Genomic DNA, 123,862 nt, shown 5'->3' on the forward strand with positions numbered 1-123,862 from the left:
AGACACACGAGAAGATCCAAAGTAGTTCACTCCATAGACTGAGATTGGTCAGCTTCATGACATGGGACAATTTGCATCCCTAGAGGACACAGAGCACCTTGTTCTCCCTGCCCTGGCTCCTTCGCCAAGGAGCAGGCCAGCCAGGCAGGCTGTGCCAAGAGACCAGCCCTGCATGTGCCTCCGCAGCCTGTGGCCTCACGGGGCTGACCGGGACCTGAGTCCCAGGCCTGCCACCAGTCACTTTGCAGGCAGGACAGGAGGCCCCCCGTTCTTCCTGGGCTGGGGTGGGCCCCTCTGCTTCCTAGGAGCATGAATGCCCTTTGGATAAGAAGTCTTTCCTGCCAGGTTGGAGGCTCTTGATTTCTTTTTTTATGGGAAGATGACGATCGAACTGGGACACCTGGGTGGCTCAGGCAGTTAAGCGTCTGCCTTCGGCTCAGATCATGATCCCAGGGTCCTGGGATCAAGTCCTGCATTGGGCTCCTTGCTCAGCTGGAAGTCTGCTTCTCCCTCCATCCCTCCCCCTGCTCATGCTCTCTCTCTCTCTCTGATAAAATAAATAAATAAAATCATAAAAAAAAAAAAAAGACAATATCCTCAAACGGATTGTGGTGATGGATGTACAAATCTGAGAATAGACTTAAAACCATTGACTTGAGCACTGTAAACAGCTGAATTATATGGTATGTGAATTCTATCTCAGCAAAGCTATTACATATAAAACCAAATAACACAGCCTATACACACCCCGTGCCTTCCCCCCGAGTCTCAGAGTTGCACAAGCATTTCCTGGTCGGTATGTTTCACACTTCATGACACCAGGCCCCTGTTGACACATATCACCACATTTCTCTCTGGGAGAAGGTTGTACTCATTGATGCTTTCTCAGACACTGTATGATAGCCTGCCATCCTCCATTTTCTGGAAGAGGAGAATGCTTTGCTCAACGCCATATACCCCAAGGCTGCAGAGAGTCAGAGTGCAAACCTGACCAGCCCAGCTCTGGGCCCGAGGCCTGCTCTCTGGTCTCCATGCCTCCCGCCTGCTCTGGGCCCTGGGACTTCTGCTTTACCAGCAGCACATGGCCCGCACACAGCCTCCTGCCTGCTCGGAGCCTTGCGGGGTGTAAAAACACTTGCTAATATCAGACCATCGCACATGGGGGAGGGAGGTTGTGTGTTTTTACGGATTCTAAATTTAAATGTCTTAGAGACATACCAGCCAAAGGCAATGGGTAAATGCTGTCGGTATCCCGATTTAAACCCACAAGCAAAAAAAATAAAAATAAAAATAAAAAATAAACCGATAAGCTATAAAAAGACATTTTTGAGACAATCATGGAATATTGACTATACCCCAATGTATATCAATATTAAAGATGAGGTGAGTGTTAGATAACATAATATATTACTATTAATTTTGTTTGGTGTGACACTGGTATTACAGTCTTAAGGGCCTTACACATCATGAATTATTAAGGAGTCAAATCATATCAGGGCTTATTCCAACAAAACAAAAGCTGGAGAGATAGTTGAGACAAAATCAGTTACACGTGAGTAATTGTTGAATCTGGGTGATGCGTACGTGGGGATTCATTAGACTATTTTTGAAATTTTTCAAAACAAAAAAAAAGTGTGTGTGGTGTGTGCGTGTGTATACATACTTGCCAAGATCACAGAGATTTTTCCAAAGATAATATTTCTAAGGAAGTTAAAAACTGCACTCTCTGGTTGCCACTGACAAGAAAAGAAAGATGGTTTTTGTAGACAGGTCCAATTATTCCCGAAGATGTGTAAGACTTTCATGGGTCCGCAGAATGGGGAGGCCCCATCAGCTGTGAGACCCCTATCTCCCCACGCTCCACCGAAAGTGAGAGTTACGGTAATGATCAGCTCTCAAGTCCCAGAAACAGGTGGTGGTGCTACCTGCCTCCCAAGAGTTCACAAAGATCAGTGCTTGGAGGACCTGGTCCCAGGAAGGACTCACCTCTACAGCGCATTGCCCAGGAAGGTAATGACCACCAACTCAGCGACTGGGCAGGGGCTGGGAGGAGGGGAGGGCAAACAGTGCGTCAGTCCCTGAGGGCAAGGGTCAACCTCACCAGGTAAGCCGGGGTCCCCACCCCAGCAGGGACAGAATGCCGGAGAAGTTCAGGCATGCATGCCTTCAGGCTGGGCTGGAGCCAACGTGGATCTGCTTTCCTCTGTTTTATCTAAACTCTTGAATTCTCCCCACTGGGGTCAAGCCAGCACGCAAGGAACACCCCAGTCTTATATCCTAATTCCTAAGTGACTTCACTGGAAAGAAAACTCCTTTTTTCCGATGGGTCCTGCAATTCTCCTCTGGGTGACACGCACTGGTTCTTATCAGTCCGATTTAGGTCCCTTGGCGAGGCCAGACCCAACCCCTGTGTTCCGAGGATGGTGCCCTCATTGTCTAGGCCTGGGCCAGGCATCTGCCCCAGCAGCCAGGAGGGAAGCCAGCCACATGGGACCCAGCAGGCTGAGAGGAGAGAAGGGGTGATTCCACAGAGGAATCTAGGGCGTTGTCCCAGAGGGGAGGAAAACAGGCCCAAATGCCCCCCTACCCATTGGTCACTCCAAAAGTCGTAGCCGCCCACGTGCCTAGTGAACACCCAGGCAGACCCTCCTTGAAGCCTCCTTCCTGTCCCAGCAGGGTCCAGAAGGTTCTCATGTCCCCACCGCCTCAACGAACATGGAAACCAGGCCGCCACAGGAAGCAAGAATGGCTTCGGGTTTGCTCTGGGGCCCAGACCCTAGCATGGGATGCCCTCTACTGCCCTGTGTGCATGGGCCACCCAGAAGCACACCCTCTCCACTGTCTGATGGAAGGGGACACGGGAAGAGTCCTGGACCCCAAACTTTCACCCTCTGTCCCTGCCCTAGGCTCCAAGAATCATAGCCAAAGGCCACTGCTAGCCTGGACAACTTGGAGGGGACATGGGCTACCACCCTCAGAGAGCCCCTCTTCCACCCAGTCCTAGAACCTGCAGGACATGAGCGGTGGTATGGAGCAGTCCACTCAGCTGCCTATGGAGCCAGGCAGGAAACCAAGGCTGCACCTAGCCTAGGAGGGAGGACGGGGAGATCGTGAAGGGCAAGCCCTTCTAAGGACACAGCCGCACTCAGCTCTGGGCAACCAGAATTGTCAGAATTGCCAGCTCTTCTAACTGGTCAGAGAAACTGGAGGCCCAGGACACAGACTGAGCCCTTCTTAATCTCGTCTCAGCAGACAAGAGGGTGAGCAAGCAAGAACGCAGTATCAGAGTCTCCACTGAAATCCGTGGCAGTCAGAGTGACCAGCCGCCCCAGTTGGCCCAGGACCTAAAAAACCTCAGTCCTAAAGCCAGGACAGTCCCAGTAAAAGTCAGACAGCTAGTCTCCTTGGGTTACACCCTCAGACAGGATGACAGAGCATTTCCGGAAGGCAGCGTGCAAAGTTAAGGCAACCAGCCGGGCTGGGCCAGCTTGAGGGGTGCTCAGCCAAAGCATAACCACTCAGAAACCTGAGGGGCAGGACCCAGACAAGACAGTGTGGGAGAGGCCACCAGACCGAACCTGAGGCCTCAGGGAGAAGATTTATATCTTGACCGCACCCCCTCCCTCTCCAGACCTCCTGCTGGCCAGAGCCAACCAGAAGCCAGAGGGCCTGGGACCCCCAGGAAGGCCAGTCTCCCAGGGCACAGAACCAGGGAGGGGTAAAAGAGTGGATCTGGTGCCTTTTTGTCCCAGAGGAGATGCTTGCCTGAAATAACGGAGCCTGAAATAATACACTGCTTACCATCACCAGCCCCTGCATCTTGGCCAGGGTACCCTGCTGCTCTCCACTCACCAATGTCCAACAGCCAGGGCACGCAATCCCAGATTTCTGCCCGCCCACATGGACCCCCACCCTCTCCTGGCTGGGCAGAGCCCAGCTTTTCCTGGGTGCAATGGCCCCAGAAGTGGACAGCATTGGCATTCCTGGGCCAGATCTGGGCTTCACAGCACGATTTGAAATTCCTTCTTTCTTTCGTTCTTTTCTAAAGATTTATTTATGTATTCGACAGAGAGAGCAAGAGAGCACAAGCAGGGGGGAGGGGTAGAGGGGAGACGGAGAACAGGCTCCCTGCTCCTGATGAGCCGAAGGCAGATGCTTAACCGACTGAGCCACCCAGGTGCCCCACTTTGAAATGCTTTCTAATCAGAAATCAAACTCTGGCTATAAAGCAATATTTGTGGTACAACCACATTATTGTTTAAGTCATGACTACCAGGGGCACCTGGGTGGCACAGTAGGTTGAGCATCACACTCTTGGTTTTGGCTCAGGTCATGATCTTGGGGGTCATGGGATCAAGCCCCTCATCAGGCTCCACGCTCAGCAGGGAATCTGCCTGAGACTCTCTCTCCCTTTCCCTCTGCCCCTCCCACTCATGCTCTCTCTCTCTCTAAAATAAATAAATAAATCCTTTTTAAAGATAAATAAATGATGACTACCAATGCAAAGAATAATGTTTTAGGGGGTTGTAAAAAGTTGACACGATTAACCCTTAAAAATGTTTTTATTCTTTATTTCCTAAAATGATTATGCATCTCTTCTGGAAGAAAAAAGTTATAAAGACTTGTAATTAACCCTTTTTTTTTTTTAATTAACTTACAGTCAAAGAAGAATACGGCAGTTGAGGCTTGTGGCAGAACGGACGGAGGAAGAAGGTGGAACACGTCCATGGCTCCAAGGAACACCTCAGCAGGGTCAGAAGGGATGTGGGGGCTCTCTTGCCCCAGCGCTGGGGTTGGGGGGTGGGAGTGGGGTGGCGCCGGCGGCCAACTCTGCGCTAGACAACCCTCCCCCCCTTTCCAAGCTCCGGCCAAGCTCCTGAGGCCTTAATCCCTTCAGACCTACACTCTGGGAGAATTCTTGCCTCAGTTTCCCATCCAGCTCTCCACTTCTGGCCGTCCTCAAACCCTGGTCCCAGGCCAGTTTCTCAGACCCTCCCTCGCCCTGTGCCTTTTGCAGACGACCCCACCCTCGTCCCCAATCCCACAGAAGGGAAGAGGGAGGAAGAGGAAGTGGGGAGGTGGTTTCCTGCCCCAAGCCCAGGTCTGGCCTCATTCCTTGCGCTGCTTTGTGCTCCCCACCACAGGTCTCAGGTGAGGACCAGCTACCCCGGGGCAAGGATCTCCACCCAGGTCACTATACCCGGGGTTTCTGACCTGGGTTCCCTGAACCCTGTCTGCTGCCATAGGTACCACTCAAGGTCCCCCTTAGAATCTTGTGCTTCCCCTGCTCCCCCGCAGATGGAGTGATCCAACTCAGAGCTCCAGCTGCAGGCCTCAGCACCCTGCACCCCCAGCTCCCTGGACCCTCCGCTGAAGCCTGGGAAAGCGTGCGCTTCACAGCTCTGGGCTGGGCTGGGTCTCTCCGGGCTACAGGAGCTGACACCGAGGTCTGCCTGGCATTTCTGCTCTCAGAGGGGAACAAGAAGATCAGGAGTGACCGGGTACTACCCCAGGTCACCCGGCGGCCACAGCCCAGCTGGGGTAAGTGGAGACTGGTGGCAAGGACCCTGATGACAACACAGGAGCTGCTGAAAGCCCAGCAGGGCTGGAGTTCCCACAGGAGTTAGAGGGCAGCCCTCATCATACCATGGATCCCACAACCCTCCCCAGGCCCTAGTGGAAATATTACAGAAAAAAGCAGCTGAATAGGGCCTGTGGTCAGAGGAGAACAGGCACATTCCATGTCTACCAGGACAGTCATGGGGCTTAGTGGGTTGCGTGGGAGGAGGAAGCAGATCTCCGGGTTGTTTGGGAGAAACCAGTCAATGAACAAATCCCCCAACTATATAAAAGCTGACCTGAGGTTTGAAAAAACAGTGCAGGTGAAGGAGCCATGTCCGTGGCAGCTCTTTGCAATCTTAGCACGTGGTCCTACTCTGCGGGCCAGAGGGGTCAAGGTCACTCCTGGAAAGTGGGGCCAGAACCATCCACGGTGATCAGCCCTGTGGGCTTCTGGCTCTAGCGACTCAGGCTCACTCTCCCGGGAGCACAGGTACAGGGCCAGGCTGGGGGAGGTGTCTATGCATGGTCTTCCATCTTCCTTCCTCTGACAGCGGCTAAGCCTGGGCCTCCTGATCCAGACCAGCCCCCTACTTCCGAGCTGGGCGACTCTGGGCAGATTGCTTAATCTTACCAAATCCCAGGGGCCTCCTGGGTTGCACCAGGACATGTCCCTGCTAAGGCCGAGGGCAGGAAGGGGCTCTAACCAGCAGCACCTTATAGGCTGGGACCACCAGCTGCCTAACTGCACCCATGAACCTCAGATCACTGCTCCCGCAGGTGGAAGGAGTCCGGACTCTATTCCGTTGCCAATGCCAGAAGTCACTTCAGAGTGCCTCAAGGGAAGATGGGAACTTACTGAGCCTTGACACTGAGAATTCCAGGGATAAATCCTGGCTTCAGCCCCAGCTAAATCCAGGGGCTCCCAAAAATGTGCATCTTCCTCCATCCTAGAGATCTGTTTTGCTCTGGATTGCCTCACTCTCAGACATGCCTTCCCCTACCCCATCCCAAAGTTGACAAGAGGGTCCCCAGCATCACCAGTCTACCCTCCAGCCAGCTGTGCCACCAGGCTCAGATTTTCTGGTTACCCCCATGTCCCTGAACAGGTTGTCAAGAACCCAGCATGGGCCACATGCTGATCCCTGTACCAATGCCAAGGCCAGGGGGACCTAGTGGCTAGGTGGCCAGTCCCAGGCCACATGACTAGTCCCCAAAGCAGAGGGGATAATGCTAACCCAGATGCAGGTACCTCCACAGGGGTCCTAGCATCCATGCCACTCCCCACCGGAGAGCTGTGAATCCCCAAGGAGGAGGAGAGGCAGATCTGGACCCTGGTAGGGGGGTCTTCTCGCTCTCTGTGTGACACTGGGTTAGTGTCTCCCTCCCACCACTCCATAAGTGCCAGGTAGGTGCCCAGGCTGGATTATTCTCACTCATCATAAAGTCCCCTTAAGCATCAGGAGAGGCATGAAGCAGCTGCTTAGGAATAAATGAAATGAAATGAAATGAAAGCGACCCTGCACAGTGAAGGGTGAGAGGCAGATACAGAGGCTCCAGGACCGGCTCCACTATTTCCCAGCAGCGTGACTCAACCAAACCCCTTCCTACTGTCGCTGAGCCTCAGTATCCTCAACGGGCAAATGGGTAAAACAAACACTTCCTCCCCGTAGGACCTGCAGAGCTGTGGTGAAGCGAGAGAGAGAGAGAGAGAGAGAGAGAGAGAGAGATTACATCAGGAAAGATGCCCCAGACAAGACGCAAAAACCTTCGTTTTGTTCTCTAACACGACTGCGGAGGATCTGTTTAGAATTCAAGATTTTTTTTTTTTTTAAGTAAAATAAAAAACACCAGATGGCTTCAAAGTACGCAAATGTTGGGCCAGTTCTCGTGACCTTCCTCGGGAGACCGAAGCCCAGAGCGCAGTGGGAGGGGAGGAGACGGCCAGGAACCAGGGCGGAGGAACGCGGGTCCCAGTGACTCACGGCGGGGCCGGATTCGGGCTCCAGGCCGGCGGGCGGGCGGAGAAGCCCCTGGCTGGCTCTGCCAGTGCGCTGAGGACAGATGGGCCAGCGAGGCTCAGGGCGGGGACGGCTCCCCGGGTCACCCCAGCTCCGCTCACGACCTGGGGAATCCCCGCCTTCGAGTTCCAGCTCTCCAGTAAATCCCGGGTTCGAATTCTGCCACCGCCAGAGTCAGCCAATTCTGGCCGCCCCGTTTGGGCAAAGCCCCTTCCCACCTCGGAGGGGCCCCAGTTTTGTCATCTATCCGTGGGGCTCTAGAGTTCTGACCTCACAGGGAGCGGACCAGGCTTGAAGGGCTCCCGTGCGCCCTCGGAGGGGCCTGGCACACAGAGGGGCGCGCAGGGGAGCGCGTGCACCATGCCGACGTTGCGCTCTGTGCCTTGCACCGACTGTCTTAATCCTCACCAGCACCCGGTAGGGAGGTTCCACTGTCATCCCATTTTACAGACGGGGAAACTGAAGCACAGAGCGTCTCAGTCCCCCGCCCAAGGGCCCACGCCTAGACCGTGTTGAGTCTGGATCTGACCTCAGACCGTCAGCCGCCCCCAGTCCATCTCCAGGACCCGACGCCCGCGCGCCCCGGGAGCCGGGAGCCGCCCCTCACCCAGTTCCCTGACTCCTGGGGGCCCAGTCCCAGCCGTTGTCACGACAACCGGGGACCAATGGGGAGCAGGCAGGCGGGAGGAGGCCCCGCCCCGGCCCCGCCTCTGGCGGAGGGCTCCGAGCTAAAAGGGCCGGAGGCCGGGCGGCGGGAGCCGAGGCCCGCGGAGCGCCAGGCGCGCACGGAATTCCGAGTGTCCAGAGCGTGCAGAGTCCCCGAGCCGCGAAGGGCGCAAGCAGCAACCACGATGTGCGGTGAGTGTGGTGGGCGCGCGTTCCCGGCCCCCAGCTTCTCGGCGCCTGGCCCCGAGAACCGGGCGCCAGGGACGCGGAGGTGGCGCGGGATGGGGGCATCTATCTGCCCCCGTCCTAGAACTAGGGGCTTGCACCGGCCGGGCCTGCCTCCTCCTGCCCCCCACCCCGTCCCGAGTGGCTGTTCCACGGAGGTGTGGGAGAGGAGGGTGCCCAACCCCGGTCTCGGACTTGGTGAGGGCGACCCGGCCCGGCCCCCCAACAGAGGAGACAGAATTGGTCCTGTCCCGGGCCTGGCCCTTCACAAATACAGAAGTATCCGCACCCCCCCATCCCAGTACGGAAAGCGCCCCCAAGTCGGCCACAAAGGCGGCCACGCGCAAGCTCACGCATCCCGGGTCCGGGGTGACCAGCGCGGCTCTCAGCCCACCGCGCCCACCGAGGAGAGGCGACCCCACCTGCACCCTCCCGGCAGCCCGCCGGGCTCGCCCCCCTGGCGTCGGGAGCAGCCCTCGTGCGCTCGGCAAGGGCCTGTGCGTTCTCCTCGCGTCCCAAAATGAACCTCTTGTCCCTGGAAGGGTTGATTCCGTGTTGCCGCCTCTTTGCTGAAAGAGCTCTCTGCGAGGCTTGGGGGGAAAGGCAGCATCGACCGCCGAGCCTCGAGCCGGAGCTGGGAGAAGGAATCCGGGATGGGGAGCAGGGCTGGGCTCGGGCGTCCTGAATTCCGCGGCGACACGGTGCTGTCCGGGGAGGCTGCTGGGCCGTGGGGAGGGCCGCGGCGGCCCTGCGCGCACATCTGCAATTCCTTACTCTCCTGGCTGGGCCGCCTCCGCCGGCTGGGGAGAGGGCCGGGAACTTCTGCTGGGACAAAAGGTCACTGTGCCTTTTTTTTTTCCCCCTTGAGTAGGATTCAGTTACCCATTCCAGCCTCCTGTGGCTGGAGGACCTGGTGGGACTTTTGAAGCCATGAAAGGCCTCTGTCTGACTTCGCCCAGGGCTGTGGGGTGGGATGCGCCAGCGGCGAGCCCTGGGCCAGATCTGTACAGGCCTTGTTTCCGAGGCCAGCCGATCCCGAAAGTGAAAAAGAACGTCTGACCAAGGAGCCGGCAGCCCGCTTTGGGATGCAGCCCCAGCCGCCCCCCGCCCCCCCCCCCAGCCCAAGCAGACATCAGTTTAAATTCCTGAACCTTCAGCAAAAATCTCAGGGCTGCGGGGCATCATTAACAATGTATAGGGCTGCCTGTGGGTGTTTCTGGGCAGAGAGACGAAGCAAAGGTGGCAGTTTTGCCAGAAGCCCTTTGGGTTCTAAACCCCTCGGTGTGGCATTCAAGGCCCTTGATGGGAGGCTGGAGAGCCAGACTAGTGGACCCACCAAGACCCTTGCTCTGGGAGGGTCGGCCCCTGGGGCCCTGGCAGCCTCCCTCCTTCCTCCTCTCAGGTGCCCTCCTGTGCCACCGCCCCCCCCAGCACCCCAGCCTTCCTTCCTGCTTCCTACCTGCATCCAGCTTTCTCTGTGGTGCTTTGAGCCTCATGGAGAGACATGGGCTCAGACTCTCCGGATCTGGGGTTTTGTTCTGCTGTCTTAAGGGGTTGCACGTGTTTTGTCCCCTAAGGAAAGGATGAGCTTTGGGCTGTAACTACCTACGTGCTCACATCAAGGCTCCCCCCTGGCGGATCCCACCCTGCAGGCGTCGGTGAAGGCAGGGAGCCATGTGGAATTCCCACATGGGAAAGTTATTTCCTTTGCAAGTAGCCAGGAGAAAGTCTCAGCTGGATGCTAATGTGTCTTTTACAGCTCTGTTATACTGGCCAGGCACCCCTCACAGGGAGGAAGCTGTCCCAAGCTCAAACCTCGCAGCAGCCGCTGGCTAGAATCAAACATGTTGTTCTGGGGTTTTTGTGTTTTTTCCCCCCTGGATGATGGCCTGTATATGTTTGGCAAGTGATATTGGTTTTCCTTTTATTGTTGTGTCCTTTTGTAGTGCATTTATTTAGGCTTTCAAAAACTTAGTCACTTTTATAGAAAAAACATTAAGGAAATGGTTGCATACTTGGTACAAGGATACGGCAAAAACTGCGGAGAAGCTCCCAGAAGAAGCCACTCACCCTCGTCGCTCTCCGTGTGGGGACGCTGAGGCCCAAAGAGGTCTGTACCCACCTGTGTCTGAAGAGGAGTTGTTTTAGGTCCTCTTTCTGGGCTGGATGTGACCACACTGCGATCCGCCACTTGGAAGCCTCCTCAGAGGTTGAATCTCCAGGGCTGAGTTCCTACAGGGGTCAGCGGTTGCTAATAATGACCGGGCTCAGATTGGTTCTTGCTCCCCGTCGTCTTCCCGGCGTCTTTCGCAGAAAGCCGGACCCAGGCCTAGCTGATCCTCCGCACACTAAGCAGCGCACTGAGAGCGTAGCTAAGGGACACATAGGTCCTCATAGGTGGTCTTGTTGTCATCTGAGAGTTGCTGGCATTTTGCTGACTTTGTGCCAACAGAAAGGTTACCATATTCCCTCTCCTCATCTCCTCCCTTCTTCGCTCAGCCACTAGTGATTTACCGCTCCCGGAGAGGTCCTGTGTTTTCCAGGCCCTGGGCCACAAGGTGATCCTGCCCTCAGAGAAGGGGCCAGAAGTTGGAGAGGTGGCGCAGAGGTGGTCACCAAGCAGGGGTGGGATAACGCATTAGGTCAACGCTGCCAGACGGGGAGGACCCTGGGACCTGTGCCAGACCAGTAGGCACCCGTCTGTCTGTGTGGTGCACAGGACTCACACTATTTCTCACAGCCACCAAATGACACAGTTGGGAGGTTTCCCGTTAGTAGGTGGGATTTTCGACTTCTCTTGAAAAAGATCCGAAGATGAGCAACCCCGAGTGTGTCTATCTGAAGAGTGCACCGTGGCCCCTAGGATGATGGGTGCAAGCTTCCTTGGTTCTCCTGCCCAGGTGCCTCACTCGCTGATGTTACCTAATGGCCCCCGTTGCAGTCTGAGCTTGAGACCCCAGCGTGGTGGAGGCGGGCTGCCCTGACTTTGCCAGGAACAGTGCCACAAGAGCCTGGCCTCGAGTAGGAGCTTCACAGAGAGAAGGGGGGTGGGGACAGGTGCGCCAGGCTGAGGGCACAGGATGTGCAAGTGCACGGTAGCAGGGACCACGCATGCGTGGGCACTGGGCAAAAAAGGATTGCACTTCTGGTCTGTGAAATTGTAAAGTTTCCCTATCCTTTACAACCGCATTTAGTAATTTATGTGGCTGGGTGAAAAAGTTGGCTGTGGAGAACGAACGAATTCTTAGTTTTTGCTAGAAGTTAAAGCCCTCGCTTTGAATTCATTATCTTTTGTCTTAGTTGGTGAATTGGTGTCCGCCAGCCGCTGTAACAAATTACCACAACCTTGCTGGTGTAAAACAACACAAATTTATTTTCTCGCAGTTTTGGAGACCAGAAGTCCAAAAGTCAGTTTTACTGGGCCAAAATCAAGGTGTCAGAAGGGCCCCACTTTCTCGGGACGCTCTAGGGAAGAATCTGTTCCTTGTCACTTCCAGCTTCTGGTGCCTGCCAGATTCCTTGGCTTTTGTCTCCTTATTCCAGTCTGTGCCTCTGTGGTCACATCCCCTTCCCCTCTTCCAGGTCAAATCTCCCTCTGCCTCCCTTTTATAACACTTGTGATTGCCTCTAGGGCCCACCTGGTTAATCCAGGAGAATCTCCCATCTCCAGATCTTTAATTTAATTGTATCTATAAAGACCTGTTTCCATATAAGTATTTTTACAGATTCTAGGGATTAGGACCTGATATCTTTGATGGCCATTATGTATCCCGCTACAATCAGGCTCTTGCTTTTAGGTGCCTTCCCCAAGAATAGCCTTGTGTTGCTAATCCCAGATGCTCAAGACATGGCCACGAGGACGTTGACCAGAGGGCTACCAGTACACCCTCTATGCCCAATGCACACACCCAAGTCCCCTGGTCCCAGAACTTGCAGACTGGACCCACCATAGTCAGAAGGTGAATGTAGGCATCAGTTAAAGACCCCATCCTTCACCGGCATGGCGCCACATACCCAGTTGGACTGAATAGTTCTCAGTTTTTCTAGAAGTTAGGTCTTACTACGTCCTATAAATATGGCGCTCACTCCATCCTGCCGTCTATGCATGTACATACTCTTCCCGCTCATCTCTTCCCTGCAAGAAGCAGGCATGGTTTTATTCCCCCAGAATCAAGAGGGGCCAGGACACACACATACACACACACACACACGGTCTATTCACTTGCATGGTGGTCTTCACGAGAGCTTGTCATGTGCTTAGGGGGCTTGTTTCTCATTTCATCTGAGGAAACAGCCATCCAGGGAGATTACATGACATGGGGGAGACCTCACCTTTTCGTCCTAGACTTCTTCCGGCTCTGGGAACCCCATCATATTTGACACCCCTTTCCTCCCTGTAACAGTTCAGTTCATGGACGGATGCCACAAAGGGACTAAGCTGGAGTTGATGGGGCATAGACTCTGGGGTCAGGTCACTTGCCTTGCCACCTCTCCAAGCCACAAGAACTTTGCAAAACAGAGTCCCTGCTCAGGGATGTGCAAATAAATGTTTGACAAGTGGCTCGCCATGGCTAATTTCAGGTTATCATTGTGAGGTCCCTAAGCGTGGAGTTGAGAAGAGACGCGTGTGGTTGGCTCTCAGGAGCTCACATCCTGCCTGCAAGACTCCCATGGGCACTCTCAAACAGAGGGCTTTGCAGAGACCAGCTGGAGAGGGGCTCAGCACTGGAAGTGATCTCCCCACTTCCCCCTCCTCCTTCCCATCATCATGCCATTCCTCCCTCAGTCAGTCTTATTCATCGGGGCTTTCCCAAGTTCACAGAAACCTTCTGGAAATTTTGTGATGTAACATTAGTAGACAGTGCTTTTAAACTGAAAGATTATTTTTATATTTAGTGAAATTTGCTTATAAAGGAAGATGGACTTGAGGTAACAAACACCCTAAGGAGGAAGTTCTGGAGATTAATTTGATGCAAAAATAAGCAATTTCATCTGATCATCTGCCTCTTTCACTTTCAAAGGGAATCTTTCCCTGAAAAAAAGTTTGGCTTTTTTTTTAATAGCCAAATTTTGGCAGGTTAAACAAGACTCACACTTTCTTAAAAGTATTTTTTAGTACAGTTGAGAGTATATGTTGCTTCTCCCTTTGTTCTTCGTGAAATCCTAAAATGACAGGGACACCACAAACTTTTTTATTAAAAATAGAAATGCCTTGCAGGCAGGAAGCAGAATCTCCTGTTATCACAGGGATTCCTGTGGTGCGGTAACTTTAACCCATGGAGTCCCAGTGAGGCCAGAGGCAGGGGGAGGCTGTCCTGACCCCGAGCCAGGCCCTCGGGTCCCTGTGTCTTTGTGTGAGAACCCTGCCGTGGGACCTCTGCCTTTGCTCTCACTTCTGCGAGGAGGCATCTGCGTTTGTCCCCATTTCATCAGTATAGTGTTGCCCAGAGAGGCCACAGCTTCCTCTCAGTCCTCCCTGTTGGCCCAGTGGCCTCCCCGACCTGGGGGCCTCACCCAGGAGAGTAGACCTGCCTCCCCTTTCCTAGCACACCACATACACACACCCAACCCTCAGACCCACTCTCACGCCCATACACGCTCACACTGACACGCTCCCACGTACCTAGCGCTCAGACTCGCACACGTCTGATGCTCAAACACGCATTCACACTCCTACACATTCCCACAGCACACACACTCGTATGTATTCACACACAGCAACATGGCTCACTCACTCTCACACACACACACACCCCTGACACTCAGACACTCACACTCAGACACACTCTCGCAAGCACACCACTTGGGAATTTTCTGAGGCGGAAGTCCAACTGGCATGCATGTCCTCTGTCTGGGTGGGGAGTCCCCAACCTGAGAACTGGACTAATGTCTAATCTGTACTAGGCTCGTGGACTTCAAGAAGGTCAGCCCCTTCACTGCTGAGGAGCATGGGATGGTGGTGGAAGAAGCACCTTTACGAGTAAGGAGGGGGGTGGTCCCAGTCAGGCTGGGCCTACGGAGTGAGCCCCTAGCCCTGTGGGGCGCAGGCTGAGAAGCATGGGCTGGTGGTGGAAGGAGCACCCTTAGTCGGGGGAGGGGGGTGGTCCCAGTTTGGCTGGACCCACGGAGCAAGCCCCTAGCCTGGTGGGGCACAGGCTGGATCCTTCACAGTGAGGGCAGGGCTTTCATGGCGAAGCTGATGCTTGGAGAGAGGGAGAGATTTTCCAAAACTACAGCCACATTTTCAGAACACAGACCCCAGCCTGCCCACGGTGAATTTGACCTCTCCCCTTGTCCTCTAGACCTCAGACAACCCCTGCTCCCCTCCACCACCCCAGGTATTCCAGAGGTTATAAAGACTCCACGCGTTCAGTGCTCCTAGTTCTAGCCATGTGTCCAGGGAACGTTGCCTCTCGATCTGGTCATTGTCATTGTCTGTCTCTTGGAGGTTGAGCGTCCCCTGCGTGTGTGGAAGAACCTCGTCCTAGTGCCTTTGGTCCTGAGTCGCCTGTATGAGCTATCAAGCCATTTTGCAGAGGGGTTGTTAGAACCCCCAGACCCCCAAGGCAAGCCAGGCAGAGGGGCCGCAGTCCCCTTTCAAAGGGCTAGTCTCCATCCTGCTTCTCATCTGGAGCCTTTTCTGGAGTTTATCTCGGCTTTTCTCCCTCTAGAACCTTTGTTCACTCGCTTTCCCCCTCAGATTTAAGAGTAGGGCCCTGAAAAGCTGTTTGGAAGCTCTGGATGCCAGGGTGGGGTGTGGGCATGGGGCATGCGCTGAGCTGGGGTGGTTAGGCCACAGCAGCCTCTGTCCCAGGGCCAGACATTTCTCGAAGCCACCTCGGGAAGATTTCACCATCCTGCCTGTGCAAGGGAGGGAGAGATAGAGGGGGGCCCAGACTTACTATCGTTGCCACGGCCTGGATGGACAGAGAAAGTGGAGTCAGAAGCAGCAACGTCTGTTGGGGGCCAAGAGGAGTTTCCTGATGTCAACATGGCCCCGGACCCCATGGGGGTGGGCGGGGAGTGGGAAGTCTTCTCATCAGGAGTGAGGTAGGCATCTGTCCATAGGTGTGAGCTATCTCTCTCTATGTGAGCTACTTCTCACCCCTCGGGGTAGGATTGTAAGGGCTTATGCTGATTTGGGGGGCAACAGGAGACCCCGTGCCATCACTCGGATAGCACCCGGCTGTGACTTACTCAGGTCTTTGGCCTTGGAGTCAGAGGTGCCCTGTCTGGGTCCTTGGCCCAGGACCCGGGGAGGATCAGATGAGATCGGTCCTGAAAGTATTGGCTTCCTGGGTGCCCTGCGCACCTGCTACTTGGCATCTCACACTCCCCAGGAGCAGGAAGACCCTTGGGGGACCCTGGTCCAGTCCTTTTACGCACTGGAAGGTGTGTTCACACAGAGCTTTCTCCGTGTGGCCCTTGTTCTTCTGGGTGAGCGGGACGGGGGAGCCATGGAGAAGTCAGTGAAGTCAGATTGCGCTGGATGACAATCCCATGCCTACCAATATCTAATGCATATAGCAGCACGTGGTAAGATGGTGTATAGGGGACGTGGGGAAATATTGTGACCATACAAAGCACCCACGGGCAGTAGAAAGGGAATTTCTGTCCTATATCCAGTACCTTCCTCCAAGGCAACCACTGCACCCCCCTGAACCCCCGGGTCTTGGATGCCCTTCCAGAAATACCGTATGTGTCTCCCCACCCTTCCCTGCATAACTTAATATGTTCTGCGAGCTGCTTTTTCCCTTGACACATCTTGGAGATGTAGCTTGTTTTCCAAGAGAACACAGAGCCTCACCTTGTTCTCTGTGGAAGACCACCTGCCCGTGGTCCCACGGTGGCCCTGCCAAGTGGCTGCGCTGTGGTCACTTACCGGGTCCCTGCTGTCCCCTGTCTTCAACGACCGCAAGCAGTGCTGAGCAACCGTCCTCGTGCACACACACCCCTCTGCACAGCTATCTGTTGGATCCATGCCTAGCAACCGCTCTGGTCAACAGATGTGTACATTTTTAATTTTGAAAGATTGCCAAATTGCCTTCCAGAAAGGGTGCGCAAATTTAAACTCTCGCTTGATTGTCAAACTGTTTGATCGTCGCTGATCTCATAGGTAAAAAATGGAGTCTCGGTGGAGCTTTTGTTAGGGATGGTAGGGATTCCAGAAGGGCATTCTGATGTGAATGGCAAGAAAAATGCCTGGGAGAGCAACTTTATTCCATTTCTTTATTTTTCTAAAATGGTAAGAGCCTGGTGTCAATGCTGGGTGGGTTTTTTTTGTTTGTTGGTTGGTTTGTTTTTCCACTTCATCTCGAGAGAGTGCAGAGAGAATCCTGCCAAGAGAGAGCTGCAAGAAAGGAGGGATGGCGCTTAGTTAATGAAAGAGCTTACTGAATAGATGTCTGCATGCAGGAGGTTTTATGTTGAAATTAGATTTACGCTTTCTTGCGTAAAGACCTTGAAAACCACTCCTTGGCAGCCCCCGTCACTACAGGGTTCTCCCAAACTGTGCATGAGCGGCTGGGAGCCTCCTGGCTGGGTGTGGACGCAGCTGGTGGTCCTGAAGACAAGGACACTTTAACCAGCCTCGCTGCCCCTCCTGGGGCTCTGGTGGCAGCACCCCCAGCTCCCCACCAAGAAGGCTGCTCGGATCTCAGGGCCAGAGGCACCTCCAAGAACATACGTGCCTGACAGAAGGACTTCATAAGTGCACTTTGGCCCAGAGGAAGGGGAATCGCAGGGGAGAATTAGAGAGCAGAGCCCTAGAGCACTCTCATGAAGGCATTTCAGATTCCCAACCTTTCCCGAGTTGGGATATGAGCCTTTGAGTCATCTGCAGAGTGTCTGCTCCCCTTCGTGAGGTGCCGCTGTAATTCTAGAAGGATTCCCGGGATGCCAGGGAAGACTCCAAAAATGATCTGTGAGCAGCTCCCCCCTTCACATAATTGTCTCCCATGCCTCCGTGGTCTTTACAGTACCTGGAATGTGCCCACATCCCCACCCCACCCCTGGGGAACTTCCTGATATTTTGCAGAATAATGTTATGAAAATTTCACCCGAACATTAGATTGTAGTGGTGGTTGGTCAAGTTGACCCTTGAACAATGGGGGCGTTAGGGGTGCCAGCACCCCGCGCCATCGAAAATCTTGCGTGTAACTCTGACTCCCCCAAAATTCAGCTACCGTTGACCAGAAGCCTCACCCAGAAGCATTAACACATATATTGTATGTTATATGGAGCATATACTGTATTCTCATATTAAGTAAGCTAGAGGAAAGCAAATGTTATTAAGAAAATCCTAAGGGAGAGGGGCGCCTGCCTTTGGCTCAGGTCATGATCCCAGGATCCTGGGATCGAGCCCCGCATCGGGCTCCCTGCTCAGCGGGGAGCCTGCTTCTCCCTCTGCCTGCCGCTCCCCCTGCTTGTGCTCTCTCTCTGACAAATAAATAAATAAATAAAAATCTTTTTTTTTAAAAAAAGAAAATCGTAAGGAAGAGAAAATATATTTATAGTACAGCACTGTAGGTCTCAAAAATAAATAAATAAATGAAAGTGCACCCCGGCAGGCAATCCCATGTTGTTCAAGGGGCAACTGTCTTGAAAACCATTGAATTATACACTTTATTATTATTTTTTTTTTTTAAAGATTTTATTTATTTATTTGACAGAGAGAGACACAGCGAGAGAGGGAACACAAGCAGGGGGAGTGGGAGAGGGAGAAGCAGGCTCCCCGCGGAGCAGGGAGCCCGATGCGGGGCTCGATCCCAGGACCCGGGATCATGACCTGAGCCGAAGGCAGACGCTTAACGACTGAGCCACCCAGGCGCCACCCAAATTATACACTTTAAATGGCAGAATATTATGGTATGGGACTTATATCCCAATAAAGCTGCTCAAAAATTTTTAATGTTTCCATTAGAAGATAGCTATTGGTTTGTTGGTTTGTTTGTTTTTAATGTGTAAGGGGACAAAAATACATCCTCTGCCCAGACGTGTTGAAGTCTGAAGGGTAGGGTAAGTTGTGAGTTCCTGTGTGACCCAGACACTCAGCACCTTTGCCCGGCGGGGTGGGGGTTGCCTAAACTGCACACGGGGCCTCAGACTCAGCGGCTCTCACCTGACCTGGACTCAGCCAGGAAGGCAAAAATAGCTGACCGCCAAAATTACCCTCAGCCATGTTAAAAAGAAAGCGTCTGTCCCTGCTCAGAAAGCATGGGGGGCATGTTTTTATATAGAAATTCTACACTTTCATACTCGTGTGCAAATATATCCCGTGTACAGTAACATACAGGACATAAGAATGCAAAATATCATTTTTAGCGCTGTTTAATCTTATCGCCTCACTTTCGACTGCACCTAGAATGAATTTTAGCAAGTTAAATGTTCGTCTGCTATGACCATATTCACATCCCTTTAAGGGACGTCCAATCACTCCTTCAGAAACACTGTATTGACGGGCACCTGGGTGGCTCAGTCTTTAAGTGTATATATTATGAAATAATCACCATAATAAGATTAGCGATCATCTATCCCCTCACATAGTTAACATTTTTTCCTTGTGAGGAGAACTCTAAAGAGCTACTCTCTTAGCAACTTTCAGATGTACAATAGAGTATTCTTAACTGTAGTCCCCATGCTGTGTATTATATCCCCAGGATTTACTTATCTTATAACTAGAAGTTTGTACCCTTTGACCTTCTTTACCTGGTTACCCCATCTCCTGCTCCCCACCTCTGTCAACCACCAATCTGATCTCTGTATCTATGAGTTTGGGTTTTTTTAGATTCCATATATGAGATCATACAGTATTCGTCTTCCTCTGTCTGACTTATTTCACTTAGCATAACACACTCATGTTCCATGCCATGCAAATGGCAGGATTTCCTTCTTTTTTATGGCCGAGTCATATTCCATTGTAAACATATACTATAATTTTTTGATCCATTCATCTGTGGATGGACACTTAGCTTGTTTTCGTGTCTCGACTATTGTAAATAATGCTGTAGTGAACATGGGGGTGCGGATATCTGGCAAATTTTTACTCCTGGTCAGACAGGATAATGACAATTCTGTCATCCCAGGAAAACAGTGGGAAAATTAAAAATTAAAATAAAATCATTAAAATTGGGGAAATAAAATCATTAAAATTGGGGAAATAAAATCAAGAAATGGGCAGAAGACATGAACAGACATTTCTGCAAAGTAGACATCCAAATGGCCAACAGACACATGAATAAGTACTCAACATCACTCGGCATCAGGGAAACCCAAATCAAAACCTCAATGAGATACCACCTCACACCAGTCGGAATGGCTAAAATTAACAAGTCAGGAAATGACAGATGTTGGCGGGGATGCGGAGAAAGGGGAACGCTCCTACACTGCTGGTAGGAATGCAAGCTGGTGCAGCCACTCTGGAAAACAGTATGGAGGGGGCGCCTGGGTGGCTCAGTTGGTTAAGCGACTGCCTTCGGCTCAGGTCATGATCCTGGAGTCCCGGGATCGAGTCCCACATCGGGCTCCCTGCTCAGCGGGGGGTCTGCTTCTCCCTCTGACCCTCTTCCCTCTCGTGCTCTCTGTCTCTCATTCTCTCTCTCAAATAAATAAAATCTTAAAAAAAAAAAAGAAAAAAAAAAGTATGGAGGTTCCTCAAAAAGTTGAAAATAGAGCTACCGTACAACCCAGCAATTGTACTACTAGGTATTTACCCCAAAGATACAATGTAGGGATCCGAAGGGGTACGTGCACCCCAATGTTTATAGCAGCAATGTCCACAATAGCCAAACTATGGAAAGAGCCTAGATGTCCATCAACAGATGAATGGATAAAGAAGATGTAGTATATATATATAATGGAATATTATGCAGCCATCAAAAAAAGATATCTTGCCATTTGCAACGACGTGGATGGAACTAGAGGGTATTAGGCTAAGTGAAATAAGTCAATCAGAGAAAGACATGAATCATATGATCTCACTGATATGAGGAATTCTTAATCTCAGGAAACAAACTGAGGGTTGCTGGAGTGGTGGGGGTGGGAGGGTTGGGGTGGCTAGGTGATGGACATTGGGGAGGGTATGTGCTATGGTGAGCGCTAATGAAGGGGGGGGAATTGGAGGGGGAGACGAACCATGAGAGACTATGGACTCTGAGAAACAAACTGAGGGTTCTAGAGGGGAGGGGGGGTGGGGGGATGGGTTAGCCCGGTGATGGGTATTAAAGAGGGTATGTACTGCATGGAGCACTGGGTGTTATATGCAAAGAATGAATCATGGAACACTACATTAAAAAAATGAATGAATTAATTAATTTTAAAAATATTGGGGAAATAAACCTTTTAATCCCATTTGTCCCTGAGGCAACACTGCCCAGTAGTTTGGAGCATTTTAAGTGCTGAAGTCAAATCTCCTTGGTTCCCAGTCACAGCCCCCCAGGCTCTGTTCCAGAAAGTAAAGGGGGGTCATGGTAGGTCCAGCCTCGAAGGCTGATGGGAGCTTTGATTCACACCTGTGTGGGAACTCTTGGCCCAGTGCCTGGCACGTAGTGAGTTCTCAATAAGATGAGTTACTCTGAATATTCCTGAAGGCCAGTATTCTTCACGATCCATGCTCTCGCTTCCCTGAATAAAGTAGATTTACAGTCACTCTACTCCACATACATTTATTGAGTAAGGATGGTGTGCCAAGACCTAGTGAGAAATATAAAGATAGAAGTGTCAGCCGGTGTACTTATCAGGGGATGAAGGTATTCCAAGATGCACGAGCACGGGGGTGGCCCAGAGCAGGGGAGCACATCCGGCGGAGGGCCTGGGAGGGGACAAGCCAGCCCTGGGAGGTAGTGGGAGCTGAGCTTTGAGGAGGGCAGGTTTCCCCCAAGTGGAGCAGGGAGGACAAAAGAACAGAGGGATGAGAGAATAGGGAACTCGCAGGGCGGGACAGAGACAGACCAGGGGTCCATAGTCTCGAGCAGGGAGGGGGCGGAGGAGTTTGGGGAGAACCAACAGGACGGCTGTTAGTTCTTATTTGAGAAAATAGTATTTTGAAATACAAATACAGAAAATACAGCCCAATAAAACCTTAGGGCATGCAGATCTCCCTGGAAGATAGGGATTCTCCGGAGCCAAGAGATGGTTTTACTTTTGCCTTTGTAAAAGCCGCATTTACAGATGTAAAGCTCTAGGCAACAGGGCCGAGTGGAAAGGAGTCGAAGCCTCAGTCCCTGTTTCACCTGCTTTAGGAGGACTCTTCCCAGGCCAGTTCTGTGCAGATTAAGGAGTCCACATAGGACTTCCAGATGTCCCCAAGTGGCCAGGTGGTTTTGCTGATCTTTGCTATTATGTATTTTTTGAAGATTTTATTTATTTGTCAGAGAGAGAGAGAGCACAAGCAGGGGGAGCAGCAGAGGGAGAAGGAGAAGAAGGCTCCTCACTGAGCAAGGAGCCCGATGCGGGGCTCGATCCCAGGACCCTGAGATCATGACCTGAGCCGAAGGCAGACGCTTAACCGACTGAGCCACCCAGGCATCCCGATGACATCTTAGTTTTGATGGAAACTGGTATATTCCACTTTTTAATTTTTGTGATGACACATTGCGGGCCATTAAAATTATGTTTTTAGGGTCACCTGGGTGGCTCAGCTGGTTAAGCGTCTACCTTCGGCTCAGGTCGAGATCCCAGGGTCGTGATCTCCAGGTCCTGGGATCGAGCCCCGTGTTGGGCTCCTTGCTCAGCGGGGAGCCTGCTTCTCCTTCTCCGTCTGCCTGCCTCTCTGCCTACTTGTGCTCTCTCTATCTGTCAAATAAATATTTATTTGTGTGAGAGAGAGCACATGATCACGCAAGGTGGGGGACAGAGGGAGAGGGAGAAGCAGACTCCCCGCTGAACAAGGAGCGCGACACAGGACTCAATCCCAGGACCCTGAGATCATGACCTGAGCCGAAGGCAGACGCTTGACCGACTGAGCCACCCAGGCGCCCCTTGGTCTTTGCTATTATAAATGAAACCGTGTCTCAGATGTTCAGCCGTAGGTGACATTCTCCACAGTACAATCGTCAGGCCGGGGTGTCTGATGTGCTCTTCATATGCCCCCTGAGACTTTTGTCACGGGCTGGGCTGTGGGCGACGTGCGTCCCGAAGCAGGAGGGGAGCACGGCTCTCGCCTACGCCAGAGGAAGGCTACGCGTGCAGCCCGGAAGCCGTCGGGCGATGCCACCCGTGCGGGTGTCCCCAGAGCTGGTGTTTTCCAAACACTGACCGAGTGACTGATAGACATGTGGTTCTCCCTGTCTTTCCACAGGAATCTTTGCGTACATGAACTACAGAGTCCCCCGGACGAGGAAGGAGATTTTTGAGACCCTCATTAAGGGCCTGCAGAGGCTTGAGTACAGAGGCTATGACTCGGCAGGTGGGTCCTGTGGGCTGCCACGGCGTACGCAGAGCATTTGTTCATTTAATGTGAAAACTAGAGAAAAGTAAAAAGAAGAAATAAGGGTAAAAAAAAAAATCTCCACCCAAAGCACTCCCGTCGATATCTTTGTGTCCCTGCTCTGGTCGCTGCTCACGTTGGGGTGGTCTGGGGGGCGGGGGGTGTTGTGCATAGATATTTTTTTGTTTTTAATGTGATCGTTACTACAGATTTGTAATTTTATGTCCTGTTTTCATCTCTCTCCCGCATTTTCTGTTCTCCGTGATGGTCTTTCTTGGTGGCTGCACACTCCTCTGATGGATAGATGGGTCCACTTCCCATTTTAAATTAAGCAGTCTGGGGAGAAAGGGGGAGCCAGATAGTTTTATGTCTGTCAATTCTTCACAGAGAGCAAGTCAGATGAAAGCCCGCAGGAGCGCCAATGCGGGGGCGGGGGGGACCTGTTATATATAGCAGGAGAGTGCACAGTGCACAGCGTGATGAAGACCCTCCAGCGAGCCCGCTGCCCTCAGTGGTGGGCCTGGAGGTGCCTCCCTTGCAGGCAGCCTTCCAGGACTGCACCCCGGGTAGACGCCGGGCCAGGCGGCCACGGCCTCTTCTTTCTGAGTCGGCGTCCTGAATGCTATCGAGTTCTCTTCCAGGCCACCAGCCTGGCAAACAAGATCCGGTAGACCCACAGCGCCGTGCAGCCCTCACCCAGGGCCGTACCCTGTAACAAAGGCTGGGAGACAAAACTTCAATGCCAATACAAAAAAAAAAATCACGTGTGTACCACAGGTGTGGCCATCGATGGACATAATAACGAAGTCAAAGAAAGACATATCCAGCTGGTCAAGAAAAGAGGGAACGTCAAGGCTCTCGATGAGGAACTTTATAGTAAGTGGAACGTAAGCCCAGTCAGAGCAATACAGGCAGCATGGGTCAGTTTAAAATCTTTTATTCCAGAAGCACCTAAGACTAAAAATATGAATGGATGGATTCACATGGTGGATAAATGGAAGGCGGGTTCAGCCCACACTGTAAAACTGTGTTTCTCAGGGTGTGGGACGGGTTTGTTCTTTTTTTTAGGAGGTGGTGCATGAGCATTTTTTAAATTTTTCAGTACTTAAGTATTTATTTTCCATTTATAGTAGCGATCCATAATTTTTTTTTTTTTTTAAGTAAGCTCATTTCAGTTACTGAGTTAGGTTACTGGTAAGTACTGAGTAAACCGCAGCAGGGATCTGGCAGAAATCCCCGGGGTGGGGCCTTTGCGGTGGAAGGTGGGATGTGCTTTTGACGTAGCTGAGGTGTGTCCATATAATGATGTCACCTCACCCTAACGGTACTGTGTCAATGCTTTTTTTTTTCTTTGATCTAGAACAAGACAGCATGGACTTAAAGGTGGAGTTTGAGACCCACTTTGGCATTGCTCACACGCGCTGGGCCACCCATGGGGTCCCCAACGCCGTCAACAGCCATCCGCAGCGCTCAGACAAAGGCAACGGTATGTAATACGGCCTCGCCCCCCGCCCCACCCCCATCCTGAAGGTTCCGCCTGGCCCTGGTCTGTGCCAGTGTGGACCCACACCCACCACCAGCTGGCTGGCTTCTCTCCCAGCCCTCCCTGTCTTCCCTGAGGATCCACGCAGGGTGGCACCGGGCCCTAGACAGGAGCAAACTCAGCCTGGCTCCTGGGCGGTGCTGACCCTCCAGGCCTCCAGAGGAAAACTGTGGCGCTTCCCGTGACTGCTGCTGGCTCTTGAGACCCAGCCTGAGTGGGACTTGGCAGCATGAGGGGTCGAAGAGTCTGGGCACTGTTCTTCAACAAGCGACTGCAGTGTTCTGGAGGGCTGGGCGCCTCAGGGAGGGATGCGCTTCCTTCCCCCAAGGAGAGTGGTCTTGAGCCAGGGCGGGTGGCAGTGCTGATCTCGGTTCATGTCTGAGGTGCCCGCTCCAATCCTGGGCCCTGCAGTGACGCCTCAGCTGCCAAACGCTTGAGATCTGGAGAAGCAGAAGCTGCAACAGGCAGCCCAGGGGCTCCTTCCAAGCAGCAGAGCCCTCCCCTTGGCTCGCTGCAGGGTTTTTAAACCTGAGAATGATCATACCTAGAAGTCCCTTGAAAAACTGAAAGGTATGGTAGCTGGGCTCGCAGTACCTTGGAGTTCCACTGCCAAGCAGCGGTCCAGGGTCACAGACTGGGGACATGGAGACTGTTCAGGACACTCACAGGGATACCAGGCTCTCTTTGGTGGGCTGCAGGCTCCCCAGTTCTCCCAGCCGCCCTCTTGGGCCAGCCCCAGCTCATGGGGCCACATCACATGCCTGGGCCCCCTGGAAAGTTCTCCATGCCATAGTTCTGAATGGCCCCTGGCCCCTCTCGTGGGGGAAGGCCTGGCAGGTCTGGAGATCCCAGTGGGTCCCCATTCTAGGTTAGGCCTGGTCAGGTCAGAAGCCCCCAGTGGCCCACACCTGGGCATGATAGGGGAGGGTATCGGGCAGAGAGAATGATCTCTGGCATCAGCTGGGACCCCCACCCCAAGACATAATGCAAGTTCTTACCAAGGCCCATATTAGAGTAGGAATCAGATACATCAGAGTCATTGAGGAGTGCTTATTGGCAGGCACTTAGCTACACGCTTGGCAAGCCTCACTGCCGTTAATCGTCATGGAAGTTGGGCCACAGGAGAGACTGGTGCCTCCTGGCTCAGTGTCCTTTACCCCTGTGAACAGTGGCTCATCCTGTCCAACTTGGAAGGATGAGTCCGATGCCCCCTGCTCGGCAGAACAGTTGGGGTCTTGGGTAATGAGTTTTTGCTAGGGGCTGACCCTTGGATCTGGTCCATGCCCTGAACCATGGCACATCCCACTACTGGGGCAGGTCCCCCACATCCAGGAGGCAGACAGCAGACCCCATGGTGCTGAAGACCTAGAATGTGCGTCCCGCCAAATCCCAAGCCAGATACAGAGGCTGGTCCCCGGAGAAAACACTGTCCCCAGACCATGCACCCTGAGATGCTACCACCCCAGGTGATAAGATGAACCCCCACTTCAGTGTTGATGATGACTCTGTGTCCCCCCAAGCAAGGGGGTTCCGAGAAGATCCCCCCACACACACACCCAAACTTGAAAATGCCTGCCCTGACTCAGGATGAGTAATTGAAAACAACGTGAGAAGTAAGCAAAGATTCGTAGAATTTCTTTAGCAACTCATCAGGGATAACTGAAGAGCATATTTTGAAGGAAGACTTACCCAGCAAAAGCATTACACAAGACAATTACACAGAGTTCTAGCAAAAAAAAAAGAAAAAAAACACAGATTCTGGGAAACAAACTACTGAGGAGAAGTTAAGACAATTGACTGAAATGAAAAAATGGGACAGGGTTAAGAAAATAATCTGAAGACACCGTGTCAGAGTCGGTATGAAAAATAAGAGGGGGGTGGATACGGAGATCCATCAGGTGAATTTATAGAGATCCAACTGGTGAATTACTAATGTCCCCAAGAAGAGAACAGAAGAAATAAAACAGTTAAAAAAAAACAAAAACCACAAAAACAAACCTGTAAAGCTGTAATAGAGTTCAGCTGTGCCTAGCACATTTGCCAAAATGGCTTTTCTATTCGAGCCCTCCCAGTTTTTGGGTGACCTTCCCAAAGTAAACAGTAGGCTATAAAAAAAAAAAAAAGGTAGAGAGGACATGATGATAAAAATAATGAAAAAGAGTAAAGGACTATCCTGTACTGAAAAAAAAAACGAATTGGAGAGCCGAAGTTTCACTGAACAATAATATGTAGATACATCCTGGTAGAATTACTCAATCTCAAGGTCAATAAAAGGTCTTTCTATCATCTGGGCTCAGGAGGAATGGGGGTTACTTACCCAGAAAAAAAAAAACCTCAGGCTGGTTTTAGACCTTCAAGTTATTCATCAACCATTGATTGAGAAAATGCAGTGGTGACTAAGCAGATGTATCCCTCGCTCTCCCAGGGTTGACCAGGGGGTCCCCCATGCAGGGAGTAGCCTGACATGAGCAGGGTTTGCTGCTGGTGCTTGGGGAGGCGGGAGAAGCCACAGCCCATCCCGCAGACCCTGCAGAGAGAAGTGGTCATGGCCACACAGGAATGTGGGTGAGCCCAGGGATGCCAGAATTTCTGGGTATTTTTCCTCCCATGAGAAAATCGGGATTTTTAACTTTATTTTATTTTATTATTTTATTTTAAGATTTTATTTATTTATCTGAGAGAGAGAGAGGGAGCCCATATGCACAGTGGGGAGAGGCAGAGGGAGAAGCAGACTCCCCGCGGATCAGGGAGCCCAATGTGGGGCTCGATCCCAGGACCCTGGGATCATGACCTGAGCCGAAGGCAGCTGCTTAACCGACTGAGCCACCCAGGTGACCCAAGAAAATCAGGACTTTTAAGTGAAAATTCAAAATTTTTAAACTTAACTCTTTTTACAATGTAGTGTGGGTCGAACAAAGCACGTGTGTAGACTGCTAGCTTGTGGTCCCATTGAGCCCAAAGCCAGTTTGGAATGCCTGGGCTAGTTTCTGGATAATGAAGGATTCATCCTGCCCCATTTGACATAAATACCAAAGCGTGTTTGACGATGCTGTAGGCCACAAGTCAGAGCTCCGTGTGCAGTCAGGCTGGCTTTTTACCCAAAGAGAACTGTGTATTTCCTCAGGTTTGGACTGTAATCGTAGTAGATGGTAGACCTCAGCTCTCATCAGCGAAAGTGACAGTAAACAGCAGACTCCGTGGGAATAGAGCTTGCAGAGTTTCAAGCTGTCAGATCACTGCTTCATTTCTGACTTGAACTTCACTTTCTCATAGCCTTTCTGTCTTCACCAAACTTCTTTTCCAGAATTCGTGGTCATCCATAATGGGATCATCACAAATTATAAAGACCTGAGGAAGTTTCTGGTAAGATCCTCCCCCTGGGTTGACATGTAAGTCAAGTGGTCTTCCCCGGAAACTTTCCAACCGGCTGTTTCCCGCCGGAAACAGAGGCGGGAGCTGAGTGAGACCCGCTCTCAGTCACATACCCGCATTGGATAAACGGCGTCCCGGCTCGGCCGAGCTCCCCACGTCTTGCTGGAGAAGACAGCAGGGCATTTTCCGTCCCTCAAGTGCTATTGCAGATTCACATAATCAAAAGAACACGAACTTCCTTTCATTAAGGTGTCTGCACTTTAATCAAGTGTTTACATAAACACATCAGCTCATACACCAAACGGAATGTGGGGTGGGAAGGCAGACGGCAAGTTTCTAACATATGAAGAGGTTGCGGTGTTGGTTGGGATGTGCGTGGATTTGACTCAACATACTTGATCATTTCGACTGCTGTTATTTTGCAATGTCCAGATTAACGGCAAGGTCAGGCTTCTGAGGCGGGATGATCTCAGGGAATACTGGAATGACTCAGCTGTGTTGGGCTCTGTGCTTCTGGCAGACATTTCTGATCCCTGGTTTCCTTGTTCTTATCTTAAGTCGCTGCGAGGGTGGGTCAAGAGGGAGGACAGGGAGCTGGCCAGGCGACCGAGGTTTCGCAATGCCCCTTATCTGACACTCCGTCCCACGAAATATTCCAGGAAAGCAAAGGCTACGAGTTTGAGTCAGAAACAGATACCGAGACCATCGCCAAGCTGATTAAGTATGTGTTTGACAACAGAGAAACTGAGGACATTACATTTTCAACACTGGTCGAAAGAGTCATTCAGCAGCTGGTGAGTTACCGGTCCCACGTGTATAAAGAAATCCACCCTGCCTTCTTCCTTCACTCCTTGGGATCTGCCTGAAGCCTCTTCATTTTGGGCAGTTGGAAAGGTCCTTAGAGGCCTGCGGACACTGACTTTGGGTCGCTCAGGCTGTGTGACTGAGCTGGCAGACTGGCCAATGCACACTGGCCACGCGGGGCCTTGGGTCTGCCCAGGATTCCAAAGCATGGGGAATTTCACACGGAAATCCTGATTTATAGCTGGTCGTACATAACCCAAATCTTAGCAGGGTCGTGATAAATTAGTACAGGATGGTCAGAATATAGGGGAGAATTTTGCACCGAGGATTTAAACAGAGCACTGGGAGTCTTGAGTTAGGAGAACTAGATCCGTGCTGGTTTGCACGACGTAAGAAGCTAAAGCACTGAAGGCAAAGACAGTCCTCGCTAAAGAAATAACAACACTAATGTGTTAGTGCCTCTGTCGGGTTTTGTATATGGCAACCACGGTTCTGAGACTTCAAGTGCATGAGCTCGCAGCAGCCAAACAAGGTAGGGCTATTCTCATCTCTGTCACAGCGAGGCACAAATTGGGCAGTTGCCCAGTGAAGGGGCAGAGCCGGGGTTAGAACCTAGGCGCTGCCGTGCAGCATGAATTTTCCTTCTCACAGTTGCTCCCGGAGTAGGTGCCATCCCAGAGGCGCAGGGCAAGACCCCTGGCCCCAGTTCTCATTTCCCGAGGCTCTAACTGCACCCGCCCACCCAGATGGTCACGGAGCTGGGACTCGTTCCTTGTGGGCCTGGGCAGGGTGGGGGGTGTCTGTCGAGCATCATGAAATCCACAAGTTCTGGGCTTTGGTCCTTCAGCGTGGTACTGGCTGTTTTCACTTTCTCCTCCTGCCATCACGCTGCACGAGCTGTCCTGCACTCAGCCCCCTGAGGGAGGGACCCCAGGACCCTCCCACCAGGAGGAGTGGCCCCTGTCTGGGGCAGTGGGCCAGGTTGGCTGGGGCAGAACACATCGTCCCTCACTCTTGTTTGCTGTGTTTGTAGGAAGGTGCATTCGCGTTGGTTTTCAAGAGTATCCAGTACCCGGGAGAAGCCGTTGCCACCAGGTGAGGCTCAACACATTGACACTGCAAGAATAAATAAATAAATAAAATGCAATTGCTTAGCTTGCAGCCCAGGGGAGAAGTAGGGCGTCTGGCAATCTGGAAGGTCGTCTGTAAGGGACAACTGTGGCTTGGGTATCCCACCCAGCTCTGTGATCAGAGCTTCTGATCTTTAAAAGAGAAACCAGAGAGTTGGATTTTTATTTGAAATCTCCATATTTTCAGAAGTTGACAACAAATTCAAATTAAAAATAAAATTGTATATAGTGAGGGGCAGATCCAGGTTGCAGGTCAGTATTGGAGGTTCTTTTCAGAAAAAGCATGCAAAATTATGAGAATGAAACTAGGAACAAGGGAACATTGATTTGAATCCAGTAAAGAAGAGGTCTTGAAGGCCCCAAGGTCAAGCCTCATCACCTTCACAGAACAGGGGCTCTAGGAATCAGCTGAGAGGCCCTGGGTCAGCCCACATATCCCTCTGTTAGAGTCCCATGGCCCCCAGTGCTGTGTGGATTCATTCAAGTGGGAGTGTGAGTGCCATCCTGTTCTTTTATATTGATGAGTTCATTATCCATCTGTTCATCCATCCATCTGTCCATCCACCATCAGTCTGGCCATCCATGCACACATCTATCTGTCCCTCTGTCCATCCCTCCCTCCATCATCCAACTAGTATTTGTTGAGCACTTACTCCGTACTGGGCCCTGAGGACCTAGTGACATCCAACCTGGTCCTCCCCTTAAGGACTGAGCATTGGTGCGGGAGGACACAGTGGGGCAGAAGGTCTTGATGCTCTATGTTGGGGGTTGGGGGGACAATGCAGTGGGGGCAGGTGTCAGCCTAGGGGAGTCAGGCAGAAGGACCAGTGTGAGCAAAAGCAAGGGGCCCGGAGTGAGCTCAGCACTGCAGGGATCTGCAGGGATCTGGTGGGACTTTCTGATCTTCCAGTACGTACTCACTGACGCCTGCTGTGTATCAGGCATGGGAGACAGCCGTGAACAAGGTCATGAACACACTGCCCCTTGAACTTCAAGGGCTGGTGGGGAGTGAGGATGTGGGTGGAGGCCCAGCTCTGCAGGGCCCCTGGTGCACTGTGGGCTGCAGACTTTGCTCCAAGGTTTCTGAGAAGCCATATTGAGAATGTACCCGTGGCCCTGGGAGACGCACAGAAACGAGGAGGTGGTCCCGCACGGACTGCCATATCCTGTAGGCAGGAACTGATGGGAATGTGTCATGATTTCATTGTCTTTCCTAGGCTGGGAACTAATGGACTCTTCAGCAGTTAACTCCTTCAATCGCAGAATTGTAAAAGACCACTGGATCCCTATCAAATTTAGAAACCCCTTTTAAGATCCGGTATCATCGTGGTATGACCATTTTAAATGAACGTAGAAAGGCGGCAGTGTGAAGATGCAATAAAGCCTTATTTTTCTAAATTGTCTATAACTAGTGACTCCGTAACCTCCAGAGCAATCTTTGGGATGTCTTGGGAGCATTATTTGTGGCAAGGTTGAGAGAAACCATAGAGCTCAATCTACAACAATAAAATTTGGGGGAGACGTTTGCCAAGAAAATTAGATAACCACAATATTTTCTCATTGTCAATATTATAAAGGCTGTTTAAGCTGGATCCCTGTTGGACCCAGAACCGTGTCTCCTTTTTGCTTTAAACTTATTTTAGAGAGAGAGAGAGTGCACCTGCATGAGAGTGGGGGTAGGGGCAGAAAGAGAGAGAGAATCTCAAGCAGAGTCCTCCCTGAGCGTGGAGCCTGATGCAGGGCTTGACTTCAGGACCCTGAGATCATGACCTGGGCCGAAACCAAGAGTCAGATGCTTAATCAACTGCGCCACTGAGGCATCCCCCCCTTTGCTTTAGATACGATAAAAGATGGTCCAAAATATTCAACGTGCTCACAGCACCTTCTTCAAAGCCACAGACTTGGAGAAGCCAGAAGGGGGGCTGGGAAAGGAAACTCGAATTCGAGGTGCTCACCTGGGTCATCTACAAGAGTGCGCCAAGGCACTGTCCCCTTTGCAGGGGGACCTTGTGCAGGTCGGAGATTTGAAACTTCGCCCCATGAGGTGTCACTCGGGCCGGCAAAAGCACCCTTGAAAGCAGGTTAAGTGGCCCAGAAAGTTGAGTAGACCCAAAGCCAGTCATTATCATGCCCCCCAAAGCTGGAGAGCAACTGAGCTAGGCAAAAGGGTGGGGGGAGGCAGGGAAAGAATCTTTGGGCAGATCCTGGGCCTCGAGGGATCCCGCTTTGGAGATGGCAACACATGGAGGCTGGCTGGAGAAGCCGAATGTTCCTACACGCTTCCAGGGCCTACTAATGTCTCAGCCTCTGTGACCTAACCTGGTGTGGATTCCCTGGGCAGATGGGTGGCACCATGGCAACAAGCTGGAATTCTCCTGCTAGCCTGTTGGTCCCACCTCCGAGCCCTGGAACATCGTCCAGGGGCCAAGGACTCTATCCAGTGGCATCTCAACAGGACACTTCCCCTGGGAGAAGGGCTGGATGCAGGGACCCCTCCTCAGTGCTCAGAGGCCATCCAGCCCTTCCTCGGCCTGGTGAGGCAGTGAGTAACTCGACTCCCTCTTGTCTCTACAGGAGAGGCAGTCCACTGCTCATTGGGGTGCGGAGCAAATACAAACTCTCCACGGAACAGATCCCCATCTTGTATAGGACACGTAAGTGTTTCGAAAAGGACTTGAACAGGGCAACGGGGCTCTGGTGGAGGCAGCCCCCCTTGGAGACAGGCTGCACACGGCTCCAAGTTGGAGAGGTTTTCCTGCAGCTGAGACTTCGCTCCGTTTTTTGCAGGAGCTTTTTATTATGGATATTTTCAGCTACACACACAAGTCCAGGGACCGGCACACAGCTCCATTATATAAAGGCGTCCGTGCTCTGGGATGAGTGTTGATTGGGTTTGGTTTTGTTTGCAGCCGTTTAAATGCTCTTGCAGTGGTACTGTGCTATTTGGGGATCATTTACACGATTTGGCTGACGCAGCCAAAGCTAAAAACTGCAAATTTCTCCCACACATATTCAAAGGGGAAGCTGGAGCCTTGCTTCATGTTATTCAAACAAAATAGTTTAATGGGACTTGCGATCTTTTCCTTCATTCACTAGGCAATTTTGAGAATGTGAAGAATATCTGCAAAACGAGGATGAAGAGGCTGGACAGCTCGACCTGCCTTCATGCCGTTGGCGATAAAGCTGTGGAATTCTTCTTTGCTTCTGATGCAAGGTAGCTGAACCTTGTTTCCTTTCTTTCCTAGGATTATGTAATCAAACGTGACTGGCTAAACACCACCATTTCTAACGCATCCCTGCATTTCAGCTGTTTTCTCACGCACGGCAAGGGGACAGGGATGATGGCAGATTTCAGATCTCTGTGACCATTCTCTGAGAATCCTTCTGCACTGAGCACCTCATGACCAAAGGCTAAGTCCACGGACCTACACAATATTTTGGGTCTGCACAGAATACCTGAATTATTTGCCAACATTTTAAAAGTGGGAAGTTTCCCATAAACGTCTGGATTTCTAGCTTCTCTGGGAAATGAGCAGGTCTGAGCACACTGGGCTGTGCTCCCTCTGGCCCAGGCTGTCTGGGGCCACTCAAAGGCTGCTCCCTTTTAGGTGGGGCAGGTGTCCCCAGCCCCTTGGTCCTTCTCGTACCCCGCCTGCCTCTGCCTACGTCTTACCGCTCATAAAAGACAGAGCCAAGACTTAGGGGTTTGGTCCAATTGATTGCAAAGCCCATATCCTCATTAAACAGACAAAGCAAATAATTCTGAAATTTGAGCAAGTCAGCTTCATACTCATTTTAGTACAAAAAATTTATACACACACGTACACACTTACTCAGACAAGACCAAGACACTTTCCTGGTCGTCGAAGTAGAAAAGTGCCATAAACACCACCACTCCTTCCTCCATCCAAACCCTTCTCATGCCTCCTTCCCGCCAGCCTCCAGGAGGGTCTTCCCAGACCGGGGAGGAAGTGTGGAGGACACCAGACGAGATCTCCTGGAACACATGGAGTCATAGGAACCTAGAGCCCTTGGCTGTGAAGTCTGGTTCCGCCCAGAGCCAGCATTGTACTCAATGTGTTCCCCAAACTGTGCTCCTCAGAGTACCCATTTCAATGGCAAGCCAATCCTATTGCGGTGATTCTAAGGCACACAATTATCTTATAGATTTTAGCATCTGTCCGTGGCATCTTACAATTATAATTTGCTGCAGGTTCTATGGCTTAGAAGTGTATAAAATAATTGTGATCCCTAAGATCAGTGTTACCTTATATTCAATGAATTATAGTAAATGTTTCTAAAAAAAGAAAAAGAAAGAAAGAAAGAAAGAAAGAAAGAAAGAAAGAAAGAAAGAAAGAAAAAGAAAGAATAAAGAAAGAAAGTGTCTGCAAGGAGTTGAAATAATTATGTGTAGGCAATAGGATCATATGCTTTTAAAATCCAACTGAAAGCCTGTTAAAACTGCTCCCTAGAGGCTGGTCAGAGAATGAAGGCGTGGAAATCTGACCTCCCAGCGGTAAGCTATCCACTGAACGGGGCAGTGGGACCCCGTTTCCTCCTGTGCCTCCTCACGTGGCTGGCACACTCAACTCTCAGCAAACCTTTCTGGAACAACAACAAAAAGGAATCGTATACCAGACCTGGAAAAGCTTTTTTTTAATCCCTTAAGATGAATTTTAACAAAAAGAGTCCAGAATCTGTTTGGAGAAGCCTGTAAAAGTTCACCACAAGAAACAAAAACAGATTTGTAATAAAGGGAGAGACTCCACACTCCTGGGTAAAAAGGCTGAATATTATTTTTAAAAATTAATTGGCTTAAAATTATTTTAATAATTAGGAATTATTTTTTTTAAAGATACGGACTCTCCTTAAATTACCCCGTAAATTCAATGCTATGATTAAAATCCTCAGGATTCCTTTGTTTGCTTAGGTTTGGGGAACTTGAAGAGGTGATTCTACAGTATGTGGTGTGTAGACCAGAAAGCCAACACATATTGCAAAGTGAGAATGACAGGAGTTTCAAATATCCCCCTCCCCCCCACCCCGCACTGGCTACTGTGGTCCCGAAGCTTATATGGGAAGGAGCTGCGTCAGGATGATCTCACTTAATAAACACAACAAACCTCTAGCGAAGGCACAGGGCAGGGATCATCTCTCATTTTACAGATGATCGTTTCTCTAACTTTGCATCAAGAGCTATGAAGTTTATATTCCTGCACGGGGCATGTGTGGGTGTGACACTGGGTAGGATGAGGGTTTTTTTCTTCCCATGGTCCTATAAGCACCACCTTCATGCATTTTTTTTTACCACTTGTGCTGTTTATTACTTTTCTTTTTCACTTACCAACTTTTCTAACTCAATTTATGTTTTTAAATATTTTATTTATTTATTTGACACAGAGAGAGAGCACAAGCAGGGGGGAGCAGCAGAGGGAGAGGGAGAAGCAAGCTCCCTGCTGAGCAGGGAGCCCGATGCGGGACTCGATCCCAGGACCCTGGGATCATGACCTGAGCCAAAGGCAGATGCTCAACCGACTGAGCCACCCAGGCACCCTTAACTCAATTTATTTTTAAAAGAAACTTTGTATTGCCATTTTGCAAGACAAAAATCATTACTTTCCATGCAGAGAAAGTTTTTATAAAAGTAAGCACAGTGACCCCAGATTTCATTGGTGGACATACTTGATACTTTGCTCCTAAACCACCCTTTTTTTCTTGGAGGGTGTGTGTGTATGTGTGCCTGTGTTATGACATTGAGTCATTTGTCCTGATGACTTTCCCGCTGTCGGGGTTTTGCTGAGTGAAGCCCCCTGGTGTCACTTCACACGTTCCCCTGCCCCTCGTACTTCTGTACCCTGGCGTTCACAGGTGTCTAGAAACTTGATCTCCTTCAGGTTTGATTTTTTTGGCAAAACTGCTTCATACGTGGTGGTGTGTCCTTCCATCCAGAGGCATATATATATCATCATCTGTCTTTTAGTGCTGTTAAGATTGATCAAGGGGGGGCGCCTGGGTGGCTCAGTCATTAAGCATCTCCCTTCAGCTCAGGTCATGATCTTGGGGTCCTGGAATCGAGCCCCACATCAGGCTCTCTGCTTCTCCCTCTCCCTCTGCAGCTACTCCCCTCCCCGCCCACCGCTCATGCTCTCTAATAAATAAATAAAATCTTTTTAAAAATAAAAATAAAATAATTAGGAGTTCACAAATTGACTATTCTAATGCCATCATTCCTTCTTCATTAGCTATATTCCTCCTATAAAGAGAAACTTGCCTTCATAAACGATGTGCTTATTCTGAAAGCCAGATCATTTTGAAAGGCAAGATAAATGTTTCATTCTTTCCCGTTCCGATTCAGAATAATGTGTTGGTTCCCGAGCATTATCCAAAGGTGACACTGTCTGGATCTTGATTTGAAGAAAGCAATCATAAAAGGACATCTATGAGATTATTGGGGAGATTTGAACAGACTGGACATTTGATGAGATGAAGGAATAACTTAATAATAACTTATTAATTTTAGGTTAATAAGGTTAAAAAATGATCCTTCCCTTTTAGAGATATAAGCTAAAATATTTACAGATGAAATGTTAGGAAGTCTGGGACTGGCTTCACAATAATTCTGAGGGCAGGGAAGGAGGTGTGAATTGATATTTAGAGGGTGATGTCCCTGTCCCTCCTAAAATGCCATCCGATGCTACTGATGTGGACCCACACTTGGGAGGCAGCGGCTGCCATCTTACAACTGTCGAGCTCAGATGCCATCTGGGACGCCTGTGTTTCTCTTGCCCCAGCGCCATCATAGAACACACCAACCGGGTCATCTTCCTCGAGGATGACGACATCGCCGCAGTGGCTGATGGGAAACTCTCCATTCATCGGGTCAAGCGTTTGGCTAGTGATGACCCATCTCGAGCCATCCAGACCTTGCAGATGGAACTGCAGCAAATCATGAAAGGCAGGTGTCCTCTGAGGGTCTGTGTGCAGCGGTCTTGGGTTGGGGGGCAGGTGCTTTATGGGGGCACTCCTGAGACTCTGCGTCCTACCCTGAATGGGCACCACAGCCCTCCTGCCTGCCGTGGCCATTGGGGAGCTCCTGACTGGAACCAGGCGCCAGGTCTCCCTGCTCGATCTGAGCAGTCCATCCACGGCCTCCCTTTACCGACTCTCTGGGACACATTCCGACACCCAGAGGTCATTTCTTCTCTGGGTCAGAAGCCTGCAAAAACAGGGGTCTGTGGACTACTTCTTCCTTTTGAGGAGAGCCTGTCTCCCTCCACCCCTTTCTGCATAGGGCAGCCTGGGTAAACACTTAGGAATGTGAATCAGACCCTCTTACACCGCTGCTTAAAACCCTCTCTGATGGCTTCCCGCTGTTCTTAGAAGAAAATCCATACTTCCTGCCATAGCCCACAATACCCCAATGCCCAGCCTGGCCCCACCTCACTCTACCCTTTTCCCACTATGCCCCGCCCACCTCTCCGGCCACCTCACGGTGACTTAGGCCGGCCAAGTGCTTGCTCACCAGGAGATCATTGCTCTTGACTGGCTCCTTTTGACCATTTACCCCTCTTTGCTTCATGGTGCCCTTTGTGCAAGTCCCCAGCTGAAGGTGGCAGACGGGCACTCTACCATGTTTGGCATCATCACACATGTGTGTATCCCAGAGAACATTCCCACCCCGTCTATGGACACCTCCAAAGCTTCAGGCACAACACCTGTCAGGGGCCTTAACCCTCTGCGGCCAGATCATCCCTTTGACGTCATCCAGTTCCATTCAGATCAGAGCCCTAGAAATGCATATGTGGCAGAAAAGGTTTTCTTTTCTTTCTTTTTTTTAAAGATTTTATTTATTTATTTGAAAGAGAGAGAGAACATGAGCAGGAGGAGCGGGAGAAGCAGACTCCCTGCTGAGCAGGGAGCCCGATGAGGGGCTCGATCCCAGGACCCTGGGATCATGACCTGAGCCAAAGGCAGACGCTTCACCGACTGAGCCACCCAGATGCCCCAGAAAAGGTTTTTCTTTAATACAGAAGCTAGGAGGGTATTTGTTCAAAAAACAGTTGCCTATTTCTCTGGGCTTACTTCATTTGTACTTCCCTAAATAGGTTGGTTTCTGGAAGTAAAGCATTTTCCTTTCCTCTGGCTTTGCTAAAAGCAGCCACACATTTGCTGCTTATAGCCCTCGCTCCTTCAAGCTGCAGGATCCAATATGTCAACTGAAGGTAGTAATCTTATCTGGCCTGCTTCCCTCTCACTTGTCACCGTGAGCATGAGGGGGGACAGTCCCCGAGAGGCCCCTGGGAATCTGCAGCGGCCTCCACATGTGTCTCTGTAACTAACTGCTTAACGGCTTTGTACCCTGATCGCAAGTTAAGCAGTGGTAATGTAACCAGATTAAAATTGACCTGTTCTGTTGACGTTTATTTGACCAGGTAACTTCAGTGCGTTTATGCAGAAGGAGATCTTCGAACAGCCAGAGTCCGTTTTCAACACCATGAGAGGCCGGGTGAATTTTGAGACCAACACAGGTAATCCATCGTCTGTGCCCTGGGCCGACGCACCTCCCTGGGTGGGGTCAGCTTTAACGCGCTGTGCGTGCCCCGCAGTGCTCCTGGGCGGCCTGAAGGACCACCTGAAGGAGATTCGGCGGTGCCGCCGGCTCATCGTGATTGGCTGTGGAACCAGTTACCACGCCGCCGTGGCTGTAAGTGCATCACACTGGGCCCGTGATGGTGCTGGGGAGGGAGCGGCGGCCGAGCATAGTCTTAGACGCTACGGTGTCTGACCCAAATCCGGTGCCCGTGAACCAGCATGAGAGTTGGCACCGAAGCCTTTCTCCCACGGTGGGGGCCGGGCATGCCTAAATTCCCTGACCACCTGGCCCCAGCCACACAAACCGTCCCCAGGAGCCCAGCTGCCTTGTGTCTCTGTGGCATCTCTGACTGACTTTGGTCCCCATTCCTGTTGGCTTCAGACGCGGCAAGTTCTGGAGGAGCTGACGGAGCTCCCTGTGATGGTTGAACTTGCGAGTGATTTTCTGGACAGGAACACACCGGTGTTCAGGGATGACGTTTGTTTTTTCATCAGCCAGTCAGGTAAGGATGACGGGTTTGTGTTAGTTCACCTCAGGGCTCTGTCCTCTTGGTAATACACCTTGTGTCTCCCTCCTGCCTTCATGCAGTGAAGTTCTCTGTGCACTGAGCATATACCAAACTCTCCTGTGCCTATGGTCACTTAACCCTCAGAGCCATCACTTCCTGTCCCGTGTTATGGGGAGGAGGCCGTGCAGCCGGGGCTTCTCACCACTCCTGTCATCCCAAGTCCGGGACTTAAGGGACCACTCACCAAAGGGCTTATTCGTGTGTGCTGGGTGTATTTAGAGAGGTGAAAGTTCTTCCAAATTCTGCTGGTTGAGAGTCACTTCAAGGACTGTATGCATGCTTTGCAGTGCCCCTGCTGCCCAGCAGGGGGACACAGAGAGAGACAGCACGCAGGTGTCGGACTCACCGCACCTCCAGTAAACGCTAAGCCTGGGCATTTGTTCCAGTCGGGCTGGGCAGAGAGTCAGGGAGGTGATTCATGGCCATATGCTTGGACGCTCTGTGACCTTTAGAAGGATTTTTAAAAACAGTTTAATTATGGAAAATTCCAAATCTCTGTAAAAGTAGAGATTCACGTAAGGAGTCGCCTGTCCTCGGCAATGATTAGCTCAGCAGAGCTGGTGTCATCCAGATCCACATTAACCTGTCCCCTCCACGGGGTTATTTTGAAGTCAATTCCAGACATTGTGTCGCTTCATAAATACCTCACAATGTATCACTAAATGGTAAAAGGAAAAAAAAAAAAAACGTAACCACGATGTCATTACCACCATGAACACGTTAGCAGCAATGCCCTAATATCCGTTGGGACTTTGAATCCTGCTGCCCAGTTGAATTTTTAAGACCATTTCCATTTCAACGACAAACTCAGAAAAACGAATGCAGACACGCCCACCGCCTGGCTGCCTACCTGGAGCCACGTGCCGCCCTGGGCCTTGAGATGCCAGTGTCGCCTGTGGGTTCGCAATCCCGTCAGAGCCTCAGAATGTTTCCTGAATTGGGTGGGAGCCGTCAGCCAAAGAAAAGAAGCGGATTTAGTGTAAAAATAATGGCAGTGGCAGCTTCGGGTGTCTACACAGCAAAGATTTAGTTTCGTTTTGTCCAGCCCTTCTCATTAAGTTTTAAAAAAAATACTTTATCAGGGGCGCCTGGGTGGTTCAGTCGTTAAACGTCTGCCTTTGGCTTAGGTCATGATCCCAGGGTCCTGGGATCGAGCCCCGCATCAGGCTCCCTGCTCAGGGGGGAGCCTGCTTCTCCCTCTCCCACTCCCCCTCTTCAGCTGTCTCTCTCTCTCTGTCAAATAAAAAAAAAAAAATACTGTATCAAACACTAGGGGGTAGGGTTGATGAAGATAGAGCCAACCGGCTCCCTGCCTCCGAGCCCTGAGCCCCACTGGTGCTGAGGAAGGTCTGTGCCCTAGACACACATCTGAAGAGAAAAAGGAGATGGGGACACACGCGTATTGCAGAAAAGTCATGGCCACGAGGACATCAGTGGGCTTGAGTTTCTTTTTAAGATTTTATTTATTTATTTGACAGAGAGAGACACAGCAAGAGAGGGAACACAAGCAGGGGGAGTGGGAGAGGGAGAAGCAGGCTCCCCGCTGAGCAGGGAGCCCAATGTGGGACTCAATCCCAGGATCCCGGGATCATGACCTGAGCCGAAGGCAGATGCTTAACCGACTGAGCCACCCAGGCGCCCCTCGATGGGTTTAATTCTATGATCGGATCATATTTCATTTAGTTTGAGCTTTCAGGACTTACAAATACAGGGCTCCTGTGCTGGCTTATTCACGCACCAATTTAAGTAGCTTTATCATAAAAAATAATTTTGAGTTCACACTGGCAGGCTGCATGAAGCATTCTGCTTTAAAACAAGATCTATTTGAGAAATGGCCATTCCGGGGCATTCTTGCTTTTTAAACATTAAATCTCAGCACGTTCTGAATAAGGCAGCTTAAAGTCCTAGCAAGGACGCTGGGAGCCAGGCACACCTGGGTTGGCTCGTCTGTCACCCACAGCCGCGTGGCCCCGAGGAAGCAAGGCACTGGTTCCCTTCATCTCCGAGGACCTCATCCTCAAGGGGGACGATGGCCCCTGTGGGGCTGCCGTGAGAGCTCAGAGAAACAGTGATAGATGAAAATGTGCTTGGCACATAAAGAGTAGCCAAATCTTGAATCCAAGAATCAACCAGAAAAATTGTCATGTGTGGATTTTCCTTTCTGAGAACATGCCAGCTATGTCCAGGCCCTGATTGCTGCCTAAGAGCGAGAGTACAAGAGTTGGGGGGCCGGGGGGGGGCTCGAGCTGGCAGAGCCACACTCCTGTGAACACGTGGCTGAGAGGGGGGGACCCATGTGGCAGGTGAGACTGCAGACACCCTCCTGGCGTTACGCTACTGTAAGGACCGCCGGGCCCTGACCGTGGGTGTCACCAACACCGTGGGCAGCTCCATCTCCCGAGAGACCGACTGCGGTGTCCACATCAACGCGGGGCCAGAGATCGGCGTGGCCAGTACCAAGGTAGGCACCTCCCACCTGTGCCCCGGCCGGGCGGACAGGTGTGCCCCGGGGGAGGGCCTCAGCTAGCCGGGCAGACAGGGGGCTGTGGGGCAGGGGGGCCCACTGATGCGCCTCCTCCCGCGTGGTCCACAAGCCCACGTTCGCCCCTGCTCTGCCAGAGTCACCATTTTATCCACAGGCTTACACCAGTCAGTTCATCTCCCTGGTGATGTTTGGTTTGATGATGTCTGAAGACCGAATTTCACTGCAAAACAGAAGGCGAGAGATCATCTGTGGTTTACGGTCTTTACCTGGTATGTTCCAGAACTAAAGTTTCCTTATGACTGTCTCCCATAAACAGTGCTGTTAATCACTTCCTCCTCCTCAAAACTTCGTGGTCACCACTAAATGCCTCCAGAAGCTCCCCCTGGGCCAAGATTAAAGTCTGCACTCTTCACCAGGCCTTAGAACCCTGCACACTTGGCCCCTGCTTCCTCTGACCTCATTCCACTCCCTCCCTTCCTCCTTGGGCTGCCTCATGACCTTCTGATCCTCAGCAGTGCCAAGCTCTTTCCACCACAGGGCCTTTGCACTGGCCCTTTCCTCTACAGAAACCTTCCTCCAGCTCTCCAGCTGATGGCTTCTCATCATTCAAGTCTGAGTTCAAATGTCACTTCCTGGGACCCTTCCTGGCCATCCTAACTAGTCCCCTGCCCCAGCTACAAAATGTTAGCCCATTTCTTGTCTTTATAGCACATGCAATGATCTGAAGTTACCTGTTCTCCCGTATACTGGCTTATCTCCCAACTAACATGTCAGCCCAGTGAGCATACAACCCTATCTGTCAGAATCATTGCTGGATGCCTGGTGTCCAGGCAGGGCAGGTATGCAGTAGGTGCTCAGCAAATATCTGAGAAGGAGTAAATGGCCCTGAGCCTTTTCCTGTCCCAGACTGCTCCTTCTGTCTCACCAAACTCCACTCTTCTGCTGGGTCCCATCTGTTGTAGTTTGTGAGATGCCACGTCTATGACACTGAATCACAAGCTCTTTGGGGGGAAGGGGGGACCATGGTTTCAATCATTCACCACACAGGGATCAGGGCCCAGTGGTGTTTCCTGCCCCGTGTGCCATCCTGGAAGTGCCTTTCCTTCGGACACTTGCACTCCAGGGAAGCAGAGAGACCTACTGTGTTTTCTTTGTGCAGCTCTGAGGGCGTGAAATGAAACAGATCTCACCGCTGGGCTGACAAGGAGAAAGTGCAGGGGCAGGATGGTCATGAGGCTGGGGGGCAGCCCCTCCCCGAGACCGGGAAGGACTGGGTCCTCCCTGGGAGGCAGGGGCAAACCCCGGAGAGGGCAGTGAGGGAGAACCACCATCTAACCATAAAAAGCCCAGAGATCTGAATCTGGCCAACACAACATGCTGAAAATGTACGGACGAGAAAACTATTCTTCACTTTAAGCCAGATACGAACGGTGTAAAAACAGTACTCGACCCTGATGTCTAAGTCAGCAGTTCTCAAGATGTGGTCTGCAGGTCCCCAGTCTCACAGTAAACACGTTATTTATAATAAATGCGTTTGCCTTTTCCGCTGTGTGGACATTTGCAAGGGTGGTGGTGCCCCCTTTGGGGCCTTAGCATACCCCACCTCGCACCTAGCTCGGCTCCAAGATGTCCTTCACAAAGCAGGAAAATGCATTAATCTTAGTAAATTGCAACACTTTTTAATGTTCTGTTTGACAAAATGGGAAGTGTGCCTAAATCACACTGAAGAGTGTGAAGGTTGTTTCCAAGAAAAGCACCCTGGAATTGTTAGAGTAGCAAGCTGACTTGAGTACGTGGCAGACATTTTCTCAAAAATGAGCAAAGTTAGCCCGACACTTAAGAAGAAAAACCGACTATCTCTTGCCAGTGATAAACTTCAGGCTTTCATGTGAAATTTAGGATTTGGGAAAACTTGTAGTTTGTGAGTGTGAGCTTGACCAATTCCCACCACTTAAAGACATCTCTGATCAGGCCATGGTGATTTGAAGACATGTCATTTCTAAAAAAAACCATATTTTATGATGAAATGTGTCCATTTTTAGAAGATTTGTATAATTCAGTGGACCTATATTTTCCAAATGGCCAATGCGTGATGTCACAAAAGTATACACGCGTAAAACCTCCATTTAAATAAGTGCAAGATAGACAGATAAATTTGAATGTCACAAGGTGGGAAAATTTATTGATATGATTTCAGAGTACATTTGCAACTACACTTTTAAGAAATTACTGTTTCTTGGGACGCCTGGATGGCTCAATCAGTAGAGCTTATGACTCTTAATCTCGGGGTCGTGAGTTCGAGCCCATGTTGGGTGAAGAGATTAGTTAAATAAATTAATTAATTAAAAAAAAGAAATTATCTTTTCTTGACTTTGATGTAATATTGGAGAAGAACATTCACAATTATTGGAAAAAGTTATTTATATGTTCCTTCCTTCTCCAACTACAAATCTCTGTGAGCTGGATTTTCTTCCTATTCTTCAACCAAAAGAACATATCACAACAGGTTGAATGAGGAAACAGATGTGAGGATCTAAATGGCTTTATTACAAAGTCAGGCATTTAAAAAGATTTACAAAAATATAAACAGCACTATTATTCTCACTAACTTTTAAAAATGTATAATGGGTTTATTGTGACTTTTAAATGAATGAATAAAAATATCTTTAATTTTGTCAGTTTCTAATCTGGTAAATATTGATAGAACCAACAGAAACAAAGTGTCTTAAGGATTCACAATCATTTCTAAGAGTGCAAGTAAGTCTTGAGGCCAAAAGGTTTGGGAAGTGTTGGTCCAACTTACACTGGTGTCTCCAGCAGGTGGGCTGGATGGGGCGATGGGGCATTAATTTGGGGTGTCAGCCCTGTGGCTGACCAGCTGGTGATTTAGCCTCTCTGAGCCTCATTTGCCTTACCAGTAAAATGGAGCTAGAAATAACACTTCTCTGCTTACCTTACATGCTCGAGAAAGTACAAACATAAACAAAATCCTGCCTAATCACCCAAGTTATTTCCCATAATCTACATTTAAAACCCTTTGAAACTAGTGCGAGAGGAAGCCAAGTGTATGAAGTGCTGTGAGTTCCCAAAACTTCGTCTCTACACCATGATTTTTCTTTGTGAATCTTGCTATAAAATCTAGAATGACTGGCATCCTCTCTGCTGTATTTGCAATTTAGGGCTGATCAAGGAAGTGCTGTCGCTGGATGAGAAGATTCATGACCTGGCCCTGGAGCTCTACACGCAGAGGTCGCTCCTGGTCATGGGACGGGGCTATAACTATGCCACGTGCCTGGAAGGAGCCCTGGTGAGCCTCCTCTGCCCAACCACCCCCCCACCAGCCCCTGCATGAGGGCTCTCTGCAGTTTCCCTGTTAGTCCTCAGACTTCCAAGGGGAGCTGGAAATCCTGACGGAATGAGTTTCCAACCCTACTAGGGATCCTCAGCCTGCCTTTTTAAAATTGGTAACCGGCTATGTTGTGGCACTAAAGATCCAAACCCTAGAACGAGAGCTGATGGAGCGTGGGCAGGTGCCAGGATCACGGGGCTACCAAGAGGGTGGGGCAGTGCTATCCAGGGGCTGAGTCTAGTGCTAGCCCATAACCCACTCTCTGCTTGCTGCTTATGGATGAGAATGCTCAACCAAAGCAAACGGGAGACCGTGCACAGGTGGGGCCACACTCGGGACCCAAGCAAGGGCATCATCCCTGGCCCAGTTTGGCTCCCCTCCTCTTCCTCAGGAGCAAGTCCTTGCTCCTTCCCTGTCACCTCTATTTGAGAGAAACACTCAGAGGGTTTTACAAGTGGTGGGGGGAGTTGGGGGGGAGGGTTTGCACAAGCCAGAGCTGCCTGACCGGCAGTGAGCTCCAAATTCCACAGGCTTCCTCTGAGGCTCTGGCCCCTCCCAAAGAAGTGAAGGGCTGGGCACGCTGCTTTGGGCGGGGGGGGGGGGGGGGCACCATAGGAGCAAGGCCTGGGGGGAGTCCACTTGCAGCTCCCCCATGCCTCTGCTGCCTGGTGCAGGGGGTTGGGGGGGCTCAGCTGCAGTGCCCCAGTGTGCTGGTGAAAGATGCATATTCAGCTGTGTCTCCAAGTCAGTCTTTGGGGGAAGAAAGAAGCTTTTACACCCGCTGCTAGCGCACATCAATGGCCCCTCTGTGGTCTCCTGGGGGCCGGCACTCCAGCTGTCTGCGGCATCCGGGTGGAGCCATGCTCCTGCCAGTTTCCCCCCCACCAAAATAAATAGTTCTAGGGGAGTTGAGAAATGTTTCATTTGACACTCACCGGTTCAGTGACGTAGGTTTAATGACAACCTAATAGAAATGGATCTCCCTAAACACAGGGAAGAATTCCAATAACAGCCCAGTGTGTGTGATTTTTGCCTCCTAAGTAAGCTGGAGGAACCCTTTGGAAGTTATTAATGGTCTAGAATTGGGGGCACCGACCAATCAGATCACTGAAGGAAGGTATATCTAGACAGAATGCAATGCCATCATTACAAACTGTAACTGTGGGAAGGCCATGGGGCCTGGACAGAGGGTGGAAAGGGCGAGCCAGATCAGTGTTGACTTGTCCATCCAAGGGGGGCGGCTGTGCTGGGGGGCTGGTCTGGGGATGCAGGCTGCGTGCTGGGCTCTGTGCATGCTCTGGACACCAGCCTGCCCTGGCCCTGGCCTTGCGAGCTGCCCTCAGTGCTGCTGACCACTTCACGCATTCGTTCATCTGCCCTGCAGCCCTCAGCTCCCTGCCTTCTGGATTCATCCCTCCCCCAGCTCCCCTCCCTCCCCTCTGGCTGATCTGCTGCAGCCCCCTGTCTGCCCGGTATCACACGGACCCCACCTCGTGTTTCCCCAGAAAATTAAAGAGATAACCTACATGCATTCAGAAGGCATCCTGGCTGGGGAGCTGAAGCACGGACCCTTGGCGCTGATTGACAAGCAGATGCCCGTCATCATGGTCATCATGAAGGACCCTTGCTTTGCCAAATGCCAGAATGCCCTGCAGCAGGTCACAGCCCGCCAGGTGAGGGCTGTCAGCTGGGCTGGGGCCCCCTCTCTCCTGTTCTCTCCCATACACTGGTTACGAGCAGTCCTGACACTGAGAAGGCTTGACCACACACTCTCTCCTAGACCCCCTCATGAGTGGCACACACATTCAGAAATGACTGGCCAGCCTGTGGCCATGGGCACGACGGCTCCTCAGTGAGACCTTGTGACCCAGATTGGCCCGAGCTGTCCCGGATTCCCAGCGTGGAGCCGCCCGGAGGTGGGAGCACAGATCCATCCTGGGAGGGCTCATGAAGTTACAGGGACGTGAGATCCAACAATGCCCTTCAGCCAGCTGCTGGTTTTATATAACAGAAGTTAGAAAACACAAATCGCTTTACTTCCTTGCCTAAAGCCTTCTGGTGGCTTCCCATAAAACTAGAGTGACCATAAGCCTGCATTATCTGGCCCCTTCCTTCTGTTTCCCACTCAGGCCGAGCTGATTTCTGTCTCTATGCCTTGGCTCTGGCTGTTCCTCACCAGTGTCTTCCAATCATATTACCGTGTTTTGTGGCCTCTGAGGCATTTATCTGGAATTCATCATTAGTTATTGGTTGGCTTGCTTCTGTTTTTGTTTTCTACCCCTCAGTTGTGAGTTCCCTGAGAGTGAAGAGTAGATGGCAAGGCACACTGAAGCCACTCAACAGATGGGTGCTAGAAATGAATGCCACAGGCTGGCGATCACCCTACTAGGGAAGGGAGAGAAACTCACCCAACAGCATCCAACACTTTGTCCTTCGCACCAGTCATGCACAGCACCTCCCCCATACTTGCAACAAAAGCAAGAGACCACTGTGATCATGGCAATGAGGTTGATCTCAGAAACTCTGCTGTAGGTGAGGGGCTGTTCTTTCAGAGACAGTCTGCATGTCGTGATCCTATTTCTCCGCTTTAGGGTCGCCCGATTATACTGTGCTGCAGGGACGACACTGAGAGTTCCAAGTTCGCGTATAAGACGATCGAGCTGCCCCACACGGTGGACTGCCTCCAGGGCATCCTGAGTGTGATCCCACTGCAGCTCCTGTCCTTTCATCTGGCTGTTCTCCGAGGATATGATGTACGTCTGAAACTGCGCCGAACCCCCCAAAGGGGGAAAACATAACCCCAGAGTTTGATTTTGTTCTTGAGTGCTTATTGGGTGTAAATATTCATAGGAGACATTTTTTTCATTTAAAACAACTCTCTTTTTAAAGTAACTTATATCCCTTGAAAACAAGTTGCAAGATTATGAAGACCATATTAGACTATAAACTCATCACCCAGAGGGGCAAGGCTAACTGGGAAATTTAATAATTCATTCCAGTCTTTTCCTTGTGTGTGTGAATTTTTGAACATTTTTTGAGATTATATCGAGGATGACATTTTACATCTTCCCTTTAAATATATTTACAAGCATTTTCTTACATCTTGAACTTATTGTAAGCAACATTTACAGTATGCCAAATATAATAACTTATACAAGCAACATGTACAATATTCCCACAGTCTTGTAGCATGGATTGTAACAATGACTTAGCCAGTCTTCTGTTATTTAAACTGTTGCTAATTTGGGAGGAAATGGCTGCATAAATCAGAATGCAGTGAACATCTCTGCACATGTATCTTCGTCCCACATTTAAAACTTGTCCTCAGTCTAGCAAATGATTCAACATTTTGAGACTCCCAACATATATTGTCAATTTATGTTCCAGAAAAGAACCAATTTACGATCCCACTGGCAAAAGTGTATAAGAGCATACAACTCACTGTGTAAAGAAAAAGAAGTTTTATTACAATTTAATTTTGAGAAGCTTTTAAAGATACATAACCATACAAAAAAAAAAACAAAAAAACCCACAATGTAACAAACACCTAATGGTGCGCATATCCAGACCTGCCATTGGCTAACGTTTTGTCGTATTTGTTTCTTTTTAAAAAAAACATTATTGTCAGCAAAAGAAGACATTGTAGATAAAATTGAAGCCTGCTCTATCAACCATCCCCAGTCACCTTTTCTTCCCAGCCCCCACCCTGGACTAACAAATCTCGTGGATGGAGTGTACATCTTTCCAAGAAAAGTGAATATTTAACAGGACACACTGAACTCACTGGTTTTAATAGCATGAATCGGATCCTTTCAATAGTTTTAATGCAGCATGACACGAATCAGGTGCACACTGTTTATTGAATGCAATAAACATGATATAGTTGAGTGACGTTTCTGGAATAAGGAACCACTTCCAAGATGCTGGTCTCCAGGAACTAGTTCATGGTTCAAGGTGACCAGAACACCCATCTCCTTTTCTTCTAGTACTCTGATAACAGTCTTTATGCCACGGCACATTGCTGAGCTCTAGGGGGTCCTGAGCAGCTACTTTCTCTCGTTTTAGGTCGACTTCCCCAGAAATCTGGCCAAGTCTGTAACCGTGGAATAGAGAACAAGGAAGAGCCTGAGGAGGCCGTTGCCACCTGTCGTGTGTGCTTCGAGGCCCGTCCCAGGGACGCCCAAGTGGGAAGAACAGTGGGCATTCTGTGTGTTCCGAGTAGATCCCAGTAGAGCTTGACAGCTGCCAGGTGCCTTGTACCCAAGTGCTTCGCTTACAGCAGATACTGTTTCTCTGTGTCCCGAAGTTGCCAGAGGAGAAAGGAATCATTGTTTACACATGGGGATCAGAGCGGACTTTTCCACTACTGTGCAATAGAGACACAGCTCTCTTCAGAGTAACTGTGAACCTTTTTTTAACCAACACTAGTTAGTTTTAAAAGACAAAATATTTATAATGATGATTGTATAGCTTTTAAGTTATTTTTCTAGTATGTGGCTTTCTAGAGCCAAGGTAACTCCCAGACCATGTACCCCCCAGCCTCCTGGCGGGGGGGGGCATTCATCTCAGATTTGAGCACAAGGCATTGCCCCTCTGGACTCCTTTCTCCTTTCCTGTCCTCTCTGGGCTGCCCCTGAATCCTGTCCCCTGACGTCAGGGAAGCCCCCACCCGCCCCCGACCTTCTGGTGCCTCCTGTAAATCCCTTCAAAATCTCAATGTCCTTCAACGGTTTCTTCTCCTATAAATCCCTCCAACTCTCCAACTTCGGTTAAATCTGATCATGGTTCTTTTTAAGCCCAGGCAGCATTTTGGTCCCGGCTCCTACCTGTAGTAGAACAGCTTGAAATATCCCATGCAAGAGAGTAGTTTCAAGTGGGCTACCTTGCCCTCTGTTTAAAAGCGTGCACAATCAAAATACTATGCAATTTTAAGACAATAAAGACAGTACAATTCTTTTTTGGCTTGTGTGTTTAGATTTCTGGTAATCTCATTCTTTTTTGTGTACTTGGATTTTGAGGGCTCCTCAAAACAGGAAATCAGCAGGGTCTGGTGGCAGTGAGCCCCGTTTCTTAGTAGCCAACGGCACTGTGTCCACACCTGTGACCTGCATACTTCTAGTGTGAAAATGAGGAATATTTATTTTACAGGAGGGAACAAACTGTAGGATATTTGGAACTCTTGGTTGAGTCCACTGAACAGCTGTTGGAGGGGGTTGAACCACGTGATGCTGTTTAAGACGGTTGCCCAGAACCCGAAGGCAACATGCAGGGGTGAAACTCTCAAATCCATACTTTCTTTTTCAAGATTTTATTTATTTATTTGAGAGCGAGAGAGAGAGCTAGCGAGAAATAGAGGATGAGCGGGGGAGAGAGGGAGAAGCAGGCTCCCCGCTGAGCAGGGAGCCCAAAGTGGGGCTCGATGTGGGACTTGATCCCAGGACCCTGGGATCATGACCTGAGCCGAAGGCAGACACTTCACCTACTGAGCCACCTAGGCGCCCCTCAAATCCATACTTTTTATTTCCATGGATCCATCATAGTCACCAATTTTATTAATACAGTCAGGCAGGAATATAAGAAGCCAGGGCCAGAGTTCTGAAGGCTTGTGGGGTCGGAATTCAGGCTCCCAAAGAAAGTGGCTATCCCAGATGGCTTGAATAGTGTCTTCATGACCACTAACTGTGTGAGTGACTCTAGTTTACCATCAGACCTTTGTTCAGGATTACCTGTGGGCTACTCAGTAACTTTTCCATCCTTTTCTATGCCCTCCCCTGTGTCACGGGGCTTGGCAACCTGGGAATTACATTTCCAAGTTAAAATTCCACCAGTGAGATGCTTCACGGAAGATCTGGGAGGCAGTTTAGAAATCATATTATTTATGGAGAAATCATGTTACTTCTTTCTCCTCGGGGAGGAGCAGACAGAATCATGGCTTTGGCAGAGAGGAGGTCCTTCTATGGCCCTTAGCCGCAAAGCACATGCTACGGCAGTGCTCCCTAAAACTCATCCACCGCCTTGTGCTCCAGGCAATGGCAGCCACCAACAGAGGTTTCCTGTAGCTCCCGCGGAATCCCACTTCTGAAGGGCTGGCAGGAACCCAGGAGCCAGGGGGACATCCTCTGAGCCACGGCCCCCAGCCCTTCCCACAGATTCACCCCCTGGTGACAACACCGGCAATCCTTTCTTTTTTTTTTTTTTTTTTAAGATTTTATCTATTTATTTGTCAGAGAGAGAGAGAGAGAGAGAGCACAAGCAGGGGGAGTGGGAGAGGGAGAAGCAGACTCCCCGCTGAGCAAGGAGCCCCATGTGGGACTTGATCCCAGGACTCTGGGATCATGACCTGAGCCGAAGGCAGCCACTTAACCAACTGAGCCACCCAGGTGCCCCTCCTTTCTGTCTTTTTAACCAGACCGTGGTGGTCATTACAGCTTCTGAGGTTAGGAGACTTTACAAACTAGCCAGAACATTTTTATCTGGATGAGAACCAGAGAAATGCATTTCATCTCACGAGTGAGTCTTGGGAAACACAGGGCTCTTCACACTTCGGCGCTTAGCAAGACTGAGGTGTGGACCAGGCACCGGACATGTGGCAGGAGTACAGCCAGAGGGAAGGGGCTGCCTCCTGCTCTCAGGGAAACGCTGAGAACTTCTATGGGGGATACTCGTGCCCTCAGCAGAGCAACAGGGGAGAGACCCTTGGGGGCACATGGTCAAGACAAGCCAAGTCCTGGTGAGAATCTGGGCCAACCTGTCCTGGGCATTCTGTCCTTGGTTTAAGAAGATGGCCCGATGGAAGTGGGGGGTCTTTGTGATGCCCGGCTGTCTCTGGGGTCACCCCGCTGCAGGATGGCTCAGCTCCCTCCACATCTGCTGCAGAGCTGCCATCCTGGGAGCGCTCCATCATCCTCCAAGGAAGTCCCTTGTCATCCTGCTTCCCGTATCTCACGTCTTCCTTCTGAGTTTCCTTTGTCATCTTGGTGGGGTACATCCTTCTTGAGTAAAGGAGGCTGGGAGATAAATTTCTGAGACCTTGAGAAGTAAATGACTTTATGCCTCACACGGGACTGAGGGTTTAGCTACGTATAGAATTCTAGGTCACAAAACATGTTTTCTTCAGAACTGTAAAGGTAAATCTCCATGATCTTGTTCACGGTTTTGCAGTTGAGGGTTTCAAACTCACTCTGATGTAGGTGACCTTTGTATTTCCCTCTTTTTCTCCCCCTGTGTTCTCAAATGCCACAGCGAGCTGTCTTGGGTCTCTTCTCATTTGGTGTTGATTTCAGGCTGGTACCTCCTGCTCCTCCATTCTGGGGAATCTTCTTGAATTACTTTTCTGTGGATTTCTTTTGTTTTCCTGGCCCCTCTTATTTCAGAGGTTGAAGCTTCTGGACAGGCTTCTCATTTCCTGTCTTTTTTTTTTTATTGTGCATCTCATCTTTTTGCTCTACTAATGGGAGATTTGACTTATTCTCCCAATCTGTTTACTACTAAGAGTTTTCATTTCTGCCAATACGATTTAATTTCCAAGGGCTCTTTTTTTTTTTTTTTTGCTCTGAATATATAAATACATATATATTTATAATGCATATTTTTTAAAAAATTAACTACAGTGCATACTTTATTCACATTTCCTTAGTTTTTACCTAATGTCCTTTTCCTGCTTTTTCCTGACATCACATTACGTGTTTCCTTAGGCTCCTCTTGGCTGTGACCGTTTCTCAGACTTCCTTTGTTTTGAATGATCTTGACATTTTTGAGGACAACTGGTGGGTATTTTCTAGAATGTTCCCCAACTGGGTTTGTCTGATGCTTTTCGCATGGTAAACTGGGGTTATGTGTTTTGGGGAGGAAGACCCCAGAAGTAAAGTGCCATTCTCATTACTCCATATGCAGAGGGGAACATGCTATCAACATGTCTTGTCATTGTTACGATCTCTTGGTCACCTGTGTGCAGTAGTCTCATTTTTCTCCCTTTCCATACTGAACTCTTTGGAAGGAAGTCACTATGCCCACCCCCCACTGAGTGAGTGGAGAGTTATGCTTCGCCTTCCTGAGTGGGGATTGTCTACGTAAATTATTTGGGATTCGGTATAGGCTTGTCTGTTCTTCCCCATTTACTGAGGAAGTAACTCTGTGTGTGTGTGTGTGTGTGTGTGTGTGTATTGTAAGCCCTTCTTTATTTTCTTGCACCCCAAGATGCTCCAGTCTCCTCTTGTGTATCCCCTCCCCCAGCCCTAGAATCAGCCATTACTGATTTGGGACCCCTGGTCTCTTTTGTTGGAGAATGGGCAGTAGAACACAATTCCTGGGCTCCGGGTGTGCTTTTCCTGCTGGGGTGCTGCCGCTTCTAGGCCATCTCAGCCGAGAGAGCAAGGACATATAGGTGTGCTCAATATCTTTCTAACGGCTTCAAGGATGCGAGACTTTCATTCTCTCTGAAGCTGGCAACATATTTTTCCTTTTAGAATTTCCTTTCTTTTTCACTATAGTCTCTGTTTCTTTCAAGATAGTTTTTTGGGTTGTCTTAGTTTTGTGGGGGTTTTTTGTTTTTGTTTTTTTTTGCCACATGACCTTGGGCTGTCTGGTCAGATTCAAGGTGGGAGGAAAGTTCTGAACACACAGTGAAGCCTGTTGATGCTGAGATTCTCTGCTGGGTAATCTGGGGGAGTCTGCGGTGTCAGGGGGTGGGGAGCACAGGGGTCAGATCTTTGCTTTAGGTTTTAGGGCTGGTCCAACTTCCAGAGAAGAGTTTTCCAGTCTCTTGCCTGACAGCAAGGGTCCAGTTGCTGGTGTTCTGGGGGCTGCCTGGAAAAGGAGGGCGGAGGGCCACTGCATTCAGCATTCAGTTATACAGCACCCATGCCCTCTTTCTTATGATCGGAGAATAAGCCCACAGCCTTCTGCCTTTCCCAACTGTTTCTGCCCTTTCTCCTGCCATGTCTTCATATGAGCCTGACTGCCCACCCCAGAAGTGGGAGGCCCTGCCCAAGGAGCCCATCAGAGTCCTCCTCTGGGGATTTTCAAACTTGATATGGGACAGAGGGTCTGCCCCCCTTGGGCAATGGAAGAGCAGAAGGTGACACAGGGAGAAGGAAGCTGACCCAGAGGAGAACAGGATGTGATGAAGAGTTTGCCCATAGCTTCCAAGGCTCTGGCCCATTTCTCTAGCTTGTGGTCCCAGGGCCAGCTCCACCCATGCTCTCCCAGGGGTTACAATGCAGGAACCTCCCAACAGTTGTCCCCACTGGGTTAAGTGCAGTTTGGCTTTCTCAAACACAACGGAAACCGTCTTGACTTGCATCCCCTGGCACATTGGGTCCTGGTCAGGGCTGGGGAGGAGATGGGGAGGGAATGAGGGAGTGGGGGGAGAGCAGGCAAGGTGAGGAGGGAGCAGAGGAGGCCAGCACAAGGACACTCAGTGTCCCTGTGTGCACAGTCTATGCCCTGAACTTGGTACTGCTCTCCTGGAGTCCTCACGGCATCCCCATCAGGCAGGGGTCACCAACCATGCCCACTCCCCACGGAATTGAGGCTCGGGGAAGCAAACCTCTTGCCCAGAAGAGCACAACTCAGTGAAAAGCCCAAATGGAACCCGGTCAAGGCAAGTCAAGAGTGGACGATGAGATTGGAGCCATGGGAACCCATCAGCACTGTGACCCCTGGACCAGCCTCCAGTGTCCCCTGGCACTCCCAGGCCAAGGAGTGGAGCCTGAGCTCTTCTTCCTTCCCTCCTATGTGCTATTCTCCCACGTGGGGCAGGGAAGTGGGCAATGTCTGCCAGGTGGGCGGTGTCTGCCGGCGTGCCATCGAGGAGCCAAGTCAAAGGCAGGGAAGCGAGGAGCAGTGAGGTCTCAGGAAGAAGAACAGCCAGTGGCCTTCAGCTCAAAAGGTACACCGCCAGGGCTGCAGAGCTAAAGGGAACAGAGAAGGGGGAGGTGTCAGACGGCAGGTGGGCAGCCCGGATGCAGGTTCACTAAGGCCTTCCTCTCAGCAGGTGAGTGAGCAGGCCCAGGCCAGAAGTCCCCTCTCCAAAAATCAAGCCAGGAACCATGGCATCCTCTCTGACTCCTCCTCCTCCTTCACCCCCAACCCCACCTCTAAGACTGACTACTCTACCTCTTAAACAGACTTCTTTTCTTTACATCAAGTTTTTTAGAATACTTTACATATGTTAAAAGTCACCCCTCTTTAGGTGCCCAGTTCTGAAATTGGATAAACATATTGTGATATGACCACCATCATCATTAAAATATAGAGTATACCCATCATCCCCCAAAATTCCCTCGTGGCCGCTGGTCATCATTCCCGCCCACCCCCACACCCCCACCTTGACCTTTGGCAACCGCAGACCCAATTTTGCTTTTTCCAGAATGTTCTAGAATCATAGAGGATGTAGCCTTGTTTGGCTTCCTTCACTTAGCAGGATGTTTTGGGTACTTTCCCATGTCGTGCATCTGTCAGGTCAGTGTCTTTTACCGCCAGGTAGTAGGCCACTGTATGGATGCACCACAGTTTGTTTACCCATCAGGCTACACACGGGCTTGGGTTGTTTCCAGTTTTTGACTGTTTGGAATAAAGCTGCTATATTTATGTCCAGCTCTGTGTGGACACGTTTTTATCTCTCTCGGATACATATCCGGGAATAGGACTGCTGGGCGCTATGACAGGTGTACATCTGATGTTACCAGACATCGCCAAGCTGTTTTCCAAAGTGGGCATGCTCCTCCTGCTTTCCCACCAGCAGGGATGGGAGTTCCAGCGGCTCCACGTCGTCGCCACAATATTCTCTGTCTGTTTTATTATAGCCATCCTGGTGGCTGTGTAATGGCAGTCACTGTGACTCTTCATGGCCCTCAAGTCTTGAAACAGTTTTAAAATCAGTTCCTTCCTCTTGACACCTGCCCCAGGCCAGGCCTCACCTTCTTTTACAGGGGCCTTTGCAGTAGCTCCCTAACTGGTCTTGTGAATATAAGTCCCTCATCCCTGAAACTCCATGGGCTCTAGTGATCTTTCCAAAATAAACACCTAAGCACATCATTCACTTCCTTTCTTAACACCCCTCAACATCTGCCCTCTCCCTCCACAGATGGGGCCCCTACCCCGAAATGCCCCAAGGGCCAGCAGGTAAGGGCTAATGAAGTCATGGCCAGAGATGGGTCATAGGGAGTGGTAGGGACTATGGTGACCTAGGGGCCTCCCCTAAAAGGGCAGCGACCACTCAGTTCCTTATGGGAATGCAGGCCCCAGGGTGCCAGAGCTTCTAACTACTCAAGAGAAACCAGCAATTGAGATTTTTCAAGTGAAAGCTCCCAATTTTCAAATGTTGGCAACTAAGTCAATTTTTAAAAAACAAACAAAACTGGGCTAAACAAGGCATATCAGTGAATTGAAGTGAGTCCATGGATCTCCAGTCTGCAGCCCCAGTCCACCTCAAGGCCCTACTAACCCTCCAGTCCACTTCTCCCCATCTCCAGCAAGACCAGGTGACCTTGGATTTCCTGAACACAGCATGTAGGTGCTTACTTCTTTTGGGTCCCAGTGCCCTTTCTGCCTAAACCACTGGCCTAGCACATTCCTGCTAGCTTTCCAGCCTCAGCTGGGGATTCCTCCTATCCAGGAGGCCTTCCTCAACTATTTCTCCACACCCAGCAGGCTAGGTCAGTGGTCAGTCATACTCATGTGTGCAACACCTTCCCCCTCCCCCATCTCACTTGGCCTCCACTAAAATTCTGTGCATTCTTCCAAGCATGGACTAGACCCTTCCCCCACCTCATCACCTCAGCTCTGTGTCCATAAATGTTCACTGTATTTCATAAACCAGAAAAGGCAGAATCCTTTTAGAAAACTATAGATGTGTGTGTGTGTGTGTGTGTGTGTGTGTGTGCATGTGAGCACACGTGCACAATGACTTTAGGTACTCACTTTTCATGGGGTGAGTGTTGTAAACTTGGCGGAAGTGTGTAGGAATGGGTGCCCTTTCCTAATCTAAGGGGAAGCACCCATGAGTGCTCCTTAGTGAAAAGACAGCTCTGACAGCCAGGCTTTACTAGTCTCCCATAATCCTTGATGATGGCAATTTCTGGCTTCCTGTTTTCTCTTGCACACCTGGGGCAGGTGGCAGATGAGGCTGATGTGAGGACCAGTGTGGGCAGGAACCCACCTGATGGGCCCTCCTTCACTCAGATCACACTCAGGAGCTAACAATTTCAAGCTAGGATGGGCCATACTTTGTTTTAGAAAACTCCCTCTGGTGGCCAAGGTAGCGGGTGGCCTAAGGGAAGACGACACCATGGCTGGATCCAGTCCTCTACCCCAACTCCTCCTCTGAGGCCCCGGTGCCCTCAGCCTGACCCTGCATCCCCGCAGGCTTGCCATCCTCCCCAAATACTGCCACCACCCTCCATGCCCCCCAGCTCCTTGACCTCCCCCTCTGCAGGGTCCTGCTTCTTCCTCCCAATGTATCCCCTGCCCTGATCACCCAGTTGGCTCTGGCATCCTGTGAAGGCTGTTCCTCCTCCACAGTCCCCCACTATCCCGGTCACTTTGGGGACCAAAGTGTGCACCGCCCCCCACCCTATCCACGGACCTCTGATCTTTTTTCAATACGTCAAGCCTCCTCGCCTCACTTTCAGCTTTGCTTATTCAAACGCAAATCTGGCAACAGGCAATCCCCTGGCCTCTCCCATCATTTCACACGACCCAGGCCTGCTGGAAGCCAACCGAGGGGCCGGAGGGTTGCAAGAGTTGGCTCAAAAGAAGGTAAGTGTCAATGGACCCCAGGCCCTAGGGGGACCTCAGCACTGCATTCCCATTTAAGACCTCGCCTTTCTCTGAGTCAGAGGTTTGACCCCTGGCCCCGAATACACCAGCCTGTCCCCTCCTCCATTCTGTCGTGGACCCGCGGGGACACCAGCCTTGCACGCGGCCACCTCCTCGCACTCCGCTCCCCGACTTCTGGCCGTTCATAGCAAGCCGCAGAGTCCAAGACCCCTGCCTCTCCTCCCCACTCCCTCGCCGCCTGAGTCTCCACGTCGTTCCGGGGGCCACACCACGCCCCGGTCTCCCCTCGTCCTCGCCCCAAGCTCTCCCCCAAACGCGCCGGGCTCCATTCCCCTACTGGCCGCCTCTCCGCTGCCACCCTGCACCTGCAGCCCAGAGGGCCCGGCTCTCGGTCCGCCCGTCGGCCCTCTCCGCCGCCTCCCGGCTCCGCGTCCGGCCGCTGCCCCGCGGGCCCCGTGATGGAGATGGCAGACTCAGCGCGCGTACGGAGCCGGGCCTGCGTCCCCAGCCCGGAGGGCGCCCCGCACAGGCAGGAGCAGCTGCGCGGCCGCGGGGCGCCGAGCCCGGCCGAACCCCGCACGGAGACTCCGGCTCCGCCCGCCGCCCCGCCCGCGCCGCCCGTCACGACCCGCCCCCCGGCGCGATTGGCCGCGCCTGCCCGGCTCTGCGCGCGCTGATTGGTGGGCGCGCGGGTCGGTCAGGCCGGGCGCCGCGGCGGCGGCGGCGGCGGCGGAGGAGGAGGAGAAGGGAGCCGGACCGGAAGGGTCGAAGCGCCCCGGCGCCCCTCACACCCACTGCGGCGGCGGCGGGGCGGAGCGGAGCGGGGCGGGGCGGCCGGCCGAGCCCCGGGCAGCGGAGCCGCGAGCGGCCAGTGCGCTGCGCCGCCAGTCCGCCCGCCCACCCTCTCCCCCTGGCGCGGCGGCTGGGAGGCGAGGTGAGCAGGGCGGGCGGGCGGGCGAGGCCTGGCGGGGGCTGCTCGAACGGGCCCCGCCGGCGAGGAGCGGCGGGAGGGCCGCGCGGCCGCGGTCTGCAGGGCTGGGGAGGCGCGGGGCCGCGGGGCCGGGGGCTGCGGAGCGGGCGGGGCTCTGTGGGGGCGCAGGCGGCCCCGGCCGCCGCCCCTGCCCTCCGGGCTGCCGCAGTCGCCCCCTCCCGCCCGGCTGTCAGCAGCCAGGGGCTGCGGGCCCGCTCCCTGGCCTGGCTCGGGCAGACGTGCCGTGGGGTCTGTGGACGCCATCCCTCCGGATTGAGGGGCACGCAGTTGCATACCCGCGCCGGGATGCTCAGGATCCCGAGTCTGGTTCCTGCGACCTTGGCCAAGGCACTGACCCTCGCTGTACCTCTGGTTTCCCCTAGGGAAAGTGGGGAAATGTCCACCCTTTTGGACAGGATTGTTGTCAGGCTGTGTGAATGTGTGTGAAAGCGCCTGGGCAGGAGCCCGGGCTTGGGCGGGATCCTGCCCCATGCTGGTGTGAGTAGGGCAGGAACCCCCTCCCCATCCGCCCAGAGACCCCCATCCCCGCGCTCCTCCAGTGCCTAGTCATTGCACATTCAGCGCCTGGCAATGCCAGAGCGGGCCCTGCCCACCTCCCCTACCACTCCCACCACCCAGAGCCCTGCTCCCCAGTCCCACCCATCCTCTCTCCTACCTTGACGGCGCAGCCCCGTTTACCTCAGGACCTTTGCACTTTCGTTTCCAATGCTTGGAGCTGTCTCCGGTATCTTTGCACAGCTGGCTCTTTCTGGTCAGATGTCTCATTTTCCACGGGGAAAATTGACCACTTGACCACTCTCTTTCTCCCCTTAGTCATTCTATCTCATTATTTTGTTTAATTTTCTTCCTAGCATCCACTCTGGTTTGAAACGACTCTGTTTGTCTGTTGATTTTGTTTCCCCTAGTAGGATGTAGCTTTTTGAAAACAGGTAGTTGTCTGATTTGTCCACTGCGTTATCCCCAGTGCTTAGAAGGCACACAGTAAGTATTCAGTGGTATCAGTGCAGTGAACGAATGAATGACCCTGCCTGCTGTTGCTTCTGCTCTGTCAGTTTATTTAGTGACTTCTGACTAACTTGTGAAATATGTAAGCAGATGGAAGCTTGTTCTCATTTTGCAAAACATTTTAATGTCCTTGACCCCTTTATTTGGTAACTGTCAGAACAAGCTGTGATATAAAATTTTACATTTTTGTAATATTTTAGCTCTAATTTCCTTCCACACATTCAGGAGGCAGTTACTGAATTCTGCATTATCTAGGTCAGGCTTTCTGCTCGGCCCTGGGGACACAAAGGCAATAGCAACAGGGTCCCTTCCTCCAGAGAGCTGGAGAGCCCAGTAGACGCAGCAGACATGTGGACAGGTTAGTTCCAGGACAGTGTGATGGAGTGTAGTGGAGGGGCTGCGCTGTGGAAATGTGGAGGAGGTGACAGGTGGTGCTAGAGTTGGGCCTTGAAGGGTGGTGAGAAATTCGCCAGGCAGGGAGAGGCACGGAAGGGGGCGAAAGGGCAGGGGAAAGGAAGGACATGAGGCCAGTGTGGGGTCAGGAATCAGCCTGCAAGGTGGTGGGGACCCTGGAAAACCAAACCTCGCCCTGCAATATTAAAAAAGGAGTCAGAACTCTACATTGTATTTCTATGCTCCAGATTCTCAAGTGTTGGCAGTAGCTAATTTAAAAATTTTTTAAATGCTCTGAGCCATGCAAAATTCACTTAGCTTGGTTGCAGGACTGTCGGATATCCAGGGCAGGGTATGTAGAAGGGAAGAGCAGCGATGGGCTGGAAAGGTAGCCCAAGGCCAGGGGAGCGGGGCCCTGTTTGTCCGGGTACTCTCACTTAATTTTCTCTGGAAACCCCATGAGTGGCAGCTGCGAAACCCATTTCCGAAGAGGAGGACACGGAGGCTCACAGAGTGTCAGCAGTCAGCTTCACAGCAGGCAGCTCAGAAAGTGAAATTGGAACCCAGGTCTCCCCCCAGATAAGCATCCTTTCCCGGGTGCCTCAGCTCCGACTGTTCTCTTTTGGCTTTTAATTTGTTCTGAAAGAACAACATCCAATCTAGATGTTTGCCTCCATTTAGCACCCCTCCCTTTTTTTTTTTTTCAAAAGGATCCTGCAGGGTTAAAAATAATCCTATTTTGGCATAGTCTTCTCTGGAGAGCTTTGATATTCCTGAGGATTTAATTTTTGGGATGCCAGGACAGATTAAAATGTGTTTAAAATAAGTGTTGGAGGGCATATTCAATTTGTCTATTTAAGATAAAATGTTCTTAATTTTCTGGATAAAGAAAAGTGCCAGATAAAGCAATTAACAGCAAGGAAAGCAGTTGTTTTTGTAATGCATAAGGTAAAACAGAAACCACATTTTCTTAACACTTGATTTGGCAGTAGGGCAGCTATTTGTGGTTTAAATATGTAGCTATACTTCTCCACTGATTAAGAAGAGGACTTTTTTTTTTACATCATTTTCCTGAAGAGTAATTAAATATGTACTTGGCCTTTTGTGATTGTGTGAACTAGTTTCAAGGTCAGTCTTCATCTTAACTGTTTTTTATGAGAACTTTCAAACATAGACAAAATTAAACGATAGTATCCAGCTTCCAGTTATCAACTCCCCCCCATCTTGTTTCACTCCCAGCTCATCTATTTACGCCCTCACCCCCCCATATTATTTTGAAGCGAAACCTAAATGTCATGTCATTTCATCCATGAATATCTCAGTATATATGTCTAAAAGATAAGGACTCTTTTAAACTTGGAAACGCAATAATTCCTTAATATAAGCAAATGGTCAGTATTCAAATTTCCAGTTGTCCCATACATTTTATGGTTCTTTAACAATTTGTTTATCGGAATCAGGATCTAGATGAGGTCCATACATTGTGATTGGTTGATACATCTCCTAAGTTTCTTTTAATCTGTAGATTCCCCCTCTATTTCTTTGTTGTTTTCCTTGTAGTTTATTTGTTAAAGCAGTTGGTTGTTCCGTAGCATTGCCATGGCTGGGGTTTTCCTGACTGCATCTCTGTAATGTAATTTGACATGTTTCTCTGTATTTCCTGAAAATTCGTAGTTGAATGTAGATGCGGCTTGGTCAGATTCAGGATGCCCTAGGTGGGGTGCTCTCTTCCATCTAGAGGCAGGTAGGCCCACGCTGTGATGTTAGCAAACTGTTGATGCTCAGTGCCTAGACCCATTGATTCATTAAGGGTTGTATTACCTGGGAGGCAAGTTTATATATCTTTTTGCACAACAAAAGCTCATTGTTTTAGATTTTATATTGGCCTTTGAATTGCCAGTTAAATTATTTTTAATCAATACCTCAAATCCTCCTTGGAAAATGTTGGGGTATAAATTAATAGAAAAATAATGAGCAAGAGTAGTCACCATTTTAACATAGGACTTCGTTATAGCTAAAGATTTGAAGGTGAATTTCAACAAATTTGATTTTATTTAATGCATTTGGGGTTTTTCGTTTGTTTTTGTTTTTTGGTCCCATAAAATATTCCACTCTCCCTTTCTGCCCTCTGCTAATTTTACTTTAGTATCTTTCTTAAGCGAAGACTACACACTCTGAAACTTTTCAGAAATAGTAAAATTGGATTCCAAGGATACAGGGATGACAAATGAGATTGTTACCTTTTTCTTAAAAATGAGGCATTAACTACCTTTATGTTAAATGGGTTCTTGCCTATTCTGAAGTTGCAATTTGAAGCGTTTCTATAGGTGAATTTTTTGTCTGTGAGGAGAATGAACAGTGTGAACACCTTTTAGTGGTATGCCAAACGTCTGTCTTTCCATAGGCCAGGATAGGAAAAACTTGGGGATTTGTTTAAAAAAACAATTTTATCCTCCCTCCCCCACAATGATGCTAAGAGAAAGAATGACTGCTTTCAAAAGAACTTCCTTTAAAAAACTTGCTACCCAGTAGCAAGTTGTATCTCAATCAATGCTGCTACTAGTTTGATTTTAGCATATCTAAGGCTAAGGGTGCAGCCCAGGTAATAAATCCACCAGCTCTGATTCTAAAATCAAAATCTCTTTCACCAACTCTTAACTAGACTCTCTAGTTAAAACACAGCATCTCTTATGAAGCAGATGTCTTCAACAGATGTCCTTAAACGTCACCTGCTGGGCACAACCTCGAATGAAAAGTAAATTCTGTGCATTGTCTCCTGTCTGTTGTCTCTGCCCGAGATGCTAACCCAGTAATGGCCATGTCATCCGCTTTCCCCCTTAGCAGACTTTGGTTCACATTTTCAGAATGCAGATGTTTATCTGGGGGAGCAGTAAATAGAATGGGTGTGGTGATTCTGTCCTAATGTCAGCTGACTTTGAGACTTTGCCCTGTGCTGGGCACTGTGCTCACTGTCCCCTGAGGTTGATTCAATGCTCATCCCTGTTTTACATCCCTGAGTGTAGTCTAGGATTGTCCGGCTAAGTGGCAGGCCCATTGCCCTCTGACCCCAGATTTCCAATCTGTTTTTTTAAATAGTTATCTTTATTGTGCAATTATGTGTCACAATTAAATATCTAAAGAGAAATCTAGAAATCCCAATCTGGACAGCTATTTTGACAATTCTTATAAGACATATTGATTCTAGATCTTAAGTCTGTATGCTATAATTTAGAAGATAGTAATACATGTTTTTTCTTTTTACTTTTTGGCCCCCTTCACCCATTTCTCCTGTCCCAACCCCTCCTCTGGCAACCATCAATCTGTTCTCTTTATAAGGTTGGTGGTTTTCGTTTCGTTTTGTTTTTTAGATCCCACATATAAGAGAGATCATACAGTATTTGTCTTTTTTTTTAAGATTTTATTTATTTGAGAGAGAGAGAGAACATGAGCAGGGGGAGGGCCAGAAGGAGAGGGAGAAGCCGACTCCTCACTGAGCAGGGAGCTGGACGCGGGACTCGATCCCAGGACCCTGGGATCATGACCCCAGCTGCAGGCAGATGCTTAACCGACTGAGCCACTCAGGTGCCCCAGAATTTGTCTTTCTCTGTCTGACTTCTTTCACTTAGCCTAATACCCTTGAGGTCTGTCCATATTGTCACAAATGGCAAATTTCCTTCTTTTATGTAATATTCGATTGTGTATGTCAACCATATCTTTTTTTAATTTTATTTTATTATGTTATGTTAATCACCAGACATTACATCATTAGTTTTTGATGTAGTGTTCCATGATTCATTGTTTGCGTATAACACCCAGTGCTCCATTCAATACGTGCCCTCTTTAATACCCATCACCAGGCTAACCCATCCCCCCACACCCCTCCCCTCTAGAACCCTCAGTTTGTTTTTCAGAGTCCATCGTCTCTCATGGTTCGTCTCCCCCTCCGATTTCCCCCCCTTCATTTTTCCCTTCCTACTATCTTCTCTCTCTCTCTCTCTTTTTTTTTTTTTTAACGTATAATGTATTATTTGTTTCACAGGTACAGGTCTTTGATTCAACAGTCTTACACAATTCACAGCGCTCACCATAGCACATACCCTCCCCAGTGTCTATTACCCAGCCACCCCATCCCTCCCACCCCCCTCCACTCCAGCAACCCTCAGTTTGTTTCCTGAGATTAAGAATTCCTCATATCAGTGAGGTCATATGATACATGTCTTTCTCTGATTGACTTATTTTGCTTAGCATAATACCCTGTAGTTCCATCCATGTCGTTGCAAATGGCAAGATTTCATTCCTTTTGATGGCTGCATAATATTCCATTGTATATATATACCACATCTTTATCCATTCTTCTGTTGATGGACATCTTGGCTCTTTCCATAGTTTGGCTATTGTGGACATTGCTGCTATGAACATTGGGGTGCACATACCCCTTCGGATCCCTACATTTGTATCTTTGGGGTAAATACCCAGTAGCAACAGCATCTTCTTTATCCACTCACCCATTGATGGACACTAGGCATCTTGGCAGTTTTCCGCATCTTAGCAGTTGTAAATAATGCTGCAGTGAACATGGGGGTGCAGGTATCTTTTCAAGTTAGTGTTTTTGTTTTCTTTGGATAAATATCCAGAAGCGGAATTGCTGGATCAAATGGTAGTTCTATTTTTAATTTTTTGAGGAACCTCCATACTGTTTTTCATAGGAGCTGCCCCAGCTTGCATTCCCACCAACAGAGACAAGGGTTCCCTTTTCTCCACTTCCTCGCCGACACTTGTCATTTCTTGTCTTTTTGATATTATCCATTCTAGTGGGCCTGAGATGATATCTCACTGTGATTTTGATTTGTGTTTCCCTGATGATTAGTGATGTTGAGCATCTTTTATGTACCTGCTGGCCATCTGCATGTCTTCTTTGGAAAACTATTCAGATCTTCTGCCCATTTTTTAAGTCAGATTGTGGTTTTTTTGTGTTTTTTTTTTTTAAAGATTTATTTGAGAGAGAGAGAGAGAGCGCTTGAGCAAGGGTGGGAAGGAGGAGTGGAGAGAGAGGGGGAGAGAGAGAGAGGGAAAGAATCTCAGGCAGACTCCCTGCTGAGCATGGAGCCCCACTCGGAGCTCAGTCCCACGACCCTGAGATCAGGACTTGGGCCAAAACCAAGAGTCGGACGTTCAACCCACTGAGTCAACCAGGTGCCCTGGATTGTTTGTGTTTTTTGCCGTTGAGCTGTGTGGGTTTCTTATATATTTTGGATATTAGCCCCTTATCAGATATATGATTCGCAAATATTTTTTCCCATTCTGTAGGTTGCCTTTTATTTTGTTGATGGTTTCCTTTGCTGTGCAGAAGCTTTCTAGTTTGATGTAGTTCCACTTGTTTATATTTGTTTTTGGTGCCAGATTAAAAAGATCATTGTCAAGACCAATGTCCAGGAGCTCACCACCTATGTTTCCTTCTAGGCGTTTTGTGGTTTCAAGATTTATGCTCAAGTCTTTAATCGATCTTTTTTTTTTTTTTTTTTTTTAAAGATTTTATTTATTTATTTGAGAGAATGAGGTAGAGCGAGCATGAGAGGGGGGAGGGTCAGAGGGAGAAGCAGACTCCCCGCTGAGCAGGGAGCCCGATGTGGGACTCGATCCTGGGACTCCAGGATCATGACCTGAGCCGAAGGCAGTCGCTTAACCAACTGAGCCACCCAGGCGCCCCTCTTTAATCGATCTTAAGTTAATTTTTGTGTATAGTGTAAGAGTGGTTGAGTTATTCTTTTGCATGTGGCTGTCCAGTTTTCCCAGCACCATTTATGGAAGAGACTGTCCTTTCCGCATTGTATATCATCGGCTCCTTTTGTCGTAAATTAATCAACCATATATGTGTGGGTTTATTTCTGGGCTTTCTATTCTGTTCCATTGATCTGTGTGTCTGTTTTTATGCCAGTACCATACTGTCTTAATTACTATAGCTTTGTAATACTTAATTACTATAGCTTTGAAATCAGGGAGCATGATGCCTCCAGCTTTGTTTTTCTTTCTTAAAATTGCTGTGGCTCTTCAGAGTCTTCTGTAGTTCCATACAAATTTTAGGATTATTTGTTCTATTTCTGTGGAAAATGCCACTGGAATTTTTTTTTTTTAAGATTTTATTTATTTATTTGACAGAGAGACACAGCGAGAGAGGGAACACAAGCAGGGGGAGTGGGAGAGGGAGAAGCAGGCTTCCCGCTGAGCAAGGAGCCCAACGCGGGGCTTGATCCCAGGACCCTGGGACCATGACCCGAGCCAAAGGCAGACGCTTAACGACTGAGCCACCTGGGCGCCCTGCCACTGGAATTTTGATAGGAATTGTATTGAATCTTTAAATTGCCTTGGGGAATATGGACATTTTAACAATATTGATTTTTTTCGAATCCGGAAACACAGAATATCTTTTCATTTATTTGTGTCTTTAATTTTTTCCATTGATGTCTTCTAGTTTTCAGTATAGAGGTCTGTCACCTCCTTGTTTAAAGTTATTCCTGGGTATTCTATTCTTTCTGATGCAGTTGTGAAAGCATCATTTATTTATTTATTTTTAAATATTTTATTTATTCATTTGACAGAGAGAGAGAGCACAAGCAGGGGGAGAGGCAGAGGGAGAAGCCGACTCTCAGCTGAGCAGGGAGCCCGATGCGGGACTCGATCCCAGGACCCTGGGATCATGACCTGAGCTGAAGGCAGACGCTTAACGACTGAGCCACCCAAAGCATCATTTAATTTCTCTTTCTGAGAGTTCACCAGTGTATAGAGACGCCAAAGATGTTTGTGCGTTGAATGTGTATCCTGCATCTTTACAGAGTTTGTTTTATTCTAACCGTTTTTTAGTGGAGTCTGCCCAGGAGCCTGCCCTCTGATTCCTGAGCCCCGATGCTAACCACAGCACCCACTGCCCTACCACGTTTCTTCTCCCGCTTAGGTTCGCCTTTAACAGACATTTACTGGACACCCACTGTGTAATTAGTAGAGGATTAGGAAGTGAATCAGACACATTTTCTGCCCTTAAGGAGGGCAGGAAGTGGAGATAGACGTGCAGTGCAATGTAAAAGGGATATAGGCTGTGGTGCCAGACACAGGGGCGTGCCCAGCACCGCTGGAAGGGAGGCCAGACACGGGGACCTGCCCAGCACCGCTGGAAGGGAGGCCAGACACGGGGGCGTGCCCAGCACCGCTGGAAGGGAGGCCAGACACGGGGGCGTGCCCAGCACCGCTGGAAGGGAGGCCAGACACGGGGGCGTGCCCAGCACCGCTGGAAGGGAGGCCAGACACGGGGGCGTGCCCAGCACCGCTGGAAGGGAGGCCAGACACGGGGGCGTGCCCAGCACCGCTGGAAGGGAGGCCAGACACGGGGGCATGCCCAGCACCGCTGGAAGGGAGGCCAGACACGGGGGCATGCCCAGCACCGCTGGAAGGGAGGCCAGACACGGGACCTGCCCAGCACCGCTGGAAGGGAGGCCAGACACGGGGGCGTGCCCAGCACCGCTGGAAGGGAGGCCAGACACGGGGGCATGCCCAGCACCGCTGGAAGGGAGGCCAGACACGGGGGCATGCCCAGCACCGCTGGAAGGGAGGCCAGACACAGGGGCATGCCCAGCACCGCTGGAAGGGAGGCCAGACACGGGACCTGCCCAGCACCGCTGGAAGGGAGGCCAGACACGGGGACATGCCCAGCACCGCTGGAAGGGAGGCCAGACACGGGACCTGCCCAGCACCACTGGAAGGGAGGCCAGACACGGGGACATGCCCAGCACCGCTGGAAGGGAGGCCAGACACGGGGACATGCCCAGCACCGCTGGAAGGGAGGCCAGACACGGGACCTGCCCAGCACCACTGGAAGGGAGAGGCTACAGAGGAAAGCTTGTGAGAGAAGCAGGCGCGTGCACAAGACTTGGAAGGAGGATGAAGTTTGGCCAGGAGAACAGCATGGGGAGGGGAGTCACTTCAGGCAGATGAAACAGCTCAGGAAGAGGCCCGAAGATGTGCGGGAGCCGGGGCGCCAGCGGGGTCTCGGGGGGTTCTGTATTGCCTGAGAGTGGGCCACGGGTCCTGTGAACTCCTCTGCTGCGCTAAGGATTCAAGCTTTACTCTCCAGGCAGTCGGTCACTACCAAAGGAATTTAAGCCAGAGAGCAGTATGATCACTGCGCATGTTCAACAAATCTCTCCCTCTCTCTTTTAATTCCTTATTTTGACATAATTCTAGGTTCATAAGGAATTGTAAAAATGGTAGAGAGGTCCCATGCATCCTTCACCCAGTTTCCCGCATTGGTTGTATATTTCCCTGACCGCAGCCCAATGTCAAGGCCAGGAGCGTGGCATGGGTGGTGTGTGCGTACACTGCTGTGGCATTTTATCACATGCAGAGGTTGGTACAAAGACCGCCACCGCAGTCAGGATTCCGAACCGTTTCATCATGCCAGACATCTCCCTCGTGCTGCCCTGTACAGCGCCCCCCCCCCCAGCCCCACCATCATAACCCTGGCAACCTCTAATCTGGTCCACGCTCTGTAATTCTGTCATTCCAAGAGTGCTGTGTAGATGGGATTATACCGTATGGACCTTTGGAGATTGGCTTTTTCACTTAAGGATAATGTCCTTAAGATCCCCCCGGGGTGTTGAGGGTATCAGTGGTTGGTTCATTTCTCTTGCTGACTGGTGTTCCATAGTATGGGTGGACAGCACTTTGCTTAACCATCACCCCCTGAAGGACACCTAGATTGTTTCCAGTGTTGAGCTGTTAAAAATGTAGGTGCTGTGAGCATCCATGTACAGTTTTGTTTTGTTTTTTTTTAAGATTTTATTTATTTGTTAGCGAGCACAACAGGGGTGGGAGGGAGAGGGAGAAGGAGATTCCCTGCTGAGCAGGGAGCCCAACTCAGGGCTCAATCCCAGGACCACCCCGGGATCATGACCTGAGCCAAAGGCAGACGCTTAACCGACTGAGCCACTGAGCCACCCTGAGCCAAAGGCAGACGCTTAACCGACTGAGCCACGGAGGCGCCCTCCGTGTAGTGTTTTATGCGGGCAGATCTCCCTTTCTAAATGGCGTGTGTACAGTGGTTCGGAGGTAGCAGGAATGGAGGCGGGGAAGGCACTTGGGCGGTTGCCATGGCGAGGGAGCACTGAGAAGGCCCTAACCAGAGCACGGGGCGGGGGCACGGACAGGCCCGGGCCCCTGCAGGGGGCCTATGGGGAGGAGTCCTCAACGGACCCCTCCTCCGGATCAAGCCGTGGGTGCTGTGATCACCAACACGAGAGGTCGTCCTCTGTCAGTTTGTAGTGTATTTTGAGAACTGACGTCTGGAAGGATGACTCTGGGATGCTGTAAGGCTCCTGATTATCAAAGAAGGATGGAGTTGTTGTGCTATGCCGTTTTTGATAAGAATTAAAGGAGGAAAAAAACAATTTGATTAAGAACTTCAGTAGCAAGTATTGAAACCAAGAGGGTGACTGTAAAAATTTGCTTTTAATCACAGCAGTTGGTTAATTTAGATTTTGCATGTCTTGGGTATCCTGAACCATTCGTGTGGTTGAAGGTTGGCCTGAGTCTGTGGGCGACTGACTCATCATCATCATCAGAAGAAAGTGTCTTGGTGGAGTGAAGCCAGCAGGACGAGATGTAAAGGGCTGTGTTTTTTTCCTGGCCTGGTCCTGACCAGCCCTTGGCCACATCACTTCACTTTCTAAATACAGTGACAGATATTAATTAGAATGGCGTATTGGGGAGGATGTGAATAGGGTTGTCAGACACACCTAAATTGAGACCTGGGCCGTGCCACCCTCCAGCTGGGGATCTGGGCAGCTCCGTGACTGTCTTCTAGCTCTTGTCCTCATCTGCAGTGTGGGGGCAGTACTGCTCCCGACAGGCTGTGAGGGGGGCGTTTATAACCCTGCAGCTCAGAGCCGGGCCCACCCTCCTGCTTCCAGTCTCAGCTGCCCCAAACCTACGCTACAGTTAGGTCTCAGCTTTTCATTTACAAGGGTTTAGTTTGGGTTGTTTTTTTTTTTTTTTTTAATGTGGAGTATGTGCATGAGTAAAAAAAAAACTACCAAAGTTATAATGGGAAGAGTGAAAGTCTTATTTCCCCCTGCGTCTCTGCACTTGCTAGCATACTGTGTGTGTGTGTGTGTGCACGCGAGGGGCCCTTCCCATAGACTGACATTTACTACATGCTCTCTTCAACTTGCTTTATTGCCTTTACATATCTTAGACATCATTCCTTTTCAGTACACAAAGTCCCTGCATTATTTTTAATGGCTTTATTGTGCTTTTATGCCATAATTTATTCACTCATTCCAAGTGTACATTTTAGGTTATTTCTCGTTTTGTTTTGCCAGTCACCAGAAGTGCCACAAACATTCTTGCACAAATATCTTTGAGTATTTATACATATATGTTTGTCTGATACATTTATAGAATGGTAGTTGCCAGGTTCGGAGTCACGTGCCTTTAAATTTTTCATTAGATATTACGTATTCTCCTCCCCAAAAATGTATCGCCAATTTACAGTGCTTGCCAGCACGAATGAGAAGCCCTGTTCCTGCACCCCTGGGTTGATATTGTGAACAAACTTGCACTCAGGTCTTGACTCCTCCTGGAAACCTTCCTTTATATCCATGTCTCACTCACACACGCCCTTCTCCTCATTCACTGGCTCCCCCCCAACACACCACTGTGCTGGGCCCCTGCCCTTGGGCCCACGTCTACCCCTAGGACACTTCCTAGGTGTTGTGATGATTATGCTCTTGGCCGTTCGAGGGAAGGGACTATCTGGTTAGTGCCCTCTTGACACCCTTTACCTTGTGCTTGGTACGCAGGAGGCCCTCATGAAATGTCAGGAGGTCTCAGCGAATGGTAGCTGATGTCCCCATAGGACTCGGACACTAATATCATATTTACAGTAGTTGAATTGCTTGTGTCTAGAAGAATACTAGAGTTAGAGAATTTTTTTTTTTTTAAGCATTTCCTATTCTAGGCTCTAAACAAGTAGGAATGTTCTTCCTACCCAGTGTTTATCTGTAGAGTGTGTCGATTTTACTCCAGAATTCCTAGAAGGGATTCTACAAGAGTCTTCGGTCTTAGACAAATAGGGATTTTAGATCAGAGCATTTCATTCAACAAGGATTCACTGAAGCAGCATGGTGAAGGGGGAAGGGCATGGACGTGAGCCAGACGCCTTTAGCAAAGGCTGGGCCGACTCCTTCCCTTGAGGTGTCCGCCCAGCGTGTGCAGGTCTGAAGAACCCAGGGAGCAGGGTGTGTCCCCTTTGTCCCCCAAGGAGCTTTTTAAGTGGATCGTTGTAGACATTGGACATTTCCTTAAATTTCTCGATGTGTGAGAGGGAAGACAGACCCTCCTGCTTTTGAGGTGCTCCCAGGCTGGGGGAAGGAGACACAGGCAGACCTGCAGAAATTGAGTGACCATGCAGAAGCAGCGCGGGCGGGGACTGGGTCCCACTGCGGGGAGCCCAGGGGGGGAACCAGCACCCACTGGTGAGGAAAGTGAAGGCAATGAGTGCACCTTCAGTGTGTTGGTAATGTGGTTGTATGAAGAATTCGTACGCTTCCCAATTTGTAAACTGTCTTCTGAAACCCAGCTGACGGCCATTTTGTTGAAATACAATCTCAACCGAGTTGATTTCATTAATAGCTAAATTACCGGCTTTCTCGGCTTGCCCCGAGGTGCTTTCTCACACTCACAAATCCCAAGGTTGACAGAGAAGGCGGCTTTGACAGCTTCTCTCTTAGGTGATTCTTTTTTTTTTTTTTTTTTTTGCCTACAAAGCACAACGTCCTTTAATTTAAAAATTATTTTAAATCTTGAGATGGAAATCTGTCAGTTCTCGAACGTAATGACGTGATGTTCTCCCCAAATCCACAAAAGCTAACCTAACAGTGTGACAGTTAGAACACAGGTCCCAGCAACTGTAGCAGAGAAAGTTCAGGGTCGCTCAACGAGGGGGACGTTAGTTCACGCCAGCCTCCGCGTGGGCAGGTGGACTGGGGTGGGGGGCGGCTCGGTGCTGCAAGGTCATTCAGGACTCTGGCTGGTGGGTGGCTCTACCCTCTTCACATGACTGCCATATCTGGGTCTACGACAGCTGTCCCCCAGCCATCAGCGAGGGAGAAAGATGCTTTGGACAGCAAGCAGCTTTCTTTAAAAAAAAGAAAGAGAGAGAGAGAAAGAGAAAGAAAGGAAGAAAGAAAGAAGGAAGGAAGGAAGAGAAAGAAAGAGAAAGAAGAAAAAGAAAAAGAAAGAAAGAAAGAAAAGCTGCTGTTGAAGTAGCGTACATCACTCTGCTCACAGCTCAGCCGCCACAAGCTGGTCGTGTGGCCACACCTGGCTGCCAGGAACGCAGTCCGACCTCATCTGGGGCTGGGCAGCCATCTGTCCGGGCCTCAGCGGAAGGACGGAGGAGTGGGTCCTGGAGCTCAGCGGCGGCCTGTGGCTGTCATACTGCCCGTCCCTCAGGCCCCGCAGAGGCGCCCGGCCGAAGCCAGACTCGCAGAGTGCGTGTGCGTGTGGGCCCCCGGCCCAGCTGCTTCACCGGATTTCCCCTCATGTTCTCCAGCTCGTGTACATGCTTCCTCTGAGCCGTGCATCCCCTTCTCGCCCACACCCGCCGCACCCCTGCCTTGTTCTGCCAGGTCTCCCTGTCTTCAGCCCTGCGCGCCCTGAGCCATCCCTCTCTCAGCTTCCCAAATGACCACTCTGAACAGCACATCGGAGCACATGCCTCTCTGCCTCGATGGCTCGGCGGCCCCCAGGCCCGGGCCCAGACGGCTCCCGGCGGCTTCCAGGGCCCGTGGTGATCTGGCCTGCTTTTCTCTCTCCAGCTTCGTTCCCCCACTGCCCAGCAAAACTAAATCTCCAGTGACTGGTCATACTCCGCCTCTCTGCACATGCTTCCTCCCTTCCCCGCGGCCCAGGGCCTTCTCTGTCCTCTGGGTCTAGGGGTCCCCTTGTGTCGGGGCTCTTCCTGAGCGGCCCGCAGTGGCAGCTCACCGAGTGCAGGCACAGGACTGTCCACGCTGGTGTCAGGAAGTGCTTTTTGAATGACCAGTAGGGCTGAGAAACAGCAGGTTGTAGTGCTCCCTGCCTTTTCCCCGAGTCTGTCTCTGATCCTTTGCATTCGCCCCCCAATAGCCAATTTGAGCAAGTCACCAGGTCTGAGCACAGTCAGCTCGAGCTCTGAGCCTCTGCTGTCCGTCTGGCAAGAGTCCAGGGCAGATACCACCTCCTCCAGGAAGTTCTCCTTGTCCTCTGCACCCCCGCCAGTGCGTAGGGCCTCTTTTGCCTTTTGACTTGGTTTCCTTTTTGCTTATGCCCTTATGGTATTGTAACATGTGTTATAATATAGATAACAGAGTCATTCCTCACACTTCTTCCCTCAACTAGTGAATTATATGCAGCTTCGAGACTAGCTGATTTTGGGGTACTTGGGTGGCTCGGTCGGTTAAGCGTCTCTGTTACCCAGAGCCCTGTTGGGCTCCACGCTCAGTGGGGGGTCCGCTTGACATTGTCTCTCTCCCTCTGCCCCCTCCCCACACTTGCTCTCTCTCTCTCCCTCTCAAAAATTAAATCTTAAAAAAAAAAATAGCTGATATTGCTCTATCACCTATATTACTTAACACTGTCTTGTACGAAGGCACCCCGTAGGTGTTGAGTTGAATTGTCTCAGCCTCCTAAAAAGTATAAAAAAATTAATCTTTAGAAATGGATATTCCTTCAGATGTCAGTAAAATGCAGCAGTGTCATGAGGGAATCATCAGATACTGTCGGAGCAGTATCTTTATCTACTTATTTATCTATCAGTAAACTTTTGGAATGCTTCTGCTGTTGCCCCGTCCCAGCAGTGTGAGACGCCACAGGAAGCAAGACAGACTGGTCCCCACCCTCCTGGAGCTTAGGGCCCCTTCCTCACCACAGCACAGCATGGCCACATGTAGCTCGAAGTGTACCAGGGGCTGGTCATCCTGCTGTGGGTTGTCATGAGCAGTGGTCGGTTCGTCTAGTGCAGGCCGGAGGTCCTCCCCGCCTGGCCAGTGTGCAGTGGGTCTCAGCCGCTGCCCTGAGAATTGGTGTAAAAAAAAAAAAAAAAAAAGCTGGGAGGGAGGAGTGAAGGAGTGGTCAGTTAGAGAAACTATTCACTTGATTTAAATTCTTTGTTTAGGCTTGTTATTCATCAACTTATTTCCATGTTTAATGGAAATTCCAGGCATCAGTGTGTCAAAATACAAATGATCACTCCAGAAAACTCAGCGGGTTGCCGTCAAATATTCGATGGTAGAACAAACAAGAATTTGTGGGAGCTGGGCAATAAAATTTTAAATTCCTGGTTTTTAAACCGTATAGTGTTTACCTCTAGGATTGGATTGTTGGCTTTTTAGTTTTTTAAAAAAAGAGCAAAATAAATAGCTTGCTGACTTTTAAATAAATGTCTTCAGCCAAGAGCCAGGGAACCCAGTCAATGTAGCTGCCTGCTGATTCCGGTTTGCTTGTTTTCTGTATAAAATCACACAGGCTCCTCAGGGTGGGGATCTCAGCCTACTGCCTAAACCACCAAGGGGCTGCTTGGGACTGCCAGTTTGAACTAATTTATCATGAATAAATGTCAGAGCATCCCTGTCATTGACTGTAGGTTACCACGGTTCTCTGTCTAGAGCTGGTTATTGAGCCTGAGAGAGATGTGGGGTTTGGGGAACGCAGGCCAGCTCCAGGACACGCACAGGCGTGCACACACACACCTACGTCACCAGGCCCAGCACCCCGTCGTTCTGTAACTTCCCCCGTTTGCAGTCACTTTGGCCTAGGACTTGCTTTCTGCTTCATTGCTTCACCTGAACTTGTGGACTTAGAAGAAGACTGGCCCTTTGCGGTTTTTGCAGGAATCGTAGACAGGATCCCTTTGAAACCTCTCCCGAGTGCCTTCATCCCTGAGACAGCCTGGCATACACCGGTCCGACAGGAGGCGAGCTGAGAGCCCCATAGTGACATAATCTCGTCCTGGCTGGCAAACTGCACAAGTACAAGAAAGGCTGTTATTTCTCGTCCGTTCCCTTAAAACGTGGTCATGCCGGGCCTCAGCATTCCTTCCTTCCTAGGTGGGCTCGGTACCTGTGAAATGTTGTTGCCTTTTTTTTTTTTCTTTTGCATGTTGCTGAAGTTCAGAACTTGATGCAACCGAGTTTATCAGCCTGCAGCCCCCTTGTCTCACATGCCAGTCAATTTGCAACACTCTTGAGTGAGCCACACGCGTGTAATCTCAGAATGCATGTTCATTCTGTTTTTCTTTTAAGGAACCCGACGACCGTACCAACTCTCTGGAATATTCTATGATACTACATCATGAGTGACAGTAAATGTGACAGTCAGTTTTACAGTGTACAGGTGGCAGACTCAACCTTCACGGTCCTCAAACGTTACCAGCAGTTGAAGCCAATCGGCTCTGGAGCCCAAGGAATTGTTTGGTAAGTAGGGTCTGTTTCAGTAGCGTGGATTGAGTTTTTGTCGTAACAAAAACTAAATTGTCAGAACTTAGAAACACCGATGATTTAAAAAAAAAGAAAACTTTTCTTTGCAATAGGTTTTTGAACTAAATTGAGTCAACCTCTTGCTCTAGTTATATGTAGTCCTGTTGTAGGATACAAACCTAAATTCTTAGAATGCTGCATAAATGTAAATAGGTAGCAGCTTTTCTTTTTTTTTTCTTTGTTTCTTTTTTTCTTTCTTTTTTTTTTTTTCTTTTCCATTCCCCCCTGTCATTAGATACTAGAGTAATAGGTATGACAGTGAGTTGTAACAAAAATTTGGAGTTTTATTCATTTCTTCATCCTGGCCACCTTTCCCCCTCCCCCTTTTACCCCCAATCACTCCTATTCATTTCTAGGCGCCGTCACTGCAGTGCCTTGCCCTTCGTTGGCAGGACGAGGCCAGTCAGTGTCATTATCACCCCATGGATTAACCAGGAAGGGATGCTGTGTGAGGGGTTGGGCTGGCCGTCTCTTCCTTGGTGTCTGACTTCAGCCATGTGTCCAGCCCGTCAGAACCGTTGGTCTGACCCTGAACCTTAGTCTCTTGCATGGTAAGACAGTCAGCTGCCGCGACATCACTGGCCAGCTAAAGGTAAAGTCTTTCACGTGTTTTCTAGACTACAGTTATCAGCACTTCCCAGACTTTTTCTCCCGTAGTTTCCCGGGGCAAGACTTTTTTTTTTTTTTTTCTCTTTTTCCTTTTTTCTTTCTTGGGTCAATAAAAATAAGATGGTCTCTGCCTCTGAAAGAAACTGTGATAAAGCAAAATACCCTGTGTTTACCACTCGTAGGCAGAGGGGATTCAAAAGCAAGAGAGAACTCTTCTGGATGTTCTGGAATGGGAGCTTATGTTTTCAGTAGAGATTGTGAGTTTAGAGCCTCTGCACTGGTGGTTTGATGGGATCCTCGGTTTTAGAGACCCGCGATCAGGGAAGTCAGGTGTTTCCTTCAGCCTAGGCAGTTGGAGGCCCCGGGAGCTAAGAGGAGGTTACAGTTCAGACCCTTGCAGAAAAACTAATGCAGGAGAAGGGGCTGTGTGGAAGGAATGCAGGCGTGTGTCTAAAATAATGGTGATCTCAATTTCCAAATAGCATGCTGTATCGGTACTTAAATCTAGGGTACCAAGAGAAGTTTGGATGGTCCGAATGAGGACACTTCGATACGTATAAAACGTTCCAGACAATAAAACATTCTTTTGATTTGGAATCGGGTGGTCATTTGACACAGGTAATTTGGCAAGACTGTTACCAAGGACATTTAATGTAGTAACCGCAGCGAGCGGCTGACTGGACGTTCATAAGTCATTGTAAAATGGAAGGTTTCATAAACGGTAGGCAGTTAAAATTAATGACTTCATTACAGCATGGTAAATAACAGTAAAATCACATGCTACCTGATAAAATGCTATTCTACAGAGATTGGTTTTGACTTCCAGGTTGCATATGCTCCTTTTCATCTTTATTTTTTAAAGAGGTGTTTAATAATGAAATTATTCATTATGGATGTGTATTTTTCATTAAAAAATTTTTAGTTTTGAAGCAAAAGTTCCTAGTATGCCATTATAAGCTAGACTTCCTCTGGGAAAAGCAGTGGCAGAACTATAGGATGGAAAATTCAGAATTAAAAATTTTTTTTAAAGACTCAGAGTCCGGAAATAAACCCATACATTTATGGCCTGTTGATTTAGGAAAAGCATGCCAAGGTTATTCAATGGGGAAAGAACAGTCTCTTCAACAAATAGTGCTAGAACAACTGGATATCCACATGCAGAAGGATGATGTTAGACCCTTACTTCACATCATGTAAAAAGTTACCTCAGAGTGGGTCATCGACCCAAATATAAGAGCTAAAAGCATAAAACTCTTAGAAGAAAACAGGGGAAGCTTCATGACTTTGGATTCTTAGAAATGGACACCAAAAGCATGAGCAACAAAATTAAAAATTGGACTCCATCAAAATTAAAAACTTTGGTGCATCAAAGGACACTGTCAGGAGGGTGAAAAAAACAACCCACAAAATGGGGAGATGTTCACAAATCATATATCCGCTAAGAGTCTAGTATCCAGGATGTGTAAAGAACTCTTACAACTGTAAAAAAGACAACCCAGTTTTTTATAAAAGAGGCAAAGGACTTGAACATACGTTTCCCCAAAGAAGATATGTAAATAGGTGATAAGCCCATGGAAGGGTGCTTATCATTCGCCATCAGGGAAATGAAAGTCAAAACCACAATGAGATACCGCTTCATTCCCACTGGGATGCCCATGGTCAGCACAGCAGGAGATAACTAATGTTGGCGAGGATGTGAAGAAGTTAGAACCTCATACGTGGTGAGAATGTAAGATGGTGAGGCCACTGTGGAAGACAGTTTGACGGTTCCTCCACGTAGAATCACCACGTGACCCAGGAAGTACTCCTAGAATTAAAGACAGATGTTCAGAGACTTGTACACAGATGTTCGTAGCAGCAGTATTCGCAGTAGCCAAAAGGTAGAAACAGCCCAAATGTCCATCCGTGGATGAAAAGATGCACAAGTTGTGTTGGGTGCATACACGGCATGTTACTCACAGAAAGGAACGGAGCGCTGGGACACGGGACAACGTGGACGATCCTTAAGAACATGCTACGTGAGAGAAGCCAGACGTTTACGTGAAATATCGGAGTAGGTAAATCCATAGAGGCAGAGGCAGATTGGTGCAGATTGGTGGTTAACAGAGGCAAGGGGAGTGGGGAGCAACTGCTTAGTGGGTTTGGGGTTTCCCTTTGTGATGATGAAAATCTTTTGGAATGATCTAGATACAGAGGTGGTGAGTGCACGGCATTATGAATGTACCAAACACCACTGAATTTTTCACTTTCAAATGCTTAATTTTATGTGTATGTGAATCTCACCTCAAAAACTTGTTTTTTTAAAAAAAGAAAACTCGACAGTGCTTTAAACCAAAGATCTTTGTCATTCATGATGGATATTTAACTCCTGATACTATAGTATCCTATATAATGACATTTTCATGCTATATTATGTATAAAATACATTGTCATTTTCTTATAGTAGCTTAATTTATGTATTCACAGAATCTTAACAGTAATTTCACTTAACTCCTAATATTTTCCTTTACATGATTTTATGACAATTTTATTGATGTTTATAGGAGCAACTTTTATCTCACATGCAGAAAGGTAGGAAGAAAGCAGTATGTTGTGGCTAAAATTTTTTTTTTAATATTTTATTTATTTGAGAGAGAGCACAAGCAGGGGGAGCAGCAAGGGGAGAGGGAGAAGCAGACTTCCCGTTGAGCAGGAAGCCCGATGCGGGGCTCGATCCCAGGACCTTGAGATCCTGAGATCTTGACCTGAGCCAAAGGCAGTCGCTTAACCAACTGAGCCACCCAGGCGCCTCTGTCGTGGCTAAAATTTTAACACCATTCTAAGCCTCATCTCTTTGATTCTAAGGAAAGATCAAAGACTGGGTTTCTGTTCTTTTCTGCTCAAGAAAGAAGTCATTACTTAGAACTGATTAAGCTTAATTAATTAATTAAAATTTAATGAGCCCATGCACAGCCAACAGTTTATTTCACCATCTTGGATGTCAGTATGCTCTTACCTTTGTAACCCAGCCAGTTAATCATTACCAAATCAAAGCCTGTTAGCTGGGTTAACTTTACTGGAGGCATGGAAATGGGATTAGTTAACTTGGCTTAGATTATTGATGTTTTCTTTTAGAAATGTTTGTACAGGGGCGCCTGGGTGGCTCAGTTGGTTGGGCGACTGCCTTCAGCTCAGGTCATGATCCTGGAGTCCCTGGATCGAGTCCCGCATCAGGCTCCCTGCTTGGCGGGGAGTCTGCTTCTCCCTCTGACCCTCCCGCCCTCTCATGGGCTCTCTCTCTCTCTCATTCTCTCTCTCTCAAATAAATAAATAAAATCTTTAAAAAAAAAAAAAAGAAATGTTTGTACAATTACGAAAATCGTGCTTAGACTTCTGGGATGTTTCATTTTTCAGCCTTTAGATGAAGTGGGTATTTACTTATTTATTTAGATGAAGTGCCATCCCGGGATTTGGGCCTACATGGTTTCTGTGATTACTCCATTACTGCTCTCTCCCAGAGCTGGTGCGACTTGCTGTCAGCCAGGTGCTCCTCACCTTCCTGCCGGGCTTGAGGCTTCGGGGTCCCATTGAGCCACAGCAGTGGTGACCCTCAAATTGAGAGGAGAGTACTTTTCCCATGAGACTTCTCCCACGTCTTCTGGGGACTTTTTCCTGGCTCTGTTTTGCAAAGCATCTTGGATATTGGCATTTTGCTTTAAGGTCCTCAGAAGAAAAGTGGGTCTTACCCCATTCCATTGTTTGAATAGAGCAAGAAACTACTAATGATGCCAGACAGACCCCTTTCTTCCCATCAGTGACAGAAGGGCCCAAGTATCCCCACCATCAAGCCCTAACTTCTAGATAACCAGTTCTCTCCAGTGCTCCTTTCCCTGCAGACATAGCAGGTTCTTTCCCATGGCCATCACTTTTGTCCCCACTATATGTCCTGGTTGGATTGTCCTCAGAAATCTGCCAGTCTTTCAAGACACTATATCTTTCAAGACTGATCTCGTCTATGAAACGTCCCCAGGTAATCACAGCTCATGTTTAGAATAGAGCCTCCTGCGGTGCCCGGGTGGCTCAGTCGGTTAAGCATCTGCCTTCAGCTCAGGTCATGATCCCGGGTTCCTGGGATCAAGTCCCACATGGGGCTCCCTGCTCAGCGGGGAGTCTGCTTCTTCCTCTGCCTGCCACTCCCCCTGCTCGTGCTCTCTCTCTCTCACTCACTCTCAAATAAATAAAATCTTTTAAAAAAAGTAGAATAGAGCCTTCTCTCTGATTGAACGAAATGCTTGATTGATGTGCATATTTGGTGCAGATGCACACACACACCACACTCTCCTTCCAGAACTGTAAGATAGTAAATCTGTGTTTTAAACTAGTAAATTTGTGGTAATTTCTTATAATAGCAATAGGAAACTAACACAGGGGGCATGCATGTTTTTACATTTTGAGAAATAAAATATAGTAGCAAAAGTGTATGGTTTATAAAACTTGTTCATTGTCTGTTTAAACTAGAGCTTAATAACGGGACCTAGTCCTGGAGTGCAGGCAAGCAAGGTGCTGGTACTTACGGGATTAAATGGAAGAGCTGGGGTCAGAGTAAAATGTTCTGGCTCCTTAATTTTTAATTGTTTTTGCAACTGTGTCTGATTTGTTTCTATGTTTTTGCTGTTCATTAAAAATATTAGTAAAATAAATTAGGAAGTAAGTTTTAAAATGTTTATCACTTTGGATTATTCACAAGTATTTCATAAAATTAAGTCATTGCAAGATTTCAAAGCTGTGGTGGGAATTGTGTGTACATTTCTTTCATGTCTATTCAGATTTTTCTTTCTCCTTCTAAAATCTCAAGTTGTTCAGCCAAAGTATTGAAAATTGTTTTATGGATAGTTGTATGAAGTGTCTAACTTAAAAAAAAAAAAGTGTTTAATATTGGATCTGGCAGTCCCTAGAAGTGACCGTTAACAACCTGAGCACGAAGTGGTTAGTCTAGCTCTTACTTCTTTTTCTCTCTCTAGTTCTGTGCCCCCTCGAATGTCAGCCTGCTCTTACACCATTTTATTTTCTCTCTAGTGGTCTAAGTAAGTAAACATATGACGTGTATAACAACATTTCTGCGATGAAGGAGGTCTGTAACATAAAGTGCAGGAAGGCTGTGATTCGGGGGGACTGAGTTCCAAGGCCGGCTGTGATCCACATCGCAGGAGTTCTCTGTGACCTTGGGCAAATCCTTGTGTCTTTGGGGGTCTTAACAGTTTCACCTCTAAAACGAATGGTTTAGAGCTTCTGGATTAAGGTGATGGATTAGATACCTAACAGAGAACAGGAGGGCAGTAGTCAGTGCAGGAGAGCTTTTAACAAGTTTCTCTAATGTAAAAAGTAATTGGAAACTGGATGCAGATAAACAGAGCAGAGAAGATGAGAATAAGTAGACGAGACATTTGCAACAAGGAAGAGAACCTATCTATAGTAAAACCCCAAAGAGGCTGTGGGTATAGAGATGACAAATACAGAAAATGAAGATGACACGAGTGGCTAGAAATAGGGGTGTTAATTATGAAACAATTGTGCCAGTTGGCTCCTAGCATTCCCGCCCTCACCCATGTGCTCAGCATTTGCACCTAGAGCGCAAGTAGGTGAGTGAAGAATTACTAGGCCAGGATCCAGGGAAGAGCAGAAGCCTAGAGAGGGGAGCCCGGGATTTGGGGCTCTTTCCTCTGGGAACATTTGACAATTCTAGAGTGGGCAGCTGAGAGATTGAGTAATACTTTGGATTGCCTTGGGGGACTATCAGACAGGGATTGGAGCCCAGGGCCCTGTGGGGGGCCTGGTGAACGTCCTTTGCCTCGAGCTGGGGCCAATAAAGGACGGCATCCAAGAGGTGAGAATGAACCAGAAAGAAACAGACCCTTGCAAGCACTGCCACTCAGCCTCAGATCATCTCAAGTTGCTGAACTTGAACTGAATTGAACCCAGATTGCTAGTGCCTCCCCCCCACCACACCAGGTATCCAGCAGAAGTGCATTTAAATTCTCCCTAGAGGAAGACAGCGTCATACTGGATATCAGATTATTTCCAGATAGCAAGGAGTCTTGCAAGTGTGAGGTCCCATGCATAATCACAAATAATCAGTCACACAGGAGATAAGATGACATGCACACAACCCAGCACAAACAGAAAAGAAACAGATGCACAGGGGAAATTGGCATTCTTGGATCCAGACTTCTAAATAGCTCTGATGTTATATCCAGGATGGATGGGTTTGACGGCATATTAGATGTAACTGGAGAGAGATTTAGCAATCTGAAAGATGGGTCAGGAAAAAAATTCAGGATGAGGCCTGAAGAGACAGAAGTGTAGGAAAATACAGGAGAGAGGATGTATTAGTTTTCTACTGCTGCATAACAAATTACCACAAACTTGGTGTTTTAAAAAAACAAAACAAAACACCCATTTATAATTCCATAGTTCTGTAGGTCAAAAATCTGCACAGCCTTGCCCGGGTTCTTGCTCAGCATCTCACAAAGCTGAAATCAAGATGTTGGCTGGGCTGCATTCTTATATGGAGGCTCTGGGAAAGAATGTGCTTCCAAGCAGTCGCAAGACCCAGTTCCTTGCAGCTGGAGGTCTGAGGTCCCCGTCCCTTGCTCTCTGTCAGCCAAGGGCCACTGAGCTCCGTGAGGCTTCCCACATTCCTTCTCACATGTCCCCCTCCATCTTAAAGGCAGCAGTGGCATGTCTAATCCTTCTCAGAATAAAAATCTCTCGGACTTTCTCCCCTTCCCACCAGCTGGAACAAACTCAGCTTCTGAAGGGCTTTGTGATTAGATTAGCCCCCCAGCTCCTGTTTGTTAATGAGTATGCTTCACCCTCATGTAGGACACGGGGTCAGTATACATAAAAATCAAATGCCTAGAAATTGGTAGAACAAACCACTTTGGGAGTGGTTTGGCGTTATCTGCTAAAATATGTGCAGTCCCACTCTTAGCTATCTCCTCATCAGAAATGCATGCAGAGGGGGACTCCAAGCCCTGTGTGAGAACATTTATGACTATGTTTTTTTGTAATCACTTGCAAACTGAAAACAGCCAAAGTGTCTATCAACATTATGTCATATAGTCATGCAAAGGAATATTATAGCAATGACACAGAATGAATTATAGCTACACACAATGACAGATGAGTCTCACAAATGTGATGTTGAGCAAAAGAAGTCAGACAGAGCTGATTTCAAAAACCAGGCAAAAATAACCTATGCAGGTTGTGGGGAGGGAGCTTGAAAATTCATGTTTTGCTGGTAAAAGCAAGGAAGTGATTATCATAAGAGAAATAGTTATCGTCTTTGGGGGACTGGAGGGATAGTGATTAGTAGGAGATGTTGGGGGGCCTGGGAGGATGCTGACAAAACATGGCTCTTTGTGATGAATCATTGAGCTGAGGAACAGGAAGGGAAGTCAAGGAATGAATATCAGATAGGCGTTGCCTTCTCACCAATACTCAATGTTGGAAATCCATGGAGTTCTGAGAGAAAGTTTAATTTGAAGTCAGAAGACAAACTATCAATCGAGGCTGAGGGCAGAATGAGATCATTTATCTTCCATGCACTTTTTCTGAGGAAATTCCTTGAGGATGTACTCCACCAAGAAAGAGAATTCAAGGACATGTACGACCAGAAGCATGGAGGCCAGTGAAGAGAAATCCCAGGGTGGTAGCTGTGCAGCAGGCCTTGAAAGGAGCTCCAAGAAAAAATACCTTCAAAAAGAATGGAATAGACTCCAGACGATAATGTGAGCAAGAATGTAGGAAGTGCTGGGGAGAGGCCGCAGAAAGGGGTATTTTTCTTCTCTTCAGAAGAAAAATGCTTATTAGAAACTTACGGTGGAAAAGCTAGAAAAGTCATGGTCTAAGCGTCAAACAGCTTTAAAAGGACACGATGTTTGAGCAATTGATGGAATGTAAGAAAACAAAATCCATCTGACTTCGCTGCTGGAAACAATCTCATTCTCTTGTGAGCAGCTACAAGGGTCATTGATCCTTAGAAAATGAAATGTCATCCCGGCTCCGCGATTAGGAACACTGACCTCTGTGCATGTACGCACTCTCTGTGTCTTGGTTTTCAATGTTTAGACACGTCCGAAAGAAGAAACATGGAAGACTTAGCTGTAGGGACCACATAGATGTGTCCTCTAGGTTGCCCATTTGAGACAGAGTTTGGAGGAAGGGAAAATGAGTAGAGCGCTGGAGGCCAAAGAGATGGAAGGTGACGGTCTTGTCTTACACGCTGGGAGTCCGGAGGTTCCCTGGAAAGTTGATGGAACAAGAAGTTTAGGCACGTTGTTTAAAGTTACTAAGGTAACCAAGGGAAAAGTTTAAAATAACACGAGAGCAAAAAACTGGGAGGAGTTGGGGGTTTCAATAAAGTGACTAAATCTTCAGTTTTGGGGAGTAGATAGACAATTTCTGAAGTCGAGACATGAGGAAATAGTGATAGAAGCATATTCTTTGGAGTTGAGAAGGGACCACAAGAATTAAAACCAGAAATAATCGCAGGTGGTTGCTCCAAGGGTTGGAACTAGGAGTGGAAGTGTGTCCCGCTCAGAGGCTCAGAATTAAGTCCATTTAGCTCATTTTGGACAAAAACTTTTGAGATCAAAAAAGGTGTATCTGTTTTCAAATTCTTAGGACTGAGAAATAAATGTAGGTACAAATACACGTGTGTATATTATTTGTTGCACAAATAGATTTATCTTTAACATTTTATAATGCATGTGACTGGTACATTTGCATATGGGTATGTGGATTTACATATGTGTATACATGTACACGTAATGTGACCTGAATTAAAGAGAAATAATTACAAAGTGACATGGGGTTTCTAGCCTTCAATCTAAAACAGATTGAATTAGGTGAGGCTTGTTGGCAAAAAAAAAAAAAAAAGAAAGAAAAAATTAATAGACGTGAATGAGTGGAAACAGTGTTACAAACAGAATAGAATAAATACATAGAAACAATATTGTAGATGGTGCTTCGGTTCTCAGGTGGTCTTTAGCAGCTTTTAACCTCTGGTGAGGAACCAAAGGGCAATATTAGTACCATTAGTACTGGTTTGTAAGAAATGCACAATCAGGCGACTCAGTTTGTCCTATTTTCTGGAGGAAAAAGGAACAATGAATTTCAGTTGGGAACTTGAGATGGCAGAAACGCAGCCCCTGCAAGATTTTTCTTCTTAGTATAGTAGTACAAGGAGTTATTTCTAGTCGAATTTTATATATAGCCATTGCTTACATTAGGGGTTTTGTATCTTGGGGATTTACCATGAGCTGAGATCTTAGGCTTCTGTTTTCTTTTTTAGATTCTTTTGTCTGGGAAAAACACAATCAGAGCTTGTATTTGTTGTATCCATTTCTCATGAGCTCAACCATTTCCTCCGTGGTGATATGCCAGATTATACTTATATTGTATTCTGTGATTTGTATTAAATTACTTGGTTCTGAACGTAATAATCTCAACTCACATAAGGAGAAGTCAGTGTGCATCCTAACTGCAGCTGCCGTGTTTGTGCCCCTGTGGTCAGTCCCTCCCACACCCTTAGCCAACTCAGCCTGGCTCTTCATGTGCAGCAGTACCTCGTGGAAACAAGCAGAAAGACATTTCATTTTTTGTTACTCATTTAAAAAGGGAATGCATTGAACGGACATTGTGCATTGCAGTCTTTTCCAGAATCATCCTAATGGGTCCCTTATTGTATTTCCTGATTATAGTGCTGCTTTTGATACAGTTCTTGGGATAAATGTTGCAGTCAAGAAACTAAGCCGTCCTTTTCAGAATCAAACTCATGCAAAGAGAGCTTACCGTGAACTCGTCCTCTTAAAATGTGTCAATCATAAAAATGTAAGTTATGTCTATGTTTCCTCTGTATAACGTGGTCCACGGTGTGGTCATCTTGTGGGTCTTTGGAAATAATTAAGTTCAGACCTCGGGTAAACTAGCTGTAACAGGAACTATTTAAGTGGTTCTATTTTCTTGACAAAATTCTTAATCAGCATTGGGGAAATTGAAGTCAGCAAGAAGCATCATGGTCCAGTCTAGGTCCGACAGCAATATCCATTAACCCTGTAATCATTTGATTTTCACCATGTCTGTTTCAAAAAATGGCAACAGTATTGACCTAAGAAAATGAGAAACAACTAGATACTTTTTTAGAAAAACATTGTTCTATAAAGTAGCTTTTTACCTTGTACACACCGACGTTGCATTTCTAAGTAAATGTGATATTCAAGATGGCTGTGCTTGGCATCTCACAGAAATCAAAGCACTGTGAATTTCAAGGAGAAATTGTATTTCTCCAGAAAATTTCTGGAGGCCCATTGTATGTCCGCTACTGGTCTCAGCATTATCGTGAGCACAATTTTGATAACCTTGCCATGTTCTAAAAAATCATAAAATGTTATGTCTGAAAGGGGCTTTGGAGAGCACCCCTTGTGACCCCTTTTTTGTTGTGGGGGAGGAGTATTTAAGACTACACTCAACTCCACGTGGCTCCCTTTGTTTTAGCATTTATGCTGGCTCTTTCTGGTGAAGGGACATTACATACAAAACTAAGATAGGTTTATTCTTTTGAGTCCGTGGTTTGAGTTTGTTTTTAATTTCTCCAATGCATGCTTTATTTTACTTATACATTTAAATTTTTTTTCAGGTTACACAGAAGTATGTTTTTTTTTTTTTTAATTCAAACAATATAAACAAGAAGGCAAAAATCATTGACTTCCTCAGATCTTTATCATTAACATTTTGGGAGCATTCTTATGTACATACATATATGAACACGATCAGCTATGTTAATCATGCATCCTGCCTTCTCCCTCACGGAATGTTTCTGGACCTCAAATACATTTCATAGTACACATGCACAATAATTTATTTAACAGTCACCTGTTACTGGATATTTAGATTGCTTCCAGTTTTTGCTATTATAACCAGTGCTGCAACGAACATCCTTGTACATGCATCTTTGCCCACCTGTCCAGGTGAACTTCTTAGCCAAAGCTTATACTACACACTTCTGGCTTTAATATGTGCTGACAAATTGACCTCAAGAAAGACTGCCAATTTTACACTTTCATTAAGACTATCTGAGGAAAAAAAAAAAAAGTATCTAAGAATGTGTTTTATTTCAGAATCCCCCAGTACTCTGTACATATTGTTGATTTTTTTGTTGTACTTTGCCAATCTGAGAGATGACAAATGATATCTTATTCTTACTTGTGAGGTTCACTTCTTTCCATACTTTATTAGCCATTTATTTTTAAAGAATTTGTTTCCCATGGCCTTTGACCATTTTTCTCTTGGGCTGTTGGTCTCTTTTATGCATTTATAGAGGATCTTTGTATATTAAAGCTATCAACCCTCACTTCTTTTCCATTTGACCTCATTTAGGTTGCTTTTGCCATACTAGGTTTTTGTGTGTGTGTGTGGTTTTTTGGGGGTTGTTTTTTTTTGTTTGTTTTGTTTTGTTTTGTTTTTTGGTTTTTTGGTTTTTTGGTTTTTTGGTCTTGGTTTGGGTTTAACATGACACATGTTCTAGGTTTCCTGTCATGCTTAGAAAAGGCTTTTCTACGCCAGGATTACATAAATGTTTATCCACATTTTAATGTTTTGTGGTTTCATGGTTTACATTTAAATCTTTGTTCCACTTGGAGTTGATGTGAAGATTAAGTATGGATCCGGTTTTATTTTGCAGTTGGTTAGCCAGCCACCCCAGTCCTATATTCTCATTCATCTTTTCCTTGGTCATTTGAAATGATTGAGGATGTGTGCTTGATGCTCAAGCAGTGGGACTCATTGTTTAACTGTTGGGGTGCCAGGACCAAGGCCTTGCGGTAGAGGCCTTTCTAGAACCCTCTTTAAGTAAATACGTAACACTGAGGGGTTCATTTTCATCATACTAGAAATATAAGTTTCGCCTTCATATTTCAAAACTAGAGAAATTTGTAGATCGTATCTCAGTTTTCATAGTTAACATATTGCTTTAGTGTTTTTCTACCCGTAATGTTCTACCTTTTTATGTTCAAAGCCTGAAAGACATTATGTGTTAAAATTCTGTCATAATAAGTCACTAGAGACACATAAAATGTGATTTGATTAAAAGTACATCTTATTTCCAAGGTGAGAATCCTAATCATTTAACTTTTCTCAAATACCATGTGATAGGATGTTTTGGTAAAACTAATAACAATAATAAATACTGAACTCTGCTATGATTTTTCAATTTTAATGCGTTTTAATGTTCAACTTAATTTTTATAATTAAGTAGAGTTACCTGATATGCTGAGGAATAATAAATCTTCTCTTTTCAGATAATTAGTTTGTTAAATGTGTTTACACCACAAAAGACTCTAGAAGAATTTCAAGATGTGTAAGTATCACTTTAACTCAGTAATGCAGTATGTATCAAAGACTAAAAATTTAGAAAGGAAAAATTGCTTTTTTTACTTAGGAAATGTAGGTAGCAATATATTTAGCCACTTTTTTCTGTGGAGGAGAAATATTAAGGAAGATAGATAATAATATTCAACTGTTTGTGCCTAGATATTATCATCTCCATAACTGATAAATGATGACTGAAAATAATTCTTCGGAGCAGACGGTGATCATTAATGCTGTTGACTGGCTCTGCTGAAATATAAAATGTTGTTCTCCAGTCCCCCTGAAAGCCAGGATGATAGTGTTTATAATTATTATTTGAAATCATTATGACACTATATGTTGTGCGATGCCAAAATCTGAAATAGAATTATCTTCCGGACAATAAAATATTAACTTACCATATTGAAGTATAATGCCCAAGTCATCTTAAATTGACTGGTGCATTCGTTCAACAAATATCTGATTGCCACTCGTGCGCTAGGCACTCTCTGGGACTTGGCATACTTCAGTGACCCAAACAGGCAAAGATCCCTTTTATGATTAAGAATTGCAGGTGGTCACACTCGCTCTTAGAGCTTTGTGAAAGCCAGAGAAGAGAAGATACGCAGTTAACATAAGTAAGGAAGTGCCACCATCATAAGGATGTCGCAAGTGTTCTGGAAGAAGTGAGCTGGGTTAGGGAATCAGAAATGCCAGGGCTTAGGGGTCAGGCCTGGTGCATCCTAAGCAGGGTGGGTGGAGAAAGACCTCACTGGACCGGGGACGAAGAAAGCCTTGAAGGAGGCTTGGGGTTGGTCCTACAGTTATTTGAGGGAAGGTGGGATAGAGATAGAAGGAACGGGCACACAAAGGAGTGGAAGTGGGGCCGTGCCCGCTGTGCTCTGAGAGCCGTAAGTGGCCAGTGTGGCTGGAGAAGGGGAGCAGAGGAGAGGAGAGGGTGGGCTCGGAGAAGTGATGGGGCCAGGCCCTCCTGGGCCTCGAGGCCTTTTACTCCAGGGCAAGGCAGTAAGACTCAGCAGAGGAGTGAGCTCCCCTGACTTACATTTTCAAAGAATAACTTTAGTGTCTGTGTTGGGAACCCACCATCAGGGGTGGGGACACAGAAGCCCCGTGAGGAGGCTGTTGCAGCAATGTAGGGGAGGGGTGATGGTGGTTGCATTTAGACCAGAGGGTACTAGTTAAAGGGAGAGACTAGAGGCCGAAACTGTCCTGAAGGGGGAGCCGCTGTAGAGGACTGCAGTGTGAGGAAGGACAAGCTGAGGGCGAGGCCTGGTGCTGGCCTGAGTCCCTTGCAGGTGCTGCCAGCTGAGACGAGGAGGGCAACAGGCAGAGCAGACTGGAGGGGGAGATGGAATTGGGGGCTCAGTTTTGGACGTGGGCCTCGACATGCCTCTTGGATACCCAGGTAGGCCTGGGACGTGGACAGTTAGATACATGAGCCTGGCGTTCAGGAGAGAGGTCTGGGTGAGAGGTATGAATTCGAGAGTTGACGGTCTGCAGATGGTGTTTAAAGTATTGAGACCAGAGACCAGAGGAGATCACCAAGACTGTGATAGTCAGAGAAGAGAAAGAGGCCAAGGACCGAGCATTGAGTTGGGGAGAGGAGCAGGGCACGACCAGCCAGGACTGTAGGACAGGCCATTGGATTTAGCGACACGCAAGTAAGTCATCGGGGGCCTTGGCGAGGACAGTGCAGAGTGGTGGGGCACAAGCCCCATGGAAGAGGGCTTCAAAGAAAGTGGGAGAAGAATTGGAGATGCCAAGTACAGACGCCTCTTCGGGGAGTTTTGCTTGCAAAGAGAGCAAGAATATGGGGCATAGCTGGTGGGGGCAGAAGGTCAAACATTTTCTTAACATGAGAGAAGTAACAGCATGGTTTCTATATTGGTAAGTATGACCCAATAGCAAGAAAGAAAGAAAAAGAGAGAGGGAAGGAGGGAGATTTCGGAGAATTTGAATATTTGAGATTCTACTTACTGTGATATAAAAATTGTTTTAACTTGAAATACATCACGTTGATAGGTTTTTTTTTTGGAAAACTTCTAAGTTCCATTATATGTTTGCTTTTTTTTACAAGATACCTTATAAATATTTAGAGAAAACAAGTTATCTTTTTTTTTATTTTAGCCAGTGCAGTAACTAAGTAGTAAGTTATACTGTTTCATATAAATATAAGAGTTTAGTAACCATAAAGGAATTTTGGGTGATTTTTATGTGTACATGGCTGATCTTTTTTTCCCCCAGGTATTTGGTTATGGAATTAATGGATGCTAACTTATGTCAGGTTATTCACATGGAGTTGGACCATGAAAGGATGTCCTACCTTCTTTACCAGATGCTCTGTGGTATTAAACATCTGCATTCAGCTGGTATCATTCATAGAGTAAGTAGTGACGCCACGTCAGTTTTATTTTTAAAATCACAGTCATTTTCTTATCATGATTCTCCAGGTACAGAAGAACTTAGTATTTTTTAAAAAGTTGCCAGTATCCAGAATCCAAGGAAATGATGGGGTCGTGTTGAGTTCCCAAATGCCACTGACATTAGAAGACGTTTGTGGAGCGCCTCGTTTGCCCGAGCCCACACGAGCCGCTCTGGATGCAGGCTTGAGCTGCTCAGTTTGATGCCGCAGAAGGAAACTAATTTTTTTTTTTAACCTTTCATTTTGAAGTAACTTAAAATTTAAAAGTTACAAGAATAGAACAGAGAACTCCCAAATGTTATTTACCCAGAATCATCTATTTGTTAATTGTTAATATATTTGCCATATTTGAAATCCCATTTTTAATGAGGCAGGAATTTAGGTTTGGGGTGGGGAAAAGTTAGAGCCTAAGTAGTAAATGATACCATTGCTTGAGAAATCATACATAAACTATGGCCCAAATATCTATTTCTTAGAATCGTAGAAATCCCGGCCCCCCTGGTGGGAACTTTTGGAATGGTCCTGGGTGGGCGTCTTGAGCCACTAAACTGGGATTTGAATGACCGAGTTGCAACATTTAAAAACCAGTGAGATACAGTGTAATTCTCCAAGCTGGTTTTATGAGTTTTTGTTTATTTTTTGACTTGTATCACTGTGCAAGCAGAACGCCTCGATAGAATTTTCTTTGACAGCTAAAATGTTGAGTGAGACTACAGGCAGAGATAATAGAATTGTGTTGGAAACATTCTTAGCATTCCCTAAATTATTACCATACTAATTTTGTCGACAGACTGTCTTTAGATATTATAGTCCAACATCAAGAAGTTGTCATTTCTCTGAACCACAGTCTGTGTGGGCAGAAAGATAGTGAGACCAGAACAATGAAGCCTATTCATAGAGAAAAGAATAGAGAGATTTTCGATGGTGCAGTAGATCTGTTAGGTGCCAGGAAATGTTGGGCGCAACCGCACAGCCCGCCAATCCAGAGAGGACCCAGCTGCCCTTGCCCCTGGCCATGAGCCTCAGGTCTGGGACCCCAACGCCCGCAGGCCTGGGCAGCATACCTGGGGCCTTGCACACCAGTAAGCACCCAGCTCCTGAGCCTGTGCGGTTACTTAAAATACGGCCTTTGCTGCCACCAGGTGTCCAGTTAAAATAATATAGATTCTGTTGACAAATTTCCTTTTAAAATAATACTGTTCATTTTTTTCTTTAGTTTTTATTTAAATTCCAGTTAGTTCGCATACAGTGTAATATTAGTTTCAGGCATACAATGGTGATGCAACACTTCCATACACCACCCAGTGCTCATCACAGGTGCCCTCCTTCCTCCCCATCACCTGTTTCCCACATCCCCCCCACCCACCTCCCCTCTGGTGACCAGCAGTTTATTCTCTTATAGTTAAGAGTCTGTTTTTTGGTTTGTCTCGCCCTCTTTTTTTTTTCCATTTGCTCATTTGTTTCTTAAATTCCACAAATGAGTGAAATCATATGGTATTTGTCTTTCTCTGAGTGACTTCTTTCACTTAGCATAATAATACCCATTTTTTTAAATTAAAAATAAACATTTCCCAACATATCATTCTGTTTCTCTTTCAAAAATTTTCACAGGCCATTATATAAATTAAGACACTCTTCCTAGCTCTTAAATACATTTTGTGTTACATTCACGCTTTAGAATAAGTTTCCAGCCTTATTATTATTAGGCCTGATTATGTTAAGCCTTATCAGTTTTGTAAAGGAAAATGGTTTGTCTTACTTATTTCTCCCTTCTTGGGCCCAGAGACTTGTGGGGAAGCAGTATCCTGCCGTTGCTGGGGACCTTTTCAGGGATACAGCACACGTGCCCATGTTAGGGAATATTCGGTCCCAAGCTTGGTCCCACTCCTGCTGACCAGAATGTCAAAGAGAGTCCAAAGGGGTGTCTGCTTTGCCCAGCACACTGGAACAAATGATCCACGGACCCTTTCTCCATCCTGTCCACCACCCCACCAGGCCTTGCCACTCCCCCTTCTTGTCTTCTACCCGTTCACACATTCGTGGGCCTGCCAGGCTTTATGCTTATTCGTGAAAGTACCACATGCTGGTTGTGGGAAAGGGAGATAGAGCGAATAGCGAGAGGCCTCCGTTGGCGCAGCCCACCCACCCGGCCAGGGCCCAAGAGGTGATGAGCTGTAAGAGCCCGTTAGTGGGTGGACGGTTGTCCGTGAGCCTTTCCAGTCCTTTCTCCCATATACAACGCCATGCACAAAATACACACTCTCAGTTTTGCTTATTAAAATGCTTTCATACTAAACATAAAATTTAATTATTTGAAAAACAAAACACCAATAGTCTCACCACTTTTTCCCTTATATGATTCAAAAACTTCAAAGAAGAGAAAGTCCTCCAGCTCTCTGCTGTTGCCTGGGGGTGGCTGGTGATAGCAGCTGGGTATTTCCTCCCAGACTTCATAGTGACTGCGCTACAACCAACATATCTGTGTGTACCTATGTCCTTTTCAATTTATACTTTTCAAATAGGGGGTCCCCTTGTTTGTAATTGTTCTGCAACTCGCTGAACAAGTTGGTTGATTTGTTCCTTATTTTAATCAAGGATCAAATAGTTCTACAAATATTTTTTTAAACAACAGAGTTCCCACGTCCTCCTTCTAATTTCTCCCTCCCCAGAAGCAAACTCGGTTCTCTTAGCTGTTATTTTGGTGTTTATCCCCATCCCTTGAAGTAATATTAGATTTTTATCCATTGGCCTTTTTTTTTTTCAGTTTGGGGCATAAGGTACCAATTTAGCTCCCTTTCCCCAACCCAGACCCTCCCTCCACCACGTTTCCCGTTCTCTGACCTCCAGGTATTTGCAGTGTCATCAGGTTTGGACCAGTGTGGATGGCGTGTTGTCTATCATCATGACACCTAAACGCTCTCCCCTTCACAGCCTTTTGTTTACACTATGATAGAATTTCTTTTCCCTTCAACGTTTTGTCCCTGGAGTTAATGCCACTTGTCATTTATTTGTTTGCATTGTGCTCTTCATTGTTTTGTTTTTCAAGGAGCAAGGAGTTTTCTCTGCTCTCCTTGCTGAGTTAACGCGAAGCTTTCTGCCAGGGGTCTAGGTTTCCCCTCAGCATGTGCAGGGGATGCACTGTTTCCTCGTCGGTGGGATCTCGTTCTTGGAGACTCAGCGCTGCTCCCCAGCGGGACTGGCCGCCCCGTACCTGATGCAGATGGGTTATCCTGGGCCCGGCCCTGGCATTTCCCTGGGGCTTTCCTTAACCTGCTTCCAGACCTCTTTCTGTCTTTCTCAGTTTACTCCCTTGTTTTGGTGGGACACATCCTCCAGCAGCTTCCCCAGAAGTGGTGCATGGGAGGCAAACTTTTTTGTGGCCTTGGACGCCTGAAACTCTTTGTTCTGCCCTGCCTGTCACGTGATTCATAGTTTGGTTGGATATAGAATTCTTAGTTATAAATGAGTTACCCTCTGAGTTGTAAAGGCAGTACCCTGTTTTAGTGTGGTGTAGTTTGACTTTTGAGCTTTCTAATACCATTCTTATTCCTGATCCTTTGCAAGTGCCCTGTTGTGTTTTATCTCTGGAATCTTGTAAAAACAGTTCTTTATTTCTTGCATTCTGAAATGTTATGAAGATATGCCTTGATATGGAAATTTTTTCATTAATTGTGGTGGGCACTTGATGCCCCTTCAGTCTGAAAGGCCATGGCATAGAGTTCTGGGAAATTTGTAATATTTCTTCCAGAATGCCCAGAATGCCTGGTGTCAGAGGCTGTATGTGGTGGGGTCGGGATGCAGCCCTCTGCTACGGAGCCCTGTCTTCAGGCTGGGCCCCTCACCCATGCCCTTCCTGTGCCTCGTACCAGCCTATCTGTTGCTAATGTGCCTGAGACCCAAGTCTGGAATCTTGATTTTAGTTTTTCTAGACTATGTGGGCCCGTAGGAGTGAAGGAGGAGCCCAGCCAGGCCTTTCTTCTGGGGTGGAGCTGGGGATGTCTGCCTTTACCTTTACGTGGACCTTCCCAGACCTCCCTCAGTGTCCCACCCCTGCTTCACCCTGAGCCTTTCCTGGGCGTCGTGGTTCCCCTTATCTTGCTTGGGCCACTCACCGAGGTTGGAATGTACTGCACTCAGCCAAGTCATTTCCTGCCTCTCTGCCGCTCTTTGTCCCCAGAGAGCGCGTGGGGCTTTTCATGGGCAGCATCAGTGTGCCAGGATGGGGTTGGACGTGCGAGACCCGTACTGGGAGGCGGCCTGTGAGGAAGGACCAAGGAGGGGTCTGCAGGGGGTGGAGAGGCAGGGGGAGGCAGCAGGGCTCTGAGCCCTTGGAGGCGCTGAGGGCAGAGCCACAGGCTGCGGTACGTCTCTCAGAGAGCCTGGCCCACCGCACAGTCCATGAGCCGCCCACCAGCGGATGTCTCACAGGGATGGGCTCCTGCCCCACGCCACCACTGACCAAGAGCCACACGGGTCGGGAGGAGCTCCCCGCTGCTCCCCAAGGGGAGACTGAGAAGAGGGAGGCCACAAGCCGTAGCTCCTGTCCCTGCAGTTGCTCCCCGGGCCACAGCAGACGCTCACTCGCCCCTCTCCACTGTCCGTGCCCTCGGCCGTCACCTTGGCAGGTCTCCATGCCATGTGACCCAGACCTTCATAGCTGAGGGGTCAGACTCCGGCGGCTCGGGGCGGGAACGGGGTCCACAGACCCAGCCACCTGGCAGTCATCTCCCCAGTCTCGTGAGCGTGTGAATGGGACAGGTACCCTTGGCAGTTGGAGTGACCCCTGCGCTGGTTCCTTGGCCTGCGATGGTGAAGGCCCCGAGGAAACATGAAACTGTTCCCTCAAGATAAGCCAGAAACATGATTGATCCCTGGGGAGGTGGCAAGGATAGAAGACTTAGTACCACCATCGAAACTCAAGGAGTGTGAGGACGGTGCTCCGTGTTGTAGCTCAGTTTGAGTCCCCAGTCCAGCGCTGGAGGAAACTAGGTGGTCCTGAGGAATGTGGACAACTGAGGCCGAAGCGGCTCGTAGTCCTGGTTGCAGCTGCTGTCTTGGCCGCGGTAGAAGTGCTAGAGCAGACTGGTAAGGCCTCCGTGCGGCGTGAAGCCGCTGACGGGGCGAATGCATTCTTCCGTTCTGGTTGGGGAGAGGGTCAGAAACCGTTCACACACAGGTGAGACGGACAGCGGTGGGATGGGGTTCCACAGTGTGTCATCGTCACCCAGCTGGAATGATGGTGCTTGGGTCGCCGAGTTTCAGGGTCCACTCAGAGCTTGGCTCCCATAGTCCTGCAGACAACTGCTTAGCCTCCGGTCGCAGGGTCCAGTCACCCACGTGAGTGGCTGTGGGTACCTGTAGGGCAGAAGCGGGGAAATCAAAGCAGCGGATGCTTGTCACCATGTGCAGGGTCCTCCTTGCTAGGACGCCGCTTTAGTCAGTGGGCCCCGATCTGAGGACTGACCGGGGCCCTGGGCCCCTTGCTCCTCTGCTCTGGCCCTGCTTTGGCTACACATGTTTCACACACTCTTGTCCGTGACAGGGACGCTGCGCTCTCGTAGCCATCCCTCACTCTGTGGGTCAAGCCCCAAGCTCGTGTGTCCTTTGTATTTTAACGTCCATTTCTTGTTTTCCTTGTTGGGGGTGTTCTTCAAGCATTGAAGGGGCAGAACTGTCTTTCCTCGGCCACCTGGAAGCCCTAAGTCCAGTCTGTTTCGGAAAGCTGCCGGTGGCCGTGTGTGGAGGCTGAGGACAGAACGCCGGGGAAGTGGGGAGCCCGCAGGAGCCCCGGGACCTTTTTCAGCCTCTCCTGTGGGCAGGCACCCCGAGGCCAGCGCCTCTCCCTGGCCTGCGGGGGCCGCTGTCCACAGCGCAGACAGCCGGCTTTGCATTTTGTTATCACAGTTTTCCAGCAGATGGCAGTAAAGGGGGTTCTTCCAACCAAATCCAACCAAATCCAACCAAATCCAACCAAATTGGCGCAGGAGAATTTTCGGACAGGTGGAAGGGGCTGGAGACAGGCATGTGTTCTACCTCACTGTGCGGTTCACTGAGCCGGCCGGGGGCGAGCTGCTGTACTAACCCTTATCCCTGTGGCTTTAGATCCAGGTCAGGCTGGATTTCAGGGGCTGCTGGCTGGCAAAGTAAAGACATTTCAAATTTTTAAGAAATCAGCTTTCTCAAAAGAAAGCACCTATTGACATCCCAGCCAACAGCGTCAGGAAGGCTCTGGGTTGGCCAGCCCTGGATGTTGTCAGTCTTTTCCTCATTGCCACACGGGGGACCAAAAATAGTTCCTTGTCATTTGGACATTTAAAAAAAACTTTTCTTCACAAAGTTGAGCATTATTTCACCTATTAGCAATCTGTATTCTAACATGCCTATTCTTGCCATAGTCTTGGTTTTAAAAAAAGAAGCTAAAAACAAATTGGTTCTTTGCCTTAGCTGCGTGACTGCCTCCTCACAGGGCAGGGTCGCTGGTGTGCGTGAGGGGCTTATTGAGGGGTGGGGTGCTCCCCCGGCTTCCCCCACATCAGGACACACGTCTGAGAGGGTGGTGGCCAGCGAGGCCAGGGCATCTGCTTGGAAATCGGTTGGAATTTTCATTGCGTTTTTCACACCTTACATATTTCTGCCGAATCCAGGAAGGTGAGAACATTCAGCAGTAATGAAACATAACTTTAGCTGATGTAAGTTTTAACTGTCTGGAGGCACACCTGCATGCGCCCATCTGCATGCGCCCTTGGAAAGTGTTAGTCAGGTGCTGGGCCTGACACCTCACACCGAGTCCTCCCAGGTCCTCCCGTGCTCGGCGTGACTTGTGAAGACAACAGATGGGGTAGCTGAGAAGGCAGTTTCTAGGGCGCGTGTGCAGGCTGCCGTCCCAGGTGGAAGTCAGGCCCCTGTGGCCTGAGGAAGGGTCCAGGGACGAGAGGGTTGTTAGGGAGGAAACCGTGGAACTTGTGTTCACGTGTCCAGGGGTCGAGGGGCGGGTGACAAGTGTGTTCACGCTGTATCAGGCTGGGCTCTGAGAGCTGGGAGCACAGCCAGGGTCTCTGGTCACGGAAGTGGTGCTGGCAGGGGGGAGTGGGGGTGCCTCCCGGGTGGTGTGTGCGGTGGGTGGGCTTGGTGACCGTGGAATTCCTTTTCTGAGAGAAGAGGGCGCCCTTTGAAGATTGCCAAGTCGGAGAATTCTAGCCCCGTGCTGAGCGGTATGGCGGCCACGAGCCACATAGGGCCGTCGAGCACTCAGAATGTGGCTCTGATTGTAAACACACAGTGGATTTCAAAGACACTACCAAAAAAAGAATGTGAACTATCTCATTAATAAGTTCTCTGTGTTGCTTCACATTGTAAAATGATGGTGTTATGGATATAATGGGTTTAATAAGATTATTAAAATTCACCTAATCTGTTTGTATTTATCCTTCCTAAGGTGGCTACTCAAAAATGTAAATGACGTGTGTGGCCTGCATTATATTTCTGTGGGATAGCTGGGGACTGAAGGATGAGCAGGTGTGGAGGAGGGATAGGTGGGTTCTATGGGAGCTCTGAGGAGATTTTAAACAAAGGGATGCCGTGAAGTTCCCCACGTGGGGATGAGGGCGACCATCCGACTGCTGAGGCTGATTTGTATTCATTTCAATTTGAGAGTTGGGTTTTCCAAAATCCCAGTGTTCAGTTCTAACCTCCCTCGGTGTCCCAGGACTCACGTACTTCCGCAGCCCCCAGCCTCACAAATCCCTACCAGTGCAAAGTTGTCCATTTAGCATGCTCTGGGTTGTTGCGCTCATTTAAACCATTTCTGCCCTAGGACTTGAAGCCTAGCAACATCGTAGTAAAATCAGACTGCACACTTAAGATCCTTGACTTTGGCCTGGCCCGGACAGCATGCACCAACTTCATGATGACGCCGTACGTGGTGACGCGCTATTACCGGGCGCCCGAAGTCATCCTGGGCATGGGCTACAAAGAGAACGGTGAGTGCAGGCGGCACTCCCGCGTGGCCGCAGCTCCCCACTAGCGTTGTCCCCTGAGCCACAGGAAACACCATGTGGGGGCTGTGTCACACACAGGTCATCAGGGCCACAGACACGACATCATTAATCTCGTATCTCCACTGGCAGAAGTCACCCACTTCTACAAATTCACTTTCAAAATGAATATTTCTGACCATCTCTCCAAGTTTAACATACATAGTTTGGAGAAGTGTGCAGACCCACCACACCAGCAGTACCCAAGACCTCCCCGGGCCCCCTCCTCGGTCTCAGCCCCCAAAGGGAGCCATTATCCTGATTTCCGGTGCCAAAGCCTGGTTTTGCTTATTTTTGAACTTGGTAATAATTGAATAATACACATTCTCTTTTGTGAAAAACTGGGTTTTTAACATCAAAACTTAACTTACTCTAACAATATCAGAGCCCTTTGTAACTTAGCCGCTGACAAATTTGTCGAAAAGAACTCAATCACAGTTACTTGCTAAGAGTCTGAAAGTTTGCACAGGTCATGTGGAATGTAACCAGTGCCCCCGCTCTGAGAGACGCCACTCTGTGGCTTCCTGCTGGCCCCATTGGCTCCTCCCCCAGCACTAAGTATGGGCACGAAATAGCCCTCTGTCTGGCCATTGGGCCCCATGGAAGCCCAGACCAGCACACCTGCCCTGTAAGGTCCTGCCGGCACGGCAGTTTAGCAGAGGGTCACTCAGCAAGTGTTGTGTCCATATTTTACGAAAGCTGGGTTTGTCTTTGTTGGGAGGGGGTTTGAGGAAGCTGCATGGGGGTCTCCGGCTGGTTTTAATCACCTGGTGTTTGGTAGTGGACATCTGGTCTGTCGGGTGCATCATGGCAGAAATGGTCCTCCATAAAGTCCTGTTCCCAGGAAGAGACTGTATCCTTCACAGGGAGCCCCAGCACCGGCCACGGGGGCGGGGGGGGGGTGGGCACGTGGCCTGCACACAGCTTTGTGGGGACAGGCGCCTCTTCTCTCGGGGGGTTTGTTTGTTTCTCAAGCTGTAAAGTCCTGGACTCTTGGGCACTAAAGCCCAGATTGCTGGAAGCCGAAGGCCACAGCGGAGGCCAGCAACCATTCGCACCGTGGAAAGAGCTCACCCTTAGCTAGCAATTTATTTTTCCATATTTGTGTGTTTAGTACACTGTTAGAATTCCTTTTCCTCACCTTTGTTTTGTTCATGGCACTTCATAATTTTATCATTTCATTTTATTTTCAGTTGATATCTGGTCAGTGGGTTGCATCATGGGAGAGCTGGTGAAAGGTTGTGTGATTTTCCAAGGCACTGACCGTATCCTTCCCGGGACCTTCCCGGCCATGCTTTCCATAAATGCCAAAGACAGCAGGAGCTCGAAAGGAAAATGTTGTAATTCTAGACTGTGTGTCCTAAGGGGGTCTTTATTACGTTTGTTAAATAGTGTCACAAACCAAATGGTTCAGTTTTACGTTTTCTTTTTCACTTGACTACCTGCAATGACTTTACTGAGGTTTAGAGTTACGTTAAACCGATTATATTAGTTCTTAATTTTATCAAAAATAGCTTAGAAATTTATTTACTCTTTGTCAAATGTATTCTGATATTTAAATGAAAACACTAGTTCATTCAGTTAATTTAACAAGGAAAGTTTCTGTCTAAATTTAATAGGCTAGTATTGCTGTGTCATTCAATTAATATACCATTTTGTTAGCTGTCGGTATGGACTAAAATATTTTCCCCCAAAGTAAGAACTGAAGCACACTACATAAGACCAAAGTAAAAGAGATGGAAAGGAAATGTTTGTGAGGAACAGTATATGTTAATTTTCTTGCCTGTTACTCTGCTGACATTTTGTAGAAATTTTTAAAAGATCCATCTAAAAGGTTCTTTTGTGACATATCTGGAGAAGTCTAAATAAATATAAAATGCAAAAGATTAACTTATACTGTGGTCAGCAAATCACATTAATGACATACAGCATAAAGCAGAAGACAATATAATAGTTAAAATAGCTTTCTTTCATCGTGGTCCTCATATTCTTCCATCTTTAATATTTTTCACTCTAACATATTCCCTTTTTCATTTGTGTTCTAACCACTTACGATTTTCATTAGTCTTTGATTTTGTTTTTTCCTTATGAAAGCTTAAAGTGGTCTCTGTTGGCAGATTGATGGTTATTTTTAAAGGAGATCGAGCTGTGTAGTCAGTGTTTTGTATGTATTTTATTAAAGTTATTATAGTTTTTTATAATTTTATGAGGGTGATTTTCTTATAATACAGATTCTTTACAACACAAACATGGAATGAAAAGATTTTGTTCCTATCATTTTATTTGCCTTCCTTGACATTTTTCACATCACAGATTTTATGTGAAGTTAAATACAGCATTTTATTTTGTTCTAATAAATTTTCTAGCAGTTTTCCATAGCCTTTCCTTTGATTCACTTGTTCCAAACTATAAATAAGGAGGTCTTTATTTTGCAAACAGACTCAGCTTAAAAGGGAAAAGTTGATATAGTCTAAAGATAAATAATTTAGAAGGATCTACTTAACATTTCATTTGTCTCAATTCTTATTCATTTTGTGCCTTTCCTTTTTTGAATTAAGAAATGTTTTCTTCAGAAAGTACAAAAACTGTGGATACTTTCTGGTGCATTATGAAGTTAATTTAAAGTTCCTACCTTACATACTAACATCTTGCAATGTCGTTAACTAATAGTTTTTTATATAAGGCCACCTGAGGTCATTCTCAAAATATATACACAGAGCTAACACCATTTTTCAAAGGCAATTTTTGCCCACTCTTTCAAACATTAGATTCAAAATTACTAGGATGGAAAAAGATTCTGGCAGCCAGACTGCAGTTCTCTGAGATGTGCTTCAGATCCATGACCTGGGGTAGAAGAGGACCTCCTGTGCCCACAGTAACCCATCAGAGACAGGGGGCTGCGGCCAGCCCGCCTCGGGCTCACAGGAGTCCGGGCCTCCCCGAGCCTCAGTCCCCCTTCAGTACCACTGAGAGGCCCGTGGGAGCCGAGGGACAGGAACGAGCGCACACACCCGGAGGCCAGCCAGGCTTGTTGGGGGTGACTTTCCCTTCCCACCCCCCACCCCCCGTTAGTCTACAGAAATGACCCTTTATCATGAACACACTAGACATTTACTGAGCACCCACCCGTTTCTAGGCTCCTATCTGACTTACGTTGGGAAAGGTCGTCCCAGCCTCTGAGCCGAAGGCAGACAGACTGTCACAGGAAAGAGCAGAAGCAGAGAGACGAGGGGCTATTTCGGATGATCAGTGGGAAGTGAAGGTGGTGAGCAGGGCTTCCCGATCCTGCTTCGGCAGCACGTAGGAACACAGGAGTGAGGGAGGACAATACGCTAGTGACTCCAGTGGCCAGAACCCGTCTCCCGAGCCTGTTCAGCTCCCCCAGGTTCTTCTACAGTGATATGATTGCATTTTTCTAAGACAAACCTCCATTAGATTTAAAAAAAAAAAAAAAAATTGAAAACTTTTAAACATTGCTGTTTACATGATTTTTTTTTCTGGCCTACATTCTCTTGTATAATTGCCTACGGTCTCAGAATCACTTTCCAGCTCATGATGCCAGTTTTTCCAAGCTCCCTGTAAACTAGGCAAAGCTGGTATTTTCTGCATCTTACCAACAAGTAAGTTGAGAGCCAAGGGAGATTGAGTGCTCGGTGGCACCTGCTGCCGGGCTAGGAGCACAGTGGAGCCTGAAACCCAGGTCATGGACTTTGAAAGGAAATAAGATGCACTCCAGGGCACTGTGGTGATGGTCCGGGTCAGTGCCGGGTGAAAGAGAGTGACCTCCCAAAGCTGTCAGTCTGAGCCCTGTTTCAGGCAGGCCCATGGTCCCGTGGGAGAGGACGAGGCCTGGGCTCGGAGAGCCAGGGCTCACACACTGCACCCCGTGGGGCCTCCGCGTCCCCAGCTGTGAGCCCAGGACTCAGGTCTGTCTACTTCAGGGAGTTTACGAATCTAAGTCTCTTTGGTGTGAAAATGGATTTCGGTTTGCCTAAGTAATATTTATCTAATTTCATCTTTAATCACCTCTGTCATGGGTAGTCTTCAGTTCCATGATAACGGTCTCTTGGTCTAGAAGCAGAAGGCATACATCCCTCAGTGTATTGGTCTAATAAACTGCGATCAGGGTTTAGAAAGGCGCAGAGGTTTTAAAACTAGTCTCAACTTTGGAAACCCATGCCGTATTTACCTATCATTTCAAAACACCTGTGGGATGGCCTCGTTCATTACCTGTCAGTAGGTAGAAAGAGGATTTCAGTGCTTCTTTGAATGACGCTACTCCACGTAACGTGACTGTAAGGCCCTTCAGTGGTATTTTCCTCAAGAGACTCCTTAGATATTGATCAGTGGAATAAAGTCATTGAGCAGCTAGGAACGCCGTCTGCGGATTTTATGAAGAAACTTCAGCCGACTGTGAGGAATTATGTAGAAAACAGACCGAAGTACCCTGGCATCAAGTTTGAAGAGCTCTTCCCAGATTGGATATTCCCATCAGAATCCGAACGAGACAAAATTAAAAGTAAGATGCCCTTTGTTTCCCTCATCCCTGTTTCCGCAGTCTAGGCACCGCTCTCAGCCTCTTCAGGTTCACGTTCGGACACCCCTGGACGTGGGGAGATAAAATAGGGGAAACCCTCAAATAGAGTGAGGTACAGGCCAGCCTGAAGGCTTAGCGACCTGAAAGTTCTGTCCTCGACAGAAGGGCCGCATTGAAGCCTTTGGTCAAAATGAAGAGGTTTGCGTCAGTCTCAAAGACTCCTATGTTAATTATAGCTAATTGGAATTCACACAGTTTTCAGGTACACGGAACACTTGAATTAAGATTCTAGCCCATAGTTCGATTACAAAAAGCTCCTCCTCCCCTTCTCCGGTGCCCGTCACTAGAACTGTGATTTAAGGAAAAGAATAGATTTCTCTCCACATCACGGTAAACTGTGCCTCCATCAGAAGAGCCCCATCTCTCCTTTGCCTACCCATGTGAACTTTAATTGCCAGAACCTAGGTGAGTCACTGAGCTTGTTGGGTTTTTTCCTAACAAGTAATCTCTAGATTTTTTTTAAGTTTATATTGCCAACACTACATGCAGGTAGGCATGCAGCAGAGGCATCTGTGAGGTGTTCGTGAGATTACTGTATGGCTGAAGAGGTCCATTCTAATTTTGTTTGGATGGGACATCAAGAGAAGAGCCTGCCCGTGCTCTGTGCCTGTATTTCGGGCAGTGGTGGCCCTTAGCTCAGTTCCTGTGCCCTCCCTGGTGGCGGCTCTCGCTGGGCACCGTGTCAGCCTCCCTTTGGCCTGCATCCACCTGCTACCCTTTCCCCAGGCCCTGTCCCTCCGCCTCCCCTCCCAGAGCCAGAGGCAAGACACCGAGGTTGAAAACCTGATTGGTCGTGAAGGTGGCTTATTCTTAAAGAAAAAAGCCTCGATTGATCTGGAACCTGTCAAATATTTCTCAAAGTTAAAACATCTGTGTTCTATCTGCACTGTCACATTATCTCTGTGATGTTCTATGTCTCAGCATTAATTTATTCATCTAATATTTGTTTCTACCCTAGCAAGTCAAGCCAGAGATTTGTTATCGAAAATGTTAGTGATAGATCCCGACAAGCGAATCTCCGTCGACGAAGCTTTACGTCACCCTTACATTACCGTTTGGTATGACCCTGCTGAAGCCGAGGCGGTAAGCGTCTGTTTTGGAAGGACTTGTGCCTAAGGGCAGGGCGTACATTTCCTTAGATCTTCCATCCATCCTGGGGCTGTCGCTCAGTGTACCTCGGGACTGTGCCCTGTGTTTTGCTTATAACACCCTGTTTAGGCCACCCCATCAGAGAGGCTAAGAAACTTGCTGAAAATCCCAAGTTTATCTGTCCTTCCCCAGAGGCACCTGGGGAGTTCCCAAGGGGGTTCCACTTCTGAGTGCGGCGCTCAGGTGCATTTTCCCTTAGCGACACTGGCATGGATGATCTCTGGCTATAAGACATAACCTCGTGGGGGCAGGTTCATTTTCGGACTGGCCTGTGGATTTAACCACCACAGTGAACACTGTTTCATATGAAAGGAGTCCCATTTATCAACATGTGATTTTGAAGCAGATTTTTGGAACGGTCCAGTGTGAGCTGGGGATTGGGTATGGGGGGTTTCAACATGAAGAACTGCAAACCTGAGCCAGCACGGTCCTTGTCCAGGGCGGGTCTCTAGGAAGGGGCTTGTGATTACTACTTTACAGTTCCATCTGGGCAGATGCCCTGAGACTGTTTGGAAATTATGTAATTATTAAGAGGACCGTAATGGCTCCTTTTTTTTTTTTTTTTTTTGGTTAATTTCTCCCTAATTATTTGGATTCGGAAAGTGATGTAATGTCACACTTATGAAAAACCTTTAAGAAGCCATGTATTGAATGAAAGCCACATGATAAATAGATTAGAATCTCCCCAGTGATTTTACCGTCTTCATGCCCTGTTACATTTTTAACTGTTGACTTCACATGTAATTTAATTTTCAGCCACCACCTCAGATTTACGACGCCCAATTGGAAGAAAGAGAGCATGCAATTGAAGAGTGGAAAGGTAAAGACAGCTGCTTTTGCCCCTTGCTCGCTCACGGCACGTCGCCTGTCAGCGGGAGCCTTTCTAGGGGAAAGGGCTAGAGGCCCTGCAGCCCCTCTTAGCCCCTGTCTTCCCACTCCCTAGATAACAGAATTAGAGAGGAGCAGGTATGAACCGCATACTGTTTGCTTCTGAAGATTGTAAGATCCACCAAACAGCCCACAGCAAACAGCCCGTAACCAGAAGGTCGAAGAACAATTCTCCATTAAAAAGCAGAATCAGTAGGAATTGAGAACCTCAGTGAGTGCAGGTCAAAGGTGGCAACGTGCTCTGCCCAAGCAGATTACATCTGCTCTCCCCGGGGCCCCGAAGAGCCGGGACCTGTGTGAACATGCGCTCGGCAGGACGATGCACGCAGCCACACTCCGCGGCCAAGGAGATGCTCGCAGCGTTCTCATCTCGGTTCACGAACACTGAAATTGTAGGAACCCCTAATGCTTCCTTAGTAGGTCGTTAGCTTTACTTACAAGTCAGAACCAAGGAAACTAAGGTTGAAGCCAAGAAATGACTGAGGAATTTGGATTAATTTCTGGCCAGTCTGGAGGGGCTTCTCACCCACAGATGGATACCGGCTCCATTTGGAGAATCCCGAGTAATGACAGAAACACGTGCAAACAGTGCAGAAGTGTCTAGTACTTTAAAATGCTCCACGAGAGCCACTTTGCTGGTCCCCTGCCCCTTGTACAACCCCCTTGTGGGTTTAGAACTGCCTGGGGTTTCGGCCGCCCTCACAGTTGGGTTAAGAAGAGTAATGGATCAAAAACGTGGATGTTTTGGTCTAGGTAGACGGTATTATTGAATTAACCATATATCACAGTTAAAAATAAGGCATCACAGTGCCCTTGGAGTGGTCCTGATTGATTAGGAAGCAGGGTTCAGAGATGCGGAGAAACTGATGGAGCCTCTTACCTTGCGTTTCTTTTTGAAGAGCTGATATACAAAGAAGTGCTGGACTGGGAAGAGAGAAGCAAGAACGGTGTGGTCAAAGATCAGCCTTCAGGTTAGTGATTGCTTTAATAGCTTCGTTACAATTTCCTTTTCCCCGTCCAACTTCCCTAAATGGCAGAAGTGCCTGAAGTACCACCTCGACGGGCACTGGGTCCGAAAGCTCGTGCTGTGAGATGGGCTCCCTGTCTGGGGCGTCGTGCTGGCGGCAGCCGGCAGGTTCCTGGTGCGCCGGGCACTAAACCAACTGCGTCCGAGCCGTCCTCGTCCCCTGCCTGCCTCTGCTCCCGCCAGCCCCGCGTGCAGGTGACGGAGCCGAGCTTAAACTGTTGCCAAGGTGCGTGACCCTCTCTGGACCGGCCCCACCCGGTTACAGAGGAAAATCCGTGCAAATCTAAGTACAATGGAATTTGGTTTCCTTTTGAGAAAGCTGTTCATACAATTCTCCCACATTTGTACTTGGTCTGCCTGGTGGTCGGTTCCCCGGGTGACTGTTGGAGACATAACATGTGTCGTGTTCACTCAGGTCCGTAGGATCCCACCTGCTTCCTGAGTGAAATCCTTCCAAGGTATATTTATTGGCTCACCTCATATCCCCCCAGAAGCCCGTGCACATGCACACGGAGGTGCAGACGGCACTGCATACTTTCTCTTGAATTTTATATTCAGCATGACGTATGTGTCAAGCATCTAGAGATTATGTAACTTCAGCACAGATTTAGGTGCCCGTGGTTAACGAGGCACATGTTTAAGACTGCAAGTACTGGCCTCTGGGAGCTTAGATGTTTTATTTTTGCTCAAGCCAGACTAAAATACGGACCGTAGGAAACAGGGTAGTTTCGTGTACCTTAAAAAACCAAAATGTTAGTTTTCAGGATGTATAAAACAAAAATAAAATGAACAAGAGGCCACTAAACTTTTTCCTTTCTGTTTGTTTGTATACAGTCTTTATTTTAGCAGGGTTTTTTAAATTTAAATTCAGTTAGCCCACATATAGTACATACTTAGTTTCAGATGTAGCATTCAGTGATTCATCAGTTGCGTGTAACACCCAGGGCTCATCACATCACGTGCCCTTGTTACTGCCCATCACCCAGTTACCCCATCCCCCCATCCTCCAACCCCTCCAGCAACCCTCAGTTTATTTCCTGCGATTAAGAGTCTCTCATGGTTTGTCTCCCTCTCTGATTGTTTTCCATTCCGTTTTTATTACAAAAGAATTCTTCAAAGGTTGCTGCTTTTTTCCCTCGGACCAAGTGTTGATGATTATAGCTGAAATGTCTGATGACCCTTGAACCCTATTTGGGCTTCAGCCTTTTGTGACACCGATAGTTGTAGGATAAATTCAGCAATTTTCTACGAATATCTTTTTTAAAGAGGCAGGTATTTTTCAACATGATTATACGCATACACAGATACGATGTTTAGCCACTGGGAAGAAAAGGAGAATGTTGTAGGGAAAGACCAGGAACGTTTGGGACCCTGGGCCCGGAGAAAGACTCCAGGAAAAGGTGGGCACGGGCAGCCGACTCACTGCTTGTTCATGCTGGTAGTGAGACCAGGGAGCCACAGAAGCCCGGGGCTGAGAGACGGCCCCAGGTCTCAGTGCCTGCGCCCGCGGCAATGTCGTGCCTCAGATTTTATTCTGTTTGGTTTTCTTAGCACAGATGCAGCGGTAAGCAGCAATGCCACTCCTTCCCGGTCGTCATCCATCAACGACATCTCATCCATGTCCACCGAGCAGACGCTGGCCTCAGACACAGACAGCAGCCTCGACGCCTCGACGGGACCCCTCGAAGGTTGCCGATGATAAGTCACGAGCCGCAAGCTCGCCAGCAGTGAAGGAACTCCCGCTTCCATAGGCCTGAAAGGCTTGGGGGTTGATGGAACCAAATAGAAAAAAACTCCATGTTCTGCATGTAAGGAACACGATGCCTTGCCCTGCTCAGTTCCAATAGGATTGCCTGCCTAGATTATACAATGAAGCAGACTATGTCTGAAGAACACAAGTGCAAGCCACACTCGTAGAGATTTTGTGCAAGGTCATTTCAGGTGAGCAATTAGAATAGATGATTTTTTTTTTTAAAGTTGTATGGTAATAGTAGTGACAATTTCTCATCCTCAGTAACTGTTGGGACATATATGCATGTGACCACGTGTGCTTGCTCAGGCTTGCCATCTAGCACTTTGGAAATCAGTATTTAAATGCCAAATAATCTTCCAGGTAGTGCTGCTTCCAGAATTATCTCTTAATCCTCTTAAATAATTTGGTGTCTGTCCAGGAAAAATAGATTTATGTGTATTAATTGGCCACCATCATATTATCGTATCTGACCTACTTTTATGGTATGATTTATTCTATCTTTTGTATTTCAGAAGGAATATAATTAAATCTATTTAATGAATAAAAAAATACAACTTTTCTTAAATTTGTCATGTTTTGGGCTGAGGATTATCACTGCTAAAACCAAGAGACCTATATGGACACTTTGTTTCCTCTAAATTGTCTTAGTCTGGGATGACTGTACATTCAGCTTTATTGCATGATAAAATTTTAAGTTTTGTGCTGCTTAAGACGTATATGCCTTTACAGTCCTAATCTGCCCTCGCTCCTTTCTCCTGGTCTTCTGGACTCATTAATTTAAAATGCCACCTAAAACTTCACCTTCTTTATAAGGCACCTAACACTCCACGTCAATAACACAATGGCAGATTCTCGAATCCATTAGAGGCGAGAGTAGAATTTGACAAAAACGGTCACTGAAGACAACAGCAGTGACTTCCTCCGAGCGCTTGCTTCCCCCGAGACTGGTCAGGGTCATTCCCGGGGGAGGCACCATCTCCCAGGGCAGCGTTTCCGGTTTCCAACCTAACGTTCTTCCTCGATTTTCTTTCTTTGCTGAAAGAAACCCCATAAACCGCCTCCCTCCTCCCCCCACCCCTCCACTTGGATCTGTTTTAGGAAGCAAGGCGATTCAGGACACCTCTGATGGTGGTGTTTTCCAGTTCATGGAGCATTTCTTTTTCCTAAGGGAAACCCATGAATTTTCTGGGAAACCTCCTCACAGGTTATGGAGGAAGCATCCTCAAGAGTAGTGATTAACTATTGAGTATTTTCTGATTTAAAACTGCTCACCTGAAATTGATGCTTTCAGACTTTCTGATGTGGAAATCATTCAGAGTTCCCGAAGTTACTGAGTATTGAAGTGTCACTACAGAAATGGGGTTACGATGGTCACATTTTGGCTCCCTGTGCTCGTAATGCTTATCCCTTGAGCTTATTCTGTTACAAATTCCTATCTTGTGTTTAACTGTTTTGGAAGCTATTGGGTCAACATTCTATAGAATGTTCTTTGACAAGAAAGTTTATTATAAATATTATCTAAAATATATGATTCTCTCTGCACCAGTTGTATCATTGGTTGGTCTTATCACTGGAAACTGGAACCCTTGATGAACAAAATTAGTATTGAAGTACTAGTTTTATATTGTGAGGTTTAGACGCATTCAAGTACAAGAGGAAATGCTGACTTGGATTGAAGCAGAAACACCTATGATATGGCTTAGGATGGTTTTGGTTTTGGAGGCCTGATGGTACAGTGAAGAAAGTTACCATTATACGTATATAAACATCTTAAAACGGCCTTCTCTCTAATATACATTCTTTAACAAGACTTCACTAAATCTATCTTTAAAAAGAAAAAGGAGAATTTTAAAAATGTATCATCTGCCCTAGGCTTCTGTGAACACAGCATGGGGATGCTGAGGGCACACGAAGCTCCTGCTTGTGAGGTGCCCTTTGTGAGTGGAGCCGGGTGCCACCCGCAGTCTGGCTTTCTGCTCAGTTCTTCCTCCGTGCATTCACGGGGGGAGCCTGTGTCGGTGTGGACGGGCTTCCTGCCATGCCCACCTTCCACCGGGGAGCAGTGAGCACACCTAGGACAGGCCACGGGGCTGCAGACAGCAGAACTCTGTAGAAATACCTCACCCCACGTCAGGGTCCTCCCTCCTGAGCCGAGATGTGCCGAGGTCCTGGTGCAGTGTAGACAGTTTCAAACTGCTCTCGATGGCTGAATGCTGACGTTGGAAAAAGAACTAAAACGTGCTCAACTTTTTCATCTTTTCTATTTTATTTTTGTAATTTATATTGTACACAACCCTGGAAGTAATATTTTGGACACATATTTTTATAAACCAGGTAATTTGTCATTAGCCTGGAATTTGGACTAGGTTTATTTTATCTGTTGGCTTCGTTTTCAGTCAAAAAGGAAATAACTGCCTCCCCTAGGTTGGGTCTTGACCTCAAGTGCAGGTTTTGGAGAGCAGATAGGGTCTCTCGGAACAGGAGAACATTGTGTAAACACAGACTGCTCAGTATTGATCAGTCGCGGTCGTGGAAACGGCAGCGGAGCTCTGTTCTCCTCTCTGGGACGCAAAACCCAGAGCCTCCGTGCTGGAAGGAGAAAAACCTTGGCAGGCCCCTGCTGACACCCAGAGCCCCCGGTTGAACCGCGGGATGGGATCCCGCTTGAATCCAGATCTGATGCCCTGTAAGTCATGGTAACGATGTAGGAGTTCGTCTGGTTGATCTCTAACGTCCTCCTCTGGTGTTTCATGCTGGTAGCAAATACAGGTGTGACCTTCAGATTGCAGATCTCAAAAGTAACATTGCCTAATGTTTTATAATAAAATATATTATGTGTGTTTTGATTGGTGAAAATAATACAGATACATTTTAAAAGAGAAGTGTATAGCATGTCCAGTTCTTTTGTGTTTTTAAGTGACGCTTGGCTATATTTCCACTTCACCATCTCTGATTACAGATTTAACATGAACACAGGTCGATGTTGGAGTGTCGTCATTTCCATCAATATTAGCAAATGTTTTTAATTGACAGGCAAAACATTTCTTTTACGTCTCTGACTGAAGATGTTCTGCAAATTTCTGATTCTCAGTTTTCAAAAATACGCAAGCATACAAGATGGAATATTCCGAGTATTGGTGTAAGCATTTTTCTCACAAGGCGTGGCCGATGGGTCTTTACTTGTCTTACTTAGAATCGTTAACAGTGTGGTTTTGTGGATGGGATGAGCCACTTTGATTTCACTTCTGGGTTCGAGGCACTTTAAGATGTTCACTACTCAGGGGTGCCTGGGTGGCTCAGTCGGTCGGGCATCCGACTCTCGATCTCAGCTCAGGCTTGATCTCAGTGCAGGCCCCACGTTAGGCTCCACACTGGGTGTGGAGCCGACTTAAGAAAGATGTTCACTATGTAAAACCACAGGACTGGAAGGGCCCTCATTGGCTCACTTTCTCTTCTCTGCTTCAAAGGGCTAGAATCATTCCAGACAGATGAATATCAGTCTGATTTGTAAAGTTCTCTAGAGAAGGAAAACCTTCCTCTGGATACAGGTCTGGGTCCCATTTCTCTATCTTACCCCCTTCAGACATTCAAAGCAGACAGTACTAAAATGCTTTTTATTTATTGACTGAAAAGGTGAGTGCAGTGGGGTGGGGGCTTTTTGGTGGGGGGAAGGGTAATCTTTCAAAATAACCTAATATTGTCCTGACACTCCTATGGTATGAATTTAGGCATAAGGTTCCCTTTGGCAATAAGGCAGTTATTCGGTATTCTGTTTTTAGATCAGGAAAACTGGTAACAAACTGAGAGTGGTCAGTCATGTCTCGTTGAGACCATCTGTGACCAGGATTTAGGAAGGATGTGCCTGTCACGGCCATGGGGAACTTGCGTTACTGCGTTCTCAAGGCCCTGGGCCACACACTCCTTCACGGTTTGAAAGAGTCAGGCTTTGGGGGCCTGGGATCTTTGTGAGCACGGGTGTTTGCTACCCCCCTGTCTCTGCTGGTGCTTTAAAGTTGGAAGGGAAGTTCGGAGTGAGTTCTCAAACACAGCCCGAGGCCCGCACCACACCGAGGCGGAGGACGGACGGAGCGCGGGCTTGCGTCCTCACACTGCCTTGTGTTCCTGCAGGTGCACGACTCACTCTTCTTTAGTCATAAGCCCCATTGGAGGGGTCTGAGGCAAACAGTGCCCCTCCCCAAAGAAAAATGCCATGAACACAAAATTCTGCCACACTTTTCGAGGAGTCCTGGCCCCTGGTGGATACCGTGTGAAGAGCCCCATTCTAGAAGCAGCTTCTAGATGCTTCGTGTGTGCAGAGGGAGGCCGAGCCTGCAGAAGAAGCCTCTTCTGCTCTCACCAGCTGGGACACTTGCACGCGGATGTTAGGGACATCTTCACTCCAAGCCCCAGCACTAGTCAGTAGTCTCAAAAAGAAAAACAGAGGGGTTCAGGTCCAGTGAAAGGGATCATTTCTGTTATTCCTTCCATGTGGAATTTAAGTGCAAGACTGAAAGGAGCTTATAATACAGACTTCATGGAGACACAGACAAAATTAAATCCATCTCTTCATTTTTCAAGAAGTAGTTCATGCTGCGCTTTGAAATAAACTCTGAACTTGCCCCCGAAATCCCTATTTTAAATTGTCGGTTCCCCAGTAATATTTTCTGCCCGTCTCCCAAAACTTCCCTGACTTTCTTAGAATTTCTATAAGCATGCTTTCACCTTAATTGCATTTACTCACTTTGCTTTCATAAAGCCTGACAATGGATGGAGAGACCCTCGTTCAGGGCGGGAATGCACCTGAGGAGGCCGCCCAGCCTCTGCTCAGATGGCTTTAATGAAGGAAAGGCCCTCCCCGCAGAGTTCTGTGTAGTTTTGACCATCAGGAAGTTCTTCCTTTCACAGAACAGAAACCCGTTCCCACAACTCCCATGCCTGGGGCCCTAGGCCTTTCCCTCGGGTGAAATAGAGGGAGTCTGATCCATCTTGTGAGACAAGCTTTCCTCTTTTGGTTGAAAAGGTAAGCTGTAAGTCTTCCTTTCTCTACCTTCAACTCAAAGTTCCTCCAACCCTCTCCCACCTGACAAAGCCCCCAGAGCCTCACCATCTTGGTGCACCCTATAAATGCAGGCCCGGAAGTGAACGAATATTCCAGATACAGCCTGAGCAGCGTGCCCAGCAAGCAAGAACTCCCCAGCCAATTAACACCATCGCGAGGGCCTGAGCTTTCCCAGCCACGTCACCCCCGACGCCTGCAGTCCATCGGAGCCCCTGGATTCTGTGCCGTGGCACTTAATCCTGACTCTGTCAGCCTTCACGGGCGTCCCGTCTGCCAGCTTGTGATATCTGTCAGTTTTAGGAGCACACACGTGCCTTCTGAAGATTCATGCAAGTGGTGATCAACAGTCTTGAGTGGCAGGACAGAGGCTCAGGGCAGACCCCGGCAGTCACAGAGAGGGGCCCATGTGGCCGGCGCGTCGTCCCCTCCTTGGCGGGGGCCCCTCCGCTCAACAGCAACGTCGTTCAGCCGGTGCGGCGTGTTATCTTGCCAAGGAGGTCAGGAAGACGCATCCTGATGGACGCCACACAGCAATCCTGACAGTACTTTGGCAGCATCCTCTGAGCTACTTCCTCGTCACATCTCAAGAAGAGAAAGGAGTCTGTCACCACACACTGGTGCTCGGAGTTCATGCTTTGGTTTTCTCTTGGGAGGAGCAGGTGGGGAGCGCGCCGGCTTCCCCTTCTAGATCTACATTCTTGATAGCCTGTGGCCACTTAGAAGACATGGCCAGTTGTTGTCCATGTCCGCAGGTCAGGGAGTGGGTAGGGGAGCAGGGTGGAAACGCGCGGTGGCCTTACTCTGTTTCTGTGTCCGGCCCCGACCCCAAGCCGCTCTCCTGTGGCCCGTCCACAACAGAGCCTGGCTCGAGCCGCGTACAACCTCAAAGGTTTATTGCCTTGAGTAGGCCTGCCTTTTCGGAGAAGCTTCCTTTGTTTTCAAGGAATAACCATCATGCTACCCTCAAGAAGCTGTAAGAAATATATATTGGATCAGCAATACTCACCTGTCTGTATTTATTCTCACGTCCCCTCAAAGGTGGCCCCTCACCGGACGTGCTGGAAGGCCCACGCGGCCTGCCTCCCTGCCCTGCCGGACCGTCACTCCCACAGGAGCTCGATGCTGTGTGGCCTCTCTCCATCCCTCTGTTCGGTTCCCCGCCTCCGCTCATAACCCAACATCACCCTCCAATCGCTCCCCTTTTGAAACAGAAATCAAGAGCAGTCTATACTCACTTTCTCCACCTCCTCGCCTCCCATCTGCTCCCTATTTTTAAAAATGCAAAATATATATATTCTCTCTCTCTCTCTCTCCCTATATATATATATATATATATATATGTTAGAAAGTATAATCAAGGATGAGAAACTAAACATACCGTATTCCCCCCTTCAGAGATGACCACTTAATAACCTTATTGTGTATCTTTCAGATGCTTTTATATGGACATATGCACATCTAGATGGTTTTTTTGCTTGTTTGGGGTTTTTTTGTTTGTTTTTGCCCAAATGAGGTCATACCATACGTGCTTTTATAACCTGCATGCTTCATTTACCGATCTGCAGCTGTCCACATCTGTAAATTCTCATCTGGCCTAATAGCTAGGCCTTGGGATTTCCCCAGTGTCCCCAAAGTCTTTTACTGGTGTAACCGGACCTTGCATTCCTGGTGCCCAATTTCTGGTTGTCATGTCCTTAAGAAACTTCTAATCCCCTATGACCCCGGCCCATGGTACCCGGCACGCTGTCCCCATGGATGTGGGCCCCCTCTAGCACCGTGTGGCTGCTTCCATGGGGGTGCACTGATCGTGCTCCCCATCTCCAGCATTTGCTGGATCTGCAAGCTTTATCTAAAGGTTTGATAGATACATGTACATCTTTTAGTTATAACGCATTTAAGTGATATCGTGTCCTTTGTACAAACTCCCATCAGAAGATACTTCATTCTTTTTAACCCACTGTCAGTGATGCTAAAACTGCCCGTGGGTTTGGGGTCTCCGGCCCAGTTCTGCCTCATTACAGCACGTATAGTCACGGTATTGCTCCCTCTGACCAGAAGGTCGGCATGCCCCCTCCACGACATACCATGTGCTAATGCTGGCTATGAGCAGGAGTCTCAGAGAGCTTAGGGGAGAGGGAGGTCCTTGATTCTGCCATCCCCCCGATGCCATTTCTGGGACTGTGCTGTCGGGGAGCCTCGTGGCATCAGCCGGGGCTGCTTGGTGGCCCCCAGGTGAGGCCTGGCTGAAGGGGGACTCCACGCCGGTCCCTTCTCTTCAGCCACCAGTTTTCAGAGTGGGATGTGGCTTCAATCACTGCCTCACATGGTATCACAGGAGGGTTTGTTTTCTCGTTGAGTATTCCAACCATTCTTTTTGAGACTTAAATTGTGGCCAGGGAAGCTCCCCCATTCCTGATTCACACCAGTGCTCTGAGCACATTAAGCTTTTAACTTTTTATTTTGGAGTAGTTTCAGAGTGGGCGCTCCTGGCTGGCTCAGTCGCTAGAGCGTGCGACTCTTGATCTCAGGGTCGTGAGTTCAAGCCCCAGGTTGGGCCTGGAGCCTACTGAAAATAAAAAAAAATCGTACTAATGAAGTAGTTCCAGGGTGACAGAAGAGTTGCAAACATAGTTCAAAGGATTCCTGGATACCCTTCTTCACCTGGGTTCCCGGATGGTAACATTTTACCGCACGCACGTTAGCCTTCTCCATCTGCGTACGTGCAGAGTACGGACCTGTGTGCATACGTTACATTTATGCAGGTACACGTGGTCACACATCTCTCCCTCCTGATTTTTACACACGAGCACCAGGCTTTTTAACGTCTAACAAACTCATGCAGAATGCCTTGTAGACTAAAGCACAAGGACACATAGACACGTATGCACATAAGCACCTATATGTCAAAAGCGGACACATTCATAGTGTTTATAATAGGAGCGCTCATGTGGGTAAATGCATCCACATGACTTGAGAAAAACCTAAAGAATCCGTGTGGTGTGTGTATAAAATGACAGTACCACAGAGAGAAATAAAAGGTATAGTTGGAATGCACTCCTCTCAGAAACTGACAGGTCAAGCAGGTGAAAAATGAGCAACGATCTAGAAGATTGGAATGCCACAGTTATTTAACTTGGGCTCATACAGAATATTATACCCAATAGGCAAATTCCCTTTCATCACGCATGGAACTTAAAGGAAAACGGACTACGTACCAAGCCACAGAGGACACCTCAGTAAATCCCAAAGTCCCTAATACACGACAGTTTTTCTATCATAATGCAATAAAATCCAAAATAAATTTGAAAAGATCTCCCACATCTGGGGACTAAACAGTACACTATAAGCAACCTACATGAAAGAAGAAATCATAAGGAAAAATTGAGAAATTCCTAAAAGTGCACAGGCCCTAAAAAACACAGCATACCAATTTTGGTAGCCCCCAGCTAAGGCCTAAATACATGTATCAAAAACAAGACAAATTGTTAAAATTGAGTTCAGTATTCAACACGGGGGATTGACAGAAGAGCAACAGATCAAGGCCAAAGGAACAAAAAGGAAGAAGAATAAAAATAAGGACAAGAAACTAGAAAATAAAAATGAGAGAAAAAACCAGCAAAACCAAAAAATTAATAAGGCAGACAAACCTCTGGCAATACTGGCCACGGAAAAAAAGATTATGCAAGTAACAGCAAAGAGAAAAAGAGAAGTAATCATAGACGCGATATTTACAACATTCTAATGCACGTGATAATCTGCGAGAAGCAGATCATTTTCAGTAGAAATAAAAAGGATTGAAATTGTCTCAAGAGTGATGACACTAAGTACATCGTACATGTGAATTTATGTAATCTCAACAGTTCCCGTGAGCTCAGCATGATTTTCTCCAACGTGAAGTTGGGGAAACAGAGGCAGGGAGACAGCGTGAGCTCCCCCAGCCCATTTGTGCGCAGACGGGCTGGGGCTGGACAGGCTGGTGACGGCCCCGTGCGTGTTGCTACTGTGTGTTCAGGAAACTCCACTGGACCAGTGGCCATCAGAGAAAGGGAAGTGCCAACCGAAGGCCACCCCCCAAAACCCCGCCAGGACCAATCAGTCTTACGAGTCAGTTTTTACTAAACTTCCACACAACAGAAAAACCCTCTCTTACCCAAGATTTTCCAACCAACCCCAACTCCGTTTGGAAGGTTGGTATAATCTTGATTCCAGAATTGGAAAAAGATCAAGATCACATGCCCTTTTCATAGATGCTAACTGAATCCGACATTGTATGGTTTCCAGAATGCAAGGGTGACTCAACACAACTGTTTCAATAAATAACCTATTTTTGTTTTTAAAAAGACATGCTCAGAAAACTCTGAAAAGAGCTTCCTTTGGGGAGTGGCGGGGCTCATTCGGGGAAGAGCAGGAGGAAGCAGAAAGTGTCAAACATCCTGAAGCCACAGCCTGAAGCCACCTCGCGATGGGGACTGGGGCGCGTGCGCCTGTGTGTGTGCGTGTGCACGCGCGTGCAAGCTGGCCAGCAGAAATGCACGGTGCACCAGTGCGGGACCGCCTGGCACCCGACCAGGAGAAAGAGGTATTGGCTGCACCCACCGAGAGGACATAGACCAGGCCTCGCCCTGCCGGAGCTCGGTGCCTGTGTCCCGTTAGCCTGCCGATGCCCCGCGCCAGGGTTGGGAACAGCCAGCCCGGCTGGAGGCAGAGAGCACGGATCCCCAGGGAAATCCTGCCGCCTCTGTGCAAATCAAAATGCATCCTTCCACAGACCCACGCCCAGACTCCTCACCAGGGCCCACCTATTTCCCGGGCTCCCCTGCCAGGCCCCCTCCCGTCCCCTCTCCTCCGCACCCAGCCACAGGCCGTTCCTTCATTCATTCCGACCAATGCTCACTCCCCCAGCAGCTCATACATAACCGGACCATAAATCAGACGCACAAGCCCCTGCCTCTGGAGACTTGACTCCGTGGCTGCAATCACATACTTAATGCAGGTGAGCTGACAACTACAAGGAGAAGTTGCCTGGGGGAAGGAGGCTCTAACCCCTTTATCACCAAAAGGTAGGTCAGCTCTGCCCCCGTGGTCCCCGTCTCCACCACCGTCCAACGGCAAACCAGTCCTTACGCACGGGGACAGCGGCTGTAGTGACCCAAGGGTCTCCTGGCTACCACTCTCATCCAGCTCCCCCCTGTCCTGCCCCCGACCCTGGAGTGAGCCTCCCGGGACGTCACTGTGACCGCCGTGTCTCTGCCTCCGTGGCAGCCTCCGCGGGCCCCAGCTGACCACGTGGCTGTTTTTCAAACTCGAGCTCCCACCGCCACGGGGCTCGCTCCACCTTTATATGTACATTATCAAGGTCGCCAGCATCCCGGTTAGGACAGACGGATGTCCGAAAACCACAATGTGTGCTTTTCCTGCTGGTCCACTGTGAACAACTGAAGGCCGGTAAACCATGTTTACCGGTGTGGTGATGGTACCAGTGCTGCAAGAGGCAGATTCCTGGGCCCACTCTGACCCTCTGATTCTCAGGTCTTGGCAGGGTCTGGGGCCCCCGGGTCGTAAAGGGCAGGCCGAGCGCACGTCCACTCTGCGCAGGCACGCAGGGGCCCTGCGGACGGCAGTTCCCTGTCTCGGCCACGCTGCCCCCCGCGCCCCACACAGGGCAGCCAGGGGAAAGCAGGGAGGGCTTGGGCACTGGGTCTGCTGAGCCACCCGCACGGGCCGCCTGCCCTCTCCGAGCCTCGTTTGTGGACTGGTGTCTTAGTCTCCTATTGTTGCTGTCTCTAATTACCACAAACTTCATGGCTCACAACAACACAAGTGTATTATCTTGCAGTTCAGAAGGTCAGAAAGCCCACACGGGTCTCAGGAGGCTTGAAGCAAGCTGTCCGCAGGGCCAGTTCCAGCTGGAGACTCAGGGGAGGAGGTGGGGGGGGGGTGGAGATTTGTTCCTTGCCTTTTCCAGCTTCCAGAGGCCGGCCACATTCCTTGGCTCATGGCCCCTTTCCTCCATCTTCAAAGCCAGCAATGGGCATCTCTCTGACCCTACTTCCGTCCTCACATCTCTGCCCATCTCCCACTTTTAAGCACCCATGTGATGACACTGGCTCACCCAGATCATCCAGGGTAGTGTCCCTATCTCAGAGTCCTAACTGAATCACACCTGCTGTGAAAGGCCACATATTCACAGGTTCTAGGGATTAGGATGTGAACATCTCGGGGGAGGGGCCGTTATTCTGCCCCACAAATGGGGGTGATCACGTTACACCCCTTTCAGTCAGCATTTCTCAGAGTGTGCCCCATCTCCTGCTTGCATCTGCATCACCTGGGGACTGGGGGACCACTTAGACACCCAAACCGGAGTCTCAATGGGGGTCCTGTCCTCTGGTTCTGGGTGATGCCTAATGCCCGGTGACATTGGACAGCCTGGAAAAGTGAAGTCTCTGGTGTGGCAGGTGCCCCCAGTGGCCACCTAGGCAGGTGGAAGGGCTGCCTGCAGGTGGGGAGACTCCGGGGGAGTGGCAGAGGAGAGGGGTGACCCTGTGAACTTAACTGGGGACGTGAGGGAATCTGAGTGTTCCAACGGGCGGCACTGTTGTGTGCAAGCTTCGCACACTGTGCCAAGTCTCGCCCCGCTCAGAGCCGGGTGGATGGCTCCAGGCACGTGTCAGGAGTGGCCTACCTCACGCTCTGCTCTTCTGCCTCAGGAATTTCGCTTGAGTTGCCGAGCCTGCCCCGTCATCATGCAGGAGCCACCTGGAAGGACAGGGGATGTAAATAAGCTCTCCGCCCTGCAGGAGCAGCTGAGACACTTGCCACACAGCTCCCCAAAGTCTGAACCCATGCTGGCCATGATGGTACCCATTTGTGGGCTGTCCCCCCTTCCCTCTTTCAGTCTCTCTGTCCTCCCTGGCTCCCTGGGATCCCCACCCACATAGACCACCTGCACCAGCAACTCAGGCTCTGCTTCCAGCGGACTCCTGCCTCTGTCCTCACACCAGCCCTGCTTGGTCCAAGATCAGGGTGGCGGCATCACTGAGTTCTGGTGGGGGTCCACCTCCTGGCTCACGGATGGACATCTTTGCCCTGTGTCCTCACATAGAAGGGGCAAAGGAGCTTTCTGGGGTCTCTTTTATAAGGGCACCAATCCCATTCATGAGGGCTCACCTGCTTGAACTAGTCAGTCACCCCCCTAAGGCCTGCATCTTAATACCATCACCTTGGGGCTGAGGATTTCAACCTGTAAATGGGGGGGACACATTCAGTCCATACAGTGACCCCCACTAGTGGCTGGCTCTCTGATGACTTCTCCTGGAGCTTTGCCCTTATAGTTTAGCTCGCAGAGAGTTTTCACCAGACCCAAGAACAGATGAGTTATGAGTTGCACTAATAAAATGCACTGGCCAGAGCCCAAAGTTCTGTCCTCACCATTCTCAGATGTTACTGGTGACACTGCGTGGCAGTCCCGCGTGGTGTCAGCTTCCTTCCTGAGTCCCCTGCTCTGGCTGGGCCAAGAGTTGGGACCGACGTGCCGCCAGGTCTCGCAGGCTCCAGGTGCCGAGTGTCTGCAGCGACTGGAACCCCGGTGTCTCCTTCCTTCGCCCCCACGGCCCACACCAGGCCCTGCAACCCTAAGTCCAGCCACCTCCAGGTGTCCTCCAAATATCCTCCTGGCCCCGCAGCCTCCACAGGTCCCCTGTGCCCTCCGGCCAGGCCCTCCTCACACATCCATCTCATCTTTCCGTCACCCAGTGGCTTCTCCCCCAGCAATGGGGCTGCCCCAGTCCCCTTCCCCTGCCCACTGCCCCCTCCCTCTCATCCACCTTCAGGGCAGCAGCCCCAGGGGCGGCCTCCTCAGGGGACGGGGACCCCAGTCCTGCCGTCCCAGTGCTGGGCTGCTGGAGCAAACTCAGGTGGTCTCGGAGTCTCTTGTGTTGGGGAGGTACCATCTGGGCCACAGGCAACCAGGACAGGGGCCAGGGGTGCTGGGAAAGGGCTCATGGGTGCCAAGAGCATATCCACTTCCCCTGGGTCCCACCCAGAGGACAGAGTCCCAGCTTCTCATACCCCCGGACTCCCCAACCGGGCCTTGCCGCCTCCACCTGGGCTCCCACGCTGTCCGTCCCCCTCCTCCTTCCTTCCTCACAAAGGTGTGAAGCACATGCTGTCCACAGGGCCTTTGCTTCTGCTAGCCCCTCTGCCCAGGATGCTCTTCCCACTGGCCTTTGGGGCTGCTGGCTCCTCATTCAGGTCTCAACCCGAACCCCACATGCGCCGGGGAAGGGGGGTGCTTTCCCAGGCCTCCCATCCAAAGTAGCCCCAGCCACACTCCACCACCTCACCTGTCTTGGTTCATTTATAGCACTTAAGTGCTCTCCGAAAAGATTGCTTTTCTCATTCTTTTGTTTGTATGGTTAGTTTTCAGCATCTCCTCTCTAAACCACGGGCTCTGAGGGGGCAGCAAGCCCGGATCCTGCTGACAGCTCCATCTGCACCCGGCCTGGTTCGCAGCACACGGAGGCCCTCAGAAGTATTCGCTAGATATCTCGGGGTGGGCGCGGGAGGGGGGCCGGGTAGGCTGAGCTGACAGCTCCCAGGAGGGCCCCACACTCTGGGGAGGAGGCCCCAGGGGTGGGGGGTGGGAAGGGAGGGGGCGGAGCAGGCTGAGGGGCAGGCTGGGGAGGGGGCTGGGGAAACTGGTGGACACTGGGCCAGACCTCCCCCAGGGCCCAGACACAGCACCAGCAACAAGCGTCCCCTCCTCCCCAGGGTCGGCCCAGAGCAGAACCTCATGCTGGCCTCGGGACTTGGCCCAAGGGGCTGCTGGGCCCTGCGGCAGCCTCAGCCCCAACCTGACCTCCTGTGCAGGGGGCGAGGACACAGCAGCCCTCAGGGGACACGGCCATCTCCTCCTGTCACAGGGCACAGCCCCACCTACTCACTCACTTAGAGCCTGAACTGTGGCCACAGGCAAGGTTGCCCTCGGGTTCCGCTGCTCCCCTAAGCACCGCCCCAGTCCCAGCTCCCCACCCTTCATTCAGCATGACAGTCATGCCTCAGTGGCCCCCAGGCTTTTGCCCCAAGAGAGTGGGCAGGGTGGGGAGAAACTGCCCTGCTTCTCGGAGCTACATTCAGTGGGGAGATCCCGCATTCTGGCCCCCTCATGTCACAGGTGAGCGGGCCACCAGCTCTCACAGGTTCCCTCCTGCAACCTTCTCTGCCTAGAACCCAGGACGTCTCTGGGTAACGCACTGGGCCAACCCTGAGGACTAGGGTTGTGGGGTAGGAATTGGAGAAACTACACCAGCCTAAGGATTGGCCCCAGCACCTGCCCTCATCCCCTGCCTGCCTCTGTTTCCCCTTGCTTCTTTACCCCAGCCTGACTCTTGACATTGGTTTTGGGCATCACTCTCGCTGGGGCCAGCCTCTGGCCTGGTCCTGTCCCAAGATCCTGTTGCCTCCCTGCCCAGTCCAACCAACCCACACTGGCCCTGTGTGCGCCAGGCAGATACCTGCTCACTCCAGGCCTCAGTTTCCCCAGCTATGCAAGCCTCAGGCTGGACTCTGTTGTTTTCACTTGTCCAGAATTCTGGAAACAGCCCTCGGGGCGTGCTTGGAGCAGAGCCCTACTCCATCCATCCTCGGGGTTGACACAGAGCTAACTTTTACCCGAGCTCCAGGGAGGCGACACCCAGGCCTGTAATCCTCACTGTCCAGGTCTGTGGAAATGGCTGAGCCAGGCTCCTCGGAGCCTGTGTGCAGCAGCCCTAGGCTCTTGCCAGAACTATCAGACAGGTGTGCTCATTCTGAGGGTGTCAACCCAAGGCTGCTGGGGGCCGTTCTGGGAGATGGGGGAGGTGAATTCTCATTTATGTTGTTTCAGCACCTGGATCTAGCTATTCCTGAAAGCAGCCTGCCTTGGCTTTTTTTTTTTTTTTTTAATGTTTCATGAGCCAATGAATTATTTTTGCGTATGCTGTATGGGTTGGGTTTCCTGCCACATCTCACTGGTCAGGTTCTGACCCATGCAGAGGACTGATGTCCTGACCTCTGTGCTGGGATGAACCAGGAAATTTTAAACGTCCAGGTGGAGCCAGTTGAGAATGGGCACCGGATCCTGTTCAGGCTTCCTCCTCCATTCTAAAAGTGAAATAGCACAAAGTGATCCTTCTAGCACGTGGCGTCCTCAGAGTGGTGACCCACCCTCCCTGTGGGCCAGTTCCTGGGGCTGCCATCCCTCCCCCGACGGAGGGCAGTCGGGGTGGGGGGAGGGAGGTGCAGCCTTCCCCGCCCCCTTCATGCCCACTCTGTGCCCACAGGACTCAGGGACCCTGACAAACCACAGTTGAGTGGCCATCGCAGAAGGGGGAGAGGCCAGAGGCGCGACCAGGGCCCCACACTGAGGAAAGGGGTGAACCAGGGTCTTAGGGTGCTAGGGGTTTGCC

At 48.9% G+C, this 123,862-nt stretch overlaps 2 protein-coding genes and 2 long non-coding RNA genes across 11 annotated transcripts; 3 read left to right on the top strand and 1 right to left on the bottom strand.

Annotated features, from left to right (window-relative positions):
- The first annotated feature begins 5,312 nt into the window (after positions 1-5,312).
- LOC144380992 (uncharacterized) lies at positions 5,313-7,427 on the top strand. Its single transcript, XR_013445387.1, has 2 exons — positions 5,313-5,541; positions 7,233-7,427. It is a non-coding gene; the product is annotated as an uncharacterized LOC144380992 (long non-coding RNA).
- An 859-nt stretch (positions 7,428-8,286) lies between these two features.
- On the top strand, positions 8,287-49,696 carry GFPT2 (glutamine--fructose-6-phosphate transaminase 2). 2 transcript variants are annotated; one of them, XM_036069304.2, is made up of 19 exons: positions 8,287-8,438; positions 22,768-22,875; positions 23,674-23,772; positions 24,257-24,382; positions 27,744-27,802; positions 28,471-28,605; positions 29,649-29,710; positions 32,320-32,399; positions 32,842-32,959; positions 36,537-36,700; positions 38,178-38,273; positions 38,352-38,449; positions 38,720-38,840; positions 41,210-41,367; positions 41,546-41,660; positions 44,571-44,698; positions 46,246-46,413; positions 47,332-47,493; positions 48,806-49,696. In XM_036069304.2, the coding sequence occupies exons 1-19, from the start codon at positions 8,432-8,434 to the stop codon at positions 48,848-48,850; spliced, it is 2,049 nt and encodes a 682-aa protein (XP_035925197.1). In that variant the 5' UTR covers positions 8,287-8,431; the 3' UTR covers positions 48,851-49,696. The 2 variants fall into 2 exon arrangements, with proteins under 2 accessions (XP_035925197.1, XP_035925198.1); XM_036069305.2 differs by lacking the exon at positions 22,768-22,875.
- A 2,445-nt stretch (positions 49,697-52,141) lies between these two features.
- LOC118521016 (uncharacterized) lies at positions 52,142-58,120 on the bottom strand. Its single transcript, XR_004909930.2, has 2 exons — positions 57,886-58,120; positions 52,142-54,651 (listed from the first exon to the last, which is right to left on the bottom strand). It is a non-coding gene; the product is annotated as an uncharacterized LOC118521016 (long non-coding RNA).
- Positions 58,121-58,243: 123 nt separating this feature from the next.
- MAPK9 (mitogen-activated protein kinase 9) lies at positions 58,244-111,334 on the top strand. 7 transcript variants are annotated; one of them, XM_036069311.2, is made up of 12 exons: positions 58,246-58,454; positions 75,239-75,409; positions 85,825-85,954; positions 88,420-88,478; positions 90,734-90,872; positions 98,725-98,890; positions 100,138-100,209; positions 103,281-103,463; positions 104,500-104,624; positions 105,447-105,510; positions 106,478-106,549; positions 108,157-111,334. In XM_036069311.2, exons 2-12 carry the CDS (start codon positions 75,288-75,290, stop codon positions 108,171-108,173), a joined length of 1,149 nt encoding a protein of 382 aa, XP_035925204.1. In that variant the 5' UTR covers positions 58,246-58,454; positions 75,239-75,287; the 3' UTR covers positions 108,174-111,334. The 7 variants fall into 7 exon arrangements, with proteins under 7 accessions (XP_077923768.1, XP_035925204.1, XP_077923766.1 ...); XM_036069310.2 differs by lacking the exon at positions 100,138-100,209 and adding an exon at positions 99,726-99,797 and having other exon boundaries at positions 58,247-58,454; positions 108,162-111,334; XM_036069308.2 differs by having other exon boundaries at positions 58,247-58,454; positions 108,162-111,334.
- The last annotated feature ends 12,528 nt before the right edge of the window (positions 111,335-123,862 follow it).

This window comes from Halichoerus grypus, chromosome 2, assembly GCF_964656455.1.
Source record: "Halichoerus grypus chromosome 2, mHalGry1.hap1.1, whole genome shotgun sequence".
NCBI lineage: Eukaryota > Metazoa > Chordata > Mammalia > Carnivora > Phocidae > Halichoerus > Halichoerus grypus.

Excerpts from the sequence above, each read along its gene's own strand:
- GFPT2 (XM_036069304.2), top strand. Across the intron at positions 23,773-24,256 it reads TCTCGATGAGGAACTTTATA|AACAAGACAGCATGGACTTA; the intron begins GTAAGTGGAACG and ends TCTTTGATCTAG. Across the intron at positions 24,383-27,743 it reads GCGCTCAGACAAAGGCAACG|AATTCGTGGTCATCCATAAT; the intron begins GTATGTAATACG and ends CTTCTTTTCCAG.
- MAPK9 (XM_036069310.2), top strand. The coding sequence starts at position 75,288 with ATGAGTGACAGTAAATGTGACAGTCAGTTTTACAGTGTACAGGTGGCA. Across the intron at positions 75,410-85,824 it reads GGAGCCCAAGGAATTGTTTG|TGCTGCTTTTGATACAGTTC; the intron begins GTAAGTAGGGTC and ends TCCTGATTATAG. Across the intron at positions 99,798-103,280 it reads CCTGTTCCCAGGAAGAGACT|ATATTGATCAGTGGAATAAA; the intron begins GTATCCTTCACA and ends GAGACTCCTTAG.